Here is a 144,179-nt window from a genome sequence, read left to right on the forward strand (position 1 = left end):
TTAAAAGTGAACACACCTATATCCAGCTAGAGAATTTCCAGAATTATTGAAATACCTAAGACTATGAGAAGGAGCAATAAAATCAGACAAGAAGCAGAAGGAAAATTATTTTATTAAAGAACACATTTCAGGGGCACCTGAGTGGCTCAGTGGGTTAAAGTCTCTGCCTTCAGCTCAGGTCATGATCTCAGGGTCCTGTGATCGAGCCCCGCATCGGACTCTCTGCTCCGCAGGGAGCCTGCTTCCTCCCCTCTCTCTCTCTGCCTGCCTCTCTGCCTACTTGTGATCTCTCTCTCTCTGTCAAATAAATAAAATCTTTAAAAAAAAATTTAAAAAAAAAGAACACATTTCAAAAAATTGTTCAAACTTTAATTAAGGACTTGGAACAGAAAGTACAATTTCACTAGGAGAAAATGTAAGGAGAAAAACATTTAAATTTTGAGAGAAAACTAAAGATGTATTTTGGAGCATATAAAAATGAAACCTATCAATAAGTAACTACAAACCATAGTACTCAGCAACCATAAGATAATACATGTGCTCTCAAGAGAGATTACAAGAGGATTTATTTATTTATTAGCTCATCACGTCAATCTCTGAAATCTAAGAGTTGTATATTGAAAAGCAGAACATATGTGATCAATAAGATAATTAATTATAATAATTAATAATATTAATTTTGAAACATACATCTATAAAAAACTGAAATGACCCAAATACAAAAGCACTTCAATCTCCTCTGCAATTTGTCACCTGCTCAAAACATGAGTCTCCATATTTCCTACCTAGTTGAACCAAAAGGAGTCCAAGGGAGAGTCGTCAGTGCAGAGTGTCCATCTGCTCTTACATCTTTGTTGTAAGTGAAAACATGAACTTCACATAGACTAAGTTAAACATAGTATGTTCCCCATGGACAGTATGATACAGATTAGTTTGCCCCTCCTTATTCTTGGATTTCTTCTCACCTACCATGACTTTCTGAAATCTATGCAAGCAAACAAACAAAAACCATTGTCTCATTTTTTACTTATTAAAAATTCCATCTCTTTTTTCCTAATCTATCAATTTCCCAACTGCTATTTCTATTTATGTCACATGAAGACTAGCCATTTGAGTGTCCCAGTAATCAGAGGAAAATACATTAGATATGACTTAATTTCATGCTGTGTATGAAGGAGGAAACAGAAATGTGCACAATATTTACACAGCTCAGACTTAATTTCCACATGGTTGCCTCTTTTCTTTGTGTGTGTGTCATTCTCATGTTTTTAACTTCAAATTACTTAGGAAGATTAATAATAGATAATTAGAATACAAATTATCTTGCTAATAATGGAATCTTGTTTAATATATATAATGCCCTATATAATTTCTCCTAAATATAAATCCCAGTAAAAGGAATACTAAGAAGGCAATGAAAATTTTCAATGCCAGCAATGAGGCAAACAACAGAAAGGAGAAGCTGGAAGAAAGAAAATAAAACTCACAGTTCTGATAGCTTACCAATTTGCCACCCCTCCATTGAAAAACTGTATTTCTTCACCTCCTTAAATCTGGTCTCTGACTGTTTTTACTAATTGTATCACTTCCTGTCTCTTGGAGCTCTGAGCTTCCACATAAGAAATCCAAGCAACTGAATTATAAGTCATTCATGAGGAAGAATAATGAGACACCACAAGTAAGTGAAGGTGTCATCTTGGATTTCCAGTCAATTGAGCCTTCAAATGACTAATGTTCCAACCTATATCTGGGCACCACATGGCACACCCAATGTAGGCTCATAAAACCATGAGATACTATTTTTTTTTTTAATCACGAGATGTTGGGGTGATGAACAAACCAATGGACAACACCATGTTTTCCTTTGGGACTGAAACCAACTAATATAGAGAGAAGTTGGAACATGCAAGTCATGAGTAAGGAGAGGAAAATGAGAATTGGTAAGGTTAACCAAGGCTATACAATGTATTGGTATAGAGTGTGGTATCTAGAGTCAGATGGATTTTATCTCCAGTATTTACAATATATATACGACCTTGGGCAAGTTATTTAACTTTCTCTTCCTTGCTTTCCTCATTTATGAAATAAGGATGATGATATTACATACCTATTAATTATTAATGGAGAAAAATTAGGATTTATGAGTATCTCATACAAAGTAAAGGTTTTAACTATTAAGATAGCCTATGATCATACAACTATCATTGTGTAATACCAATGCCAAAACAGGGATTCTGACTTCAAAAAGTTCTTAACTTACTATGCCAAGTTTGCCCTTGGTTTGCAGAAAATCTTTCAGAATAGACTAAGAATATTGACTTTAGCTGTGTTGGCAAAAGAAAAAAAAAGGAGAAACTTTCAAGCATGCTGAGAAGGAAACAGAATCATGAAAGTTAAGTTTGGGAACAATTTTTCTGAGGTGGTGATCATGGTAGATTATAGGGTTGAGAGATTGAAAGCTACTACAAAAGAAGTATTTTAATGATATAAAGTTTGAGGAGATGAGATAACTAGGTGCTAGTTATTGCAAAGAAAAGAAGGGACAAGACTGGCAAATACTGTAGTACAGAAGGAAAAAAAAAAACAGACAAGGCTGGAGCGGTGAGTTGGAAGAGATTATAGACAAAAAATGCCATCAAGGTTTTCAAATATCTGAGAAAAGAACTGTGACCCGTTCAATGAAAGAAAGTTAGGAAGGGTGTTTGGGGGGAGAAATGTGGGAATCTATGTGCTCTGTGTCCTGTAAACATCTTTCTCTTTTATGTTATGTGTTCAAATTTTAATTGTGTGAGTTTGAGAAGAACAAAGTACCTACCAGTCTGACCACTTGTGTAACTTAAAAGATGGTGGAGGTGGGAAAAGGGTGTATAAACAAATGTGTTTCTATGTATATATAAAATATCCAGAATAGTTTATAAAAAAGCTAATACATTGCCTGGAGGGGAAATGAATAAATAGTGCCAGTATTTGAGAGAGAAATTTCACAAGTTATGTGCTTTTTATTTTCAAGCCATATAATTATATAAAAGTGCATTAAATAAATAATAAAAAATATGTCCCAAAGGCAGATTCAAATTTGAGTTTTGGACTGAGCAGAAAAATGTGTGGGAGATAACGGATATGATAGTTGATATCATTGAGAGAATACTGAAACTGAAAGAATGGATAAGATCATCAAGACAAAGAATCATGAATGAGACCAACATAAGACTATTACCTGAAAACACCAACATATTTGGAAATAATCCTTGTCCTAGATATAACAGTTCTGGTTATGTAGACTTATGGATCAAGCCTTTTTCACATGAGACAGAGATTGTTTAAAAATAAAATACTGGGGGGCTTCTGGGTAGCTCAGTCAGTTGGGCATCCAAATCAATTTTGGCTCAGGTCATGATCTCAGGGTAGTGAGAGCTGAGCCCCGTGTGGGTCTTCATGCTCAGTGTGGAGTCTGCTGTAGATTCTCCCTGTCCTTTTGCCCTTCCCCTGCTCACACTCTATCTCTAAATAAAGAAATAAATAAATAAGTTTAAAGAGAAATAAAATATAGGAACTAAATCAAAACCATCAAACATGTTTCTAATTATCTCATCTGTGAAGTCCTTCAATTTTTAAAGTTAACTATTGACAGGTATGTATATAAATACAAATAAAAAGCTAAATGTAGAACTAAAATAATTTCCACAAAACTAAGTCACCTTTGGAACTAAAATTTTCCCAAGCAAAAGAACATTACCAGCACCCAAAAACCACATTTATATCCTTCTTGTCACAATCCCCACAAAGGTTAGCACTATCATGGCTTCTATCACTAATTGATTGGTTTTGCCTGCTTTTGTATCTTTATATGCATGGGTTTGTATTACATATTTACTTTTGTATATGGAGCTTTTAAATTTTATAGTAAAATCTACCTTTTTAAGTATGCAGTTTGCAACTTCTCAGAAATATATAACTCGATGTAACTGTCACAAAAATAAGGATATAGAACAATTTCATTGCCCCAAATTAATTCCTTGTGTCTCTTTGTAATCAACACCTTCCCCCTCCTCATGTCCCTGACAACTTTGGTCTGTCTTTGTCTCAGCTTTGCTTTAGCAGAATTTCAAATAAATGAATTTTAAATAATGTGAATTTGTTTGAGTTCTTATACTTAATATAATGCATTAGAGTTTCTTCCATGATTTTACAAGTCTTAGTCATTTATTTCTTTTTTAATGTACACATAATTGATTTATGTATCATATAGCAGAGGTATATTTGGGTGTTTTCCAGACTTTGGCAATTATGAATAAAGTCACGGTAACATTTCCATATAGGTTTTCCTGTGCACACAAGACTTAATTTAGCTTGGATAAATATGTAAGAGTTTGCTGGGTCACATGATAGGTGAACACTCAACTTTTAAAAAAACTCCAAACTGCTTTCCAAAGTATCTATACCATTTTGTCTTCTCAACATCAATGTTTAAGAGTTGTGGTTGCTCTTCATTCTTGTCTGTACTTGATGTTGTTAGTTTTAAATTTTGTTATTCTAATAAGTGTGTCATGGTATCTCATTTAGTTTTAAATGAATTTCCCTAACGATTAATGATGTTGGGCATCTTTACAAGTGCTTCTTTGCCATCCATATACACCCTTTGGTGAAACATTGCCGAAGTCTTTTATCTATTTTTTATTTTATTATTTTATTTTATTTATTTATTTATTTATTTTGAGAAAGACATTGAGTGGGATGGGGAGGGGTGGAGGGAGAGGGAGAGAGAGAATCCCAAGCCGTCTCCATGCCGACTGTGGAGCCAATTTCAATTTCAAATTAATGTAATACAGGAAGTGCTATTGGAACATGGATAAAGAGAGAATTAATTTTGCTTCAAGGAGTAGAAAATCATGCCCATTAATTTGACAGTGAAGCTTAACTATAACATAACAGGAATTTGTTAAGAGAATAAGGCATAAAGAAACAGAATTCTGAGTAGTGAGGGAGGAAGAAACACAGTGAGTGTGAGAGATTAAGTTGAAATTAAACTTCTTTATAAAAAATAAGGTATTTCTTTCCAAAATGTTTAATTTCTGTTATTTTTTTAAAGATATTTTATGTATTTATTTGACAGAGAGAGAGAACAAGTAGGCAGAGAGGCAGAGAGAGGGAAGCAGGCTCCTGGCTGAGCAGAGAGCCCAGTCCAAGGACCCTGAGATCATGACCTGAGCTGAAGGCAGAGGCTTAACCCACTGAGCCATCCAGGCGCCCCAAAGCTTTGTCTGTTCTTCAGTAGAACTTTACATTCTTTTAAACTTTCAGTTGGAACCTTGCATATAACAGTAAGAGTTTGGGATTTTATTTGAAGGGAATCACTGGAGAAGTGTGATCAAGAAAATAAAATTATATTTGTAGTTTAGACTTTTACTATATTGTATGGTAATTGGAAAAGATTGGAGGAGATGAGGGGAAAAGCAAGAAAAGATATTTAGGAAGCTCTAAAAAATTGTTTCCAGATTAGAAACGATGGGTACTTGAACAAGAATAGAGGGGAGATAATAGACTGGAGAAGGATTTGAAATATCAAATATAAGGCTTTTTAATATATTGGTTATTTTATTTCGGATTACTAGAAAGTAAGTTTCCTTTATGTAAACACCAAATTAATCTTCTTAGCCCCTTAAATCAGATTTACAACATTAATTTTGAGAATAACTAGGGAAAATAGTGAATGTCATGTAGTTTCTACTTTATAACTTGTATGTTTTGAAACACAACCATTAGTCACTACTTAAGAACAATAAAGAGCCAAGATTATGCAGCAGATACCACCCACTACATGTCACACCATTAAATGTTGGAAGCTGAATTTAAACTCATCTGTTTAAAAAGAAAAAAAAAAGATTAAAAATATAAACTCATCTGTTTGGCTCACAATTTTATATTCCTTAGGTAGCCAAATGCATAAGTCACATAAACTGTAACTAATAGGGATGAAATGAAGATAGGGTAGAAGATTTAACCTGCTAAATCTTCCTCTTTCTGGAGAAGACTTTACAGAAAAGCCAGGGCTCTGTTGGGGGCTGCATTTCTAAATCATTCATCAATACTTCTCTGTATTTTGTATATTATCTCACTGGCAAGAACATTAACCAAATAAAGTTATTTTAAGTAGATAAATAATCATAATTTGAACATATGATATATCCTGTGAAAGAGGTTTTTTTTTTAATTTTTTATTTTTTATTAACATAAAATGTATTATTAGCCCCAGGGGTACAGGTCTGTGAATCACCAGGTTTACACACTTCACAGCACCATTAAACAGTTTTTAATTGCAGGATACTCATTGAACTTTTTTTTTTTTTTTTTTTTTTAGTGTCAAGGATATGTGCTGGCTTTCTAAGCAGTGAAGAACTGATTGTCAGTACATGTTAAGTTTCTGTCTTTACCTGAAATTTGGTTCCAAATGCCAACATGATGTCTTATACAGTTTTATGTATAATTAGTGCTGAGTAGATACTTATTAACTGATTATCATAGAGCTTATAATAGTTTGTTGGGTATAGACATACTTGTCTTTTGTGTATGGTTTTTAAATCCATAGTGGATTCTTACTTGTCTCAGTTTGATAACATTCTGTTTGGCACATGGGTACCTCTAGGAGTGTAGCAGGCAAAATTTCAGATGACTTCCATAAGCATCACTTTCTAGAATTCACACTTTTGTGTAATTTCCTACCCTTGATAGGGACAGGGCATGTCAGTTATTCTAATCAGTGAACTATGGCAAGTTGATGAGGCATAATTTCCTTGATTACGGTATGTCACACCAGACCCCACCTTTACTAGCAGACTTGCTCCAGAGACTCTCCTTGCTGCTCTAAGTTAAGTGGCAACATAAAGGACGCATGCATAGTAAGGAACTGTGGGTAGTCACTGGGAAGTGAGGGTAATATCTAAAAGCTGAGGGTAGCCTGTAGCCGGCCATCACAAAAAAAAAAAAAAAAAAAAAAAGCAGGTCCTCGGTCCTGCTGGTGGAAGAAAATGAATTTTGCCAACAACCCAAGTGAGCTTGGAAATAATTCTTTCTCAGTCTAGTCTCAGGATGAGAACGTAACGCAGCCAACCTCTTGATTTCAGCCTTGTGAGACCTGAGCAGAGGAGCCAACTAAGCCAGGACCCACCTCCGGACTCTTGGAAACTATGAAATTATAAAACTGAATTCCTTTAAACTGCTAGATTTGTGATAATTTGTTACAAAGCACTAGAAAACTACTGTGGGAAAAGTTGTTTTGATATCCTGAAGTTTCCCAGAGTAAATCGGTTCCTCCTTGTCCAGACAGGAGAAAGTTAGTGTCTGTGGAGGATGTTATAAGGTGAAACAGCAGTGGTACAGAACAGAAGCATAGATGGCCTCAGGTTGTTTAGGAGAGACAAGTATAGGCATCTCATTTTTATGTGAACAGCTGCAAGTAACTTATCATTCCCTCTTAAAATGTATACCTGGAAGCCTCCACACCCTCATATATGAAATATGACACTGAGAATAATTGCTGGAGTAATAGTTACATTACACAAGTTAGTTTTATGTTTAAAGCTAACATATTTTGACTGGTTTCATCATGCAGTCAAAATTTCTTCTTACAAAGTGACTAAGGATCCCTAGAGTATCGTCACCGAGAACTCTACTAGGACAGACACTATCTCCTCTTCTTTGTTAACCACAGTCAAAAGTGATGCCTTTTATATTACTGCATTTTTTTTTTTTTCTCTAGGAGATGGAAGGATTGGAACAGGACTACAGCCGCAATTGATTTAAAAAAACAGAAAAACAAAAAACAAAAAAAAAACAAATCACTCATATTTGTCCAGAGAAGCAGGTAAGCAGGTGTTGGGTATTTTTGTGACTTAGAGAGTGTTTTTTTTGTTTCCTATCCTCAAAAATGATTATGGAGTAGTCTTGTTTTTATCTTGCTCCACTGTGGATGGGTATCTGTGAAAACGTTTATTTTCAGTAGAAAAACATCATGACTTATTTTTTAGAGCTCCAAACCAACTCCAAGCTGACAGCAGTCCATGATTTTTTTTTTTTTTCTTTTCAACAACAAGCAGCAAACATGCTTGTATGTACCACTTTGTGCACCTCTGTAAAAGTATATCAGGGTTGGAACTCTGAGTTGAAAGGGATATACTGAGCACTACAATTGCCATTCAGAAATGGCTATGCTCATTTATAATCTCATCCTTGGTGACTGGATTCCTTGGCAGCACCTGATTTTATAATTCATATTCTGTTTGTAAATTCTCCTCAATTTCTATTTCTTCGCAGTAAACTTAATTTACTTTTTTTGTTGTTATTATTATTATTGCCATTATTATCATTATTGTGTTTTCCCTGGTCCTTGTAACCTGAGTTATGAATTGTCTTAAATATTCCATAATAATAGTGTTCTAACATTTTTCTTTTCTTTAACCTTTTGACCCTCCTTTCCCATTTCTTTCATCCCCCACCTCTAGCAACCATCAATCTGCTCACTACATCTATGATTTTTTTGTGTGTGTTTTGCTTTTTTTAAGGTCCACATGCAAGAAATTATATGATATTTGTTTTTCTATGTATGATTTATTTTATTTAGTATAATGTCCTTGAGGTCCGACCATGTTGCCAAAAAATGGCAACTAAGATTTCATTGTTTTTTCATTGTTGACTAATATTCTGTGGTGTGTATATATCACAATTTCTTTATCCATTCATCCATCAATTGACACTTAAATTGTTTCCATATCCTGGCTATTGTAAATAGTGCTACAATGAACATGGAGTGTATATGTATTTTTGAGTTAATATTTTTGTTTTCTTAAGATAAATAAGCAGAGGGGCACCTGGGTGGCTCAGTTGGTTAAGCGACTACCTTCAGCTCAGGTCATGATCCTGGAGTTCCAGGATCTCACATCAGGCTCCCTGCTCGGCAGGGAGTCTGATTCTCCAGCTGACCTCTCTCATGCTCTCTCTCATTCTCTCTCCCTCTCTCAAATAAATAAAGTCTTTTAAAAAAAGATAAATAAGCAGAAATAGAATTGCTGTATCTTATTGTAGTTTTATTTTAAAATTTTTGAGGAACCTCTATATTGTTTTCCACAGTGACTACACCAATTTACATTCCCAACAATAGAGCACAAGTGTTCTTTTTTCTCCACATCTTCATCAACACTTATTACTTCTTGTCTTTTTTTAAATAATAACTATAATTATCTTTATTATTGTTTCACCAGTCCTTGTATTCTGAGCTATGAGTTGTCCTAAGGATTCCATTATGGTATTTTTTAAATTTTTAATTAGAAAAGAATTATATCAAGTTGCAGATATTACTTAAGTAAATTCAAAGATGCCTGAGAGTTAAAAAAAAAAAATAGAATACTATTTTAGACCATGATTTAGAATTTAGAGCCTTCCAACCTACGTGAATGTGCTAGAATGTTTTATTTAACCAAGTAAATAGAATAAAAGCTAATGTTTTTTTCTCCAGTACATAAAACAAAGCTAAAAAAGAAATTTGGATTTCTGTTGTGTACTGAATGCTTGAGTCCCTCCAAAATTCTTTGGCTGGACCTCTAATCTCTTGTATGACAGCTCTTGAAGATAACACATTTGGGAGGTAATTAGATTATGAGAATGAAACCCCCACAAACAGGATTAGTGCCTGTAAGAAGAGACAACATGGAGCTTGTGCCTTTTCTTTCTGCCCTTCACCATGTGAAGATACAAAGAGAAAATGGCCATCTGCAAAACCAGAAAGAGGGTCCTTACGAGACACCAAATCTGCTGGCACCTTGTTCAGGGCTTCCTGAATGAGAAATAAATGTTTATTGCCTAGGCTACTCAATCTATGACAATTTGTTACAGCATTCTAAACTAGGACAATTTATTTTTGGAAAATAAAAAGAAATGTATACTTTCTATACTTATATGCATTTTATTTTCTGTTTCTTAATTACATGTACATACTAAGAAGTAATTAAATCTGATGACAAGTATTGTTACATGACTTAAATTTACTAAACTTTGAAGAAAATATTGTATACAATTACACAAAAAATTCATTTAAAAAAACACCTGTTTTAATTATGTCTTAGTGACACATGTATATATTTAGTAACTGGTTTATAGTTTTGGCTGATACTTAGCAAAGTAACTAGAACTCTTTAAATCCTAATAAATATATTAAAAATTAGATCCAGAACACATTAACATAGTAAAATTAGTATTAGTATTATTGTACACTGTGGAATAAGTTTAGATAGATGTTATGAAGTTCATATTTTATACAATATGAGAAACCAACAAAAAGGGAAAACTGTAAGTACAGAGAAACTTAAATCCAGGTGTTAATATCCCTTTGACAACTGGAATTGATGATGATCTTCATGACCAGCTGATTTGTATTGGTTCATCTAGAGTAACATTATTCACTGTCAGATCAATATTTAATATCTGAAAAGAAAGCAAAATGGTAATTATTGTTTAATCAGAGCAAGATTGTTTTTTTTTGTTTTTTTTTAACAAAGACTATTTCCATGTATAAATTTTCTCTAATAGAAGTCTTTGTTTCTCTTTTTTTGATGAGTTTTTATTCTAGAATGTTCATAACTATTTCAGTAATAATGTCACCCAACCCACTCATAATACAGATAAAAATAAATCCCAGAGAGGTGGAATGGTTGTTAAAAGACTGTGAAAAACTAAAACTATTTACCAATTATCTTGATTTCTATTATTTTATTTTTTCTCCATATTCTTAAACATGGCATTATTTATAATTCTATTACATAAATCTTTATGCTTCCTGCCCTCAAATATTAGGACATATTTATACACAAAAATTAGACTGGAAATATGCTTTCTTTTGTGTCAATCCCAAAATGCTTTAGGATGCACAATAATTTCAATTCTGTTGTGTTACTTTCTTTCACTGGACAGAATCTCAATTAGACTATGTAGGGACTAATTATGGAGGTTACTGAGCAGCTCTAGCCAATCGTCTGTAATATTTTTATGATATGATGATTTCATTAGACCTTACCACTGCTTTTTCTCCAACACATTACATGATTTTTCTGTGTCTTAGCTCAGAAAATTTAGATTCAGTCATCAAATATGCAAGAGAAGAGGAAGACAATCCACATTCCTTTACTGCTTACTGAAAACCAGGTACTCGCCTAGTGGCTTTATAAAACATATTCTTCACTAAAACAAAATTCTAGGATTTATTTCCCACACTGTATAATAGAAGAGTTTAAGAGGTAAAATTAAATAACTTTTTAAAATGTATATTTGCCAGATTTGAAACTGATCCATCTTATACCAAAACCTAACCTAGTTTTTTTTTTATATATATATATCAAAAGTGAAAAGGAACAAGTACATCAGATAGCTTTTAATACCTGTACAAGAGGCAACAAAACATAATTGTTGCTAGGAAAATGTTTTTAAAATTGTATTGATAGAGAGGTGCCTGGGTGGCTCAGTCAGTTGTGTCTGGCTTCCACTCAGGTCATGATCTTGGGGTCCTGGGATTGAGGACACCATCGGGCTCCCTGCTCAGTGGGGAGTCTTCTTGTCCCTCTCCCCCTCCCCTTCCCCCTGCTCATGCTCTCCCTCTATCAAATAAGTAAATACAATCTTTTAAAAAAATAAAATAAAATGGGGTGCTTGGGTGGCTCAGTGGGTTAAAGCCTCTACCTTCAGCTCAGGTCACAATCCCAGGGTCCTGGTATTGAACCCCACATCTCTCTGCTCAGTGGAAAGCCTGCTTCCCCCTCCCTCTCTGCCTGCCTCTCTGCCTACTTGTGATCTCTGTCTGTCAAATAAATAAATAAAATCTTAATAAAATAAAATAAAATTGCATTAATAAAGTAATTAAATCACGATTTGCATATAATTCCCACACTGATGGAGAAGGCCAACAGAATAAAGAAAGAAACTGACCACTCTCTACTTTTAGCATGTATCTATAAAGGTTTGAATCCCTAGGTACTCATAAGTATTTGTTTTATTAAATGAATTTAGAAGGAACTGCTCAATTGTTAGTAGTTAAAAATAATATCTACTTTTGGAATCAATGAGGTAATAAAATATTGTAAAAATTCCTTCTTAATATTTAAAATTCTTTGTGAACGTGTTTGGAAGCAGTGGAATGAACTTTCTTTATAAATTATGTAGAATGAACTTTCTTCATAAATTATGTGTTTTTATACCAAGCATCTGGTTAAAATGAACTTAAAATAATACTTGATATGTTTAAAATATCTTATTTGACATTGTTCACTTTAGTGTTTATTTTTATAGTAAAAATTATGAACTTTATTTTTACCAACGTAATACTAAATAAGGAGCAAGAAAATATATATGTCAAATTGTCCTTTTTAATCTGATTGAACATTGGGCAGTTCAAAAACACTGATTGCTAATTGTGATAGGTAACCATTGACTATCTATTCCTGGAGAAATAACTTTCCCTTTGAAGGACTCAGTTTCTTGGTCTGCCACATGATACCACTGGCTTAAATCAGTGATTCCCTTACTTTGTAATTTTAGAAACCAGTGAAATTTTAAAAAGAAGAAAAATGAGGGTGAGGCACTGAGTTATCAACTTTTATTTTACCAAGGAAGGACATTAAGTATATAAAACTCTAATTTTCCAACCTTGATATAACTTAAAGAAATAAAAGAATTTTGATGCCAAAATAGTAATTAGAACATAGTTCTACATTAAAGGGGAAATAACACTTGCCTACAAAACACCAGTAACAATAGGGCAGTATTAAGTTTCAAGTGGATAGAATGATCTTCCAGGTGCTGTTTACCTCTCACCTTTGTAAAATTCTGTGAGGACATAAGACTGTGGCCCAAGACACAACCATTATTTTTTTAAGTTGTAGTCAGTCAAATAACCGACTGTTTTTAAGTTAGGTATTGGAAGTACTTGTTGATTAATGGCTAGTTATTTTTATTCAGCTCTAACACTAACAGGTAATACACACACACAATTTTAGTAGTAGATCCAGAGCCTTGTACTTGGATCATTTCTAAGAGTTAGCTGTTGACTAGAATATATGTTCTTTGAAATCCACCTTTTTGGGACATGGATTCCAGAATTTAGAATTGGAAGGAGCTGAAGAGACTGTTCACTTGCATATTCTTACTGAATTTGAAAGAAAAAGAAGGCTTAAAATTATTTGTCCAAAATAAAAGAACTAATTACTGGTAGCAATGGAAATTTAACATAAAAATCCCAATACCTTGTTTAACGTATGAATTATATCCTTGTATACCTGTATGTCAAATTATTCAAGTGCCAATAGACAATTCTATTAATTTTGCAAAGATTTCCAAACATATTTTATCCAAGGTGTATTAAATACTTAAATGTAGACATTTTATATTAAAAAAAATTGAGGCATTTTACCTTATAGGGATAACAATGACTTAGAGGCTTAAGGTAAATTGAATCTTGCTTTGATTACATCAGGAAAATTGTAACACAGGTGCCACTAGATTGATTCATATGACAGGTTACTATGGATGATAATATGGAGATTGATTTGGAAGTTTAAGGAAAATAAATGAACAACAGAGGTGATAGGTGACCCATAATTATGTTTCATTAGGGTTAGGAAATAGAAGACATCCATATAGATGTTTTAAAAACTCCATTTTTTTTTTCTTCTATCACTTACCTCCTTGTCTATGCCTTCACTAAATTTAACTACTTCTCTATTTCCATTATATGTAAGAATAACCTCATTAACAGCAGTCTTTCCTTTCCCCCATATGTTGATGAATCCAAGCCTCATTTCATTTTTGTTTATGTATCCATTTTTCAGTATAGTGCTTGTCAAGGTATTCTATAAAGACAAAGACAAAGAAGTAATTTAAACCCTCAATTTCAAAAGCAATTAAATCTTTTAAAGCTTACATCTGTTAACCAAAATGTATTTCATAGTACAGCAAATTTTTATTCATATTTTTAAAATGAGGTATGTTATACAAAAATGTAAAATATGTAAAAATAAAATATGGAACAAAACTTCAAATATTATTTAACTGACATACCTTATTTAAATTAAATTGTGCCAAGAAATATAAGCCTTTTTCATAGGTGTCTGTAGAGAGACAAAAAGATAATATATTTATATTTCCAAAGAAGAAAAATAATAAAAACTAGAATAGTTTGGTTCTCTTTCCTAGTATAAAGTGTATCAAATACCATCAATGCATATCTAATTTTTCTCTAAGTTTATTTAACTTGTTCAAAAACTGTCCAAGGAGCACTTTAATATGAAGGATGAGTCCCCAGAGAGGGTCCTAGAAGAACAGGGCAGGTTGGTGTTTGTGTATTTATTTGTTGGAGAGTAACGCTAAAGAGTGACAGGTCTAAAATCACCTTAACATGGCTCTGGCAGGGTGAAAAAAGTATACAAATAAACAGAATTGGGTGTTGATATTGGTGGACACTTACCTGCCATTTCAATGACTGACAATATAATAATATTTATAAAGCAAAATGAACATGATGGAAACTTACTCTAGTGTCATTTGGCAAAAAATATTCAATTGCTGGGGATTATTAGAGATCCATTGAAATCAAACTGATAAAACATGGGGTTTATATTCATTTCTTTACCTAATTATAATTTTACCATATTTAAAATCAATTTTTAAAATAATTTAACAGCTAAAATTTAAGTGCTTACTATTTGTCAACTTTTAAGTACTTTATCACACTGCTCTAAGAGGTATGTCCTTTTATTGTTCTCATGGTTGAAGAGGAATGTGAGCTCCAGAGAATTTAAATAAATGGCTGAAAGTGAGTCAACTAATTATTAACAAAATCTGGAATAAAGTCCAAATTTCCCTGAATTCTAAGACTGTGTTTATATGTAAAACAAAACAAGCATAGGTAAGGCAGAAAGGCAAAAGTAAATTAAATGCATGACTGAAACAAGTGGTAAAATAACATTAAAAAAGTAACAAATTTTACTTTCCTTTTCAAACTTATACATGCCAGCATTTTGTTAAATAATTATTTTTAAAACTGCTTAATCTGTAACTAATTTTGCCTAATCTACAACTTTATTAGCTAGAATGGTCAAACTTCACTTAATATACACAAATTTTGAGATAATTTTACAATAGTCTCCCTTTATGTGGGGGTATACACTCTAAGATCCCCAAGCCCTGTATATACTAAGATTTTTCCTGTAATACTTACCTCTGATACAGTTTAATTTATAAATTAGGCACAGAAAGAGATTAACAGTAACTAATAATAAAATAGAACAACTATAACAATATACTGTAATAAAAGTTATGTGAATGTGGTCTCTCACTCTCCAGATAGCTTACTGTGCTATGCTTATTCTTGTTGTGATGATGGGAGATAAAAAAAAATGCCTAGGTGAGGAGATGAAGTAAGATGAAGGACTTGGACATGGAGATGCAGCATTAAGACTACCACTGATCTCCTCACACTATAAGAGGGAGGATCGATCGTCTGTTTCTAGACCGGGGTTTTCCGTTGGTAACTGAAAATGCAGAAACCAAAACCATGGATAAGGGGAAACTGCTGTATTTTATCTTTGATTTTCTTTGAGAGAAAAAAATATGTCAACAAATAGTATTTTATAAAATGTGAATATACTTAGAGGAGGAAATAGTTCCATGCCTATTAACTAGATTGATAGGCTTGCTGAGAGAGAACACTTCTTTGGAGAGTCTGACCTGCTGAAACCTTTGTTATATATTGTTGTTGCTGTTTATTCATGAAATTTCAAGGAATTATCTGAAATCTTCATACTGAATTACAACAAATATACTGAGTTTGTCAGATACAATAAAAAAAAAAACAAATATTATTCGCCAGAATAATTTTATATGCTTACATAGAGAGATTATAAATAAATATTTGAAGTATATTGTTTCTTTCCAGTGATTAAAAAATAAAATCTGCCATGAAACTTTAATAGGGTAAAGGTCATACCAAGTTCTTTCATCTGTATCTTAGTTTGATAGGAAGACCAGGAGTAAAATTTCTAAGAGAAGCATTGTCTCCCTTGCTGTTCAAATGAACTAATTTATTGGATAGGTACATAAATTCAAAGGTTCTAAGACAAGAATGCAAATGTATATCTCAACTTTACAACCCTGGAAAACTGTAGGCAAATTTGAAGTGCAGCCTGCTGGGTGCAGGTGAGAAAGACTGCAAACTTTGTAGAACCCCAGTTGACATGTTAACAAAGGTCAGGACTCTAAAAACATAGGGTTTTAATTGATAGCAGTTGATTCTTCACCTTAAATCACAAGATACTAGGAAAATTTTGTTTTCTTTTGTTTTTAAGAGTCTTGCTTTGATTGATTGATATGATTCTTGTATCAACCTTCCAATATACTTTATTTACTAATAAATTGATACCCATTTCTTAGGGTTGCAAAATATTAACTATGACATACCTAAAAAGTTGAAAAATACATGTCTTGGCCAGTAATGAAAGATCTCTCTTCTGCAGATAGCTTATTTTCATTGCACTGAACTGCCCTGTGAGAACATCAGCTCCACATGGATGATAGTTTTTATGACTGATGTTTGTTTGAAGAGAATGTTCAGAACTCCTATCTAGTAGAGTGATACTGTTAATGACAGTCAACAACCCTAATCCATAACTAGTGTTTACTTAACAGCATACTAATCACCTGAAGGTGATACCTGGGCTTCTCCCCAAATTAATAGAGATTAACTGGTCTTCAGGATCTGCATCTCCAATAAACTACCCTAAGTGATTCTGTGACAATGGTCAGAAAAGCACACATGGCTGGGAACCTAGCAGTTCTGTCTGGTCTTAAGAAATGACTTTATAACTCATATTACTCTATTACTATAGAGTAAACATAGATCTAAGTTTAAATCCTTAAACTCTTCATGTAAATAAAATTGAATTAAAAAAACAAATAGGCATGAAGTACAGAGACCAAAGTCCAGTTTTGTTTCTAGGCTATCTCATGTTTTAGAGGCACCCTTTATGCATTGCCATGTGCACATGGAATGTGACATTTCAGTTTGGGTGATCTCACACGTACTGAATGTCTCTCATGTGAATGGCATGAGTTACTTTCTGGAAGTAACAAATGATCGATATACATTCTCTGTCCATACATGTTTCTTAGTTATTCAGACATTTCCCGTAGGGATTAACTACATTTAGGGTAAGAGGAAAGTCTTTGATGTTTAGAACACTATGTTTTAAAAGTTGATTTAGCTAATTATTAAGCTACTTTAGCTTTGGACAATATTATTAGCCTTTCATTCAGCTTCCAAAGTACAAAAATAGATAACATAAAAGTAATGGGAGATAATTTGTATGCCATCAATTACATTATCTATTAAATGGAACACTCACCGATACTCTCTCCATCATCCCAAAACAGAGATCCCTGTGCCGTCTGATTATTATCTGCAGCAACAATGAGCTTCATGTAATTTTGTCGACTAAAAAAAAATATATATAATTTTACCTATGTTTATAGAATACCAGATCTTTAGTTATGATATAGCAGCCATATGAACAACCAAAGGAAAACAAGTAAGAATATTAACAAGGAGAATACAAACTGTTTTCAACAGAGAAAATGAAAGGTCTTCCCTTAATAATGAGTTACTGGGAATGACATAAACCATAAAATCCCTCATATTTAACAGAAAATATGCTTGCCTTTTGATCTCAAAAGATTACCTACTTAAAAGATCAAAAGGGGCTTCATTTATAATGGTTTAAACCATATTAAGTTAATTGATATACTTATTTAGTATTCTCTCTGATAATCTGGCCACTGACCATTAAACATGAATATTTATATATTAATATTTAATATTAATTTAATATAATTATACTATATATTAATTAGCATTTATTATATTAATATACACTATTATATATGCTACTATAGCATATATAATAGTGTTTTTTATCTGTTATAATTTAAGCCTTTCTTGCATTTCCATACATGAATCACTGAGTTATCATTGGAAATTATTAATAAGAATGTGAAGAGTAGCATGAAAGTTATAATTTCTATCCTTGAAATGGGCAATAACTCTCAAGCTGGTGCCTACACAGACCCATCTGTGAACTAAGTTGTGCTTCCTTGCTAACTGTACAAATGATTTGGTTTGACAGCATCATATTTTTAAGGAAGGATTTATCAGACAAATTATGCTTAGATATAATTCTCTTTCCCAATCACAAATGTTGAAAGTTGTACTGCCATGTACTGCCCTAAAATATCCAGAACATTAGAGTTCAAATCTCTATAGCAACTTGGTAAAGACATTATTATGTCTCAGCATGAATACATACATATATTTACATGTAATGTATATATTTCAAGTTCATAGTTACAGGGGTAAGAGATAAACATATATTAGCAACATTAAAAATCTGGTTTAACTCACAATTTTCCAACATACTTAAAACTTAAGATTAAAAAGTGTTTCACAATTTATATCTATCTATATATACCTGTATCTATCTATATACTTATCTATATACCTAGCCCTAATAACCTACTTACTGTACACCTCTAAACATGCACATACACACACACATGCACACACACACACTGGCCTCTCTACTTGTCTCTTATAACAAAAGAATTCTTTGAGGTCCAATTTATAAATGTTCTCCACTGTGAAGCCCTCATTTCTCAGATATAATTGTTTTTCTCCTCTTAAATTAATATCAAGGTAGAATATGGAAAGAAATGGATCTGGATTGTTCTAGGAGATAGAAAAAGTCCATGCATGCCAAATAGGGCTGTCAGCATGTAGGTCACCAAATGAATGGATACAGCATGAGAAGAGAAGAATCAAGACTGAGTTCCCAAATCTGAATGTGTAAGGAGGAATTTAGGCAATGGAAATAGACACTCTGGTAAAAGGATTCACTTTTACATCAGTCACATAAAACAGAGTAGAGCCATGATCCTTGGTAGATTGGATATAATGCTGAGTGAGAGGGAGAGAATACCAGGTAAGGGTCCTAGGTCAAAGAAGAGAAGGTCTTAGCCAGATCATCAGTTATGAATGTTAATTTCTAGAAAATATGAATTAATATGAATTATCTTTCATCTTTATATGGGATGAGGCTGCTAAAAAACAGGTCTGGTTCTTCTGTGGGCAGCAGTGTACCTGTAGTTTGAAGAAGAAGTGATATTGTCAATGGATATCTACATTTTCATAGACTAGAGTGAGTCTGGAAATATTTCACAGGATTGACAGAGGGAAGTAGAAAAGGGGAACGGAAAAAGTGGAAGGAAAGGGAAGTCCTCTGAGCAATATTTGCTTAAAGTTTATAGAAAGTTCATTTAAGAAATCATGTTTCAATGAAGTAAGTAATATTTCTTTCTACATGTTGGAAGCATCAAAAATGAGTACTTAGATAAGGCAGCCACTCAAAATACAAGAGATTCATTTGTCAATATCTTTGCATATTTATACAGAAGACATGAAGTTTTAGTTGGTATTTTGATCTGGGAAACTTTCTTACTATTAGAAGGAATATCATGTTGGAAGACAATTTTTCATGAGTCTCAAATATCTTCATATCTTGCATACGGGTAGGGATGTACAAAGGGAGAGGGAGAAAGAGAATCTCAAGCAGACTCTCTGATGAACGCAGAGCCCTGTGTGGGGCTTGATCCCATGACCCTGAGATCATGACCCCAGGAGAAATCAAGAGTTGGATACCCACCTGACTGAGCCACCCTGGTGCCCCTGAATTATATTTTAATGGATGTTTATAAAGCAAACAGTATTGGAAGATAAGGCATTGTTTGTTTTTAAATTAATTAAAAAAAATTTTACTGGCCAGTATAATAAATCCCATTAAAAGCAAACAATGAAGAGGTTTGCTTACAGCCCATTATAAAGGGCTGAGTACCTAAGCCTGGACTTCCTTAGCTATGACACAACCTCCTACGTGTGCAGTTTCTGTCTAGGCCTAGTCCACCCCAGGTAATCCCCATGGGACTTCATGGACAAGGAAGGACAAGGAAGGACAAGGACAAGGAAAACTGAAGCAAACATGAAATTCAAGTCTCTTGCTATGCAATGAATAAGAAAGACGTTTGTCTCTTACTCAACATCCATGACACTGTGGCAGACAAACTTGTTCACTTGGAAATAGAGTAAAATCTCAGACCCTTCTCAGTTCTTGACAATTCTAGCAGGACATATCTCAAAATTTAATCTGAGCTCTTGTAAATACTTCACTTACCTGTGAAATGTGTTTTTATCAGGCTCCTGACATGGTAGGATGTGACCACCACGGACATGTAGGTTTATTGTATCTAAAGGAGTATAAAATGTATGAAACTGCCGTCTGACACCAATATCTTGGCCCTGGAAATGAGGAGGTTGGAAGGAAGAACGTAAGTGGCAAGAAATGGAATCATCAGCAATATTGGTGTTTGATGTATCAAACAAAAATACTGGTGTAAGTATATCAATTGATACACATACAAAAATTAATAAAAACTCAAACACGTATTTGGGAAATCATGTTACTTAAAGTATATACCTAGTTCTTAGTTATTAAGAGCTTTGAAAGTAATTCACACCATTTGTTTTTGTGATACTCTCATGCAGAAAATGTGTGGGTTTTCAAAGGTCACAAAAGTTATTCCTGGCTTGTCATATACATTATTCTTGGAAGGACTATATAATCTTTAATGGTAATTTTGCATATTGATACAGGACAATGACCTTCTTGTGTACAATGTTATGTTTATTCAGTAAAATAAATCAATGACTCCATAATAAACTATGGCAGAATAAATTAACTCTCTTTCACTGTGTGTTAATTTGATACAGCTATAATTAGCAAGAAATATCTTAACTTTTTAAGTGTAAAGTAAACCAAATATGTCACCAATGAAAAGGCTAGTATAAAACTGTTACTCATATGTTTTTAGTCAATTCCCCAGAATTCCCTAACCACTTACTGTATGATAATTAAACCACCGGGCATCAGGAACATATCCTACTACAGTGTCAACACTCTGGAATTTAAAGATACAGTCATTAAAAACATATAAGTCAAGGAAAATAATATTTTCTGAACAAAAATATATGATAGGACTTACAGGTTCCAACACAGCAGTAACCAGAAATGCTGGGCCCCACAAGAACTGCTTGAATATGTCCCATGTTATCTTGTCATTAAAGAACCTTGACAGAATATTTACAAAAATTAAGTCAAAGAACTTCATTTCTCCTGAATATCATAAAATAATTATTCAAATCACATTTTGCTATATAGACTTTTGTGGACTGAAGTGAAAACCAAACTATAAACAAATAAAAAAGAATTCTATCATTTGGGATTTAATGTTCAATAAGTAGTACAATATTTTATAAGTTAATGTAGACTATAACCAAACTTCCTGACAAAATACAGAGAATTTCTGTAAGGCCAACTGAATGAGAAATCTTTGAAGAGAATTCACAGAGGTACAAATATTAACTTTACCTTGTAGAAGTTCAACAAACTAGGAAACAAAAGTTATAAATACTCTGGAAGAGAATTGTGAGGAAAGTGTGCTATACGAAATCTTGATTCGGGGGGTGCCTGGGTGGCTCAGCCGGTTAAGTGTCTGCCTTCAGCTCAGGTCATGATCCCAGGGTCCTGGGATGGAGCCCTCATCAGCCTCCTTGTTTGGCAGGAAGCCTGCTTCTCCCTCTCCCTGCCACTTCTCTTGCTTGTCCTCTCTCCCTCTCTCTCTCTTGCTATCTCTCTCTGACAAATGAATAAAAAAAAAATTAAATTAAAAAAACAAAAAATAATCTTGATTCAGTAATTAAAAAAAATTTTGCTTCCCAGAGTTCATAATAAGAAAAGAAAGAAAGAAAGAAATAGAAATGAGCAAAAGAATAAAAAAGATTTTGCTTCTCTTACTTAAATTAGAGCTCACTGAATAGTGCATTTAATGTATTTCTGAATTTCAGGTACAAATGTTTGGAAACACCAAAATCTGTTCTTCATAGTTCCAGAATAGTCACTATTAAATGTCCACATTTTTTTTTCTAAGTGAAACAGAACTGCACATTTCAATTTGTTTGTTCTTTTGCTGTTGTTTCACTCTTCTACAAACAGATTCATGCCAAGGTGGACTGCTGAATTTACTGCTTCCTGGACTTTCCGTGGGATAAAGGGCCGAGATGTTCTCAGTTGGACAAGAGTCTGCAGAGTTAATAATAATGTTTCTGGTTGGGGATTCAGTTCAGAGCTTATACTCTGACTCTTCTGGGAAGTTAATAGGGAGAAGACAAAGGGGGGAAACTGTGGAAATAATAGAAGCAGATATTAATAGAAATTTACCAGAAATAAAGAATGGATTATGGTAGATAAATTAACAAAGTAACTGGTGGATAATATAGATTTAGGGAAACCTGTTATTGTTTAAGATCCTATCATCAGAACAGATGGCATATTGATCAACCTATTACTTTTGTCATTTTGCCTTGCATACTATTATTTAATTTAGTAAATACATGTTGTGTATTTTTACTGATTTATCAATTGTGCCATCTAACAAATCACCTCACTCAATTACTCTGGTAATATAATATAGTGTGTGTGTGTGTGTGTGTGTGTGTATGTGTGTGTGTGTGTGTGACATAAACAATAAGAGTTAGCTTGCATTTGCCTTAAAAATAGGAAATAGGACAGGCTACAATTTTTACAACTATGCTAGTAGAATAGAATTTTAAGATTTGATCATATATCAGTTTAAGCTTTAAGGAGTGAATCCAAAACAATTTTCTAAGCAAAATACTAGAACTGTTCTAGGGTACTCTATAACACATCTCCAAGAAAAGGTGAGATGGTTTTCTTCAGTTAGGCATACATCCATATGGTAGATTTACTTAATTGTTATGAACTTCAATTAATCAAATCATTGTGTAGAGATAATATTACTTGCCTCCATTTTTAAAATATTCAGTATAATAGGGTATGTAAATCTAAACACTAGGTATATAGTAATTATAAATAATTATTACTTTTCAATAACTGATTAATGTTTCATTTTAATACCACCCTGTTTATTAATACTTATTATGTAAATGTTTATTAACCCAAAGTTTATATTAAAATAACAATGAAAACATTTCCAATTTCAAATATTCTACACTTTATGAGATTACTGAGTAAATTAAATGAAATCTGTCCCTTTTTGGCAAAAAAAAAAAGAAAGAATTTGCACTTACTCATGCAAAAGGGGTCGAATAACAGTGCCCCCATGAGCATGAATTTCATGCATCTGTGTATAGAAGTAAGGCAATAAAGTGTATCTAATATTTAGAATATTCCTTGACATTTCAGAAAAAGTTGCATTCCAGGAAGCAGGATCTTGTCTCTGAAACAAAGCAGAATGAAATAGTCATAAGCTCTTGTCCTTGTTTAAATCATAATTTTCAAATACATGTTTGGAGAATAAAAAGTAGAAAATAATATTCATCCATTGCATGTGGTATATGTTTTCTTCAAAAATATCACAAAAATCTTATGCAGTAATATTTCTATCTCATATGATGAAGAAAGAACATAATATTTTAATTAAAAAATGCAAATAGCTTGATTCAGTTTAGATGAACATATGTAAAGAGCAGTTCATATTTGAATAGGTAGCAAATACATTGTCAATCATGGTGATAATCAGTGTAGGGATGAAAAGACTAGAAAAGAAATGAAATGCTGTACAAAAGCAGATTGAAATAGACATGCAGAGCTCATTTTGGTGACCCCCCCACATTGTGTGTTCTCATGAGAAATGGATAAATTATGATATGAAAGAATTAATAGAATAGAAGAAGGAGAGGACCTAATTAATTCGGAATAAGAAAGAAGGGAATGCCCTAGTCTCTTCTGGAATAGGCACTCAAGGTAGAAACGAAAATTGACACTGCAAAGATTAAAACCTGTTCAAAATGTTGTGTGGGCACCTGGGTGACTTAGTTAAGCATCCAACTTTTTTTTAATAAATATTTTATATATTTATTTGACAGAGAGAGAGCATGAGTAGAGGGAGGGTCAAATGGAAAGGGAGAAATAGGTTCTTTGCTAAGCACGGGGCCCTATGTGGCTCAATCCCAGGACCCTGGGATCGCGACCTGAGCCAAAGGCAGATATGTAACTGACTGAGTCACACAGGGGCTCCAAGCCTCCAACTCCTGATTGGGCTCAGGTCATGACCTCAGAGTCAAGGGATGGAGCCCCCCATTAGGCTCTGTGCTGAGCATGTTGCCTGCTTAATATTCTCTCTCCCTTTGCCCCTCCCCCCACTTGCACAGCTCTTTCTCTCAAAAAAAAAAAAAAAAAAAACAATCAAACAAACAAACCACGTTGCACTTACTGGTTAAGAGATAGTAGGGACAGTGATTCGTATTTTACATTTTAATTTGTACTAGGGGAAAAACAGGCTGCCACATAACTCCAGGGGGCGATACTTTCAGTGTTTTTTGCTGGTATCAATAGGAATGATGGTATTAAGAACTGTGCCATATCCATACAGATGCCAACATTTTTTAGATTTTGGTAGTAAGAAAGCTTGAATGATGACTGCTACCATTGTTATATGGAAAATAATGTTAAAATGGGCAAAACCTTGAAAGTAAAGTGGTTCAAAAATTAATAAACAGTAACTGATCCTGTTGTTACTACTTCCAAAGTCAAGAAGAGGTAAAAATCATACCTGCTACTTACTGACCTTGCTGATATTATTTCAATTTTAACAATACAAAAGAACTTAATTCTAAACTATGCATCCCTAAATTCACTTATACTACCTCATAATTGAACTTAAGTTGAGGCTTCTGTTCCATAGATTTTTATTTAAAAATATTTCCTCAGTTTTTCCTTCCTCCATTTCATCTTCTCCAAAACTCCAGCCACCTCCAGTCTTGGAGGTTTTCATTTACACCCTTTACCTGAATTCTCTCCCATATCCTTATATTGGTTTTGGTTGCTGTGCCTCACTCAAGTCTCCACTCTAATGCTTAAGTCATTTCAAGCAAGAGGACCTTCCTAAGTACTGCTTCTAAAACTGAGTCCTCATAAATCCCTATCACTTTAGCTTTCACTATTTTCCCTCATATGCATTTATTTATACCTGGCTATATATACACACTTACATATACATATTTGCCTATTATCTCTATCCTGCCTACATTATATGAATCATGGGACAGGGACTTTGTAAATATTAAATGGTAGACTCTTAATAAATACTTGTTGAATAAATCCCTGTACAGGCTTTTATTGATGCATTTCACTCTTCCAATGTTACAGCTTCCTAAATTGCATTACTGACAGCAAGTTTTCCTGTTAAAGTATTCTTAATTCCAACAAGTTATGTTATTGCCAAACTTGCAAATTCTTCCAAAATGTAGTCCCATACTGCCTTCTTTATTTTCATTTTCTAAAATATATCCTTCCCTCTAACATTTCCCAGCATGCGCACAAAGATTTCACAGCACGTGAAAAGCTCCACCACTCAGTTACTACTGCTAGAACCCATCCTTCAAAGACCAGCTCTGTCTGCAACTCTTCCATGAGTTGCGTTTTGATAATTCGTCTTTTCTCTGCACTTCACTAAAAGTCAATATCACAAAATTTAGCACTTAATTAGATATTGCCTCTAATTATTCATACATTTCCATAACTTTTAATATTGTCACCTCTCTTTTCCAAAAATTTCTTTCAGACAATTTAGTAACATGGAGAGTTGTGCCACAACACAAGAATTAGCTCTCATAATTCCTTTTTCTTTTTTTTCTCAATTTCTCAACTCATTGTCTTAACATTTGCCTTTTAAATCTGCTCATTTTCATACACTGATACTAGTATTTCAAATGACTTTTCCCTAATTATTTAGTTTGAAGCTTTTTTTTAATTGTTTTGTCTCAGTTGAAAGAAGTTCAAGAAGCAGGTTTTTTTATCCCCTGACTATTCCAAAATTATACAGAACAGCAGTAAGTATATCAGCTAACCAAGTTCTAAACTCCAAAGTATAAAGTAACCCAAGTCAGAAAATTCTGAAAGCAATGAGCTCAGATGCCCTAAGTAAATGTAAAGAAGTTCATACAAAGTATGCATTGAAACTCAGCCTGATAGGGTGAATTCTTTTTTTATTTGTGATGATTTTTGTTTATTATTATTATATTTAATTAGCTAACATATGGTACATCATTAGTTTTTGATGTACTGTTCAACAATTCATTAATTGTGTATAAGACCCAGTGCACATCACAACATGTGCCCTCCCTAATACCCATCACCTTGTTACCCCATCCTCCAACTCCCATCTGTAACGCTCAGTTTGTTTTTCTGAGTCCAGAGTCTCTCATGGTTTGTCTCCTTCTCTGATATCTTCCTGTTCAGTTTTCCCTCCCTTCCCCTGTAGTGCAGAGGGTGAATTCTATTTAAAAACTTCCAAAGTTAGTAGGGGGAAAGGAATGAGAGTAAATGTAGTAACTACATACCCTAGTAAAAGCAATGTTGTGATTTCTTGAGTACGGATAAAATGCTCCAAGATGCATCCAGCGGGCACAGAGCTCATATTCTGAATTGTTGAAGAAACCACAAATATCTGCTCCAGTCTAAAATATATTGTGATGTTTAATTTTAATGGTTTGTTTCTTAATCTTTATAAATTACAAAGATAAAAGGAATAGAAATACTTACATATGAGATTCCAAAGAGACTAAATTCCATCATACCTAAAAAAAAATCAGGAAAAATCTTAGAAAGCTACTTTTTCATATATTTTGATATTTGATTTTTTCTATTTATAAAGATGTCTTATTTCTAATAACCTAATCCAATGATACAGTTTTCAGATTATTAATATACCTTTCTATCATTTCCTCTTACACTATTCAAGTTTTTTATGTTATAGTGTTAATGACATTTATAAAAATAAGACACTATGCTTCTTTGTGACTTTCAAGGTGGTACATTTAGAGCACAAAATGGCTATAAGTACATTATAGTATGAGAAAAAAGTGGTAGTATTTTCCTCGGTTTAATTTTTTTTAATAAACAGCTATCTATGTAATTATTTAACCACAGCTCTCATCATTTGGAAAAAATAATCATCCTTATTAAATAAAATCATCTGAGACCTCTTCAGTAATATAGGATTCATGCAATATGCCAGCTCTCCTTTCAAAGTAGTATTTGTAAAACACTGATTGTTTTCCTTGAATCCTAATATAAACAGTAAAAGAATTTTTAAAACTAGATCTCACACAGAAAATTATCCATTTCCCCTTTAAAATAATAATGTCTTATTTACTATTTACCCAACGATTGTCAAAAGACTCCTTAAAAATTTGGCTTGAAGTGTTCCATTCTTTAGCATCTATGAGTATTCTTATTCCCTAGAATCTAGAATTTCTACCCATTTCTATTCTTAGCTCTAGATGTTATCCTTCCCAGTTCCTGAACTTTCCCAGGGAACTGAGACCAAAAAGAATGAAATTATTTCCGCAAGATAAACTAGGTAGATATCATTAGTTTCTATAACGCATCCCAGATCCTACTTTCTAGTTCACTCTCTTTTCATCATGCTATCTGACATAAAATATGATGCAAAAAGTATGTTTCTCAAAAGAACTTATAAGGTGTATCGAACTAGTACCTGCAAAAGTGAATACCTGCAAAAGTGAATACCTAAAAGAAAACTCAATAGAGTAATGATATAGATGGTGACTCACATACCAATGATTGATTTGTCCAAATTGTCCCATTGTGCATAGTTGTCTCCAAGCCAATGTCCTCCCCATTGTCCGCCAGTAGGATATGTGGAACGAGAAATAACAATTCCTCTTTTGCCAGTTGTCTTCTGCAATGCACTAAGATAGATGGAGAGTTTTCACATGAGGTATTTCCAGATATTTCTATTTATGAACAACTCATTAAAAAAAAAAGTGTGTGTGTGTGTGTGTGTGTATGTATGTTTGTGGTGTTTTCGTTGTCTGTTACTAAAACTTGCTCTTTCCCTTCCAACATTTACTAGACTGACATGCCTAAGTAGCCTTTGTTTGTTCAATGAATACAAGTTAAGTCAACTACTGAAGTTATTAAATCAACTAAATAATTATAGCTTAAGTTTTTTTTTTAATGACCTCATTTTATTCTATTTAACTGTGTTCTCTTGAATAAAGGTCTTGGCTCTAACTATTGATTGTTCCAATACTTCTCAATTATAACTTGTCAGCACTTAATCTCCATATCACTCTACTGAGACTCTTTGCCACAATACTCTCCATTTTAGAGAAGGTATATTAAAGTGAGCAAGGTTTTTTGGGTGTTTAAAATAAAACTACTTGTTCTATTCCAAATACAGAATCTGACCAAAGCCAAATTTCAAGAGAACGAATTTTACAAATTACCTCATATTTTTTTTTCTTTTTACCCCTACTCAGTCTTTGAAGAGACTTCAATGACTTACTATTCATTTTAAAACATAGTCTAGTGCTAAAAAATATATATAATGTATTATTTTATATTATCTGCATCTCTTTCTGTGTGATACTATAAAAGCATCTGAAGTAGAAAATATCTCAATATTAATGGAAATAAAGTGTTTATTTTTATATTATTTAAAATAAATTGCATATGAATAAGGACTACAGAACTACTCAGGAAAAAAATACTTCAAACAGCTAATTAGGCACACTTCACAATCATTTTGGACCACAGTGTTTGTCCTGATTTCTTTATACATAAAGTTTCTTCAGTGAGATCTTGAGATTTTTGAAGTTAGAGATAATGTCTTAATCTTTGTACTTTTTACACCTAATACAGTGCTTGGGATAAACTAGAAGCTCAAGACATTTTTGTATTAATGAATATATCAAGTCAAAATTATAGGAAACTAAAAGTGTTTTCAATGGATGTAGGATGAAAAATTTAACCATCTATGAATAATAAAGACCACATTGTACTTGCTAATTTAAAATTTCCTACTTGCATGATATGTCCATCTTTAAAAAGATCATATAAGAAAACTATTTTCATTGCTTCATTTTCTACCATAAATATGAGGATATAGTTTATTTAGGAACATTAATATATTTAACATACATCATATATATTTGCTGACATTTAACAAGAAATGAATGATTATTTATATAGAGAATAAAAAACTGATGATCAATCTAAAAATATATGTGAAAATGTATATTCTAAGGTTAGTTCATTTGCAAACAAATTAATTTCAATTAACTAATACAAAAACTATTTATAAAGATAAAGGTCCCAAATTCCTAATATATTCACATTCAAGAAATATATATTGGGCTCAGGTCATGATCTCAGGGTCAGGTCATGATCTCAGGGTCCTGGGATTGAGCCCCAAATCAGGCTCTTTGCTCAGTGGGGAGCCTGCTTCCCCCTCTCTCTCTGCCTGACTCTCTGCCTACTTGTAATCTCTGTCTGTCAAATAAATAAATAAAATCTTTAAAAAAAAAAAAGGATTTTATTTATTTATTTGACAGTGAGACAGAGAGAGAGAGTACAAGCAGGGGGAAAGCCAGGGAGAGAGAGAAGCAAGCTTCTGCTGAGAGGAGAGCCCTACATGGGGCTCGATCCCAGGGTCCTGGGATCATGACATGAGAAGAAGGCAGATGCTTAACTTACTGAGACACCCAGATGACACCATGAAATATACATTCTTAAAGAATTTCTTTTTTTCCTGCTGTATGCAACATCTTTTTTTTTTCTTTACTGAGGCTTTAAATCAATAACTGAACATATGCTTTGCTAGATTTCTGGTTGAGAAGAATTTTGTTAATTATTTTCATAATAATTTTCTCTTAAGGACCTGTTACATTAGAAGAATCTCCTCTGTAACCATTTGGAGAATATTAGGGAACAAAACTTTTGAGAAATCACTTGACTAGAGATATAATTTAAAAGTCCCACCACTATAAATATTTTCCAAATATTTTTGACATGTTCCAACTTTACAAATAGTTTAGTCATAATGAATATAGCTTAATTTTAAGAAACACTTTTCACCTGTAGGACAGCTTGTCCTCTGTTACCAGCTGATTTTGCAAAATCTAACATAGAAAGGATTTTAATGTTGTGTTATGGAAGTATTTTTATTCTGTGTTTATAGTTGCCTCCATTGGCACTTTTTAAAAGAATTTAAAAACTTCTAAAAATATCTTAAATTTTTAGGAAAAAATGTCTTTAGAAATATCTGAGAAAATAAATTGTATTTATTGATTTTTTTATTCCATTCAAAATTATGATTACAAAAATCTGGGGGATTTACTTAAAAATCACATATTTAACACCAAAGCTCCCTTTTTTCCAGATGGAGATAAAGATTTTGATTTTTCTACATCCCCTCTCATGAAAAATATATAATAATCTGTAAAGTCACTCAAAGTATTGTTGAAGTTGAAAATGCAGAATATATAGATATAAAATACTTGGATAATTGTTTGGAATTTAAACACACAATCTGAGGTAGTTTTTATAGTGTACTTATTCTTACATTAGAAGTACAGACTTTGTTTCGGTTCAACGTTGAATTTTAAATAAGAGAAAGGGAGCTATTGAAGGCTGAAAGTTTTTGTATGGAAACTTCATTTGCCACTGATATCCAAGGTCCTTCCTCTAAAACTGCAGTTTCTCAAGCTGATTATTTATCTCCTGTTTGAGTCCATTCGTTGTATTCTTTCCTTGTTTTTTCTTGTTTGTGACATGTTTAGTGAAGAGGACAGTAGCAAAAACTAGTTGCATGTTAAATCTGCACCAGTTTTGAATGACACAGACTGCATCAAAAAAAAAAAAAAAAGGGAACGATAAAATGCTATAGTTTGGATAACTTGAAGAAAAAAAATTTTGTTTTTAATCCTTACACTTTTATCCAATGATTAATAAAAAGTCCTTACTATCCATCCTTCACTTCAATGTAAATGTAATTTATTTATATTGTTCTTTTACATTTGTTAAGGGTTTTAAAGATATAGACTATATTTAATCTCTGAAATTTCTGAAAGTTCAGCATTTTTTTCTAATGTAACTGAAAAAATTAAATATCAAGAAAATATCTAAAACATGAAAGTCTAGGGCTATGTGTAAATTGAGCTATTATATAACTCAACATTTAAAATTTATTACTCTGTATAATTTAAATAACAAATGTGGTTGAAACTTTTACTGAAAAATTTATGAATAGGAAAAATTTATGAATAGGAGCAAAATTAATACTATTAAAGAAATGTATTATGACTTTAAATTAAAAAAAATGTTCTTTGGAAGATTGTATCGATCTCTTTCTCATAATGTTTGTTACTTAAGAGTAAAATATATTTTACATATCCCTAAATTTTCCTAAATAACTTTGTATATCAACTATTTAGAAATTTACCTACATTTCCTTAAATTTATTAAGCATCCCACAGTATGTTAGAACCATGAAATGTGTTCCAGAAGTTCAATTTATTACCTCAGTGAAGAAATGATTTTTCAATTTCCCTTAAACTACGTAGTTTCATCTCAAAATGTGTAAATTTTGCCACCAAGATTATCAGCCAATTCTCAGTAATTTTGTTCTTTTTAATACCTGTATTTTTATGATAAAATGTGGTTAGCTGAGGACAAAATGTGAGAATAACTGTGCTCCAAAACTACGTACCAGTAGGATAAATTTAAAGAAAGATTTGTCCCAATTAAAAAAAAAAAACTATCGAAGATCAATGTGTTTACTCTTAAAAATTACATTTCATAGTCTTTCTACATGATTTTAGTGTCCCTACATTAGAATTTGTTGAACAAATCTGTGGTCATACATTCATGGAATAATATCTTAAATAATTCATCTCTTTTAGATTGAGAAGTATGGTGCTAAGATAAGCATGTTTCACTAACTGAGGAAATATTACTCATATACTTTACTCCAAAATGCTTTTCATTCTTTTACCAACTCCAGTCATATACTAGACCTACACTGGAATCACCTGGAAAATTTTTTAAAATTCAGATCTTAGGTATACTACAAACCAATTAAATCAATACATTTTTAAAAAAATCTCCAGGTGATTATACTGTGTACTTAAGAACCATTGACCTAGAGTTACACTGTGTGATATGGTGTACACTGGCCACATGGGACTATTTAACTTAAATTTAAATTTGTTACAATTAAAAAATTTAAAATTCCATTTCTGGGGATGACTGGGTGACTCAGTTGGTTAAGCATCCAACTCTTGACTTTAGCTCAGGTCATAATCTCAGGGTCGTGAATTAAGTAAGCCCCACATCAGGGTCCATACCCATAAGTCACCTTGAGATTCTCTCTCTCGCCCTCTCCTTATGCCCCTCCTTCCACTTGCACTCTTTCTCAATTATATAAATAAATAAAATCTTAAAAAATAAAATACAATAAAATTCCATTTCTGAGTCACACTAGCCATATTGTTCAACAGCCTTACATGGATAGTAGATACCATATTGGACAACCCAGAATTATAAGACATTTCTATCATTACAAAAAAAAGTCTTATTGGACAGTGCTAATGAAGACTTGAAATTCAAAGAATGGTTTGTGTTCCATCATCACTGGCCTCACATAAAAGTTTGTTTATTGTGGACATTAAATCAAGTTCACGTACACATATTCTATTGGTTATAATGGATTTAAACAACAGATTTAACCAAACTTTAATGTCTTAATGAATGACATCAATTATATATTATTTACTCATTTATTCATTCACAACAATTTTTGAGCACCTATTATTAATCACTGTGCTACTATGAGCTAGTGAGGAATAAAATAACATTGTTCAGAATTGCTTTTGGAATGGGATGAAAATTTAAAACAATGATAAAATGATATAAATGAAGAGAAAGGAAAAGAAAGAGATAGAGAGAGAAACACAATAATTCTAATTGCCATAAAAGACAAAGTAAGTTACAGACAACATTGGGAAGGAAAGTGCTACCAGATAAGGTCAGCAAGGAAAAACTCTTGAAGTAGGTGAAACATTAAATCTAATATCTAGAAGATAATAAAGAGTCAAAAAGGATAATTATGAACATTGCTTACTCATAAGTAGGTTTCATTTGTGACCATCCATATAGATTATGAACATCGTAATGCAAAACAGATGATCCATCACTAAGAATCTGCTCGGTTTCCATACACATAGTTCTGAAATGTAATCCATTAGTTCTTTTTGTGAGTTCTGGGGAGAATCAATGGAAAAATATCAATATATTATAAAGTACCTGCATGCAAATATGTAAATCATATCTATAAATTCTTGTGGCAAAAGCATTAATCATTGTTTTAAAATAATATTGATTTTTAATCATTTGCACACTTCATCTCTGCGAATTAAAAATGAAAAAAATCTGCAACTGTAAGTGACTGTAGTTACAATTGTGACTGAAAAACATGAAAAATTTTAGTGTACTTAGCAACAAAAATGTTACCAATTAACATGAATTAATAAAAACCTGAAAAAAAGGTATTCCTAAAAGTCTGCTATATTTTGAGACATACCGATTAAATAGACTTTTATTAAAAATCCATTTGGAAACACAAAGCCCTGGGTTAAGAACTGGACAAGTGTTATAACAGCACTATTTTTTGATCCACTTTTTCTCAAATAAAGATGCATTTTTTTCAGAGCTTTGCCATAACTTTAGGTGTCAACAGTTTATGAACATGAGTATGAGGATGAATATTGAGTGACTGGACCCCTTTTATCTGGGTCAGGGACAACCAAAGAAATGCTATCGATATTCTCTCATTTTTTTTCCTAATGAAGAAAAATTTAAAAAGAAAACTCCATAAAAGTTTATTTTTTTAATTTTAAGAATTATTGAGAATTTTCAAATCTGAGAAGATTCTCAAGAAACTCAAAGTAACAATTTTAAGCATGCTTAGTTAGGAGTATGTTCATATAAAAAAAAATATTTCTTGATTTTTCTTCTAAAAATAATGTTAAATAGTTTTGGTAATGGGTTGAGTTATGATTCAATGTATAGACGGGTAGTGGGAATTACAAATGTTGAACCTATCCCCTACGTTATAAGGTATATAAATCAGATTAATAAATACCAATAACATCAAAGGTATAGCAATAATATTGTACCTGGGAAATAAGGTGGATAATTTAACTCTTTATTTCTGCATTGATTGCTAACTGTTCCATGTACAAAACTTGATGGTTCATTCATGTCCTTAAAGAGAGAAGAGTGAATTAAAAAATTTAGAACATATATTCTCAAAGGAAATAATTCAGAGAGCCAATAAATTAAAGAAGCATATTTGAGCACATTCACTATTCTAAGGAGCAAAAGTATAAGGCATCTCAATACTAAAAGATTTAATTTATCTGTTTTTTTTTTTTTACATTTCATGACCCCTTTTGTAAAACACAAAATGCCCTATATTTCTCTATAGATAGAATATAAATAAAAAGTAAATTTTCTGTTTTCTAGACATACAATTAAATTATAATGTGTATATTCTCCCATGTCCTTCTCTCCACTCCTGCCCTGGAGACTTCAATCAACTGCTTTTTTCAAAAAAGCAATTTTATGTGATTTTCCAAAATCAGAAAATACAGTTTACAAACAGAATATTTATTTCATTTTTTTTACTTTTATTTTTTAAGTGTAGAATTTAGTGGTCCATAACTCAACTACAACACGAGTGCTCATCACAAATGCCCTCCTTAATAGTCATCACCCATTTAAACCATCCCTCTGTCCACCTGCCCTCCAGCGACCCTAAGTTTGCTCTTTGCAGTAAAGTCTTATGGTTAGCCTCTCTTTTTTCCCACATATTCATCTGTTACATTTCTTAAATTTCACATATGAGTGAAATCATATGGTATTTGTCTTTCTCTGCCTGCCTTATTTCACTTAGCATAATAGTCTCTAGTTACATTTGTGTTTTTGTCAATGGCAAGATTTCATTTTTTTCTTTGTGGCTGAGTAACATTCCATGGTGTGTGTCTATATATATATGTATATATGTATATACATATATACATATATATATAGACACACACATACCACTTTATCCATTCATCAGCCAATGCACAACTGGGCTCTTTCCATTATTTGGCTATTGTTGATAATGGTGTTATAAATATTTGGGTGCATGTATCCCTTTAAATCAGTATTTTTGTATCCTTTGGGTAAATACTTAGTAATGCAATTGCTGGATCATAAGATAAGTCCATTTTTTAACTTTTTGAGGACTCTCATATTGTTTTCCAGCATGGGTACACCAGTTTGAATTCCCACCAACAGTGTAATAGGGTTCCCTTTTTTCCACATACTCACCAACACCTGTTCTTTCCTATGTTGCTAATTTTAGACATTCTGACAGGTGTGAAGTAGTATCTCATTGTGGTTTTGATTTGTTGTTTCCTGATACCAAGTGATGTTGAGCATCTTTTCATGTGTCTGTTAGCCATTTGTTTGTCTCTTTGGAAAAACATCTGTGTCTTCTGCCCATTTCTCAACAGGGTTATTTGTTTTTGGGGTGTAGAGTTCGGTGACTTTGTTATATATTTTGGATACTAGCCCTTTATCTTATGAGACATTTGCAAATATCTTCTCTCATTCAAGTTTCATTCTGCATTTTGCTGTCCATTTTTCACAATTTCATTTGTTGAAGACTGGCTTTTTCCATTAGATATTCTTTCTTATTTTGTCAAAGATTAGTTGATCATGTATTTGCATGTCCATTTCTGGGTTTTCTTCTGTTTTATTGATCTAAGAGTCTGTTTTTGTGCCAGTACCATACTGTTTTGATAACTACAGCTTTATAATAGCTTGAAGTCCAGAATTTTGATGCCACCGTCTTTGGCTCTATTTTTCAACATTCTTCTGGCTGTTTGAGGTCTTTTCTTGTTCCATATAAATTTAGGATTATTTGTTCTAGTTCTGTGAAATACGTTGGTGTTATTTTGATAGGGATTGCTTTAAAAGTGCAGATTGCTTTTGGAAGTATAGACATTTTAACATTTGTTCCTCCAATCCATGAGCAGAAAATGTCTTTTCCATTTTTTTGTGTCCTCTTCAGTTTCTTTCAAAAGTTTTCTATAGTTTTCAGAGTACGGATCTTTTATCTCTTTGGTTAGGTTTATTCTCAGGTATCTTATGGTTTTTGGTGCAATTATAAATGGGTTTGATTCCTTGATTTCTCTTTCTTCTGCTTCATTATTTGTGCACAGAAATGCAACAGATTCCTGTACCTTGTTTTTGTATCCTGTGACTTTATTGAATTCATGAATAAGTTTTAGTAATTTTTTGATGAAGTCTCTCAGGTTTTCTACATAGAGTATGAAGTCATCTGCAAAGGGTAAAAGTTTGACTTCCTCTTTGCCAGTTTGGATGCCTTTTACTTCTTTTTCATCTTACTCCTGAGGCTAGGGCTTCCAGTACTATATTAAATAAAAGTGGTGAAAGTGGATATCACTGCTTTATTTCTGACCTTAAAGGAATAACTCTCAGTTTTTGTTCATTGGGGATGTTATTGGCTATGGATTTTTCTTATATGGCCTTTATGATGTTGAGATATTTTACCTCTATCCCTACTTTGTTGAGGGTCTTTATCAAGAATGGATGTTATACTTTGTTAACGTTTTTTTCCTGCATCTCTGGGGAGAATCATATAGTTCTTATCCTTTCTTTATCAATGTGGTGTAGCATATTGATTGATTTGTGAATATTGAACCACCCTTGCAACCCAAGAATATTTCCCACATGATCACGGTGGATGATTCTCTTAATGTACTATTGGATTCAATTTACTAATATTTTATTGCAAATTTTGCATCCATGTTCATCAGGGATATGGGTCTGTAATTTTCATTTTTAGCGGGGTCTTTGTCTGGTTTTGAAATCAAGGTAATCCTCACCTCATAGAATGAGTTTGGAAGTTTTTCTTCCATTTCTGTTTTTTTGAATAGTTTCAGAAGAATAGATATTCTTCTTTAAATGCTTGGTAAAATTCTCCTGGGAAGCCACCTGGCCCTGGACTCTTGTTTGTTGGGAGATTTTTGATTACTGATTCAATTTCTTTGCTGGTTATCAGTCTTTTCAAGATTTCTATTTCTTCCTGTTTCAGTTTTGGTACTTTATTTCTTTCTAGGAATTTATCCATTTCTTCCAAATTGTCCAATTTGTTGACATATAATTTCTCATGTAATTATTGTCTCTTATAATTATACTTCTGTGGTATTGTACTGTTGGTTGTTGTTTTTCCTCCCTCATTTGTGATATTACTTATTTGAGTCCTTTGTCTTTTCTTTTTAATAAGTCTGGTTTACCAATTTTATTATTTTTTTCAAAGAACCAGCTCCTGGTTTCATCAATCTGTTCTTCTGTGAGTTTTTTTTTTTAATTTGTTTGTTCATTATTATATTATTTATTTCTGCTCTAATATTTATTATTTCCCTTCTTCTGTTAGCTTTAGGCTTTATTTGTTTTTCTTTTTCTAGCTCCTGTAGGTGTAAGTTTAGGTTTATATTTGAGACTTTTTTTGCTCCTTGAAGTAGGCTTGTATTGCTATATACTTTTCCTTTTATGACCACTTTTGCTGCATCCCAAAGCTTTTAGACAATCTTCTTTTCATTTTCATTTGTTTCCATGTATTTTTTGTTTATTTCTTCTTTAATTTCCTGGTTGACCCATCATTTTTAGCAAGATGTTCTTTGTCCTCCCTGTATTTGTGGTCTTCCCATTTTTTTTTTTTTCCTTGTGGTTGACTTCAAGTTTCATAGTGTTGTTGTCTGAAAATATCCATGGTATGACCTTAATCTTTTTGTACTTGTTGAGATTTGCTTTGTGACCTAATATGTGATCTATTCTGGAGAATATCCCATGTGCACTTAAAAAGAATGTGTGTTCTGCTGCTTTAGGATAAAATGTTCTGAATATATCTGTTATGTCCATCTGGTCAAGGGTGTCATTCAAAACCATTTATTTGTTGGTTTTCTGCTTAGATGATCTGTCCATTGCTGTAAGTGGGGTGTTAAAGTCCCTTACTATTATTGTATTATTATCAATGAGTTCTTTATGTTTGTTATTGTTTTATATATATGGATGTTCCCAAGTTGAGGGTACAAGTATTTACAGTTGTTAGATCATCTTGTTGGATGAACAGTTTTATTATGATGTAATGCCCCTCCTCATCTCTTCTTACAGTCTTTGATTTACAGTTTAGTTTGTCTGATATAAGTATGGCTAATCTGGTTTTCTTCTTATGCTCATTTTCATAATAAATATTTCTTCATCCCCTCACTTTCAATCTGCAGGTGTCTTTAATTCTAAAATCCAGCTAGCATATAGATGGGTCTTGTTTTGTTTGTTCGTTTGTTTGCTTTAATATTTTATTTATTTATTTGACAGACAGAGATCACAAGTAGGCAGAGAGACAGGCAGAGAGGGAGAGGGAAAAGCAGGCTCCCTGCCAAGCAGAAAGCCCAATGCGGGGCTCGATCCCCGGACCCTGGGATCATGACCTAAGCTGAAGGCAGAGTCTCAACCCACTGAGCCACCCAGGTTTCCCTAGGTCTTGTTTTTTATTCATTTTGACACCCAATGTCTTTTGATTGGAGCACTTAGTCCATTTACAGAGTAATTACTGATAGATGTGAATTTAGTGCAATTTTATTACTTGTTTCATCATTGTTTCAGGAGATTTTCTCTGGACCTCTCTAGTCTTTGTTGCTTTTCATCTTTCCCATTCAAACCCCCTTTGATATTTCTTACAGGGCTGATTTAGTAGTCATAAACTCCTCTAATTTTTTTTTGGGAAACTCTTCATCTCTCTTTCTATTCTGAATGACAGTCTTGCTGGATAGAGTATTTTCAGGGGCAGATTTTTCCCATTCAGCACATTGAATATATCATACCACTCTTTTCTGGCCTGCCTAGTTTCTGTGGGTAGATTTGTTGCAAACCTTATTTGTCTTCCCTTGTAGGTTAAGGACTCTTTTTTCTCTTGCTGCTTTCAAGATTCTTTCCTTATCTGTGTATTTTGCAAATTTTACTATGCTATGTCTTGGTGCTAGCTGGTTTTTGTTGATTTTGATGGGAATTCTCTATGCCTCCTGGAATTTAGAAGTCTTTTTCCTTCATAGATTAGAGAAGTTTTCAGCTATAATTTCCTCAAATAAACCTGCCTCCTTTTTTTTTCTTCTTCTGTGACTCCTATGATACAAACGTTATTATATACCATAGAGTCACTAAGTTCCCTAAGTCTACATTCATGATCCAATACTTTTCTTTCCCTCTTCTTTTCAGCTTCATTATTTTCCATAATATTATATTCCATATCACCTATTCATTCCTCTGTTTCTTCCATCTTGTGGTCATTACATCCAGTTAGTTTTGAATCTCAGTTATTGCATTTTTAATTTCAGCCTGATTGGTTTTTAGCTCTTTTATCTCTGAGGTATAGTTGTCCCTGGTATCTTTTATTCTTTTCTCAAGCCCAGCTAGTATCCTTTTATTGTTGCTTTAAATTCTGGATTAGACTTATTATTTGTATGTTTTGATTAGACCCCTGGCCCTAAGCCTTTGTTGTTCCTTCTTTTTGGGATGAATTTCTCCATTTGTCATTTTCTGTCTTATTCTGTGTTTTATGATATCTGTTATGTTTCTTGTTCCTGATAATAACAGATTTATGAAAAAGAAATCATATAATGTCCAAGAAAACACTTCTTGTGTTCAGGAAGTGTCTCTGGTGTATGCTGCATACACTTTGCTGCTGTGTTATGGCTGCTCTATCCCTCAAATCAGTTCTCTGTGGAGTTTTTCCTTGCCTGCAGTGGGGAATGTTTAGACCTTGGCCAGAGTGTGGTGAGTTTTAACTAGGTTAGATTTGATCTGCTTGTAAAAAGAGACCTGATGGTATTTCCATTAGAACTGAAGCTTTACAGAACTCTATGGTCAATAGACATGATGCAGGCAGGGGTTTGTGCTGGTCTTCTGGGGGAGGGGCCCACTGCATTGGTCCTTAGGCATACTTGCCCAAGAAAAGCAGTACCAGTGGAATGCAGAGAGGGTAGGACTTGGTGTAAGCAATGTAAGCTGTCATAGTTGGCACTGTGCTATTTACTGAGGTTAGTTTATGATGAGGGGCAGGGCAGGGAATTAGCACCAGCCAACTCCTTTGTCCCTAGAGAGGGGAGTTCTGGTCCCCTTTGCTGTCAGGGAGACCCTCTTGGAAGAGCGAATAATTTCTCCTCATGCGTTTTAAGCATTTTTTAAATTGTTGTTTCCATACTATCTGTGTCTGAGTTCTTGCCTGCCTGGAAAAGCACAGTGCACTTTGGGCTCTATTGCAGCCTGGATGACCGACTTTTAAAACTCCAAACTTTAGGGTCCTGTTGTGGTGGGTACCTACACTAGTCTTCCCAGGGATGGTCTCAAAGGGCTGGGGTCGATGCAAGTTTAACCCAGAAGGGCAGTTGCACCAGAAGTAGGAGCATGGGATTTGGAGCTAAACATACTAAACAGCCAGTGTCTGGGTTGGCCACACTTAGCAGGTATCCCTGTGCTACATTGACGGGCAGGGGGGTAAATGGTGCCTGTCAGCTCTTATGTCCTCAGAGAGGCAATATCACCCTTCTCAAATGTGTTCCAAGAAGAAGGAACAACCTCTCCCAGTGGATCTTAGGTAATCCTGAGATCTCACCATCTGCCTCACGGTTATCTGCCTGACTTTTCTCCAGGAACAGGTCAGCACTCGTAGGATTCTATCCCAGACACACTGTGGACCTCTAAAACTCCAGTCTTTGAGCCCTGCTGGTTGCAAAAACTCATGGAAATCAAACCTTCTAATTTTTCTGGCCAATGGCTTTGGGAAAGTGTTCTCCTTGTGTGATCCTGTATGCTCCTTTCTGTTTCGTCTCTCTCAGAAACCAAAGCTCCCTCCCCTCAACAGCACCTGTGATTGTTTCTTCCCTAAACCACATCTCTGCACCTCCTACCTTCCACAATGAGGCCTCTTCTCTACCTCTAGTTGTACAGTTTGTTCTGTGAGTCTTCAGATCAATTTCTTGGGTATTCAGAATGATTTGATATCTATCGAGTTGTGTTTGAAGGATGAGGCAAGCCTAAAGTCCTCCCAATATGCCACCATTTTAGCTCCTCCCCCTCTTACTACCAACATTTTAAAGTTACATCTAAAATTAGGAGATTGTTTGAAAAGTAATTTGCTACGTTTGTAAGAGTTTACGATTTCTTGTACTAATGACTGACAGTTACATGAGATTCATTCCTACATTGAATAAAAATAAAATAAATGTTTATGAGCATTTATAAATAGTTATAAAGAGATTTTTTTTGGTTCCCTGGTGAAGCTGAAACTTCGGAAAATAGCAGCTGTATATATAAAATGAATTGCTAGCACTGTATTTTACAGTTCTATGAATATGGAAAGGCCTTTCCTTTCTATGGAAAAATGAGTGGGATATTTTCAAAAAAATACTTTGTTGGAATTATTAGAATCTAGCAAGAATTCTGCATAATAACTACATAATAAATAAATCAATAATAACTTAAAATATATATTGCTTTACATTTACTTACAATCCACAAACCATCAAACCTCATCTGGTTATTGTAGAAATCTATAATTTCTCTTTCCCACCACTCTGCTGTGGCATTCCTGAAAAAGTCTGGAAAAGCTACATGAGCTCTGGAGGCCTGTAAAAACATGTAGAAAGTCAGAAGAGAGACCATGCATGTCTAAGACATTTACCTGTCAGATTCACAAGCTGTGCACAGGTGATAATGAAGGCAACCTGATCCCAAATTTAATTGCATGCATCTTTATTATGTTTCTCTAACCAAAACAATGAAGAGTAAAAAATTTAAAAAAAAAAGAAAGAAAGAGAGAGAAATATACATGGAGACAGAAGGGAGAAGCCTTGGGGTCCTTACAGATTGTAAAAAAAAAAAAAAAAAAAGTTCACAAAACACAGATATATATTTTCGGTGCTTCTTAGACTAGTAGGGAATATTTTCCTTTGTATCCTTAGAGTCCTATAATGCAGATTTACTTTTGTGGAGCATGATAGTAAAGGAAAAGGCCTTGGTTTAGTCTAATTAGATTAAAAAAATTGTTTATCCAGCTTTCTGCCCTTCTAGGATTACTATATTGCTTTACCACCACAACCATTTGCCTTTCTTTCTCACACCTGCCCTTCCCACCTCAGCAGAGAAGAAATGATTTACTTCTTTCCTTACCAAAAAATTCTTTACTTGTCAGCCTACCTATATATATTCTGAGATCAAATTCTGTGTGCTAACAAATGATTGACCTTCTGTAAATAAATAAATTGTCTGAAAAACATGGCATCACTTGCATGCTTTCCTGTCACACTTTAAGTCTATGTAATAACTTCCAGAATAGTCTTACCAGTGTATAGAGAAAATGAAAAGGGTAGGGAACATAGGGATTTACAAAACACATATGGTACTGGCACAAAAAGACCCATAGATCAATGGAATGGAATAGAGAACCTGGAAATGGACCTTCAATTCTATGGTCAACTAATCTTTGGCAAAGCAGGAAATAATATCCAATGGGGCGGGGGGGAAACAGTCTTTTCAACTAATGGTGTGGGGAAAATTGTATAGTCACTTGCAGAAGAATGAATCTGGACTACTTTCTCACACCATACACAAAAAATAAATTTAAAATAGATGAAAGACCTAAATGTGAAACTAGAATCCATCTAAAATCCTGGAGGAGAACACAAGCATAGCACCTTCTTGCTAAGCATATCTACAAAGGCAAGAGAAACAAAAGCAAAAATGAACTATTGAGACTTCATCAAGATAAAAAGTTTTTGCACAGCAAAGGAAACAGTCTACAAAATAAAAGGCAACCTATGGAGTGGGAGAAGATATTTGCAAATGTCTCACCAGATAAAGAGCTAGTGTCCAAAATATATAAAGAACTTACCAAACAGCACCCCAAAAACCAAAAATCCAGTCAAGAAATGGCCAGAATACATGAACAGACATTTCTCCAAAGAAGACATACAAGTGGCCAACAGATACATGAAAAGATTCTCAACATCACTTGGTATCAGGAACTACAATCAAAACCACAATGAAATATCACCTCACCCTAGTCAGAATGGCTAAAATTAACAAGTTAGGAAACCATGGATGTTGTCAAGGATGCAGAGAAAAGTGAACCCTCTTACACTGTTGTTGGGAATGCAAACTGGTGCAGCCACTCCAAAAACAGTATGGAGGTTCCTTAAAAAACTGAAACTAGAACAACCATATGACCCACCAATTGCACTACATGGTATTTATCCAAAGGGTACAAACACAGTGATTCAAGGGGACACATGTACCCAAACATTTATAAAAGAAATCTCCACAATTACCAGAATATGGAAAGAGCCCAAGTGTCCATTGAAAATGAATGGATAAAGAAGAGATGATGTACATATACAATGGAATATTCCTCACCTATCAGAAAGAATGAAATCTTGCCATTTCCAATGACATGGATAGAACTTGAAAACTTAAAAACTCTCAACAAATTAGGAATAGAAAGAAATACCTCAACATAATAAAGATGATATATTAAACACCCCAGCTAAATCATGCTCATTCAGAAAAAAAACTGTTTCTCTCTCTCTCTCCCACACACATGTACATACACACACACTGTTAGAATTAATAAATTAAATAAATTTATGGAATGTAAAATCAATATGCAAATATCAGTTGCATTTTTATACACTAACAAGGAATTATCAGAAAACTAAATTAGGAAAATAATCCAATTCACAACAGCAACCCAGATAATAAAGTACTTGGGAATAAAAGTAAGGAGGTGGAAGACTTGTACACTGGAAACTACAAAACTTTGCTGAAAGATATTGAAGAAGATACAGACAAATAGAAAGGCATTCCACGTTCATGGATTGGAAGAATTAATATCGTGAAAATCTCTTAACTACCCAAAGCAATCTGTAGATTTAATGCAACCTCTATCAAAAACCCAATTCCATCTTTTACAGAAATACAAAAACAATTCTACAATTCATTTGGAATTACAAAGACCTGGAATAGCCAAAATCATCTTGAAAAAGTAGAGCAAAGTTCGAGGAATCACACATCCTGATTTCAAAATATACTCCAAAGCCACAGTAACAAAAACAGTATGATACCAGCACAAAAACACACATAGACTAATGGTGCCAAATAGAGAACATATAAATCAATCCATACATATATAGTCAACTTATCATTGACAGGGTGCCAAAAATACACAATGGATAAAGGATAGTGTCTTCAACAAATGGTACTGGAAAAACAATATCATATGCAGAAGAATGAAGTTGGACCCTTATCTTACATCATAACACAAAAATCAACTCAAAATGGAGTAAAGTCTTAAATGTAACACATGAAATTGAAAAAAGTTCTTGGAGAATCCAAAGGGAAAAGCTTCATGACATTGGTCTTGGCAAAGATTTTATAAATATGACACCAAAAACACAGCCAACAAAAGCAAAAGTAAGCAGGTGACTACATCAAACAAAAAAGTTTCTTCATAGCAAAGGAAACAAGCAACAAAGAGAAAGGTAATCCATAGAATAAGAGAAAATATTTAAACACCATATATCAGATTATGTGTGAATCTCCAAAGTATATTAAAAAGTCTTACAACTCTAAAGAAAGAAAGAAAGAAAGAAAGAAAGAAAGAAAGAAAGAAAGAAAGAAAGAACCCTAATAACATGCTTAAAATATAGGCAAAGTCTTGATAGACATTTCTCTGGAGAATGCATACAGATAACCAACAAGTAGATGAAAAGATGCTTATATTCACTTATCTTCAGGGAAATACAAAAAACACAATGAGATATCACTTCACACCTGTTAAGATGGTTATTATCCAAAAACAAAGACAAAAAGTTGTGGAAAGGATATGGAGAAATTGGAATCCTTTTGCACTGTTGGTGAGAATGTGAAGGGGTGTAGCCATTTAGGAAAACTGCATAGATATTCCTCAAAAAGTTAAAAAGAGAAGTACCATATGATTTAAATATGGTCTGGTATAGAAAATTTAAAAATAAGCCATCAGTTTTTTGGAGAAAGTACTCAAATTGAATTATTGGTCAAAGTGATCATTAAATCCAAGTGCTGAATTTCTTTGTTATGTAATCAGTCAATGTAAACTTACATTAACAGCTTCATCTTCCGTTAGACTTTCATCTATTGTTATATTGGGCAAATCTGGCCAAACCTACAGAGAAAGAAAAAATAGGAAAATCGTTGAAAATAATTTCAGTATAGTATGACTATGTTGTAAATAAAGTATAATAGGGTTCTTAGGGTTCTGGAGGCATATTATTATTATATCTTCAGATCCCCAGACCAGTAATTTTTTCAATTGTTTTTTTTTCAGTTTGTGTTTTGGTAAATGTAACATTTGCAAACCATTCTCATATTTCATATTAATTTCCTCTTTAATATGCCAAATATTAGTAGTAGGTAGTGATATTAAAACCAATGTATGTAACCAGAAGTTCTACTCAGAAATAATATGAAGGGGGCACCTAGGTGGCTCAGTTGGTTAAGCAACAGCTTTTGGCTCAGGTCATGATCCTGGAGTTCTGGGATCGAGTATCACATGAGTCCCAGCTTTGTGGGGAGTCTGCTTCTCCCTCTAACCTTCTTCCCTCTCATGCTCTCTCTCTCCCTCTCTCTCTCTCTCTCTCAAATAAATAAATAAAAGCTTAAAAAAAAAGAATATGAAGACACTAAATTTAATTTCATGTGGTATATTAAAACTGTTTCTATAATTATTCCAGCATTAAAATCTGAAAACAATAAATATTTTTATTTAAAAGGAATTGAAGATCTGAGTTGGATGATGCCATGCTAAGGCAAACATCTTTGTTTTCTCAATTAGTACTAAATACTCCTCTCTGTCTCTCCATATCCTCATCCCTATCCCTGCTTTCCCACCTACTAATGTTTTCCTCTACTCAACCACAAACACACAACTTGAGACCAAATTCAATCATGCTGAAATCTCTGAGAATTTGAATCTATGTTGTAAAACCTACATAGTTCCATATAAAAAAATGTACTTAATTCCCAAGAACTAATTACCTACAAGAGATTAGTTGTGGATGGGGAATAGTTCACTAAAGGAATGGAAAAGAAGATAGAAATCTCAGAAAATGTATAGACATTTAGAATGAGAAGGTAATACAAACGAAGGGGAAAAAAAAAAAAAAAACTTTCTATGGTCAATATGCCATACTCTATACTTTCATGTTTCTTAAAATGTTATGATTTGTCATTAAGGTTATCATAGGATTTTTCTATTTTATGTTAATTTTTAGTTTTGAAATATTTTGACTCACAGAAAAGCTACAAACATTATACCTAGAGGTTTTTTTTTTATATCCTTTATTCTGTAACATTAACAAATTTATAACCTCTCTACAATCATCAAAACCAAGAAATAGGCATTGATACAATATTTAAGTAATCTAGAGGCCATGTGTGAATTTTACCACTGTTATCACTAATATGCTATTTTGGGTCCAAGAAGAAAAAAGGATTCTATATTATATTTCATCATGTCTCCCACAACGGAATTCTGTTATGTTTTTCATTCTAGTTAACACTATTGGATTTTTTGTTTGTTCTTTTATAAGTAAGCCAAATCAGGATTTTTCTATAATATGTCAATATACCCCAGTCCGAATATTGTTGTTTAAATGAAATACAATAAATTATAATCCTTGTTCAGGTCAGGAATATAACTATAGCTCTTAAAAATTGTCTTTTTTATTTTTATTTTATTTTTTAAGGTTTTATTTATTTATTTGACAGAGAGAGAGAGATCACAAGTAGGCAGAGAGGCAGGCAGAGAGAGAAAGAGGAGGGAAGCAGGCTCCCCGCTGAGCAGAGAGCCCAATGTGGGGCTCGATCCCAGGACCCTGAGATCATGACCTGAGCCAAAGGCAGAGGCTTAACCCACTGAGCCACCCAGGCACCCCTAAAAATTGTCTTTTTTATTAATGAAAGAAGTACAAACATTTAAATGACTTGCAGTGTAGAATAATGAACAACCATCTTATTAATCTTAATTTTATAATACATAAAAGAACACTGAAAAGAAATTTAAAAAGTAAATTAAAATTTTAAAAAATGCAAAAAAATTACATATTGAAAAAATATATGTATCAGCTTTCCCTATTCTATAATACACAAAGACATTCTAATAAATGCAATTTAAAAATTTAAAATGAAACAAATAGTAAACAAACATACAAATACATAAATTCTGTTTCTAATAATTTAAGTTGAAATCAAATGATATATTATTTTATTAGGTATTCAATCATTACATTTCTGTATTCTCCATCTCTCCTTCTGAATATGTCTTTAAGTCTTATTTTTACTCAATAGAAACTTTTAGTGAAGTAACATTCTATACTTATTTTATTTCAAGATACCAGTTCAGTACCTTTGCCCAACAAATATCACTGGTATTTGGCCATTTGACAAAAACATCTTTCTCCATTCCTCTTTCAAATGCAGGGTAAGGCTTTGTTTCATTCCCTGAAATTGCTGGATCCTAAAATTAAAATGAAATATACACCAGGTAACTCTGTAGTAAAAGTATGACCACTTAGGTCACAGTTATGAAACAAAATTTTCCATGACTACATTATCATTTTACTGTGCTCTCACACAGACTGGCAAATAGACTGACAGTATAAATTTCAGTGTTCTAGCTGGAGTGTCCTCTAAATTCTTTGGAAGGAAATTTTAAGAACTTCCAAAAATGTACTGGCTGTGATTTCAAGAGAGATTACTAACATTTTTTTGTTTTGTTTTTATTTCTCCCAGTGGGATTACTGGCTGCCTAGCTGGCTTCCTTTAATGTATTGATAAAATATTCTCCCCAGTGAATCACTAACTTGAAGTCAAATTTTTAAACATGACAAGCCTAAGAAGCAATCCCATAGAATGATTTGAGAATTGTATAGAAATGGAAAATCCATCATAACTTTGTGATAGCTTCTATAAATTGAGGTTAGTTTGTAGCTTCAGTGATTATTAGAAGACAGCTTGTCTTCGACTTCCAGATTCAGTCTTCGATCTCTAAAGATATATCAAACTGTAAAAGTAGCTTGGTAGCAGCCCATGTAAATAAAAGTCTTAAAGGAAGAAAGTTTTAGATTTAGGAAGAATTGAAAGTAATAGTCTTCCTATTTTGAAACACCTCCCTCCCACTTCATTCTAGGAGAGAAATTTTAATGAAATCAAGATAATAAGACTCAGATAAAATATAAAATATAAATACTGACCAGGATAATAATGTATCTCATTCCTTCCTGTCTTATTTTGTCAACAAACTGAGGAAGATCACGGAAATTTTCATCAATTGTAAAGTCTAGTTGCCTTTCCATGTAATCAATGTCTGTGTATTGAACATCCTGAAAGATATAAAGATTGTGGCAGTGGGGTAAGAATCACAGGGGTCAGTGCATCTCCTTCTGTCATCGTATAAAAGTAATAGCAATATGAAAGTTTAAATGCCTCTTCACTTAATCCTAAAGAGAATTAATCAAGTAACACAATGTTCAACAAATAAAACTAGTATATAAAGATCCAAAATAGTCTATAAGCAAGTTAATACAAACGTTCTGTTCGCTAAGAGTTCACTTAACAATTTTGATTTCTAAAAATTCTTTCAGATCAATATCTTTTGTTATGTAATTCCCAAAGGAAATAGGAGTAAAGGATTTGTGAGGCTATGAAATTATGTTAAATGCAATTTGGAATGTTGTACAATATATACAGAAATAGCTGTTTTTCTATTTCGGGAAACATAAAGCCAATGGGAGTAATTTCAAATAACTCTAATATTGCCAAAAAGGAAGAAAGAATTATTGGTAAATCCATCAATTAAAAGATTCTTTTATTGGGATGCCTGGGTGGCTTAGTTGTTTAAGCGTCTCAGGTCATGATCCCACAGTCCTGGGATCCTTGCATAGCAGGGAGCCTGCTTCTCCCTCTGCCTCTGATGCCACTCTGCCTGCCTGTGCTCTCTCTCTGTCTCTCTCTCTCTGACAAATAAATAAATAAAATCTTTTAAAAAATATATTAATTAAAAAAGATTCTTTTATTATCTACCAAAGTCTTTTTAGAATTAGAAACCAAGCTTAAATAACCAAACTGTTGCTTAAAGTATTTACAAATATGTTTAATAAATGTATGACATTTACAAATATGTTTAAACTAATAAATGTTTGACTTTTCATGACATTGTTTAGATCTAAATAACAAATTTTTAAATTATTTTCTTTAATAGACATTAACTCAATTTCTTCTTCTAGGTGTTATAAAAAGGATGGCTGATATAACAGACCTAATAACCTCCCTTTTTATAAAAAACAATCTTCTTTTTTGTAAAAAAAAATCACTTATATATTTCTGTATCATCTATTTATAGAATTAATTTCCTCATAATGATGTATTAAAAAATCACATACTTGATTCTACTACATGTACCAATGTCTTATAATGAGGCCCTTCTCTTTCTTCTTAGAATGTGTTCTTATATACCAAGTATTCTGGAATTCACTGTTTTAAGTTCTCCTAGAATGACCCCTGGGATTCCTGAATCTTGTTAAAAAATGAAATCACAGGGATGATTATTTCTGGATACTCAGTAATATTTAGTTTCCGGAATATTGCAGGAAGAGGATATTTTGCAAGTGCTCCAATTCTGTGTTCCAACATTACTACTATCACCTATTTCAGGGCAAAAATCACTAAGTTTCATCTCTAATTTCTTCTCTGTAATTTGTCACTTCAGTTGATGAAGTAGGTTTCTGTGGACTCTAATTCTCATATAAAAAAATATGGGAAATACATCTGATTACTTAAGCAACCCAAAGTTTAGGAGAGAAAAACAAGTGCATAGTGAGTTGTTTAGTACAACTTGGAGCCATGGAACCAGAGAGAAAGGAGAAAAGGAATGGTATTATCCCTTTTCCTTCATCGAATAAAAACACTTTATAAAAGTCTAATAACCATGTCATTAGGTGCTACTAATAAAAACAAAGAATTATTGCCAAATGACTAATTTTAAAGTATGCATACTTATTTCATTTTGCTTTTATAGATAAAACATTTAACACTGTTTTTAAAATGGATATACATACATAGGGGATCTGAGCAGCCACCATATCATTATATACTTGCTCAACTTCTGAAGTATTTCTGTACCCATAACGACATAATTGGAATCCCAAAGCCCAGTAAGGTGGCATGACAGGTCGACCAATTACCTGTGGGAGAAAAAAAAAAAAAAGTTATTTGTGAACTAAGAGAGTTACTTTATATCACAAAGAAAACTTAAAAAAAAAAAGTACAGTCATACTTCATGGTATTGTTGTGTTGCAATTTCTGGAGTTGGGCCCAAAAACATATAAAAGTCCAAGATTCCTCCAATTATACGGTAAGTCAGAGCAGGAGTTGGCTGAAATGTAACGTCTGGAAATCCAAAAAATGATTACATTTTAATCTATGTATTAGTTTACTGAAGAGTAATATAAAATACAAGAAATTCAACAAATGACTGTTTTACCCATTGCATTGCTGTTAAGTAAGAGAACTCCATGAGCATAGCCTTCATCTTCCAGAGCCATGTAATAGGGATGAAATCCGTACGAATTAAGTTTATACTAAAATAAAAAATTAAATATAATTCATATTTAAGTAATAATAGCATAATATTTAAACAATAATAGCATATGAATTTTGTGAAGGTAATATTCAAATGCATTGTAAGATTGAGGCTATATGAATTTAAAGGTTCCTTCTTTAAAGGAACAAAACTATGCTTAAATTAAGCATCGTTTTAATGCTTAAAACGATGCTTAAAAGTTTTAAAACTTTGCTTAAAGTTTTAAACTATGCTTAAATTAAAATATTTCTCCTTTAGAAAAAAAAATTCTATATTATTTGAACCGTCACTGCTTTAGAGCATACAAATGAATGTACAAATTTGTAACACCCACAAATTCTGCATATTAACTGATGTAAAAAACCATTGGTATCGGTGTAGTTGGGTTTCTTTCTACAAGTGTATCTTAATTCATTTATAAATTGGCACTTCTTTTTCAATAAAAAAGTCCTAGAAATGTTGAAAATATTCAAACCTCTTGAGATCTTATATGGTAATACCTAAGTTTATATAATATTATATGATAATATTTTAAATGATATCTTGTTTACACAATAGTTTATAAACATTTAATTTCATTTTCAACTAGATCTTTTCATTTTTTGGAATAAAAAACCTATACTCAGGTTCATGAAATGACTTCTCAAAAGTCACAAAACTTTTAAGTTGATGACCCCTAATCAAACTGACAATTTTAGGGGCACCTGTGTGGTGTCCTTGATTTTGGCTCAGATCAATCTCAGGGCCTTGAGATGGAGTCCCGTATCAGGCTCTGTCCTGAGTGTGGAGCCTGCTTGGGGTTCTTTCTTTACCTCTCACTCTGCCCCACCTCCTCCCCACTCTTGCTTGTGTTCTTTCTAAAAAAGCAACACACACAAACACACACACAAAACTGACCTCTTTGACTCACACTGTATGTCAGTATTTGATCAGCATGTGGAAGAAGATTTATATTTTGAGTCAAGAATTATATTAACCTAATAATGTCAATACATTGTTGCATAGTTTTAAAGAAATACATTTTGTAAAACATACTTTCAAATTGATACAAATGAAAAGCAGACTTCATAATCCAAGTTCAACAATCATGATACAAATAAAAGTTGTTTGAGTACCTAACAATAAAAAGTCATTGCAATAGTATATACATTTATAATCCTATACTGAATATATCCTTTAGATATAAGTCATGTGTAAAAAATCAAAATGAATTAGTATTTTTATTAAAATGTGTTTTTGCATGATATACTTAGAATAATTATAATTAATACTAGTTGTGCAATGAATTATTAATGAAATATACTCCATTAATAAGACAAAACATTGGGAAAAGTGATATAAGCATATAAAAAGTTTCTAAAGATGTATTTAGCAGTATGGCCTCATAAAATGCACACCTGTAGCTGGGTATCATAAAGGAAAAAATTAACATCAAATCAATATCAAAGAAGCAAAAAAAATTTTTTTCAAGGAGAACCCTGGTCAATTATTTCTAAAAGCTGTGAATAAAAGTAGATTTGGCAGGGGATTCTGAATCTGAATATTTGTTTTATCACTGTAATCAAGGATGTTATCCATCCAATCTTCTGCTTTCACCTGTAATTTAAGGTAGCTTTTTGTTTGCTTTTTAGAAAATCACTATTACAGGTCTAGGGCCCTTTGTCATTATTACTTCAGTACTCAAGTTAGACCTACAGAAAAGTGGCCGAGATCTTAATCATGGTCTTAGTTGACTCACGGAGTAGTCAAATATCGATACCTACACCAGGGGGTTGGTCTCTTGTAAACATTCCCCAAGTATGCCAGTTCAGGTCTCTCTTAAATGCTGTATGTTCCACTTCCCCAAAACCATATATATATTCTGATGGCAGGCGAGTAGATATTTGAATAAACTGGTTATTAAAAGCAAATCCAGGCAGGTGAGAATCCCAACTAAAAAGAAAAGAGAATAATTCTAATAAATACAAAGTATTACCACAAATACTAATGGTAATTCTTTCTTAGGTGATCTGAAAACCAGTAATATTTTTCTCTATGTACCTATTGTACTCAAATACCAAATGAAAATAATATCCCAATACATTTTTCTTTTGACTAAGTTAAAGAGTATCTAAAATATGTTTCATTTATTTGGCATTATTAGTAAAATAAATTATAGATGAATATGATTATGGTTTATCTTTAGATATATATTGCTTTTTAAAATAAAATTAATATGAAGTTATAAATAATATTGGACTAGAAGTAATATATGTCCCAGAAACTGAAAGTCCTCTGTTTTCCTGTTCCCTTGAGATAATCACAGTAAACTTTTTCTACATATGGATTAAGATGAAATCAGTATCAAAATAAACTATAAGGCATGGTGGATTTTTTTTTTTAAGATTTTATTTATTTGACAGAGAGAGAGAGTGAGAGCGAGCACAAACATGGGGAATGGCAGGCAGAGGGAGAAGCAGACTCCCCACAGAGCAAGAAGCCCACTGCCCGATGCCATCCCAGGACCCTGGGATCATGACCTCAGCCAAAGGCAGATGCTTAACAGACTGAGCCACCCAGGTGTCCCATGATGACTATTTTAATTGCAAGCTCTCCCTAATTACTACTCCCAATCTTTTCTTCCTTTATTTTGAATTTATAAAAATGGGTGTTTTAAAATAAATCCCGAAGTAATGTGTTTCAGAGAATGTATTGTTTTTCTAGTCATTTGCAAGAATATAAAAGAGGAAGAAAAGAAATTAAAGTTGGAAGAAAAAAAGAAACATATGAATTACAAAGAATTTAGGATGTATTCAAATTTTTATCTTAAGGATTTTGGAGAAGTATTTACGAAAACTAGTGCTTTCCAAACAAAAATAATAATTATGCCACTGCACCAGAATTTTTTTACAAAATGACTTCACTTCTTATTCTCTGAAACAAAAATATTATCATAACAACAAAATTTTTAAAGCAATATAGACATAATTTTCTTCATTATTTGTATCCATCCTGACAATATGTGAAAATATCCTGTCAGCATCTGCTAAAAAGTCGCATGGTAAGCTTAAATTACATGAAAGTATCTTTTAATATACTACAGTTTGTCTACAAAGCTCTACTGCTTACTAAAACAAAAATAATTTTTTATATGTTTATTCATTGTAACATAAAAATACAGAGAGATGTATGTGTATCAATTACCTTTCATCATTACCTGGCAGAGATAGTATTAACTTTATCAGATTTCAGAACTAATAAACTTCAATTTCAATTAATTTCTAATTAAATATTTACATAACATATTTCCAACTACTTTTTTTTTTGTTAATACACTTTTCAAGAGGAGTCTTGGTTTTAGTTCTCAACTTGATTAGAAGAAAGAGTGTGATAATAATGAAATCAGTCATATCCAAGATGAAGATGAAATTTTACTAATCCTTAGTGATAGTCCCATGAGTATGATAATTGTTCAGTTTTAAAATGTTAAAACAGGTCAAGTTATTTAATAAAATTAAAACATTTTTAGTGTGATGGCTAAAACTCTAGCACAGTGAAAATAATCTAACTTCCCCTCTAACCTAAAATCAAAATATTCCTCATATCAAATAATTCAATCACTTACATAACTTTTCCTGTACTTCTCCTTCGAATCTGGATGCCAAAAGGATTTTCTTTGATTTCAACATCATAAAGTCTGTTTTCATAAGTACTTGTTGGTGTGGTTGGAATGTTTAAAGGTACTGGAACTTCATATCTCTTATTTTGGGGATCATAAATCTATTGCAGAGAAATAATGAAAATAAAAACCTTTCTAATTCTCTATTATTGCTGAAATATCATGTAAATAATCATTAAATAATTTAAGTAATTGCTCAGACAAGAATATTATCATTTTGTTTATATAATTCTCAATTCTGTATCCATGCTCATATATCTATATAGAAATCCACATACATATGTAATGAGATCAAGTTATGAATTATATTTTATCATTTTTTTTGTCATCAATTTTTCCATACAAAAGAAATCTTCAAAAAAATTTTGGAGCTAAATGTTCTCATATATAGATACACAAAATTATTTACCACTTCATTGTTAGACTAAGAAGTTGTTTCAGTATTTTTTATCACATCTATGATCCTACAATGAATGTGAATGGTTATTTATGTTTATTCATTTCTTTATTTTTTCAATACATTTCTTAGAAGTGATAGGTCACAAAGAGTGTACTAAAATGTGTAGGGTCCTTGATATTTATTTTCCATAAATAGTTTACTAATTAATGTTCTTACCAAAATGTATATCCTAATACTATTTTATGTTAAACTAAAAGCATTTATTTTTCTAACTGTCATGTATTTCTTTGCTGATAAGGATGAACCTTTTTCTACATGATATTCAACATTTTGGTTTCCCATTTTTAAAATTTTTTTTGTTCCTTTTATTTTCAACTAATATAAGTATTTTAATATTTTTATCTCTAATTTTTATGTCTTCTGTTAAATGTTTGCTTACGGAGACTTACTATTTTTCTTGGTTGTGTAAATTGAAATTTCTTGCTTTTTGTCATGTATGTGGCAAATAATGTGTAAATTGAAATTTCTTGCTTTTTGTCATGTATGTGACAAATACTTAACAATTTTTTGCTTTTCTTCTAATTGTTTATAGTGTTTGTTGATGTTGAAATATGTTAAATTTTCATGTAAGAAAATATATAGATTTTCATCTGTGGGGTTTATACCATCGTATCTATGGTTTGAAAGGTTTTTACTAGGCAGATATAAGACAAAAATGTATCTAATTTTTTTTCTGGGCTTATGTTTGATTGATATTGTATATATACAAGTACATCTTTTACACACACACACACACATATTTTTTGTCATCTTTTTTCAATAAACTGTCAGGTATTTCTGGATGCAGTTTCATACTGTTTCAATTGCATAAGTTTTATCATCTCTTCTTTTCATGAATTTTAATTATTGCCATAGCCAAATGTTTACTTCTCCAGATGAACTTAAAGAAAATGAATTAACTTTAAAAGAGTTAGGCTTACTTAAGATTTTTAAAATTTGCTTATTTTTTAATATACTTATTTAAAATCTACCAACACTTTTCTGGGGGGCTTCTGGGTAGCACAATTGCCTGGGTGTCTGACTCGGTTTGGGCTCAGGTCAGTGGAGACCTCAGGGTCCTAAGATCAACCCTGCATCTGGCTTCCCACTCAGCAGGACATCTGTTCAAGACTTTCTCTCCCTCTGCCCCCTCCCTGACCTCACTCAATAGTCTCTCTCAGATAAATAAATAAATCTTAAAGAAACAAAACAAAAACTATCAACTTTTTTTAAGCCTTTTCTTATAAACAGTCAATTTGCTCCTATGATTTTTGATATTTTTGTTGTTTCTTTGATTGTTTTTCTCTCTAGATTTTGATAATGGGATTTGCCTCCATTTCTATTTTTAAATGGTGAATGATAACATATATTTTTTGGATATTATTTTACATCCTGTCACTTTTCTGATCTTCTTATCATTTTTAATAGTTTTTGTAATCGATTCCCTTGGAGCTCTTAAGTAAAAGGTAATGAGAACAAACTGTTGCCAGAGGGGAGGGGTGGAGGCACGGGCAAAGTGAGTGAAGGGGCATGGGAGATACAGGCTTCCAATTATAGAATGAACACATTAGGGGGATGAGAGCTACAGTTTAGGGAATGTAGTCAATAATTTTCTAATAAGGTTATATGGTAACAGGTGGTAGCTACACTTGTAGTGAGCATAGCATAAAGTATAGACTTGTCGGATTACTATCTTGTGTACCTCAAACCAATGTAACATTGTATGTCAGCTATACTTCAATTAAAAACTAACTGCTAAGTGTACTGTTGAAAGAATTTTTTTTTCTTTTTATGTCTACTGCACTGGTCAGAAAATTCAGGCTGTTATTTAAAAATAATGGAAATAGTATCCTGTTTTGTTTATTTTTTTAAGATTATTAAGAGAGTACAAGCAGGGGACAGAGAAAGAGGACGGGGGGAGAAGCAGACTCCCTGATGAGCAAGGAGCCTGACCTGGGGGCTCAATCTCAGCATCCTGGGATCATGACTTGAGCCTAAGGCTGATGCTTAACCAACTGAGCCAGCAGGCATCCGTGCTTTGTTTATCTTAATGTAACAATAAACACAGTCTGATTCTAAGTAACTTATATATTTAGCAAGAATTTGATTTTTTTTTAAATCACCACTACATGTTTAATTATACACAAAATTGCTAAAGTAAGAAGCTTTATTTATGGTGCACATAGGTATGAGCTGTGTAGGGGAAAAAAACTTTATTTTTATAAAATCAAAATGTCTACAATTCAGTTACTAATCCTTAATATCATAAAACTGAAGTATCTAAACTATTCAGAATCTTTTGTCTTGAGAGATGAGTCATTCATTGGGATAGTTTATATCAAACATACCTTAAACTGCAGCATATCATTTTTGTGATATTTCACCTCCACACGAAGAGTTGAGATGGGGTCAGAAGGTAGCTTTATTTGAGCTCTTGTAGGATTCAGCTGTAGGTCAGTTGTTATACCCATTGATGAATACTGAGTTGAACTCACCAAATAAGGGTTGTATTGTCTAGGAAAGTAACAATCAGGTGCTTGGGAGCTAAGAGGAACCTAAAAACAGAATACATGTTCATTGCCAGAAATTGTAAACACTGTAATATTGAACTCTTTAAAAAAGGTAGACATATTTAATCACATGTTGCATAGCTTATCAATTTTATTATTTAACTATAAAATAAAATTATAATCATAACACAAATTATTATGCAACCTAAAATATCATACACTAAAATCTTATATATAATATTTATATTTTGACTCTAAAGATAGACCAGTAGAGGAAAAGAATCAAATGTCATAGTTTTTCAACAGAATATAGAATGATTCTATGGTCTTTGCAAAAATTAAGTATATTACGGGGCACCTGGGTGGCCCAGTGGGTTAACGCCTTTGCCTTTGGCTCAGGTCATGATCTCAGGGTCCTGGGATCAAGCCCCGCATCGGGCTCTCTGCTCAGCAGGGAGCCTGCTTTCTCCTCTCTCTCTGCTTGCCTCTCTACCTAGTTGTGATCTCTGTCTGTCAAATAAATAAATAAAATCTTTTTTAAAAATTAAGTATATTACTCATAATTCTTGATTCCATGCTTATTCTTATTCTTCATACTATTGTCTTTTGTATGTAAAATGGCTCTACAACAACCCTCAGAAGGGCCTGTACTTAAAGTTCTTTTCTTGGGGAGCCTGGGTGGCTCAGCAGGTTAAACCTCTGCCTTCGCTCAGGTTGTGATCTCAGAGTCCTGGGAGGAATCCTGGGATCGAGTCCGGCATTGGGCTCTCTGCTCAGCAGAGAGCCTGCTTCCCCTCTCTCTTTGCCTGTCTGTCTGCCTACTTGTGATCTCTCTCTGTCAAATAAATAAATAAAATCTTAAAATAAATAAGTAAATAAAGTTCTTTTCTTTTACTTATAATGAAATTATATCATTCCTTATCTCATGACTGATCCTAATACTGGTCAATTACATCCTGACCAGTATTTAAATAGCAACTATGGCCAAAGATCAAAACTGATTGGTTTATATATAAGTGGAAGCTAATATCTAAGAAAAAGAATGATAAATGGTGGCATTAAGGGCTAGTTGCCTTGCTATAGTCCATTCTCCCATCTTTCTTATTTATTAAATTATTATATTGCTGGGAGAAGCAATGTGCTCATCTAACTTGTCCCAGTCTCTTTTGAGGAAGTTATATATGACCTCCAAATCCTCCTTAAAAGAAAAGGGTATAAGCTAATTAAAATAAGATGTCTTTCCTCCTCCCACCTTTGGGTCTGGAATGAATACATAATGACAGAAGACATAATACAAACTTGAGGATAAAAAAGAAATGGTAAACATAAAACTTTGATGACATTGAGAGGCCAGTATATCAGACATGAGCCTCTTTTTTGTAGGGGAAAAATAAACTGTGTCTTGTTTAACCAAATTATCATTCTGTTGAATGGATGATCAAAACAACTGGCTAGAAATTACCCCTTATTGGAACTAATACACAGCCCATTAATTTCAGAAGTTTTAATATCTTGAGACAATACTTTTGAAAGACTGGCCTACTGGCATTATACCTTAGTAAATTAAGCTAGTCGGCCATAGTCAATATTTAATATGAGTTCAACAAATAGTGAAATGGACACATTTTATTAAGCTAAGTAAGGCACACTATCTAAAGTGCTTGGAAAGCAACTTACACAACCATTTAGTCTGGCATTTACTAAACTATGTCTTCAGAGAATTAATTAAGATAAAAATAAATTGTCCGGGGGTGCCTGCGTAGCTTACTGGGTTAAAGCCTCTGCCTTCGACTCAGGTCATATTCCCAGGGTCCTGGGATGGAGCCCCACATCGGACTCTCTGCTCAGCAGGGAGCCTGCCTCCTTCCTCCTCTCTCTCTGCCTACTTGTGATCTCTATCTGTCAAAAAATAAATAAAATCTTTAAAAATTAATTAGTTAATTAATTAATTAATTGTCAGGGCACCTGGGTGGCTCAGTGGGTTAAGCCTCTGCCTTCAGCTCAGGTCATGATCTCAGAGTCCTGATATGGAGCCCTGCATCTGGCTCTCTGTTCAGTGGGGAGACTGCTTCCCCCTCTCTGCCTGCCACTGGGCCTACTTGTGATCTCTCGCTCTCTGTCAAATAAATAAATAAAATCTTTAAAAGAAATAAATAAAATAAAAAATAAATAAATTGTCTGTCAAAGGCCTAATTTCAAATTCCAAATGTTTCTCTAGATGAATTTAGTTCTTATGCTATAGAATTAAAATTGTAATACATAATGCTTACATTGAGATATTTATGTAAAAGCCATGCTATGAATTATAATAAAATTCTTAGTACCGTTTCCCATAAACAGCCACGTGCTTCACACTTTTCTTTAGTTGCAGGGTCTGCATCTGGATAACAAGTAAACCTTTCATTTACTGAGTAATTTTGATTCCATTGAACGGTAAAGTTCCTTCCAAGGTTAAAGTTGAGACCGTAAATTAGGAGTTTCTGAAGACGAAGAAATATTAAAAAATATTTGTGAAAACTAGATGACTTAAAAGTACTTAACATTTATAAAATGCAGCAACCACAGCAATTCTTCAAATCAATCATTGGTATTTTAATAGGATACTTAAAGAACAGATAAGAAAGGAGAAAATATGTCATGCCACTGAAATGGCTACAACTTCAAGACAAAAAAAAAAAAAAGAGAAATCATAGAATACCAATGAAAAGCATTATTGCTAAATCCAGACATGAGTTCTGATCTCAGTTCTGCCATTTAATGCTTATGCTTCTTTGGGACAATTGCCTATCCTTTATTATCTTCCATTTCCTCCGCCTGTGAAATGGGGGTGATTGCTTCTACTATAGGGGGTTGCTATACAGGAAGAATGACAAATGAAATTTAAAGCACTTAACACAATGCCTAGGGCAGATTAAGTGTGAAATAAATATTAGTTCCCTCAATGGAGGGAAATTAATGACTTAGGTTTATATAGAGAACCCCAGAGTCAGAAGTGGGAAATACCTATATCTTCAATTCTGTCTCTAATTTGAGACACCGCTTACAATCTTTGAGGGACTAGTTAGGAGATAACATGGCATGATGCAAAACATGGCGTGATGTGTGTGTGTGTGTGTGTGTGTGTGTGTGTGTATGTGTGTGTATTCTAACACATAATGATTTTTATTATTAGGATATTGCAAAGTTAAGTTTGTTGTCTATATACCTTGAGAATACTATAGGCAAAATTTATCCCAGACTTCCATCTTCATTAGCTTACTTTTTGGTATCAACTTACTTTCATACCTCTACATGCAGGACTGAAAATTCATATAAAGATCAGTGTAAGCACAGCAGAATTAATAAGGTGTATCTATTAGAGTCTGTGTAAATCTTACATAAGCATAAATGCAAACACAGAAATAAGTTAAAATTGCAAAAAACAAATAAAATGATTTTTGTTTTATACTCTTTTTGTAACCTCTGTTAGAGTCATAAAGTTCTCAATACGCCTGTATTATTTAATTTATATTAATTAATTATTATAGTCCTAGGAATATACAAAATTATAGTATATTTACTAAATAAAAATAATTAGCCAATACATATTTTTATAAAAATTGTGGATGGAAGAACTCTGGACCAGAGGTTTAGAAATTAGAAAAAAAATAATACTCTAAGGGAATATTCTATATCTCAAGTAATTTAGAATTTATGCTGATGTTACCAATAATTTAGGGTATATATGAATGGTGGGAAAAAAGTCAATAAAAATAATTTCAATGCTTTAAATTATTGTGATCTATATTTTAAGTATAGTAATTTATTACCCAAAGCAACAATTTAAGTGTTACATTTTATAGATAAGGAAACTGAGATAATAAATTAATTTGGTATCTTTAAATGTACACATTGCAAGGCTGAAATTCAAGCCCTATCCTAAGACTCCTTTTCCCTCCGTAGTACACATCTTGAGATTTTATTTTGAAGTAATCTCTATACCCAACATGGGGCTCAAACTCACAACCCGGAGACCAAGGATCCTACATGCTCTCTTTACTGAGGCAGCCAGGTGCCTCTCTGGAACACAACTTAAAAGAGACAAAAATTACAATTGCCTTAGAAACAAAGAGTGTAAACAAAATTTCAAAGAAAAAAATACAAGATATATCAAGGATAGTGATAGTTCTTGAAAGGAGAACAGAGGGGATGAGTGAAGAAAGGGATTCAATCAATATCTTAAAGAGTACTAAACGAGAAGCTAAAGAATTTAGGACCTTTATTATATGCAACAGGTGAGTAAGTTCAAGTTCAGGGTAGGAAATGCCATAAAAAAAATATTAAGAAGATGTATATAAGTGATATCCAAGATAAAATGAAATAAAAAGAAGTAGCAAAGAGTCCTTTTAATGTTGATATCTGAAATGGGAATGACCTAAAATGGAATATTAATAGCAAAAGGGGGGGGAAGTAATATGAAGAAAAAATGTCACAAAACCAGAGACTGAATGGTTACATAATGCTAAATGTGAGAATATATGACAGCTAAAATATTTTAAAATTTTTAATTTACCTGGTCAGAAGCAGTATAAATAAAATTGTAGTGATCTTTTATTGGCTGATTATCTTCCACCACTGTAACTTGTGTAACAGAGTCTGTCAACCCAAGGATTTTTATAGTCTCAAAAGCTAAAGTGGTTCCTTCCTGGTATGATGAATGTGTGCATAAAATATCTAATTTGTTCTGAAAAGAAGGATATAATAATATATATTAAGTAGAAGGTCAATGGATAAAACCTGAAATAATACAGGTATAAAACAAAGAACCAATCATTATCCCTCCATTCCCACCAGTTCTCCAAATCTAAGTAACATATGTAGATATACTCATTAACGACTCTTCATTTTTTGTGTATATGTCATAAAATTTATTTTCAGAGATAACTTGAATTACCCATGATGCAACTCATATATATCTCTTCTCATTCTAGCATTAATGTTGATGAGGAATAACAGCTTTGGCAACAAAGAATATATGAAGAAATCCAACATCTACAAAAACTATTGCTATTAATTATTAAAATTTAGCCTTATGTGTAGATTTTTCATCCTCACTCAAAATCCATAACAATTATTGTTGTGACTGATATAGTAAAGCATTTTCAAATATGTTGACATTATTTTCCTAGGTCCCGCTGCTTAAACCAGACATACCCATTTAAGATGTTTGAAGATTTTTTGTGCATCAATTTCATCATCACAAACTTATTCATTAAATACATTAATTAATTAATTAATACAATAATTAGTTAAATGATTAATTAAATAATTAATTAAATGCAAAAATTTAAGATAACAATGTATTTATAATTTAACAACTTAAATTTTAAAATTTAACAATTTATTTAATTTCTTTCTGTTGAAATTTGAAGGTAAATGTAAGCATCCTTCCAAAAGAAATCCATGATAAAGGCATAACGCAGACATTAGCAAGATACATGTTCAGCTGTGTGTCCAGAGAGAACACTTACATTAGAAACTGAAAAAGTGTATAAAATGTAGTTGCCATTTTGTATGGTATCTAAATGGGGGAAAAAACAGAGTTATCAGATCAAAATATAATTCTTTATTGCTAATTTCTCTATTTTTATAGTTATACAACTCTTAAGAAATTTAAAATAAAAGGTACTGTTAATGGGCACCTGAGTGGCTCAGTTGGTTAAGCGTCCCACTCTTGGCTTCAGCTCAGGTCATGATCTCAGGGTTCTGAGATTGAGCCCTCGGTCAGGCTCTGTGCTCAGTGGGGAGTCCACTTCACTCCTCTCTCTCCTTCTGCCCTTCCCCCTGCTTGTACATACTCGCATGTAGTCTCTCTCTTTCAAATAAATAAATAAATCTTTTTAAAAAATTATTTTTAATTAAATTAATTTATTTGATAGAGATCATAGGTAGGCAGAGAGGCAAGCAGAGAGAGAGGGGGAAGCAGACTCCCTGCTGAGCAGATAGTCTGATGCGGAACTTGATTCAAGGACCCTGAGATCATGACCTGAGCCGAAGGCAGAGGCTTAACCCACTGAGCCACCCAGTCACCCCTTAAAAATTATTTTAAAAAATAGCTTATTAATAAAGCAAATTAAAAAGTTTATCTTTTCAAATTAAAGTCTTTAACACTTATATGCAAAAGAATCTTAATAGTTTATTATCCTGGTAAGTAAAGGTAATGAATATATATGTGCCTAGCTTAATTTTTCAAAGATGGATTAAATATTCCTGGAAATTAAGAGAAAAAAAACTTACAATAAAATGTACATAATTGTAAATTCATTATTGAAAACTATTTTATCTCTTTCTAGTAAACCATGTAACATTAAGTTTATCTTTCGAAGATATGGCACATCACAATTTTATTTTGCACCTCTAATTTTTTTCATTGTTTAAGGAAATAAGGTGAACCTGGAGATATGTTAAAGACCGAAATAAACTTTAATGAGGAAAGTGGAAGAAGACAATGATTTTTTACACTATGTAAAAGAACTTTTTATTAACACGTTTCTTTAACAGAGAAACTGAAGATTATGGCTAAAATAATTTGAAAGACAGTGAAAAAAGTAAAAGGAATCTGAGAATTTATATATATATTTTCAACAATATTAATTTGCTTAAAATTTTAATCCTAATTAATGAAATAAAAATCATACCATGAATTGAAGGTCATTTTACTGTCCATTTACTTACAGATTGATTGTTTAGAAAATTTTGATTTTAACTTTTCAAAGCACATAACTATAGAAATACCATATTTGATAACTGATTAATCATATTTCCATATTTTTAAACATTTTCCTAGATGAAAGTAAATTATCAATATATATTTTTTATATAGAAAGAAATATATTTGGGTATATTTATATAATTTGAGGAATAAGAATAACCTTAAAATCAAGCCCCACATGCTATCAATGCAAGTATGATCTCAACAGCATTCTTTTTTTTTTTTTAAGATTTTATTTATTTATTTGACAGAGAGAGATCACAAGCAGGCAGAGAGGCAGGAAGAGAGAGAGGAGGAAGCAGGCTCCCTGCTGAGCAGAGAGCCCGATGCGGGGCTCGATCCCAGGACCCCGAGATCATGACCCGAGCCGAAGGCAGCGGCTTAACCCACTGAGCCACCCAGGTGCCCCTCAACAGCATTCTTGAATTGATGATCACAAATAATTTAATTCAGCAGGAATCCAATCTTAAGGAACCTCTGTGTGGTAAATGTTTGGAACATATTCTCATGGAAAAGCTCACCCCAGTATGCTCAGGTTCTAAGGTATTTGAAACAGAGCAAGAAGGCTGGTGTTAGAGTAAAATGAGAAAAGGAGAGCAGTAGTGGATAAATGTGTGTGTGCACACATACATGCAAAAATACAGAGCATGGTGAGTGGTCTAGGTCCTGGTAAAGACTATGACTTCTAACTGAATAAAATAGAAAATAATTAGAAGGTTTTGAGCAGAAGTGTGGTGATTTGAATCATATTTTAAAAGGATTACTCCATGAAATAAGACAAAAGGAGAGAGGGAGACAAACAATAAGATAACTTAATGTCAGGAAACAAACTGAGGGTTGCTGAAGTAGATGGGGTGGCTGTGTGATGGACATTGGGGATCGTATGTACTATGGTGAGTGCTGGGAACTGTGTAAGACTGATGAATCACAGACCTGTACCCCTGAAATAAATAATACATTATATATTAATAAAAATAAATAAATTTTTAAATAAATAAATAAATAAATAAATAAATAAATAAAAGGATTGCTCCACCTACTGGATTGTAAATAGAATGTAAAAGGGGTTTAACAAGAACTACAGACGGACCAGTTAAGGAGCTATTATAAGTATTAAAATGAAAGATAGTAATGACAGTGATGAACTAACAAGAGAACCCAGGTGAAGGTAGAACTAAGAGAAATTCCTAGGCTGTGAGAAAAAATGGCCAAATAAAGATTTTGGCATTTTGGAGAGATGAAATCAATTGACAAGGGAAGACTGTAGGTGAAGCAGATATATCATGGTGATCTATATTTTCACAAATAAGCCTTAAAAAACATGAATTTTTTAATAGATTCCATATTTTCAATTTATTCGAGGGCACACCAATGCATAGACTATTTCTTGAAGTGAGTTTAGAGATATTTAGATGTTTCATACACATACAAAGACATACGGGATATTCTTTAGTACATCTGAGAAGTAGTGAGCTAAAATATAAACTAACCTATAATTTTTTGTACATACAAATACAAAACAAATACCTAAGAATCTTCTATTAAAAAATAGGTTTAAAAAAACCTAACAAATTTATGAGGGTAATTATAATTAACTAAATCTAAACAGATAAATTTAGTATGGCATAATTACATATTAGAAAAAAATGGCTTTTTTTTATTCTCCTGGGTACTGAATCCTCAAATTTGGGGCTTATGAAATAAAATTAAGTACACTATTAATTAAAGTAAATAATAATTTAATTATTTTAACATTAATTAAACAAAATTTTAAATGTTAGGGGGTTTTTTTACAGTAATAAAATTTTAGTTTTTAACTACTACAATCACTTAAGAGAGTTGAAAATATGATAAAATTTGCATATTTGTGAATTTATTAACTACTCTAATTAAAATAATCTAATAAAGATATCTATACATGTCAAAAACTTTTACAATGAACCTACAAAAATATTGTCATTCAATATTTATAATTTAAATAATGATTTTAATTTCACAAAGTAACCTAATACCTTAAGATAGATAAAAACAGGAATTAAAAAATAAAACTTGTGACATTTTTTAAATAGATGCAATGTTATATCAATAAAAAGGCAAATTGTCCCATCATCAAAATGAACCTTTTAAAAGTCTATCACATTGAAACTTACTTTTCGTTTCTCCATCATCCCAGAAAAAGTCTCCTTTTGCTGTGTTATCTTCATCTAATGCAACTATAAGTCCTAGAGGCTTCTTTCGGCTATTAAATAAGTTTGGGCGTATATGTAATTCAAAATAAATTTATAATAGTAAAATATCTTACAAATAAGTCAATTTCAACCCAGCAGATCTGTAGATGTTCTGCATCCATGTGAGAATATTGATATCAATGAAATTCATGTCTGTATTTATTATTTTTCCATGAGAGAAATAATTTATATACTTAAAAATAAATGAAAGAAATAAATTTAATAAATATAATGTGAAACTTCTTGGAGGCAAGATACCAACAAAATTGAAACAGTATAATGATACTTCAAGCAAGAAAATTTAAATATACTTTATGAATGCAGAATACATTTAACATATATTTGCACATCTCAATTAACTCTGCCTTGCAATTTATCAAGGCTACATCTTATATACATAATAAAGAAAGGTACAATATAAACACATTTTACTGCTTAGTAGAATATCTATTAACTTTACAGATGAGGCTAATTCTATTATGAGAAATGAGACATGATGAATACAATTTTCTCTGTTCCTGTAGGTTTTTAAATCTAGGAAGAGCCTGAGGCAGATATATAGAATATATTCTTTCTATATAGAATATATTCCATCCTGCATGCTCACCAAAGTATATGCTGCTCTGGTTCAATACAGCTCCAGAATATAACTAATTTTTTGGAGAACACAGTCACAGAACAGTTACAGTCTGAAAATAATCAATTATATAATGCCAAAATAATGAAGTTACTAGCACACATTCATTCACTCATGTATTTGTTCCTTCAATAAATATTTAGCGAAAATAGAGAGTATATCATGGGCCAGACATTTACTATTGGCCTGGGGAGTACAGCAGGAAAAAGCCAATTCTCTCCTTTAATGGAGTTTATAAAGGGAGTGGACACATTACATACACAATAAAGTACACAATATAATTCCAGATATTCTTAATGTTATGAAGAAAACACAGCAGGATAAGAAATAAAATGTAACTATCCCTTGGGATGTTAACAGAATACGGGGGAATTTGTGCATTCAATATAACCCCTTCTGTGCTCTTGTACCCAGAATGAATGCTGCAAGATAGAGCACAAGAATTTTCAAGTTTCCTCTTTTCTCCTAAATATTTCTGCAAGTTATTCCTACTGAACAATTTAGTTTCTGTCTCATTCTTTCCCTAGACAAAATTATCCACTTCATTTATCATTTAAAGTAAAACATTTTAGCAGAAAGAAAAACATTGTGACATTTATGTATTGATAATCCAAGTATATAACTGACACTATCAACAATTATGTAACTTACTTTACTTTTTCATATTTTTATTAAGAATGAGCAACTAACTTTAATTATATATCTCCTATAGAGAATGTCAGCACATTTTTGGCATACAAAAAAATTATGATCTAATTACTTTCATTTTTTAGATAAAAGAATTTGTAATAATGCTATATAATTTGAATCTTTTTATACATATTATATTTAAGAATCCCCTTCATACATCAAATATCTTCTGGTGAAAAAACTAAACAGTAATCTTTGATTCTAAATAAAATATTAATTAAAACTTGAATTATATTTCAGATTTCAGTTAATGATTTTTCATTTTACCTTGCAGTTGTAGTTACATCAGGTTGTTGAATGGGGATAATATAACCTCCTCTAAGATGTAATCCTATTTTGTCTCCTGGAAGGTACATATTAACTTGCTGTTTTTTCCATGGCCTCTTTGCACCCTAATATTTGGAAGTTAAAAAGATTTTTTAATATTAGTGAAGACATTAATTCCATTTCACAAGAATTCAATTTTACGTATAGAAATAATTTTTACTGTGAGAAATTCATGTCATCTAAATAAATATTAATATGCTCTTTTCTAACTTTGAAAAAAAATCTTATTTTTCAGTTTACTGAACAAAGCAGGAGAAAAATAGATTCACTTTTTCCAAAAAAATTAAAAATCAATTTAGACAAATCAATTTCCCCTTTACAATAATTAACATTCTTAATTAGTCCTGTTTTTATTCTTTGTTTTGGTTTAAAATTACGTGTATCTTTAAAAAGCTTTTAAAGATGTTATTTATTTATTTGACAGATAGAGATCACAAGTAGGCAAAGAGGCAGGCAGAGAGAGAGAGGAGGAAGCAGGCTCCCTGCTGAGCAGAGAGACCAATGTGGAGCTCGATCCCAGGTCCGCGGGATCATGACTAGGGCTGAAGACAGAGGCTTTAACCCCCTGAGCCACCCAGGAACCCCTTTAAAAAGCTTTTAAAAATCATTATTTCAGGGCATCGGGGTGGCTCAGAGGGTTAAGCATCTGCCTCTGGCTCAGGTCATGATCTCAGGGTCCCAGAATCAAGCCCCGAGTTGGCACCCCTGCTCAGCCGGGAGTCTACTTCTCCCTCTCCCTCTGCCTCTCTCCCTACTCCTGCTCTCTCTCTCCCTTTCATTTTCTCTCTCGAATAAATAAATAAAATATCTTTTAAAATATTTTATTTATTTATTTGACAAGGAGAAACACAACAAGAGAGGAAATATAAGCAGGGGGAGTGGGACAAGGAGATGCAGGCTTTCCGTGGAGCTAGGAGCCGGATGTGGGTTTGATCCCAGGACTCTGGGATCATGACCAGTGCTGAAGGCAGATGCTTAATGACTGATCCACCCAGGTGCCCAAATAAAATATATTTTTTTAAGTGAAATAAAATAAAATAAAAATCATTGTTTCTATAAAAATATAAGTGATATGCAAAATAATGCCTTTTAAAATAAATACTTCTCAAAGGTCTTAGTCAATTAAAAAATATGTTGCATATGAATGTTACAATGTTGCCTTTTCAAGGTTGAAATGAAAATCTTTCCCAAACATTTGAATGTGCCATATTAAAAAAAAAAAAAAAAATTGGTTACCATTAGCTCAATACTCAATTCTTCTGCCAATAAGATAAATATACAAAGTAGGAAAAACATCAGAATAAGTCATCACTCCTTCCTAAAATCATTCCTGAGTTTTATTTCCACAATTTAAAAATGAGTAATATAACTTTATACTAAAGAATGTAATTTTATATTAATCACATGCAAGAAACATATACTTGCTCATATGCAACAAAACATGTATACCTGCACAAATTTTGCAGATTATTATTCTTTTTTTTATAATGATAACAAAAATGCTGAAAACAGATATGCTATGTGTTGGGAATTAAGTTTCCACATACAGATGTTTGACAGTATAATACTTGTCAGTCTATTACTATATTAAGGTTACTCACAGTTTCATAATCATACCAAGTAGCATTAGGGATGTATACACTCACTGTATCTGCTCCCTAAAATAAAACAAGATAATTTTTATTTCTTTTTATTTCTTTAATACTTATCAGAAAAGTCTCATATCAAATAGTAAATTGGGTTTTAATAGTTAAGAAAAAAGCTTCCTTTGTACTCTTCCACTACAATACTTCCTATAAATAATAACCAAAAGGCTATTTTACTAGTTTTATATAATAATATAAATCACATCAAAAGGGAAGTTGAAATTAATTTAAATAGCAAATTAAAAAAAGCATTTGTATTGTTATAATCTACATGGTAATTGCAAATGTGTACACATTCATTTCTGTATATTTCCATGGGTTTTAGAGACTCCTAAATAATAGGTAAAACCCAAAAATCTCACTCTACTATATTTTTAATACTTAATATTTAATATTTTCATATGATCAGCTGGCGTTCCAGTTCCCCTTTATTTAAATTTAACAAAACTTCAATGTCTATTGACATATGTCTATGTCTAATAAAATGAGAATTCATTGTTCTTACTATAAGATTGATTTTGGTTCCATAAATAAAGCTTTCTTTTTTAGAAGAATATTAATTTTACATAATTTTCTTCTCTGCAATTACATATTATATATTTGAAAACATATATCTACTAAACATTTTTATAATTTTTCAGAATTTCTTCTACATTTTAGAATTCAACATTTATCAGTTTGAAACAGTCAGGTAGAGTAACATTTATTACTAAGTCTTTTTTATAATTTTGTGTGAATTTGGTTACAAGGTATCCTTTAAAAGCAATAAATTAATTAAAATTTAAAACCTACCTCTTTCAAGACAGGAGTAATAAGTAATGCGGGACCCCATAAGAACTGAGTGTCCTCACTCCAGGTATTCATATCCTCATAAAACCTAAAATGACAATTTGCTTTGTAATGACAATTTACAATATAAAGATAAAAAATAAGTTTATCCGAATTCTCTGGTTTATCATTTCAGTTTTTTCACGGGAATGATTATTAGCTTTAATTTTACTTGTTTCACATCTCATTTTGAACTATGGTTCTTATATCCTTATAGTTCATCTGAACTCAAGAAAGAAGTGAGGAAGGAAGGAAGGGAAAGAGAGAAAAAAGGAGGGAAAAGGGGAGGAAATTAGTTCAACTGGGCTCAAAAAAATTTATCAGAGATGATAAGGTTACTTATTATTTATAATAAATAAGTATTATGTTTAATACAATTTCTCTAAGATAAATTTGTAAAGTACCAGAAATCTTTCATATTCTACTTTCTTCCCTTTAAATTTTTCATTATAAATTCCTGTTTTAACCTGATTTGAAAGGGTCTTCAAGTCATTTCTTGGGGAAAGGTCCTGCTTTGCTCAAGATATACAAAGACAGACACAATTAATTGCTCTGTAACAATACCATAGTCTTGATCTACAGTTAGATGATTTTGACAATACATACTTAACATGTCTTCAGTAACTGCGTGTTAAATCATACTAATATAATTTCCGTAATACAGCCTAAGTTCTTTTCAATTCCCACATTTCTAGTTTAATCTTCTCCAATCATTAAATTAATTATATTTATTTACTGCATCATTCCATAGTTCACCAAATGCTTTATATAAATCATTTGACATCATTTGACATTTGACATCATAATTTGTCAAATCTATTTGACATCATAATTACTCTCCATTAATTTTTCAATATATATCTGAAAATAGTTTGAAAAATTAAAATTCCTCAGCATGGTACTCACTCATGAAGAACTGGCCTTGCTACAGTTTCTCCAAACATATGGGCTTTGTAAAACAGAGTATAGAGGAAAGGTAATAATGTATAGCGAATATTCAAATAATGCCTTGATGAATTAACCAAAAGAGAATTCTGCCCAAAAAATGCTGGATCCTGATGCTATGGAATAAAAAGAGACATTGAAATAAAAAAAGCTAAAATAATGAATGAAAATTGAAGGAGATGCATTTAATCTATTTGAAAAGCAAATCACATATATTTTAGCTTATTTATAAAAATTTGAAATTGTTCCACTTTCTTCACCAAAGTATATAAGTATTTTTATTTTTTATGTTTTCATTTGGATGTATGTTTTAATTAAACTCTTTTATACTAGATATCTTTCATTTACATTTTACATTTTTCATTTACATATAGTTACCTATAGTTAGAGATGAAGATATATTTTAACAAAGAATTTTTACCTATATTATTTGTGGTAGATTGAATTATTGCCTCCAATGTTCATGTTCCCTTGTACACACAACCTTCACTGTGTAATTCTGCAGTTGCTACCACTAAAGATGGAGTGTACTTCCCCACCTCTTAACTTTGTGCTCAAGTGAATGATATACTCTGTGCAGTGGAATCTTAGTACACGTGACACATTCATGTAAAGACTTAAAATGTGATTGCCTGAGGACTTTCTGCCTTGTGCCTTGGTGTTGCCATTAGAAGAAAAAGCCCAGGTATGTAGTCTACTGGCCCAGAGATACAGGGAACAGGCTGCCTGGCCAGCACATAGGCTTGTAACTTGAAGGACAGCCTTCCTGCTGAGCCCAAGCTGGATCAGTGGATCTCCCGCAATGGGTAGCAAAATTAACTGAAGGTACAATCTCCTGCCTCCCTGGATTCATCATCATTTTATCCTGAAGATATTTCCCTTTGGTTGCCTGTAGCTAATCAATGAGCATGGTGGGGTACTATTCAGGCCCATTCCTGAAATATACAGGACATTTCCAATGCTCAACTTTGCCTTGAGGACTCACCACCGCTGAGTGAAAACCCTTAGAATTGGGCTGCAGTACGTTATTCTCCCTGAAAACCCTCCTTCCTTGCCTTCATCTTCATCAGATTCAGATTGTGATATGAAGGCTTTCTTCATTTTTTCCTGCTCCCTCCCCTTTATCCTTTCACAAGTATTTCACCAATAAATCTCTAACATATTTGTCTTGGCATCTGCTTTTGGGAGACAGAAATGAACACACAGTGTAATGTAATTCATATCAGCATTTTCCATGACCACAAATTTCTTTTTTTTTTTTTTAAAGATTTTATTTATCTATGGCAGAGAGATCACAAGTAGGCAGAGAGGCTGGCAGAGAGAGAGAGAGAGGAGGAAGCAGGCTTCCCGCCGAGCAGAGAGCCCGATGCGGGGCTCGATCCCAGGACCCTGGGATCATGACCCAAGCCGGAGGCAGAGGCTTTAACCCACTGAGCCACCCAGGTGCCCCGAGCACAAATTTCTTGAAAGCACCATTCAGGTGGATTAGGAAAAGACTAATCTCCAATTTATACCTTTTACTACTGTTCTGTTATGCCTCCTTCCAGGTAGAGCTCTGCCCATTGTTTAATCAAAACTCTTCTCAAACAGAATTAATGGCTCTATATGTAACCAGTGTGTGAACAGTGAATAATTTCTCAACCAACATGCATTTAATCGATTTAATGGTTTCACCTAATTTCCTCATTTCCTCTGAGAAATATGTCTCTGAGAGCCCAGAACATGCCGAATTCATAGGGGTAGTAGAACAGCTCAGAATGTCCTTGTACTTCTGCTCCCACTAGTTCAGATGCATGTTAGTTTAATTTTTCCCAACCTATCAGTTCGGTTTTATTTATTATACAAAGATTCTGGACTCAAACTACTTTTCAAGTCTCTTGAATTTCTTGTGTTTCTTTAATAGAACAAAAGCTGGAAATCCTTAATATTACATTATATTTTTTATGAAAGTTACTTGGAACTTACATTGTTAGAATCCGGACTCAAAAAGTTTTGGCTTAATTTTAATATTAAATTATTTTAAAGTGATGTAACACACTTGTATATGCTTTAGGCTTAAATAAAACATTTATGGTATGACATCATTACCTTTCATGATTTCCTTATTTCACCATTTTTTAATACATAAAATATAAGCCTTGAGAAGAGGACTTCTAACTCTTCTTTATGCTGCAAACTTTCAGACTATATCTTCTATGGATATAAATTTAAGTACATTGCTAAAACTAGAATTAGGTCTTATTTAAAAACATAGAGAACAAGAGGCATTTACCTCATATATATCACCATTATGGTTCCTGGAAAATGGATAAAATGCCCCAAGTTGCATCCACCTTCTGCAAAGCTCTTCTGTGGTATTAGCCACAAACCCACAGATGTCTGCTCCAACCTAAGTAACAAATATATCTATTATTCATAGGGTAAAGAGACTCAAATTTGCCCAGAGCATCACATTTTATGCCTCAACAGATTAATTTACATTATTTAGCAATCTTTTTGTTTGACTATCTTCATGTATTCTTCCTTAACATAGTTTTATATTTTCCATTTTTGTTATGGAATTTTTTTTACATTATTTTACACATTGTCTCCTTATACATTGTTAGTCTTATGTACTTTCTTCCTTTGATCTAATCATTGTTAATATACAATGTGTAATTATATTATTAAAATGTGTTATTTCTTAATCAATGAATCACCCCATGATTTTATTTTTTCTTTTATAATATATTACTATAATAGTAAAATACTAAAAAATGTTGCCTAACATGCAGTCATATAAAATTTCATTCTTCTTCCTTCAAGAACCCTCCAAAAAAAACTACTATTCTTTTCTTTTTTTTTTTTAATATTTTGTTTATTTATTTGACAGAGAGAGAGAGAGAGAGATCACAAGTAGGCAGAGAGGCAGGCAGAGAGAGAGGGGGAAGCAGGCTCCCTGCTGCGCAGAAAGCCCGATGCGGGGCGCAATCCCAGGACGCTGAGAACATGACACGAGCCGAAGGCAGAGGCTTAACCCACTGACCCACCCAGGCACCCCAAAAACTACTATTCTTAATTTGGTATCTTAATATTCATTTAAATTTTTACAAACATTTCTTTTTTTTTTCCTAAGTAGTATGTAAGTACCCATAAATAATATATAGTATTATGTTATATATTTATTAACTTTATGTAAATGGCATATTGTATGAATGACACAGCATTTCATTTTTTTCTCAAAACATTATTTTTATGAGATTCACTTGTGTTAAATGTAAACATTTAGTTTTAGTTCTCTATAATATAGGATCTCATAACTATGAAAAATGCTCCTGTTAAGTTTTATATATAGGTTTCTTTGTGAATATTAAAAAAAAAACTTAACTATTCTTCTATGGTATTATATATATAAATATTTTCAAGATTATTTTCGTGGCTTATTGGAAATACACATTGTTTAATCAAAACTGGTTGTAACCCTTTGTAAACACAATGACAGTACATGAAAATTTCCATTATTCCATTTCTTCCCAATTACTGTTATTTTCAGACTTTAAAAAATATATTTTTTTTCACCAAACTTTTTATTTGAATTTCTCTGATATGGAAGTTGAGAACTTTTTCATATTTTTACTGAGTCCATATGGGTTTCTCTTCCTACAGAATTACCTATTTATATCCTTTCCTAATTTTCTATTGTTTTTACCTTCTACAGGTTTCTAGTAGGTATTTTAAATTGAGTATTATTCATTTACTGTCTATTTAAAATAACTTTATAAAAGATTTTATTTATTTATTTGATAGACAGAGATCACAATTAGGCAGAGAGCCGGACTGGGAGGAGGCAGGCTTCCTGCTGAGCAGAGAGCCTGATGCCTGATGGGTGGCTCTATCCCAGGACCCTGGGATCATGACCTAAGCTAAAGGCAGAAGCTCTAAACCACTCAGCCACCCAGGTACCCCTAAAATAGTCTTTTAATGAACAAATTTTTTTTTCACTTTGTTGTAGTCAAATTTATGTTTCTTTATTATTTGTGCCTTCAGTGATCTGTTTAAGAAATTAGTCCCCTAACCTAACATCACAGAATTATTCATATTTTCTTCTAATATATCTAAGGTTTACTTTTCACACATAAGTCTTTAATCCATCTGAGACTGATTTATGTGTAGGGCGTGAGACATGGACCCATTTCTTTTTAAATGGATAATCAATTTTTCATATGAATATTTGATACTTCCTCAATGATCTATAGTGATAGTGCTATCAGTAATTGTATTTCATTAATGCATGGGTCTTTAATCCATCTGAGACTGATTTTTGTGTAAGGCGTGAGGCATGGACCCATTTCTTTTTAAATGGATAATCAATTTTTCATATGAATATTTGATACTTCCTCAATGATCTATAGTGATAGCGCTATCAGTAATTGTATTTCATTAATGCATGGGCCTGTATCTTATTTTGCCATATTATTCTATTTGAATATACAGAGACAAATATCATTGTGTTTATTACTACTTTATTGGATAGGGTAAATCCTTATGCTCTTTTCTACTTGCATTGTCTACCAAATGAAGTTTAAGTAATCTTTGATGCTCCCCAAATTCACTTTATAGTTTAAATTGGAATATCACTGAACCTGGATATAGTTTGGGGAGAATGTGTATTTATAATATGCTAAGTCTTATTATCTATGAACATGACATATATTTATTTAGTTATTTAAAATTTTCTTTAAAAAATCTTACATTTAGTTTTAATATTTACTCCTAGATATTTTATATTAATTACTTGCTATAATAAATAACACCTTATCTTAAAATACATTATAAGATTGCTTATGTTTTTCTTCTTTTTCAGACAAAACTACTGAAAATACTCTATTTTATTTAAATTTTCAAAATCGCCTTTGTAATTTCATTTTGTTAATTTTTCTCTAGAAACTTTGTTTTCATTGCCTTAATCTCTTCTCTTATTTTAATTGCCTATTTCTTTCTTTAGGTTTATTCTGTTTTTCTTTTTTCCATTTTCTTAATTCACTTTACTCATTAATATTCAGCATATCTTTGTTTTTAAGCTAAGCAGATATCCCACAGTTTTGATATGAAGCATAATTGTGAGCATTCAGTTCCAAGGATTCCCCTCTCTCCATTTCCATTCAGTTTATTTTTTGACTCACAAATCATTTGATAATGTGTTTTTTAATTTCCAAAGTCAAGAGTCTCTGTGTGTGTGTGTGGGTGTATGAAGTTTTTGTTGTGGTTTTTGTTTGGTTGGTTTTTGGTTTTCGGTTTTCATTTTGTTTTGTGTGTATGAAAGAAAGAATAAGTGATCACTGTAATTTCCTAACACATTTTACATTATTTCTTTTTATGTAGTAGCCTTCTTTGGTGTTGAATATCAACATGGCATACTTTTTTTGCTTGATTTAGAAATATCAGATTTTTTATATTTAGAGTTGCCTAGCATACATTTTTTCTGTTCTTAAAATCTTGAGATTTCCTCTTTATTTTTTATCTTTTATTTTACTATCTTTTAAATAGAGGAAATAGCTTTATTGTTTTTTAACGTAAACTGACAATCTAGTATTTTAAATATATTTAGACATTTGACATTTACTTTTTTTACTAATGTATTTGGATTTTTCCCTACCATCTTATCTGGTACATTATATATATTTGTAAGCTTTTTCTATGCTCTGTTTATATTGATATTTCTTATATGTATTTTTTTGATTTACTTAAATTTTATTTATTCTGTTTTCTCATTTTAATGGCTTGAATATTATAGTCATTTTCTTATAATTCTAATTTTTTTCTTATAAATTCTAATTTTTTCTTTTTTTTCTTATAAATTCTAATTTTTCTAATTTCTAATTGTAATTTTTCTTATAAATTCCCTAAGAATAAGGATTGAACTTTTCCTGCAATATACCTTAGTCCTTATATTGAAAATCATTAAGATGATAATATTACAAAAGTAAGAGTGATTCACATATTTTATAAATAACACTGTATGAAATTCCTTACCAATGGTATTCCAAACAAGTTGAACTCTAGCATTCCTGCAATAGACCATTCCATTTGTTCCCATGAAGCAGTATTATCTCCTAACCAATGTGCAGCATAACGTCCAGATCCAGCAAAAGTTGACCGGGTGAGAATAAAACTTCTCTTATTGGGAAAAACTTTTTCTAGGGCTCTAAAAATAAAAGTAAATTAATAAGATTTATTTTTATATAAATATAAATATTTTATCAATCTTTCATACCAATTTTTATTTGTCAATATTTATTTATGTAAATATTGCAATCAAATAGAGAAAGGAAATCTATTAGAAGTGGTTCAGACTTTGGTTTTCTTTATCAAATTAAATGAACATGTTTTTTGTATCCATTCAACATTTGTTTTTAACATATATGGTCTATACTCATTGAAATCCCTCTATAATATAAGATTTCGTAAACTGAATTTGAACTCTGTATGACTTTTTGTGACACAGTAATGTTGATGATATATTCATATCTGTATTTTCAAATAATAGCGTGTGATGTTGGGATAACCGTTACATATTTGAGAGGCATTTTAGTTTGTTTCCTGAAGCTTACCATCCACAACCACTAGTATTATTCATCTCACCTCTACTGGTATTGGAGTATTAATGATAATTTTTTCCATTAATGGGAAATATTCAAGAAAAGATACAAGTGTTTGATTTAGTAGATAAGATTATCCAGACTACCTTAGTAAAAATATAATGTTATCTTAAAGTGGCTATTCTATATTATTATCTTTACAATATTGAACTATAGTATTGCTTTTTGTTTCTAGAATTTATATATTTATACACTGCAATATGTAATGATCTACTGAGTTTAAAAGTAAAGTAAACACTATGAAGACAGTGTATAAAAGTGTATAATATCATGGCATGTTTTGGATTAGACAAATGTAGGTTTGAATTAAACTTGATCATGTTTACTTAATTATGAGAAAATTTAAAATGTATTGAGATCAGGATCTGGGTTTTATTGGCAATTGCGTTACAGGTCTTTATATATGCTTGGAAAATCGTAGGCAATCAAGTTATGATCGTCCCCTTTCTTTTTTCTTTAAACTTGTTTCTTTTTTATATACAAGTGACACACTGCCTTAGAAAAATTACTTTGGGAGATACTACATAGAAAACTACATTTTAATTGAAACCTTTGATTTTGAAAAATAAAGACTTATTTAGAAACACCTCTCTCCTATGCCAATTGTGAAGTTCATGCTTAGAACACCATTATATTCAGAGATAACGAACTGGGTCAAAACTTTGAAGCATAATTTAAATCTATGAATTAAAAAAGAATCACAGTTAAACACATACATCACGTAGTGCTTGATTAACTAAGATCCACATTCATGAAGTTTAGTAAGTGTACTGGTGTTTTTAATGTCCTAATTTTTTACCATGAAAATACTATCCTTCTTTGTTTTCTTATTCTCATTATTTTCCAACTATGTTAGGAAATTATAACATATATTTCTACACATTAAATATGAAAGAGGTTTCTGAATGAAATTGCACCTACTTCTCTGTGGCGATAGCCATGCTGTACCCATAGAGGCTGTGAACATCATAATGCTTCCCCCAGTATTGCACAGTGTCCATGCAAATTGTTTTGGAATACAGGAGTTTGTCAAGAATATCTTAGAAAAAATATATAGGAAATTATTTTAAGACACATTTTGCCATTGTGAACTTCATAATCCTTAAATTATGTGCTATGCAAGATGATATTTAGTTTGAAAAAAAAAGAAAGACAATTGAAGGAAAGTTCAAATTAGGTCTCCACCCTCTATTCCTGTTGATTAACTGTAAGGTTTGCACTTACAGTAACAAATATTCGATTTCCAAATTATAGTACTAAATAAACCCATAGAAAAATACATTTAAATATATAGATATATGCATACCCATTTGTATTATACATTATATAAATATACACACATTTTAAAGCTTTATAGCTTAGTTCATTTAAATAAAATTTAACTTATAAACATATATATCTTTCACAATTACAAACCATGTAAATCTCTGCTTTTCAGAAAAGTTTTTATTGTGCTTTCATTTGCAGGCATATGTGATACTTCCATAATTATTGTCATCTTTCTTCAGATGTACTTACTGCTATTGCCCTAAGAGCAAATCCCTTCCTTTGGTTTATTTTTTTTTACTTATTTTTAATGGTGAAAATCCCATTTTTTAGAATATGTGAGATGTAACTATTCACATTAGGTTATTTCTAAAAACTGCATAGACTTACAGCATAGTGCCCACAGAAAGATTCTGATCACTTATATTGTAATTTCAAACAAATTTCGTTTCCTTTCATTAATTATTTAATCATGGGCAGTTTATCAGTGATAATAAAAGTCAATATGCTATACCAAAATTTAAAATCATACTCCTTTTCTTAAGTATAAAAATTTAGGTCCAAAAGTAAAACAAAAACAAACAAACCAACAAAAAAACATTGATTTCAGGGTCTCAAGATTGTATCAAAATTTGTGATTTAGAAATATATGCTAGGATTTACCAGTCAACAAGGAAAATTATTCTCAGCTAATGGTAAATAAATAACAAAATAAAACTTACCAGGAGTAAAAGGTGGATAATTTAGTTTGTTGCTTTCACATCCATTCTTTGAACCATGAATAAAGCTGGAAACTTCATTCATGTCCTGAATGGATATAATATGAACAGCAGACTTTAAGTAATAACAGAAGTATCTTAGATGGGATTCAGGGGTTGTATACAACCAAAATGTTTTTAATTTACCTAGTTTTAATTATACATATAAAACAATAATTGTAAGTATTAAGCAACTGTCTTCTCTAAATAGTTATATCAGTCTTCTCACTGAGTCCACCATTGTCCATATTTCTAGCATATTCATTTATCCAACATGGTTTGTTCATCTCAGTGGACATTTATCTAATTTCTAGGATGTGCTTTGCTGACTACTAGGCACAGCACATTTTGCATACTCCTCAATTCCTACACTATCAGAAGAGAATGAAAGTAAAACAAGGTAAATAGCATTTTGGTATTCTAATGAAAATAGTTACAACCTTAATGAATCTCAATGAACCCTAAGGCAGCTGGACCACATTATAAGAACCAATAACCTAAACATCTCTTGGAGGCCAAGTTGTGTTCACAGATTTTTTTTTTTTTTTTGCTATGCAAACTGAGGCTCCAATATTGTCTTGTCACATACTAGTTCTCTGACTGTAATTTTAAATAAAGCCTTTGAATGAAACAGATAATGTATATAAAATCATTTATTACACTACAGTCTCAAGAAATGAATTTCTTCTCCTCTGTTAATTGCATTGAAGGACTTCTACACACTTTTTTTAAAGATTTTATTGATTTACTTGACAGAGATCACAAGTAGGCAGAGAGGCAGGCAGAGAAGCCGGGGTGGGGGCGGGGAGAAGAGCAGACTCCCCGCTGTGCAGAGAGCCAGATGCCAGGCTCAATCCCAGGTCCCTGAAATCATGACCTGAGCTGAAGGCAGAGGCTTAACCCACTGAGCCACCCAGACGCCCCTACACATTTTTGAAGTGTATTTTCCACATCTGTGTGATATGCAGTTTCTGCTTTCACACAGCTTCACACTCAGTCAAGTCCCTTGTTAATTTTATTTTCCTCAGAAGAAACATATTTTCTTCATTACTCTTCCCTTCTGCCATTCACATCATGCTTAGATGGAATTAATGTGAAAAATTAAGGTTGTTCAAGGGAGGAACAAAATAAATTTCTCATTGTGGTAACAGATATTAAAAGGTAAATGTTTCCATTCCCCAAATATTTTCCTAATAATAATAAAGAAGAAAAATTATGTAGTTATTCTAAAGCATTGGGGTTATTTTATTGAAATTACCTGGGATATAATATTCAATTTTGTTTTCCTATGTCCAGTAAAACTAATACAAAGAGAAACTATGGTTACACGGCCAATAATTTTAGGTGAACTTAGGTGTATTTTCTTCACAAATCCATGAATTACATTAAATTTAAAAACAACTTCAACTGCTGAAATTCATAATTGGGAATTGAGTTGCATTATATTAAACTTTAAGACTCTTTCTAAACTGTTTAACTCCTTTTGTATATAATTATTCTTGAGAAAATAAGAGGCAAAATATTTACTATGAAATTTATGTTTTTATATTTGAATTATGTATTTGCAAATTTGTAATAAAATTCACAAGATCTTCCAGGATTCACTCCAAATAGATAATATTTACAAAATTTAATAAACAATTTTTAAAGAAAAATTAATTTATTTCAAATGAAAATTGATCAAAAATATTTGTTTAATCATCAATATTACACCCTATGTTCAGTAAGTAGAATTTAAATAAAAACTTTAAAAAATAAAAATAAATAAAATATCTGTTTTAACATACAACCATGTAAACAAGATTAAATAAAATATATTATTTCACCAGTTCACAATATAAAGGGAAAGAGTCTTGTGTACTCAAAAAACCAAATATATTAACCTACTAAAGAAAAAAAATAAAAACTTTTATGATTTTAACCATATTTTACAACAAATAAAATATTTGCCATTTGATTATTTATTTTTAAAATATCCTGTCAAGGGACACCTGGGTGGCTCAGTGGGTTAAAGCCTCTGCCTTCAGCTCAGGTCATGATTTCGGGGTCCTGGGATCAAGTCCCGCATCGGGCTCTCTGATCAGCAGGGAGCCTGCTTCCTCCTCTCTCTCTCTCTCTCTCTGCCTGCCTTTCTGCCTACTTGTGATTTCTGTCTGTCAAATAAATAAATAAAATCTTTCAAAAAAAAATCCTGTCAACTTGGCAAGATTTTCTTATGAATATATTAAACATACTACACATAATGTAATAGAATTTATTTGTATCTCTTTAATGTATATTGTATATATGTATTTTTGAAAATTCTGGAAACATTTTTCTCTAACTTACACACATTATTTGAGTGATGCTACATGTATTTAATATCATGCAAAAATAAACTCAATTAGTATTTTATCATTACAACCTGCATATTCAAAGCAGTGGAAGGCATGAGGAAAAGGCCTCAATGAATTGACAGTAATAAGTATACCTACAGATATTCAAGTGTCATTCAAATTATCCCAAATCAAGTAATGACCATTCCTAGGAATTGTCAACAGCATTTTTAGGGATATTTATGAAGGTTTTCTTTAAAGTCAATTGAAAATTGCATATAAATGTTTGGTGGCTAATAGAAAATTTTAAAAAAATCTTGGGGCGCCTGGGTGGCTCAGTGGATTAAAGCCTCTGCCTTTGGCTCAGGTCATGATCCCAGCATCCTGGGATCGAGCCCCACATCGGACTCTCTGCTTAGCAGGGAGCCTGCTTCCCCCTCTCTCTCTGCCTGCCTCTCTGCCTACTTGTGATCTCTGTCAAATAAAAATAAAATATTTTTTAAAAATCTGTTGGCATTTCATAGCTCCACATGTGAACTCAATCTAAATAAAAATAGCCAAATTTTTCAAATAATTTTTAAAATAACTCAATTGTTATAATATTCCTATAAAATGTAGAGAGAATATAATCAAATAAGCCCCAGTTATTTGGATATATGAATTGTTGGAATACATCTTCTTATCGAATTTCAAGTTTCCTAGTACTATATATAAAATTACTGAGCTTCTTTATGGAAGAATTCTGTTTATTGAATTTTTAAGAATGAAATCATAACATGACAATTACAATGTGTATATTTATTCAGAAAAAAATATTTGAATTTTAAAAATATTGATTAATGCTTTTATTTTGAAATCACCGCTTCAGTCTTAATTATACCAAATGCATTAGGCTCTTATTTCTCAAGTATTAGATTTTTTCAAGAATGATGCAAAAAAAGATAATTCAAGTATATGTTTGTATGCAAAAAGATAATTCAAGTATACATTATATGCAAAAATCTATTTTTCAATGACTGTTGAGCTCATACCATTTTCTGAAGTGATTTTAATATTTAAACTTTAAATTCAAAATATTAGTTTGGAGTTTAAATTAGAAATCAAGAAAACTTTAACACTATTTTAAAATTTGACTTAAAAATAAAATTTCAGCAGTTAAATAACAATTCTTTTTTACTGTATGTTCATTTTATCAGAAGAAATAATCTGAAGAAAGTGAAAGAATTAAGGACACAATTTAGCAGTAGGATTTGGCAGTTATTCAAATAAGAGCTGAAAGTGGTAAAACCACTGCTTATGCATCATATAAATTAATTCAGTGATTAGTGAGCTTTGAAATCATACTAGCTACCATGTGTTTTGTTTTTAAGCTTAATCAAATGTTTATGTATTAGTATGAGAACAATTCTGCTATTCTCAGATTCTCTTCCTCATCCCATCCCCTCCCTGTCTTTGATGATGAATCAAGTGTGTGTCTTCAGTGGATATAGGAAATGAAGTATTCTCTATGTACAGCACAGTCAGATTCTCTTTTACTATTCCTAAAGTGTCATTTATGCTGTAGCTCTTCTCTAATGGACTCAAACTGTTTCCTAAGCAAAAACAAAAACAATAACAAAATAAAACAAACAATAACAAAATAAAACAAACAAAAACAAAAACAATAACAAAATAAAACAAACAAATAAAACAAACAAATAACAAAATAAAACAAACAAATAGAAACTTTTAATTTATATAATACATTGAAGTTAGGACTGGAATTAAAAATAAAACTTAAAAAAAGAAACAAACCTTCAAGAATGGAATGCAAAGTTTTGTTATTTCTATCAGCAGCTAGGTATTATTGTGATCTCACTAATTTTTTGTCAAATAACGAAAGCCTCTCCATCTTCATTCTATTCATCATAAATAATTCTGAGGATTATGCTAACCTCTAACTCAGTTCCATGTTGTTAGCTGAAAACATCATTTTCCTCTTTGTATTCTCCACAACATACCTGATGTACTGATGGTGCAAAGTAACCACTTGTAAACTAAGTAACTGATTTAAAAAATAATCATTGAATAAAAATGAGTTATTCATGAAAGTAGAGATATTGTGTAACCAAAGAACCAAAGAAAATTATAGCTATCCCTAGGACATCCATTACCTCCTTCCAAAATTCTGTGCAGTTATAATACCTTTGAACAAAAACCCTGATGATATCTGTGTTTAGGTTTATTAGACTTTTTTTTTTTTCTGAAACACAGAATCCTGGGATCACACCACTAAATCATTGACTATCATTCAGTATCATTCTATAAAATAAACCCAGAAGCAAGCAATCCATAGTTATAGAGATAAAACTTCATTCAAAGAAACTTTTAAACATTAACATCTTCCTTTAATAACTTTACCAGAAACCTAGGATTTTGGTTGTTGCTGTTGTTGTTTATCTTGTGATAATACACTTAGCCTATTACAATTTTGCTTCATTCTATCCCATGAATTACAAAAAAAAAAAAAGTGTCTAAAGGCTGAGTGCTTATTTATTATTATAGTCCATATTGCTGTAATCGCTTGAATACTGTAGACCAAAATAAGTATTTTTAGAATTGCACTACTTATCTCCAAATCTTATTGTTTTCAAACATAAATTATGAATCATAAAAATATAGCACCTTAGTGACAAAAATGAAATTGATTCTTCAGTGTGTTACTGAAGAAGAAAATTCTCAATTTACAGTTTTTAGTTTTAATTCTTTTCTAACTCAGAAACACAACAGATATGAATTTATACATGCTAGAAAAATATTTTATTTTTATTTCATGTTCAATACATAACAAACTATACCTTGTCAAATTAACAATTATTTTATAGAAAAATATTTATGTTAATTTTCCAAAATTGCTTAAAATAGCTACTTACAATCCAAAGCCCATCATATTTCACTTCTTGATAGAAAATGTTGCACTCATCTGCCCACCAATCTATGCAGTTCGGATTAGTAAAATCAGGGAATACTGTTAATCCTGGCCATACCTAAAAGAATAGATCATTCACATATACACATATGGAAAAAGAAAAATAAGTAAGTAATAATACAAAGTTAATGAGTGCAAAATAATAAAAAATACTAATGTTACAATACAGAACTTCTTTAGGTACCTGTGATCCATATACCATCTATATTTATAATAATCTTAGGCCTACTTTAAAATGCATTTAAGTGACAGTAGAGAGAGACCATAAAGCATTTAAAAAGGCAAAAATATAACAGCATGGAAAGAGGCTGCTCTTTTGACTGCAACTAAGTTTTTTTCTCAGCATCCTAATAGTTTAGGTTAAAAACAAATAAAAATTATGTAATATATTCATTGTTTGATAAAAGAAAGCATACTATTTAATTTCCAAAGACATTTGCTTCCAAGAAATTCAAGTAAAAAATGTCTTTGTATATTTATTTTTTTAATAAATAAGAATATGGCATTTGTTCCAATCATTTTTATAATTATTAGCTCATTTAATCTTTACTAAAACTGTAGAAGAGAGGCATTATGTTTTAATCACCACTTTACAGATGAGTTATTTACTATAATTAAACCCACCTTACAGATGAAAGGAGTGATAAACAGAGAAATTAAATACATTTAAGATCACACCACTAATATATGACACAGAAGGAATTCAAACACAGCAATAACATATCTGAGTCCATGCTATTAAACACTATACATACTATGTTGTCTCTTTATGATTTTTGCTTCTTCAAATTGTCTACTATTTACTTAAAATAATGATAGGCAAGAGAAATTCAATTTCAGATGAACTGAAATAAATCATACTGTTTTATATACAAATTATGCATATTGACTAACTGATCCACCCATATCAAATGGAGCAGATCTTAATAAAGTATATTCTGTAAGATATTAGTAGGCATTATGAGGAAGAAATTCAGCTTTTATCTCCTGATGGAGCTCATAATTATTTGAATAAGACTTTCCTCAGAAATTTTTACTTTGATGAATGTAATAGAATGTGATTAGGATATTCGTCATTATTGTAAATAATGCTATAATACACATGTTTTTTTATAAATTGACATTATCTCTTATTTTATTTCCTTTGATTAAATTACAGAAGTGGAATTACCAAGTCAATATATCTAGACCTTACAGTTTTTGATATATTTTATAAGGTTGTCTCCAAAAGAATTTTTATTCTGGTTAAAATTATGCATTTGGGATATAATCTGTTTCCTAACTCTGTTTTTATAGCTTCATGACATCAGGAAAGTTACTAGGCCTTTTTCAAACTCACTTTTTTCGCCTATAAAGTAATAATTCTAATCATAGCTCCCTAATTATTTTATTGTGAGGATTAAACATAAATCATAAACTTTAATACCCAACATAAAAGTACTCAATTTATATAAGCAACTAATTTACCTCAAATTATTAGAATTTTTGTAATCTAAATTATATTTTGTTAGTTTTGTTTTAATTATATATAGCACAGAAAATTAACTGCCTTCTTATAAGAACTGTTTTAGAGATCATTGAAATATTTCCTCTGTCTAAAATTTCTTTACACGATTAAAATACCAAGTCCAGATTTGAAACCAACTACGCGCACACACACACACACTCTTATAAAAACATTGCACAACAGAAAATCTTAACAATACTTTAATGAATATCATAATTTACCTCTCCAATAACTGCTGTAGTCCCATCTGATTCATTTACCCACACATTTTTTGCATTTCCCCTATCATAGGTCTCATATGCTGCTCCATTGGTAAGCTTATCTATTGAAATTGCAGGGTCCTAATAATAGAAAGAAGAAACTATAGAAAATCTATTAAGTTACAGAAGTGTGAATACTAAAAACATATTAAATATATAATGTTATTACCAAGATGATGACATATTTCTGTCCATGGTTATGTAAATCTTGAACAAATTCAGGGAGCCCCTGAAATGCAACTTTATCATAAGTAAAGTCTTTCTTGGCTTCCATATAGTCAATATCAGTGATCTGTGTATCCTGAAATTAAGTAGAGTATATTTTAATAAGTAGTATTGAAAGAACTCTAATAACTTCAACATTTAAGTCCAATGAATTTGTATTATAAATGTATTGATTAAAAAGTAAATGTACTTAGATCCCTTCTATTTCATTAAAAACACTGTTGTAATTATTTATAAAAGTAATTTTTCTAGGGGCGCCTGGGTGGCTCAGTGCGTTAAAGTCTCTGCCTTCGGCTCAGGTCATGATCTCAGGGTCCTGGGATAGAGACTCACATCAGGCTCTCTGCTCAGCAGGGAGCCTGCTTCCTCCTCTCTCTCTGCCTGCCTCTCTGACTACTTGTAATCTCTATCAGATAAATAAATAAAATCTTAAAAAAAAAGTAATTTTTCTAGTTCTAAAGTACAAAAGCATTAAATAATTATTCACACTTGTTTCAGTGATGGTCACTGAATAATTACTATGTTTTACATATGGGAATCATTGTATAGAAAACAAAACAAAGGGGCACCTAGATGGCTCATTCAATTAAGCATTCTGCCTTCTACTCAGGTCATGGTCCTGGAGTCTCAGGATGGACCCCCAAGTTGTCAGACTCCCTACTAAGCAGAGAGTCTGCCTCTCCCTCTGACCCTCCTCCCTCTCATTCTCTCTCTCTCTCTCTCACTCTCTCTCAAATAAATAAAATCTTTAAAAAAAAAAAAAAAAGAAAAGGAAAGGAAACATACATATTACGTAAAATACTTTAAATTGTTTTTAAAGATTTTTGTTTGTTTATTTGAGGACGGGAGAGACTCTGAAGCTGACCCTGTACGGAGCACAGAGACTGACATGGGGCTCAATCCCACAGTTGTGAGATCAGGACCTGATCTGAAAACAGGAGTCTGACACTTAACCAACTGAGCCACCAAGATGCCCCTAAGTATTTTTTACCTTTAAAAGTCTATCGTCTGTAAAAAAAGTCTATATTAAAAAACTGAATGCGATGTTCACAGTTAACTATGTATTCTGTTCTAATATAACTCATAATCAGTTCTTAGAATTTCAATAAGACCTGGTCTTATGTATGGATTTGAAAAATGCTTTATCATTAAAATGCAGCTTAGTAATCCATACATTTATTATTGTGTGATAATATTTAACTTGGTGTATATTCCCACAAACCCTTCATCCCACTTACAAATGGTATGCCAGCATCCCGGTTTCTTTGTACCACTTCTTTCAGTACTTCAAGAGACTTATAATTCCAGCGACTCAGTTGGAATCCAAGACTCCAATATGCTGGCATTGCTGGTCGTCCAATGAGCTTGAAGTAAATGGATATTTGATTAATTTTAATAAAAAGCATTAAAATTATTATTAATATGCTTCTTATTCTGTTATCGCTAGTATTCACTTAAGTTAAATTACATATTTTGAACAAAGATTTAGTGTTACCTGAATTCTGTGTCCTGCATATTCTGTTAGAACTTTATGTTTTGTCACTCACCTTTATTTTGTGTTGAAAAATTAGAAAGTTAGCTCTTAAGAAAGCAGCATTTGCAAAGGTATATTTTTCCCAGCATGGAAAGTTAAAAAAGAGAATATAAAAATAGTATCAAAGAGAAAAAGAAAATTGTCCCAGCACACTCTCACTTCCTGTAGCAACAGAATGAATGAATGAGTGAATGAATGGTCCTCATGTAAGAAAAAATGTTTAAAACTAGATAATTTCTATCCCCTTATATTTTCGTGCTTATTTTTCTTCTTTTCAAAATATTAATATTTTTAAATATTAATAAAATATGTTCCATAAGTCTCCAAGCCACTTATTTTATCAAGTACACTTATGTCATTCACATGCAGGGCTTCTCCCCCATGGGCCAAATAGAGTCTCTTATCCTCTCACTCTCTGTGACGCAAAGAATCTGGTGCTCAGTGCACACCAGCAACAGCATACCAGTGTGTCATCCTAACAAAGGATACGATTTTACATATGGAAATATGGGTGTAACTAATAGTAATTATTTTCACTATTAGGTTATATAAAGCTTGTAATATAAGCTTTATTGGCATGTTTTTTAATTAGGAGCATATATGTATATTTCATGATTTCTCTATCACATATGTCTAAAAAACCACAATGTAACATTTTAAAAAAATTAGTTATATTGGGTTATAATCTACTCATTAAACATTAAATTTATTTTAAAAATAAATTAGTATCAAAACTAAAAAAATCAGCATTTTTAAACTCATTTCATAAACACTTCATGTTTCACGGAATTTCACTAAAAATTTGGACATGTAATTAAAATGTCTGTGTATTATACATGTATATGACATAATTTATTTTTAATAAAAGTGTACAAAATATTATTACATATCATATTAATTCATATATTATTTATCTTATACTTTATATATAAGCATTGTTTTTAAAACTATTTGGTCAGTCAAATGAAGTAAATTTTAAATTTTAAAATATTAAAACAGCTTGTGGGTTAGCTTATACAGAAAAAAATTTGTTTTTCTTCAAACAAGAATTAAAGTTTCTTACTCTCTACATAACTTAAACCTCACTTAGATGCCACAGTAATTAATTGCGCTGTATTCTATCTACACCATGATTGTATGTTATTGCTCAAATTCAAGCCTCTGCAAGGCTACTCATAAAATGATGTAAGCAAGTATGCCACTATACTATATGTATGCTGCATTTATACATCATGAATAGCTCAAACTCAACTACTGCTGACCACAGACTTCACTTAGTATGTAGTAGAGAACAATCCCAGCTAATAACTCACAAAGCTAATGTCAAATTCTTTCAAAAATGTGCTATCCACTGTTTAGATGTTGTAGTAACCATACCCAAAGTCTACATAAAGCTCAGCCTAACATTGTAATTATGATTTAGTATTACAGACTATAAATTTTGTGTGGTTTTCTGAAACTCATATTTATTAATAGCAATTTGGGAATTATTAGACATTGTAAATTATTTACTTGTGTAAAACCCTACCTACTCTCATTTCACATTTTTGGACACTAATTAAAGAAAGTTTTTTTATAGTAATTACCTCTCCTGTAACATCATTTTAGCAAATGGGAATTGTATGTCAAAGCTATATCAATAAAACAAGATTTAAAAAAAATGGAATAATCCTTAAATCTTATGCTTACTTTTCCATACTAACACCAGGAATTATATAAACCAATAGTCACAAAAGAACAATTGTATAAAAGAATTATATAGAAAAAATACAGAATTATATTTTAGAAGCAGTCTCAAGGTAAGCACTGGATTGCTTACCTCTCTAAGACCCATCTTGGACTTAGGTTCATGAACACATTACTTAATAGGAAAGCAAAATTTGCTTAGACAGAAGATATAAGACTTCAGACTATATATCAGAATCTGCCCTTCTATGCCTAAGCATCAGATCCAATTTTCCTGGAGTTTATCTACCGTGCATTAACAGAAAATTTCACTAGGCTTACTTATAACTCACTTGCCTTTAGGATTTTTATCAAAGGGGTGTACAACCTATACATCCATTGCCTATCCTCAGCCTTGAAGATAAGATACTTCCCTTTGCTTTATCCCATAAAAGTAGGTCATGAATAAGTAAAGATTTACTATGCAACCTTTCAAAGAAATCCAACTCCTGAACTCAGCTGCCTAGAAGCAAGAAACCATTTGATATCAGGAATATAGACATTTAATATATGCATAAGCTTCATGGTATTGGTAAAAACAAAATCCACCTACCCACGCCTGAAAAATGGTAAGATTTAAAAATACATTTAGCTAAGAGGGCCCAGATATCTTACATAAAATTAGACATGAGATGAAAGAAATGTATAGTAGAAAATAATTTTATAAAATAGATGTAGAACATACCTCTTGATACTGTTGAACTACTTGCTCTGGTGTATCTCCTAGAAAGATGTAAAAGTCCATAATTCCACCAATAACTCTGTAAGTTATTATTGGAGTAGGCTGGATGAAAATTTCTACAAATAAAATTAAAAGAGCATATATAAGTAATAAAAATATACACAGTAATAAAATAATTGCAGTGCTTCATATTAACCATATATTTTTACACAGATTTACCTTATAATTAAGGTAAAATAAGATACTGAAAATAGGAAGAATATAGGAGAAAAAGAATGCCACCAAATACGAGGTTTATGATAGGATATCCCAGATTTTTCTTCTTACAGATGTTGTCATAATCTTTCCCTGAATCCCCTGCATAATAGGAGATCAGTCCTTTTACAACAAAAATATTTTTTCTAAAATTGCATTTCAATTAGTTGTTGTAATTGAAGATTCTCTGAAAGATCATATTATCACATGTTAATATCTAAGAAAAAACTATAAAAGTGTTTATTTTTTTTCCCAATGTAGACAATAATTGCCTTGATAATCATAGAATATATTGTTCTTTCTGGGACATGGTTTAATTTTGTAGCTTTTTATTATCACTGATTTATCTGTTAAACATTAGTATTGCATGCACATCGTTTAAAAAATATTCTACATTGGGCACCTGGGTGGCTCAGAGGGTTAAGCCTCTGCCTTTGGCTCAGGTCACGATCCCAGCATCCTGGGATCCAGCCCCGTATTGGGCTCTCTGCTCAGCAGGGAGACTGCTTCCTCTTCTCTCTCTGCCTGCCTCTCTGCCTATTTGTGATCTCCGTCTGTCAAATGAATAAATAAAATCTTTAAAAAATATATTCTACATTACTTGAATTATGATAAACTAAAAAATTAATCTTCCTTCTTTCTCTCCCTATATGGACGTTTCTCTTTTGTATTGTAGTGGTATATTAACTTATCTTAACAAGTGAGGCTGTGGAAATAGGAATAAGCCTTTTCATGGTTGTGTTTCAGTTTTGCTCTGAAGGGAAAAGAAAGTACCTGAATGTCACAACACAGTACACTCTCCCCAAAATAGAAGTACTGATATGCAAAATTCCATTGTCATGGAATTTTGAAATGACTATGAAACCGATTGTAATAATTTCACATAGCAAATCATGAACAATAGAGTTTACTCTGACATGCAATATCTGTGATTGAAATAAGAGAGCAGTTCTAACATTTCAAGTTAAACTTCATTTAAATATATTATCAGATAAATTACTCTTACCCATTGCATTGCTGTTCATTAAGAAAACACCAAATGACTTTCCAGAATTATCTTCAACGCACATGAAGAATGTTTGATGGCCATATAAATTATTATTATTCTGTAAGGCAAAAATTCAAAAATTAACTTTTAAGGTATATTTAAAATTTGAAAACTATATATTTAAAATGGCCTTTATCTATTACAATTTGTTTCTGTAATTTACTTCTCATATCTCTATATTAATTTTCTCCACTATACTTAACATATGAAACCCTATAGCAAAAAATTAACTTATTTTGATTAATGTAATACATAAAATATATGACATAATATATTCATCAGACTATGAATAGATTACTTATCTTTATGTTTTATTATGATTGAGCATGTTTTAATAAGGTAATGATAAGAAAATGGCACATTTATTCATTATGCCCCATGTATGCCCAAGGCACTTCAGGAAATTCCAAGGTGATGTCCATCCTCATAGAACTTCTGCAGTATGTTTGTGAAGAGCTAATGAGTACATGAAATAGTTGAGACCAATTGAAAATACACTTGAAAGGTAAAAGAAAACAGTTCCTGGCTGGATATGGGAGTTCAAAGGAACAGACAGTGATGCTATAAAAAAAGATTGGTAGAATCATTATTAGTAATTCATTAGTAGTAGTTCTCTATCAAATGAAGCTCTTTAAAGCAACAATCCATTTATTCATTTTTGGGAATGAAATGATTAGCACTGACATTTTTATAAAGTCACTAAGAATTGACTCAAAGCAATCATAAATCAATAAATATAAATGTCTTAATGACAGGGTCTTTGTCCAGAAGAATCTCATATTTTAGAATTATAAACAAATATATACACAAATACTAACCTGAGATGATTGTCATACTAAAATATAAATAAAGGGTTAGAAAGTAAAGACTAATTCTGCATGTGAGAGTTTGGGGGAAGTTCTTGGGAAATTAAACTTCAAATTAGCTCTTAGTGACTTATTGTACAAATGATAAAGAACCTCATGTTTCAGTACTTACAAAGGGAACTGTTCCCCTGTGCAAGTATTTAAGCCTATGGAAGAAGATCATACGTTATGGAAGAGGAAGAAACAGGCATAGATGTACAATATGATGTCCAATGGATAGGAAGACACCATATCATACAAAGTGATATAGAACAGTTAGTATTTAGAATGATTCTAGTGCAATGACTAGCTGTGGATAGTTTTTTGTTTGTTTTTGTTTTTGTTTTTTAAGTAAGCTCCATGTCCAGCATAGAGCCCAACATGGCGCTTAAACTCACAACTGTGAGATCAAAACCTGAGCTGAGATCAGGAGTCAGATGCTCAAATGCTCAGCCAACTGAATCACCAAGGTGCCCTGCCATGGATAAGCTTAAGCATAAGAATGACTGAAAAGGGAATGATGAAATATAAAAATCAGAATCAAAAGGAAATATTCATAAATTAGACATACCTATTGAAGCATTCATAAAATCCGTTGGTTAGTTTTTGAATTAATTTAGGACTTTACTGTAAATCCTCAGCCCTTAAGTAAACAAGCTGCTGGATTAAGTATCATTGACATCAAATAAATTATGGTTTCAAGTAGATGAAAATTATCATCTGATCCAATATAGTTTATTTATTAAAAATATTATTTATTAAAAAAAAAAGATTGTTCCTTACATCACCAGGAAGTTGATCACGGGTAAAAATTGGCCATGTTTTCCAGTTTAAATCATGACGAAATCTCTTATGAATATGTTCCCCAATACCATAGATATATTCACTGGGAAGTTTGGTTGAGATCTGTAAATACTGATCAGAGTATACCAGGGGACCAATGCTGGTGTCAAACCTGTACAATAAAAAAATTAAATAAATAATCTAGAAACACAAATGTCCTATGAAAGAAGGATCTATGTAATCATCCAGAATATTTCATTTTGAATATGTCAATCTTGAGCTGTAATCATTCTTGGGAATATACAAATTACATCATAAACAGAATTTGTTAATTCCATTGACACAATTTGTTGCATCATCACCAATATGACTCTTTGTACACATTCCTTCTTTGAGTCTCCATCACAAACTTAAAGCATAACTACCATTATCAATTCCATTTTACAAATAACACAATTAGGAAAAATTCATTCATGTTTTCTAAGGTGACAAACTGTTAAGTGTGGAGCCAGATTTCAAACCCAATTCTGCCTTGCTCCAGAGACACAGTTTCAAAATACAGTACCAACTGGATTTCATACCTCCAACATATATATTAAGATTAAATTCAAAATGATTTTTCCAAAATGAAAAAGACTGTATATTTGATGAATATCAAACATATACTATAAGAAATGTTAAGTGGTATTTAATACTTTCATCATTTAACATAATGTTAATTGCAAATTCTTAAACTATATTTAAAAAAAGTAATTGTTAAAATTTGATATTGACAAAACTGCTTAATTAACCATCTTAGAGACATAGAGCATTTGTCTTAAGAATGACTAAATCCATTGCCACAAATATCCCTCAAAACACATTCATAATGTAGGCATTCATACAATATTTAATTTAATATATATATACACATGTTTCATACATATGTGTGTGCGTGTGTGTGTACATGCACACACACATACATGTATACAAAGTCCTTTAATATTACTATGGGAATTAGCCCCTTTCTGAATAGTAACTATTTGATCCTATAAACTGGCAACAGAATATAATAAGCAATGGGGAAAGGACACAATAGGAGTTCTAGCTATGTAAAAATATAGGCAAGGCGGAAATTCTATCAGTGATGCTCTTTACCTTCACCTTTGGTTGGCCCTAATTTGTACATTTTCATTCACCTTCTCATAGTTTTCATCCACAGGAAATAAAACCCTTTTTCCATTATAATTTCTGAAAGTATATACACTCACTCCTTGGGGAGGAAAATTATTTTTCCTGAAAATGCCTTAAAAATAAGATTTTCCTAATTCTATAATAATAGAATAAAACTGACCAGTTATTTAACCTTATAGAAATGTAAAATAAGATACTTACAGAATTCTCCTATTGCTTTTTCTAATAACTTTGATGCTAAATGGATTTTCTGTAACCTGCACCTCATATAATGTATCAGAGGCTGCAGTTCCAGTAAATTCTCCTACAAACTGATGAGGAACTTCATATCTTCTATTACTTGGATCAGTAATCTGCAAAGATTTAAAGAAATTAGCATTATTTGATTCAAAATCATTATTTCACTTTCCGTTTCTGAAATAAGGATCAAATGCAAGTTCTGAATAAAAAATACTAAAATTAATAATTTAATAGAGGAGCTATTAATTTAGTCATAATTTTAACTTTGTTGAATGGTTATATGCAGAATTGTATCAATTGTCAAAGAGTATAGAATTGGTTATAAAAGTAATATATATAATATATAAAGATTTTTATTGATAGATTAAGAAATATAGAGAAATTAATGATACTCTTACTAAATATTTATTCTTTAATACTAATAATTTTGTGAATTTAATTACTCTTATTGCTTTTCAGTGTTCATCCCCTTAGAAATTCCATGAAGATTTTATATTTTGCTAAAAAAAAAAACCTATTAACACCTGTGAAATTGCTTTAAAAAAGTATTATACAAAGGATATGGTGTTATTTTCACTTCCTAATCCAAAAGATCATACAAATAAACTAATTGCTTAAAAAACAGCAGGAATTGGTTTCTTTAAAATCATGAATAAAAGTGATACAATTAAAAAGAACTAGTAAGTAAAAGTCCCATTTATACAGCACAGTTAATGTGTTTCTCAAATTTTAAACTAATTCTTCATCATAGTCTGTTGTTGAAATAATAAAAATTAATTAAGTTTATTGAGTGTTTATTCTTCTAAATACACTATATCTAATATTTTACATTGACTATATTATGAAATTCTTCAAAAATAACTGGTGGATGAATTCTTCCTATTTTACATTTCAGTAAACAGTCTCAGGGAAATGGAATAACTAGTCCAATTAGTCCTTTGCTTTGGAATAAATATTTCTTAAGAGGGAAAATGCCTGAGTAATATTAAGGGAGTGCTCATTACTGCCTTTCATGATTAACTCCTCTTTATAAATAAAAAAATCAAACCTTAAACCTGAAACGATTGGGTGTCTGATTTTGAGCTGTGAAGAGAGCACTAGAAACATCATTTCCAAATAGCGTAGGTGAAGATATCCTGTTTAATGTGGCTTCAAGTCCTTAAAGAAAGAAAAAAGTTGGCATGAGTGATGATTTTATTTGTAAAGATTAATAATTATTAATTAATTTTATAATCATATTAACCTTATCACAAATAATGACTTCTTTTATTATATGGAAGATATAATTATGCAAAAAATGAATCCTTGATATAAGCAATTTAAACATTCTTGTGTACAAACTTCCCATTTGATTCTATTAAGATATTTTTCCAAAGAAAATTTTTAAATGTATTTTTTGTTTTCCACTCAAAATATATTATATTGGGTCACCATGATAGAACATTTCTCACCAGTACTTGTTGTTGTCACTTTGTCAGCATTATAGCCATGGTTATCTGCGAAGAAGCACCAAGGAATAATCGAGTCATTCCATGGCTTCCAGCAGCAACCTCGTATGGCACAAACTGCCTGGTGAAACATTTATAGAAGGAATCATAGGATTAGTACTATGATCATGTGTCAGTCGCTATTTTTTAAACATTCATTCATTCCAGTAAATGTTTGAATTAAATGTTTGAAAAACAAGTTTCTTTCTTTAAGAATATAATATGTTGAAATATCACCTATCTTCTTGTCCCTTTCACTTGGCAGAAATATCAATTGAATTAATTACACTCTACCAGAGATTGATGCTCTGAGTTGTGATTTATCAAATTAACATGCTAATACACACTACTATAAACCTATGATTTTTCTTTGTTTGCATTTACTTTTTTTAAAGATTTTATTTATTTATTTATTTTGTTTTTGACACAGAGATAGAGAGCACAAGCAGGGAGAGCAGCAGGTAGAGGGAGAGGGAGAGGAAGAGGCAGGCTCACGCTGAGCAGGGATCCGGAGTGGGACTCCATCCCAGGACCCTGGGATCATGACGTGGTTCCAAGCTTAACAGACTGAGCTACCCAGGTGTCCCAACTTTTTTAATTTTGGGGAGTATATTACTCAAAGCAATCTACAGGTTCAATATCAACCATGTCAAAGTACTAATATTTTTCACAGACCCAGAACAAATAATAATACAATTTGTATGGAACCACAAAGGACCCAGAGAAGCCAAAGTAATCTTGAGAAACAAAAACAAAGCTGAAGGTATCACAATCCCAGAGTTCAAGATATACTACGAAGCCTATATATATACATATGGGCTTCGTAATATATATATATATATATATATATATATATATATATATATTATTTTTTTTTTTTTTTTTTTTTAAGTTTCTGTCCTGGGCGCCTGGATGGTTCAGCTGATTAAACACAGGACTCTTGATTCCAGTTCAGGTCATGATCTCTGGGTTGTGGATCAGGCTCCACCCTCAGCGTGCAGATTCTGCTCCTCCCTCTCCTCTCCTCTCCTTTCCTCTCCTCTCCTATCCTCTCCTCTCCCCTCCTCTCTTCTCCTCTCCCCTCCTCTCCTCTCCTCTCTCCCTCCACCAAGTAGATAAATAAATAAAATCTTTAAAATAAATAAATAAATAAAAGTTCCTGCCCTATGAGTAATTATAATCTGGTGTCATGTAGTCAACCCAGAAGAATTGGAATATTTTTTGTGTATCAATTATGTATCAAGCTGAAAGTGAGCCTATAGAGATGAAGACATGCCCTGAATTCAAGCCTACATAAAATGCTTAAGGCAGTTATTTCCAGCCTCTTATTAGTTCAGTATTTAAGTAAACTAGTTAAACTAATTCATGTGCCCAGTGTCACAACTAGTTGTAGACATTACATCTAATGAATAACGCAAAACACTGAACTCTTGAGTAGTTTTTATGATCTGTATGGAAAGATTGTGCGAAGTGGAAAAAATTATATATGCTTATATAAAAAGTGGAGCCACATAATAATGCTGTCTTTTATCATTGGTATAATTAAAAATCTACTTAATATTTGAATTTAGTAGTATGACACACTTTCATAATTCGAACATCTGTGGGATTTTTTTTCTTGGTTATTTGCCTTGAAAAGAAGTTTAAAGCCTACATTTTTAGTAGCTGACATGTTAACTTCTCTCCTACTTTAACGTCAAATTAAAGTGGCTTTAGATATACAAACAGAGGCACACACATGTATACACATACTTACATGTACATTGCAAATAGAAGTACAATTGGATCTGACATTTTGGAGGGTCATTATCTATCAGAATATAAAATATGTGTGACTTCTATCAGGCAATTAGCCCTCTAGTTATAGAACTTATAGAAATACTCCCAGAATTACAAAGAGATAGTTATGTAAAAATTATTAGTCTTTTTACTTATCTTTTTTATTTTTTAAAGATTTTATTTATGTATTTAACAGACAGAGAGAGCACAAACAGGGGGAGTGGCAGGCAGAGGGAGAAGTAGGGACCCTGATGTGAGACTTGATCCCAGGACCCTGGGATCATGACCTGAGCCAAAGGCAAACACTTAACCGACTGAGCCACCGAGGCACCCTAGAGTAGTCTTTCTAAAAAATTTTGAAAATGTTAGTATAAAACAAAAAGGTAGAATTAGATGTAGATATACTGATTTTGTAAGGTATAAAGGTGTTAAGAAAAAAGAAGTAAGTAAATTACAATCATATTTTGCTTAAGTAAAAAATGCACAGTAAAATGGAGTTACATGGAATTCTTCCAAATATATTGTATTGGATTCCTAGGTCTGCATAACAGCCATAAACAGGGTTGTCTGAATCAACAGGAATTTATTCTCTCACCACTCTGGAGTCAAGAAATCCTACTTCAAAGTGTAGCAGAACCATACTCCCTCTAAGGCTCTAGGGAAGACAGCTTCCTTATCTGTTCCTAGTTTCTGATAGTTCCTGGTAATCCAGGATTTCTTGATTTGAAGATACCTTACTCCAATTTCTACTTCCATCTTCACACCAGCTTTCTTCCCTGTAGTTCTCTGTATGTCATCCCCTTCTCTTATGACACCAGCCATTGTATTTGAGGCCCACCCTAATAACCTCATTTAACATTTAATTACATCTGCAAAGATCCTATTTCCAAATAAAGTCATATTCTAAGGCTACAAGTAGACATGAATTTTTTGGAAGACATCACTCACATCACTACATATATATATACCAAAATACTAGTTCTAAAATGTATATCCTCACTGTTGCTTTTAAAATATGAATAATTTTGGTTTATTTCATATAGATTTTGATACTTGTTATTTATGTTTAGTCATTCTGCCTATTTTTCAAGATTTCAGGTATTTTCCCTTATTATTTTAATTCTTAATCTATTTTTTAATTTTTTGTTTAAATTCCAGTTAGTTAAGATACAATGAGTATAATATTAGTTTCAAGTGTACGATATAGTGATTCAACATTTCCATACAGCACCTGGTGTTCTTCACAATTACCGTCCTTAAACCCCATCACCTATTTAAACCATCACTCCACCCACCTCCCTTCTGGTAACCATCAGTCTGTTCTCTCTCTATAGCTAAGAATCTGTTTCTTGGTTTGTCTTTCTTTTTTTTTCCTCTTTGCTCATTTGTTTTGTTTCCTAAATTCCACATATGACTGAATTTCAATTTTCTTTCTTCTTAATTTGAAAAAAACAAAAAGTAAAGCATATTAAGTATCCATCAGTAGATGTAAACTTTGATAGATAAAAACACATTTTTTACATTTTTTATTGTATTATATGTATGTGAGTATGCATATAGAAATATATGTAATAATAAGTATATTAATATATAGTGGATTGACTGTATTATTGACTGAATTGTGCCCCCCCCAATTCATATGTAGGAAGCCCTAACCCCCTAATCCCCAATGTGACTATATTTGGAGACAGGGTATTTAAGGAGGTTAATTAAGGTTAAATGAAGTCATAGTCTGAGGTGTCCTCATAAAAAGAAGAGACTTTGAACATGGTCACATACACACTGCATCTCTCTATCTGGGCATGCACAGAGGAAAAATCACGTGAAGACACGAGAATGCAGCTGTTTACAAGCCAGGAAGAGAAGTCTCACTAGAAACCAACCTTGATGGCATCTTGACTTCTAGCCTCCACAGCACTGAGAACATAAATGTCTTATTGTTTAAGTCACACAGCTTGGCATTTTATTATAGAAGTCCAGGCTGACTAATAAACTCTGGTTATAATTAAAGCTACTCTTAAATTAAGTTCACCTTCTTTTCTTAAATGACAAATACATGTTAGCTGAAATTTGTTAAATTCATAAGTTTAATTTGTTTCACATTGAAAACACTATTTAGCAACCTGACAGGCTGACATTAAAAATAGTAGGCATCAAAACCTTAACCAATTGACTTTGAAATGTTGTTTCCCTTTAAGCTTTTAGCAGCCCATATTGTTCCTAATGGAATTTTATGTTAAGCTGCCATTGTTTCCTAAAGATAATATCTGGCCAATTATCTTAACATGTCACAGTAAACACTATTTATGTAGCTGTTTTATCAGTAGTTAGGCTATAAGGACTTACTATTCCTAAAGTTGTCCTAAGAAAAATCTCATTGTTTTTCAACTTTTCATAGCAAATTAACCAGAAAATTATGTGTTAACTATCAGGTAACAATGGTAGGATAAGTCTAATAGAAATTTTATAGTTAATTTTTCTTGTAATGGAGGGAGTAAGATTTAGATATGTCTATTTTAGATTTAATATGTATTAGATATGAATATTACATGCATATAATAACACATAGTATACTGAATATGCATATTACATTATAATACATATATAATGTATAATATTTAAAATACACTGATTAATACATATTTATATTATATAAATATCATAGTATGTTATAGATTGCATACAATATGTAGATATTATAAAATGTGAAGACACACATTCACACACACAAACCCTCATTGACATTTATTTCCACATAGATTATGAAGACCAAGGAAGAGTCAACTTTGGGTTACATGAAGCTATTAAGTCACCCTTAATTTTCTTCATTTAAGCTTCCTCTCCTAAACTACTAAATAATTAAAAAATAAAAATAATAATTTTCCAAAGTATGAGTATCACTTTATTTTCCAGACACATCTTAATGTCATCATTATAAATACTTTTATGGAGCATTCATATTTTCTCTCAAATGTTCTATACCGTCAAAGGTTAGGTTTTTTTAAGAAGTAGATTTGCGAGGACAGAATTTCATAAAAATTTTAAAATTAACAATAGCTTATTAAGCATGGAAAAATGCTTAACGAAAAAAATTAACTTATCAATTTATTGAATAGAAATACAGAAAATCAAGCTCATCAATTTCAATTATCTCTCATCTCTTTATATGGAGCTATAAAAAAGATAAGTGCAGTATAAATGATTACTAGATATTTAAAAATATGGAATTTTTCCAATACTGAACAATTATTTTAATTTAATTACTATATATATACATATGTGTGTGTGTGTGTGTGTGTGTATATATATTCATAAAAATATTAAAGTCTTTTGTGGCAGACCTGTGTGGGAAATTGCTCTGGAATGCAGTTTATTCTCTCGTTGATACGATCATTTAGCTCACTCGGACATTTAGCATCACTTGGACCAGGATACACAGTGGTTGTACGAGTGGTAGGTGGAGTTGAAGTAGAATTACTAATTTCTAGGACAGAAAGAAGTTAGTAAAATAAAACATGGTGTTAAATTATTTTTTTTCAGATTTGGGGGATAACAAATACATTGCATTGAAAGAACAAATGAATTTATACATATAATAAAAATAAAAATAAGTTTTACACTAATAAATGACCCACAAATTCAAGTCCTAGTCACCAAAGGAAAATATCCAAATGATATTTTAAAACTGTGCAGAGCCCTATTGACTGTTTCTGCAGAAAAATAAAATATTTTCACAGAAGGTCTTGAGGTAGATTCAAAAGGAAGCAAAATGTTCATTCTACCACATTTATGAAAAAATGTTTTTTATAGATGAAGAAAAAGATGGAAATATATGGATGGGAAAAGAATATAGAGAAGGAGACAAGAATTAGAGCAGACAAGGGAAAAGTAGGAGGAAAACAATACTTTGAAGTGAACAGAAGAGAAAGCAAGGACTTCAAAGAAAAATAAATTCCAATTCTGTATAATAACTTTCCAGCAATCAGATATGGGTAAAATAAAATGATTGTGTCACAATGTAGTGAGCTTTCAGTTTACTAGAAGCAGGTAAAACAAATGACTAATAACAGTAGAAAACTAACTATTGTTAGAGTAGAAGGTAATTTGTAACAGTGTTTCTAATTCTGATTTGGTCCAGAAAGAATGATTGAAAAAAGAGGTTAGGTGGATCAGAGTAGTATGCATTTACTCTAAATTAGGACAGAAATATTCAGGGACGGAAAGATAAATGCTTTAAGCTTTGTTTCACCTTCCCTCTACCTGTTTTTGTTATACATTCTCTCTCTTACTTAAAAAAAAAAAAAAAAGAGAGAGAGAGAGACTAAAATAAAGAGGGTATTCCCCCAGATTTTCCACTCTGTCCCCAATACTTTTGCAAGTATTTCAAGACCAGAGCAAAAACCCAGGTTTTCCTATTAATTAGAAGAACCTCACTAAAAACAGAGGATTATTTCACCTTCCATTAACACCTTGATCCTTTGGCTCTTCACAATTGTTTAGACAACACAATGTGGGGAAGGTCATTAATGTCAAAGTGCATGGATTGCTTAATTAGAACAGCTCTTCATTGAAATAACTGTAATATAATGGATAGAAAGATTTGGGATAATTATGTAACTTACTTGAAATCTTTCTTCACATTTTTCATTTCATGTAGATTACTTTTGAAAATCCATAACTATTATGGAGTAAATTTTATTTAACTTCAACTATAACAGGCAAGTATTTTTAACATTACTTACCTTCAACAGCAGGTGTCTTAGTTGCTAAAACAGCAATTAGGGCAATAGCTATTATAGTAACTATAGCAAAAAGGACAATCAGAGAGATTTCTAATCCAGTAAATTTTTTCTTTGCCATCTAAAGAAAGAAAAGAAATATACACTAAAAATGTAAAATATATAACTACAGTAAGCCACCGTCATTATGGTAAGAGTATTTACATTCCACTTTTTTTACCTAAGTAAACACAGGCAGAACTAGAGACAGTTGTTTATAATCTAAAACAATAAACATTGGCAAAATGTAAACAACACATGTAATTTTTAATAAAGAGAGTGAATTGATGATACACATTATTGTGGTAACTAAGATGAAACATAAAGGGAAGAAAAGATCTCCAAGGAGATGTCCTTGCTCTCTCATGTTAGAACCTTTCTCAAGTAAAAGAAATATGACACCTACCCTGTGTCCCCTAACTCTCACTATTTTTTTAGAGATAATGTTATCCGCATTTTGCTCATTAGAAACTTCAACCTTAGAGGAAATAAGCTATTATCTCAAAATCAAAAGTTCTAGTTCTTCCTTCCTTAAATTCTGTTCCTCGAACACTAACACTGCTTTCTTATAACAATACTGTGGAAAAGAATATAAATATATGAGAATACAAATATAAAATATTATGAAAAATAATATAGGTATATAGTATATATTTGGGAGTTGTCACTTCAAAAAAAGATTTGAATTAAATCATCTTCAAGTTCCTCCCTCACAATATAAGTATGATATACTAAACTCTCATATCAAACATATGTATTTATTTTCTCATAACATTATGTGAGTTAGCATACAGAGGATACCTAAATATAGATTAGGAAAAGATTTCTTCGAGTAATTATCTTAAACTTTTCTTGTTTAATTTAGTTTTGCCCATATATCTCTCATCTCTTGTGCTCTTCAAGTTTCCCTCACCTTTGTGTATTCTATGATTTTTATACAAATCTTAATTCAATGGCATACACCCAGATAGGAATTTAGAGTTTCAATGGTAAATGCTTTAATAAATTGCTCATTTCATTTTTTTGAGTTTTTATTTAAATTCTAGTTAACATACAATATAATATTAGTTTCAGGTGTACAATATAATGATTATAAGTTGCTGATCTTAATTTTTTTTTTTTTTTTTGGTCTCTCACATTAACCCCTTCTCCTGTAATTATCTGGGATAGTTCATATATACACTTGCCCCAACCTAAACACTTTCCCTCTTTTGTATCTTTCTACAACATTCAATCACTCAAAAGCCCTGTTGGTTCTATCTCCAAAATACTTTCAGAATTATACCTTCATCCTATCTCCACCACTGTAACATCTTTCTTGGGTTACATGTCTTCTTAAGTACATGCTATTTAATCTTTCTTCAATCCTTCCACATTTGCTCTTCTAAGTTAGCCCTAATTTATGCCCAGTTCAAATGCCATATTCTTGGTGAGTCCTTTCCTACCACTCTTAGAGGCAGTGTTAATCAATCCTTTTTTTCCATTTTACCACACCAAATAGCATATCTATTGTCCTTATTAATATATATGTTAATATCCTTAATTGGATTGTTATTTTTTTAAGATTTATTTATTTATTGAGAGAGAGAGTGGGAGGAAGGGGCAGAGGGAGAGGGAGAGAGAGACTTAAGCACCCTCTTCTGAGCTCAGAGCCTCACAAGGGGCTCAATTTCACAACCCGAGATCACAATTTGAGCCAAAACCGAGAGTCTGACACTTAAACAACTGTGCCACCTAGGCACTCCAGAATTTTTATACTCTTAATGCAATATAATTCAGAAGTAGTGCAGAGCCTGACAAGTAAGCACAAGCTCACTTTTTAAAAAAATAAACTTTATGAATGAAAGTTTAAAGATTAGCATTCAATCAGTATATGATTTCCTATTACACATATTAAGCTGTTTATTGCATCTCTAATCTTTAAAGAACCTAAATGTAAACTGGATCTAATCAAAATGACAGGGGATTTATGAAGCCCTTAAGAAAATGAAACTGAATTGCTCAATGTTATGTGAGAAAGAACACAATTGCATTTAATGTTTAACTTTAAACAAGTTTGTCTCACTCAAAGTATTATTTTACTTTGGTATCAAGAAGTCAATAAGGATTATGCCTTTCTATTTTTAAGAAAAGTCTAAAAGTGTAAATGCATATTGTTATGAAGCAAACCTTCTTTTATCTTGAAGAATTAGAACAAAGTTAATGTATTAAAATTAAATTGCTCATGTGAGTACTCATAAACAATCAGTACTAAAATTGTTCATATGCTGTAGGTGGTAATTTCAGTGATCACATTTTTGACCACAGTAATTTCAAGCAAAACATTTTTGGGGAAATTATATATAGATATCCTTTTTGTATATATTTATTTTCAAAATAAGTAACAGTTTATTAGATGGTTACTTGATTACTGACCTTTAAAAGATTTGCTAGAAAAGATTAAATGTTTTATAACAGTTGTATTCTATTCTGCCTATATGTATTTTCTTAAATAGAATACATTAACTCATACTTAGAGTACTTGTACATTTCAAAATATTTTTTAATCTTTTTTCCTATATGAAGAAATTAAATAAAGATGATTTGAGTCAACTAAGTCTGACAAAAATTGTAATGAAGAGGTGGGCAAAGAAAATATTCTCATATCTTAAAAAAATTTAAAAATGTTTTCTCCTGTTTTAGTACAAGAGATATATGTTTAAACTGGCAAATGAAAGTTATCTTTTCTATTTTAAGCAAGTGCTGATAAACAGGAATATTGCTAACATGAATTAAAATAATAAATAATTATTTGGAAACATGGAAGAAATGAAGAAATATGATCAATCAACTTACCTTATTTCATAGCTTGTTCTGTTCACTATGTTGTACCAAAGTTGGGTAAGGCTCCCAAAGCAGTGATCATGAAAAATCTCAGCTATATACTGAGTTACCCATAAACTTTTATTGCATCTTCACCAGCCTGTCAGTATTTAATAAACTTCTGTTAAACATGCAGTGGGAAAAGACTTAGCCCTGAAAATAGTTGCATAAATATTTCTGTTTAGAAATCCAAGTTAATTAATAATTCTGCCCTCAGATAGTCTTTGATTCCTGGTACCTATGAACTAGTCCAAGAACATAAAAATATTTATTTATTCTGTCTTTTTTTCTTCAAAATTTTCTTTCATTATTTAGACATTGTTTGAAAATTGTTTTACCTAATTATGTGACATTAAAACTGTCATTGAAAAGTAGAAACATTGGTAAGCTAGAATCTGAAAAACATTTGCAGGAATTAACAATTAGAAGATAATATTTAGTAGAAGATATATAAGATAGATATAAAATAGAAGATAATATAAAAGATAATGATTAAATAAAATTTATTTCCTGTGTCTCATTATTAACTTTAAGGATGAAGAACTGAGCAAATCCATTAGAATAAAATATAAAAGTAGAGATATATAAAAAAGCAATCCAGAAATAAAATCAACATTTTATTTATATTTATTTAGAACACAAATTTAATTATCAAAAATTATACTAAACACCATTTCATACAGTAAAAATTATAGTATCAATTACATTACTGGTTTAAGTCAGTGTAGTGTTTAAGATCAAAGAATTTTATAGAAGAAACCTAGGTACAACTTCCAGCTGTACTACATATTCCTAAGAAACTGAAGGCAAATTTGTGAATGTTTTTAAGAGTAAGTCGCTTTTCAGACAGGAAATAGAAATATCTACCTATAGAGCAATTATGAGATCAACTCTAAAACTGAAGTTAGATGTTTCCCCTGCAATTTAAGTTTTCTGATTGCTTCAAAATAAAGTAACTAATTAGCAATTTGTCCACCTTTTTTTCTCTTTTAAGAGTGAGATCAAACACTCCAGTTTCTCACCTCCTTGAACTAAAACTGCAAATCTGTCAAGTTTTAATAATATCTTTTAGATATTAGATATTTAATAATAATCTTTTAGATTTTCTTTTATGTGTAGAAGTGTTTGTCCTCTTGATTTAAAAAGCTTTACAAGATTTGAAATTTTTATGCCTTCTATTTCATTTTCAGGTTTCCATGTCTGGTGCTGTGAGCGGGCCTTTGCTTTGAACAATTTTCTTTGCGCCCTTTGGTCCATACTCCTCCCACCTTAACTCTGGTTCCACTCATTAACTTTAAGATCAAGGAAGTAATGTACTCATGAATTACTTAGAGGTAAATTTGGACAAAACTGCAATATAAAGGTATTTAATTATACACATACCAAACTTATATATAGTAATGAAAAAAATGTGTCAACTTAAAACATATTGCTTTCACCTAAAAGTAATTGTGAGTTTTAATTTTTTTTTTTACTTAATATAAAAACTGTATAAAAATTTTAAATGGCATGAAGTAAATTAACAAAAATTGAGTTAGGTAGGCAATAGACCAAAAATGTTGTAAACACCAGCAATGACATTGAACTACACTTAGTGACTGACACTTTTACTAAACAGAAGAAATTAGTGTTCAACTATTCTCTTTACGGAAATTGCTCTCTTTAGACTTTGTAATGTGCCTTTCAGAATTTTGAACATATGGTAGTTAAATCATACACATCAAACATCCACTTTGGTTTAAAAGTTATATAATTTACAATCTAATTTACAATTGCACCAAAAACAATAAAATACCTAGGAATAAATCTAACCAAAGAGGTGAAAGACATGTACTCTGAAAACTAAAACACTTATCAAAGAAATTGAAGGTACACAATGAAATGGAAAAAATTCCACACTTATGGACTGGGAGAATAAATATTGTTAAAATGTCTATACTATCCAAAGCAATCTTCACAATTAATACAATCCCTATCAAAATACCAACAGCATATTTCACAGAGCTAGAGCAAATAATCCTAAAATTAGTACTGAACCACAAAAGACCCTAAATAGGCAAAGCAATCTTGAAAAAGAAAAGCAAAGATTAAGGCATGACAATTCTGGACAGCAAGCTATATTACAAAGCTGTAGTCATCAAGACAGTATGGTACTGGCATAAAAACAGACACACAGATCAATGGAACTGAGGAAAAAAATAAATAAGCCCACAATTATATGGTCAATTTATCTTTGACAAAGCAGGAAAGAATATCCAATGGGAAAAAGTCAGTCTCTTCAACAAGTGGTGTTGGGAACACTGGACAGAAACATGCAAAAGAATAAAATTGGACCATTTTCTTATACCAAACACAAAAACATATTCAAGATGTATTAAAAACCTAAGTATGACAATTGAAACCATAAAAACTCTACAGGAGAACACAGACAATAACCTCCTTGACACTGAACATAACTTCTTTCTAGATATGTCTCCAGAGGCAAGAAAAACAAAAGTAAAAATACACAATTGGGACTTCTCCAAGATAAGAGCTTCTGCACAGCAAGGAAAATGATCAGCAAAACAAAAAAACAATCGACAGAATAGGAGAAGATATTTTCAAATGACACATCTGGTAAAGGGTTAGTGTCAGGCTTGGCCTGCAAACCCTGAGATGGCAAATGAAAAGATTACTCCAGACACCTTAGTAGGAGAAAGGAGAGGGTCTGGGGACCAGATATTCTAGTGGCAAAAGGTCCTAAGCAAGATTCTGCCTCCACCTTTATTGTGAATGTTATCAATACAACAAGGGAATAAGAGAAACAAGAAGGGATGTGAAGCTGTAATAATCAAGACAGTGGCATAGGGAGTATCCTGTGACTAGAACAAGCTGTGCTCATGATGGGAGTACAAACAGGGAGTACCAGACCTCCAAAGAAATGTTTCTTCTAAGTCATGCATTTACTCCCTGGATGAGTGCCCTGAGCCACAATGAGAATCTGGCTGTTTTCGGACCAGAAACCATAAACTGCCCAGTTTTCTGGATACTCCTTTGCTTTTCAACTAGTCTCATCCAGGGCTTGTGTTTACTAAATCTTTTCTGGCTAGACACTATGAATTTCCACAGGTTAGTGCCCCAAATCTCTAAAGAACATCAAACTCAATACCTAAAAAGTAAATAATCCAGTTAAGAAATCGGCAGAAGACATAAATACACATATTTCCAAAGAAGACATACAAATTGTTAATAGACACATGAAAAGATGTTCAACATCACTGATTATCAGGAAAATACAAATCAAAACCACAATGAGACACAACCTCACACCAGTCAAAATGGCTAAAATGAACAACAGAGAAAACAACAGATGTTGGCGAGGATGCAGAGAAAGAGGAACCCTCTTACACTGTTGTGGGAGTGCAAACTGATATCCACTCTGGAAACCAGTATGGAAGTTCCTCAAAAAGTTAAAAATAAAACTACCTTGTAACCCAGCAATTGTGCTACTGGGTATTTACCTAAAAGATGCAAAAATACTGATTCGAAGTGATACATGCAATCTGATGTTTATAGCAACATTATCACCAACTGCCAAATTATGGAAACAACCCAAATGTCCATCTACTGGTGATTAGATAAAGAAGAAATGGGATATTACTCAGCCAAAAGAAAGAATGAAATCTTACCATTTGCAATAACCTGGATGGAGCTAACATGTATTATCAGGCAAAACAAAATAACTCAGTCAGGTAAAGATAAACACACTATGATTTCACTCAGTGTGAAATACAAGAACAAAACAGATAAACATAGGAGAAAAAAGAGAGAGGGAGGCAAGCCTTAGGAGACTTTTAACTATACAGAACAGAAGGTTGAAGGAAGGGAGGTGGGTGAGGGGATGGGCTAAATGGGTGATGGGTTTTAAGGAGAGCATTTGTTGTGACAAGAACTGAATGTTACATGTAAGTGATAAATCACCGAATTCTATTCCTGAAACTAATGTTACACTATATTTTAACTAACTAGAGTTTAACTAAATAATTGAAACAGACAAGAAAAGAACTACTTATCCACACTAGATCATTAACCTTCCTCAGAACCATAAAATGAGAGAAGGAGGAGGAGTTAAAATGGTGGAGCAGTAGGGAGACTCTGGATATCCTTGTCTCTCAAACACAGCTAGATCAACAGCAAATCATTTTGAACAACTAGGAAATTGATCTGAGGATTAAAAGAATAATCTTCACAATTTAGATGAAGAGAATGTAGCAGCTGTAAGGTTTAGAGATATGAATTGGGGGAGAGAAAGGTCCTGGTGCTGCAGAGGGAAGGGAGCCCTTTTTGCAAAAGAAGATGGGAAGAGAGAGCAGTGCATGGGGATCACACAAGAGAAACACTGCCCCAAGATCATTGACTGGGGAATTGAGAGAAACTGACTACAGCAATTTTTTGCAAGCAGTGGAGCTCAGATTCTGAGGTTTTAGAAGGCCACACCAGTTGCCAGAGTCAAGTCAGACAGGCAGTTTTGCTCTGGAGAGGGAGAGTAGAGGCATAGGAGTGGACTGTGTGGCATGGAGATCCCCTGGATTGCCCAGAGAGAGAAAATTTCCCTTCCTGTGGTACATTTGGAAGATGGTATTTGCCTCTCCAATGACAAGGAACCCCATGGGTGCCATTGAGTTGCTACTCAAAAGCAGGGACAGAGGTGTGCAGAGGGTAGATAACCAGGTAATAGCTTTTCACTGTGCTTCACCATAGACTCCAGGCACTTGTGTGGCCATGCAACTGCTTTTCTGGGTCAGAACAACACCTGGTGCAAACTGCAAGACTCTCCTCCAGGGGATTAGGTCCATGCCTTGCCAAGTCCTTTAAGATTTGCAGTTTTGTATCCCAGCCCCATGCTAGAGATAGATCATAGGAGTACTGTGGTGCTGAATGTGCCAATAGCCCAGGCACAGACAGGTTGAGAGCAAAGACCTGATGGTAGCCTGAGATAAAGGAGGGGAGGTTGTTTGGTTTTCTTTTAGGGTTTCCTAAACACCGGTAAATGTGAGTTCCTCTCCCCTGGCACAAGAGGACAGGGTGATGCCATTTTCCACCCCCACCCACCAGCACAGTAGGATTTCAGCAAGCAACACAGCACCCCCAGTAGAGGCTGGAACCACTATACCAAATGCCAGACTCCCTGTAGAGGCATCTTTACCAGGGCAGGTCTGAATGTGAGCCAGTTCATTGGGTCTCTCACCCAGAGGAAAAATACAGGTCTCCTGCCTGTACCAAGTCTACTAATCAAAGAATGCTCCAAAGTACCAGCTTCAGTTCTAGTAGAAATAGGAACAGGATATTTTTTTTCCTTCTTTTCTTTTTTCTTTGGAATCAGGCTTATAGTTGTTTGTTCATTTGTTTGTTTCTTTTTCTCATTTTTTAGATCAGGCTTTCTTTCTTTCTTTCTTTCTCCTTGGAATCGGGTTCACAGTTTTTTGTCTGTTCGTTTGCTTTTTCTGTTCCTTTTCCTTTTCTCTTTTTCTGGATAAGGCTTTAAACTTTTTTTTTTTAAATCAGGCTTATTTTAACAAATGTATTAAAGCCCACCTAGTTAAAAGTCCAACTTTCACCACTGCAAGCAAGGAAGAACTCTATAGATGAATAACTTGTGGGAAAGAGCAACCAAAACACAATGGCAGAATGCACACAGCATGTGCCAAAAACACTTCCTGAAGCACCAGGCCATGGACAGTATATGACCTCTTCTCAATACAGCATTACTCTCAGGAGCAGGAAACATAACAAGCTCTTGTAACATGCAAAAGACAGAAATCTAGACAAAATGACAAGATGGATGAGTTCTCCCCAAAAGAAAGATCAAGAAGGAATCACAGCCAGGTGTTTTTTTCAAAATAAATATAAACAATACATATGAAAAAGAATTTAGAACAACAGTGGTAAGAATACTAGCTTGTCTTAAAAAAGGCGTAGAAGACATCAGAGTAACCCTTGCATAGAAGACACTAGAGAGACAAAAGACCTAAAAGCTAGTTAGTGTGAAATTTAAAAATGCTATAACCAAGATGCAAAACTGACTGGATGAAATCAAAATGAGGGTGGAAGAAGAGGAATAAATAGGTGATATAGAAGATAAAATTATGAAAAATAATGAAGCTGAAAAGAAGAAGAAAGGAAAACTCTTAGATCATGAATATAGACCTAGGAAATTCAGCAATTCCATAAAGCACAACAATATCTGTGTCATAGGAGTCCCAGAAGAGTGGGAAAAAGAAGCAGAAGGTTTATTTGAACAGATTATAGCTGAGAACTTACCTAGTCTGGAGAAGGAAATAGGCATTTAAGTCCAAGAAGCATAAAGAACTCCCCTCATAATCAACAAAATCAACACCAAGACATACAATAGTGTGACTTGCAAAATACAAAGATAAAGAGAGAATTCTGAAAGCAGCTAGGGACAAAAGATCCTTATCCTACAAGGGTAGACACATAAGGTTAGAATCAGACCTGTCCACAGAAACTGGGCAGGCCAGAAGAAGGTAGAAGGATATAGTCAACATTCTAAATAGAAAAAAAAAAAAAATGCAGCCAGGAATACTTTATCTAAAAGGCTGTCACTCAGAATAGAAGGAGAAATAAAGAGTTTCCAACACAAGCAAAAACTAAAGGAGTTGGTGAACACTAAATCACTTCTGCAAGAGATGTTAAAGGGGATCTTTTGAGTGGGAAAGAGAGACCAAAAGCAACAAAGGCTAGAAAGGGAAGAGATAATTTATAGGAACAGATAATTATAGGTAATAAAATGACACCAAATTAATATCTATCAATAATTACTCTGAATGTAAATAGACTAAATGCTCTAATCAAAAGACATAGGGTGGGACCCCTGGGTGGCTCATTGGGTTAAAGCCTCTGCCTTTGGCTCAGGTCATGATCCCAGTGTCCTGGGTCAGACCCGACACTGAGCTCGCTGCTATGCAGGGAGCTTTCTTCCTCCTCTCTCTTTGCCTGCATCTCTTCCTACTTGTGATCTCTTTCTGTCAAATAAATAAATAAAATCTTTAAAAAAATTTTTTTAAGACCTAAGGTATCAGAATGAATTTAAAAAGAAAAAAAAAAAAAAGACCCACTGAATGCTTCTTATAAGATAATCATTTTAGACCCAAAGACACCTCCTGATTGACAATGAGGGAGGTGGAGACCATCTATTATGCTAATGGACATCAAAGGAAAGCTGGAGTAGCCATACTTATATTACACAAACTAGATTTTAAACCAAAGACTATAATAAGAGATGAAGAAGGGAAATATATTATAATAAAGGGGTCTATCAAATGAGAAGATCTAACAATTGTAAATATTTATGCTCCCAACATGGGAGCAGCTAAATATATAAATGAATTAATAACAAACTTAAAGAAACTCATTGATAATAATACAGTAATAGTAAGGGACTTTAACACCCTACTTACAGCAATGGACAGATCATCTGAGCAGATCAAGGAAACAATATCTTTCAATGACACACTGAACCAGATGGACTTAATAGATATATTCAGAATATTTCATCCTAAACCAGAAGAATGCCATTTTTTTAAGTGTAGGTGGAACATTCTCCAGAACAGAACACATACTGGGTCACAAATCAGGCCTCAACCTTACAAAAGGATTGAGATCATACCATGAATATTTTCTAAAGACATGAACAGAAATTTTTCCAAAGAAGACATATAAATGGCTAACAGACATATGAAAAAATGCTCAACATCACTGATCATCAGGGAAATACAAACCAAAACCACAATGAGATAATGCCTCATACTTGTCAGAATGACTAAAATAAATAGCTCAGGAAAGAACAAGTGTCTGTGAGGGTGAGGAGAAAGGGGAACCCTTTTGCACTGTTGGGAATGCAAACTGGTGCAGCCACTATGGAGATTCTGCAAAACATTAAAAATAGAACTACACTATGACCCAGCAATTGCATTACTAGGTATTTATACAAAGGATTAAAAAAATGTTGAAGGGGCTCATGCACCCCAATATTTATAGCAGCACTATCAACAACAGCCTAATTTGGCTGTCCATATACTGATGAATGGATAAAGAGGTGTATAATAGGATATTACTTATCCATCAAAAAGAATGAAATTTTGCCATTTACAACAATGTGGATGGAACTAGAGTGTACTATGCTAAGCAAAATAATTCAGTTAGAGAAAGACAAATACTGTATGATTTCAATCATATGTGGAATTTAAGAAACAAAACAGATGAACATAAGGGAAGGGAAGGAAAAATAAAATAAGATAAAATAGAGATGGAGGCAAACTGGAAGAGGCTCTTAACTATAGAGAACAAATTGAGATTTGCTGCAGTGGAGGTGGGTGGGGAATGGACTAAATGGATGATGGGCAATGAGGAGGGCATTTGTTGGGATAAGTACTGAGTGTTATTTGTAAGTGATAATTCACTGAACTCTATTCCTAAAAACAAGACTATCCTATATGTTAACTAACTTGAATTAAATTTTAAAAAATAAAGAAAAGAAAAATGTTTTTTTTTTTTGCCTTCACCTATTCCTTACCAACATTTATGTCGATCTGAGTTTTTGATTTTTATTATTTTCTTTCTCTCTAAAGAATTTCTTTTAGCATTTCTTGCAAGTTGTGTCTATTTCAACATATTACTTCAACTTGTATTTGTCTGAGAAAACATTTTTCTTTCACTCTTGAACAACAATTTTTGGTTGGAACAAAATTCAAGGTTGGCAGTTTCTTCACTTTCAACACCTTAAATATTTCACTCTACTCTCTTTTTGCTTACATTGTTTCTGAGAAGTTGGTTGTAATTCTTATCTTTGCTTCTATATAAGTAATTTGTTTTTAAACCATGGCTTCTTCCAGCATGTGTATGTGTGTGTGTGTGTGTGTGTGTGTGTGTGTGTAGTTTCTTTTTTCCTCTTAGTTTCCTATAGTTGGAAAATGATATTCATGGATGTGGGGTTTTTTGATAACTTATTCTACTCAGTTTTATGACCTTCCTGGATCTATGGTTTAGTTTCTAACATTAATTTGGGGAAACTCTAGCCATTATTGTTTGAAATATTTCTTGTGTTCTTTTCTTTCTTTTTTCTCCTTCATTATGAGTATGTTATTCCTCTGTAGTTTTCCTACAGTCTTTTTGAATATCCTGTTCTATTTTTTTTCCCACACTCTTCTTGTTTTTCAGTTTGTATAGTTTCTATTAGGATACCCTCAAGCTAAGAGATTCTTGCCTGGGCCATTTACTACCTATCAAAAAACCCATGAAGCCATCCTTCATTCTGTTACAGTGTTTTTCATCTCTAGAAATTATTTATGGTTCTTCCTTAGGCTACCCATTCCTTTTCTACAATTATCTATATGATTTTGCATGCTTTCAGGTTTATCCATTGGAGACATAGCTTTCTAATATGTTTGTTATATTCCAGGTCTGATAGTTCCAACATTCCTGCCATATCTGATTCTCTATTTGAGAATATCATGCTCTATTTCTTCAAACTGGACTTTTATTTATTTTTTGGCTTTTATTAATTCTTATAATTTTTTCTTGACAGCTGGATGTCATGTATTTAGAATAAAGAAAACACTAATTTAAACAGTCTTTTATTAACTTTTTGGTAATGTATAGGGAGAAGGGAAGAATTCTACAATGCCATGAGAAGGTCTCAGTCTTTTAGTACTTCTTGACTGTTAACTTCACACACACATGCTCTTAGTTTTTTAGGCCCTCCACCTTGGGTCTTCAGTAGGACAAAATACGCAAAGGCCACGTTCCCAGAGGTAAAACTTAAAAAAGTGTGGGAGCCCTCGATGACTGTGCCTGCAGTTATTATCTCTCAGACTTGTCCACATTGAGATCCCATCAATTCATCAGCTATAGTTGAGGTTTCCATACCTTGGCACTAGTTCCCATAGAGCTTTTGCTTAATTAACAACTTCCAGTTTCCTCCATGGCTGACTAAAACCTACATTTTTTCCCTACATATTAATTTTCATCAAACTCCATACTACTATAATAATAAAATAGAAAGTATATCAAGGGTTGAGGTTTATAGGAGGAAATGTATTGAGATCATTTTTTCTGGCAATACTGTGCTACATTCTTAGAGAAACGATATTCCCCTCATTAATGCAAGGTTGCTAATACATCTGGGAAGTGTGATGAAATTGTCATGGTTATGACATTTACTTTGAATATTTTTACTGAAACCTTCAAAATAAGGTAAAATCATATATGCTTGAAGCTTCTTAAGTGAACCATCAAGTTTTATTTATTCTTATTCTAGGAAAAAAAAAGTATGGGGAATACTTGTAACTTGATTTAACTTTTCTTTTACCATTTAGAATAAGAACCAAGTTCCACAACTACAATGTAACCAATCAAAGTATCATTTTTTAAATATAAACATGTTTTAAAATAAGAAATATACAGAGTGACTTTCTGTGTCTTTTATCTTGTCTTCTTTTCTTAGAAAGGCATAAAGAAATAATTTCTTTCCATGTTATTTTAATTCATTAAAAATGTATTTTTCTCACGTAAGTGGCTAAGATTATATAATCTAGGTAATTGTAGCAAATTCTGACACATGATTTGTAAAATTTTTTTTTAATTTTTTAAAAAACCTTCAAAACAAAAACCAATCATAATTTAGGAAAGTAATCCAAATCAAAATATATGACAATGAAATTTGAGAAGAAAAGTGATTGGAAAATAAAATACAATAGGATCTGATTATCATTGGACATGATAATGCTGTAGAATTTAAGGATGAATCTTCATTTTGCAGATGGTTTTGTTTGCTTGATTTTCATTTTCTTGTTTTAATACTTTCTCCTCTTAACTTCTGGTGTCTGATGCTCTATATTAAAAAAAAAATAAGAAAGTGACTGAGTGTTATTTTCTATTTATTTTGTAATTTTAATTGTAGTGGAAAGACATTGAGGTGTTTTGTGTTTGGAGTTGTAGCCAATTAAATGTTTTGTCTATTACTTTGTATTTGATTTATTTAAATTATTTTTTTCAGTGTTCCAAAATCCATTTTTTATGTGCCACACGAAGTGCCCCATGCAATATGTGCCCTCCATAATACCTACCACCAGGCTCACCCAACCTCTCATCCCTCTCCCCTTCAAAACCCTCAGTTTGTTTCTCAGAGTCCATTCTCTCATGGTTCCTCTCTCGCTCCAATTTCTTCCAACTTCCTTCTTCTCTCCATCTCCCCATATCCTCTGTGTTATTTCTTATGCTCCACAAATAAGTGAAACCATATGATAATTGGCTTTCTCTGCTTGACTTATTTCACTCAGCATAATCTCTTCCAGTCCCATCCATGTTGATACAAAAGTTGGGTATTCATCCTTTCTGATGGAGGCATAATACTCCATTGTATATATGAATCATATCTTCTATATCCATTCGTCCATTGAAGGGCATCTTGGTTCTTTCTGCAGTTTGGCAACTGTGGCCATTGCTGCTTTGAACATTGGGGTACAGACGACCCTTCTTTTCATTATATCTCTATCTTTGGGATAGATACCCAGTAGTGCAATTGCAGGGTCATAGGGTACCTCGATTTTTAATTTTTTGAGGAACTTCCACAGTGTTTTCTGAAGTGGCTGCATTCCCACCAATGGTGTAAGAGGGTTCCCCTTTCTGCACATCCTCTTGTTGTTTACTGTCTTGTTGTTTACTGTCTTGTTGATTTTGGCCATTCTAACTGGTGTAAGGTGGTATCTCAATGTGGTTTTAATTTTAATTTCCCTGATGGCTAATGATGATGACCATTTTTTTCATGTGTCTGTTAGCCATTTATGTCTTCATTGGAGAAGTGTTTGTTCATGTCTTCTTCCCATTTTTTGACATGATTATCTGGTTGTAGGGTGTTGAGTTTCAGAAGTTCCTTATAGATCTTGGATATCAACCCTTTGTCTGTAGTGTCATTTTGAGAATATCTTCTCCCATTCCGTGGGTTGCTTCTTTGTTTTGTTGACTGTTTCCTTTGCTGTGCAGAAGCTTTTGATCTTGATGAAGCCCCATAAGTTCATTTTCACTTTTGTTTCCTTTGCCTTTGGAGACATATCTTGAAAGAAATTGTTTTAGTTGATGTAAAGAGGATACTGCCTATGTTCTCTATGATTTTGATAGATTCCTGCCTCACATTGAGGTCTTTTCTCCATTTCGAGTTTATCTTTGTGTATGCTTTAGAAAATGGTTGAGTTTCATTCTTCTACACATATCCAGTTTTTCCAGCACCATTTAATGAAGAGACTGTCTTTTCCTCTGTATATATTTTTTTCCTGCTTTGTCGAAGATTATTTGACCATAGAATTGAGGGTCCATATCTGGGCTCTCTAATCTGTTCCACTGGTCTATATGTCTGTTTTTGTGTCAATACCATGCTCTCCTGGTAATCACAGCTTTGTAGTAAAGGTTGAAATCAGGCAAGATGATGCCTCCAGCTTTGTTTTTCTTTTTTAACGTTTCCTTAGCAATTTGGGGTCTCTTCTGGTTCCATACATATTTTGGGATTGTTTGTTCTAGATCTTTGAAAAATGCCAGTGGAATTTTGATTGGGATGGCATTGAAAGTATAGATGGCTCTAGGCAGTATAGGAATTGTAACAAATGCTTACTCTTCTGATCCGTGAGCATGGAATGCTCTTTCATCTTTTTGTGTCTTCTTCAATTTCTTTTATGAGTGTTCTGTAGTTCCTCAAGTACAGATCCTTTACTTCTTTGGTTAGTTTTATTCCCAGGTATCTTATGGTTCTTGGTGCTATAGTAAATGGAATTGATTCTCTAAGTTCCCTTTCTATATTTTCATTTTTAGTGTATAAGAAAGCAACCGATTTCTGTACATTGATTTATTATCTTGCCATATTACTGAATTGCTGTATGAGTTCTAGTTGTTTGAGTGTGTAGTTTTGAGTTTTCCATATAAAGTATCATGTCATCTGTGAAGAGAGAGAGTTTGACTTCTTCATTGCCAATTTGGATATCTTTTATTTATTCTTGTTGTCTGATTGCTGTTGCTAGGACTTCTAATACTATGTTGAACAAGAGTAGTGAGAGTGGGCATCCTTGTCGTGCTCCTGATCTCAACGGGAAGGCTGCAAGCTTTTTCCCATTGAGGATAATATTTGCTGTGGGTCTTTCATAGATAGATTTTATGAAGTTCAGGAATGTTCCCTCTATCCCTATACTTTGAAGCATTTTAATCAGGAACGGATGCTGGATTTTGTCAAATGCTTTTTCTGCATCAATTGAGAGGACCATGTGGTTCTTCTCTCTTCTCTTATTGATTTGTTCTGTCACATTGATGGATTTGCAAATGTTGAACCACCCTTGCAACCTAGGGATGAACCCCACCTGGTTATGGTGGATAATCTTTTTAATGTACTGTTGGATCCTATTAGCTAGGATCTTGTTGAGAATCTTGGCAACCATATTCATCAGGGATATTGGTCTGAAATTCTCCTTATTGGTGGGGTCTTTGCCTGATTTGGGGATCAGGGTACGCTGGCTTCATAAAAAGAGTCTGAAAGTTTTCCTTCTGTTTCTATCTTTTGAAACAGCTTCAGGAGAATTGGTATTGTTTCTCCTTTCAACGTCTGGTAGAATTCTCCAGGGAATCCATAAGGTCCTGGGCTCTTGGTTTTTGGGAGGTTTTTTATCACTGCTTCAATCTCACTACTAGATATTGGTGTATTCAGGTTGTCAATTTCTTCCTGATTCAGTTTTGGAAGTTTATATTTTTCCTGGAATGCATCCATTTGGTCTAGATTGCTTAACTTATTGGCATACCACTGTTGATAATAATTTTGATGATTGTTTCTATTTCCTTGGTGTTAGTTGTGATCTCTCCATTTTCATTCATAATTTTATTAATTTGGAACCTCTCTCTTTTCTTTTGGATTAGTTTGGCCAGTGGCTTATCGATCTTATTGATTCTTTCAAAAAACCAGCTCCTAGTTTCATTGATGTGTTCTACTATATCTCTAGTTACTATCTCATTGATCTCGCTCTAATCTTGATAATTTCCCTTCTTGTGTGTAGGGTTGACTTAATTTGTTGTTGAATCTTCAGTTCTTGAAGGTATAAAGACAACTGGTGTATTCTGGATTTTTCAACTTTTTTGAGGGAGACTTGGGTGGTTCTGTATTTCCCACTTGGGACCGCCTTTGCTGTATCCCATTGTTTTGGACTGAAGTGTCATCATTCTCATTGGTTTCCATGAATTCTTTAAGTTCTTCTTTGATTTCATGGTTGATCCAAACATTCTTAAGCAAGGTGGTCTTTAGATTCCAAGTCTTTGAATTACTTCCAAACTTTTTCTTGTGGTTGAGTTCCAGTTTCAAAGCATTATAGTCTGAGAATATGCAGGAAATATTCTCAGTCTTTTGGTATCAGTTGAGCCCTGATTTGTGACCCAGTATGTGGTCTATTCTGGAGAAAGTTCCATGTGCACTTGAGAAGAATAAGTATTCTGTTGTTTTAGGGTAGAGTGTTCTGTATATATTTATGAGGTCCATCTGGCCCAATGTGTCATTCAATGCTCTTGTTTATTTATTTTCTGCTTGGATGATCTGTCTATGACTGAGAGTGGCATGTTAAGATCCCCTACTATTAAATTATTCATATCAATATGATCTTTATCTTGATTAACAGTTGTCTTATGTAATTGGTTGCTCCCATATTGGGGACATAAATATTTACAATTGTTAGATCTTCTTGGTGGATAGACCCTTTAAGAATGATGTAGTGTCCTTTATCTCTGACTACAGTCTTTAGTTTAAAATCTAATTTATCTGATATGAGAATTTCTATGTCAGCTTTCTTTTGAGACCCATTGGCATGAAAGATGCTTCTCCATCCCTTCACTTTTAGTGTGGATGTAACCTTAGGTTCCAAATGGGTCTCTTGTAGACAACATATGGATGGGTCCCATCATTTTATCCTATCTGCAACCCTGTGCCATTTCATGGGAGCATTTAGGCCATTCACATTGAGAGTGATTATTTAAAGATATGTTTTTATTGACATCATGTTGCCTGTGAATTCCTTGTTTCTATAGGTTTTCTCTGTCAATTTCTGTTCTATGACGCTCCTGGGTTGTCTCTTCTTTTATAGAACCCCCCCCCCTTATTATTTCTTGTAGTGCCGGCTTGGTGGTCACATACTCTTTTAAACATTCCCAGTCTTGGAGGCTCTGTATCCCTCCTTCCATTCTTAATGTCAGTCTTGCTGGATAAAGTATTCTTGGCTGCATGTTTTTCTCATTTAGTGCCCTGAATGTGTTTTGCCAGCCCTTTCTGGCTTGTCAGGTTTGTGTGGACAGGTCTGACATTATTCTGATGGACCTTCCTCTGTATGTAAGGTTTCTCTTCTCCCTAGCTGCTCTCAAAAGCTCTTGTCTAAAATTATGATCCATCAGTCTTACAATCAAGTGTCTCAAGGCCTTTCTAGATTTGCTGAACTTGGGGGGTGATCTTTCTGCCTCTAGCACAGGAACACTGGTTCCATCCCCAGAATGGGAAAATATTCATGGAGAATTTGTTCTCCACTAGTAGATATAATTATATCTTCTAGTCTTCTTTCTTTTTCCTCCCCCTCAGGAATCCCAACAATTCTGACATTGGAACGTTTTCATGGCATCATTTATTTCCCTAATTCTGTTTTCATAGCTTCTAAGCTGTTTGTTCTAGGCCTTCTCCTGATCCTTTTTCTCTATCAGTTTATCCTCTAGATCGCTAATTCTATCTTCTGCCTCAGTTACCCTAGCTGTTAGAGAATTTAGATTAGATTGGATTTCACTGATAGCATTTTTAACTTCTTCCCAGTTGGTTTTCACTTCTGCCCTAATTGATTCCATGTAGCCACTAATGGTTTTCTCTACCCTAGTTATTGCTTGGATAATCGTTACCCTCAATTCCCTTTCGGACATTCTGCTTATGTCCATATCCAATAGCTCTGATGGAGAGGGCAGAGTCTAAATTTTTCCTCTATTGGGTGTTCCTCCTCCTAGTCATTTTAGTGAGAGGTGGTTGAGGGGATGTGTAGCTGAATATAGCAACCACGATCCAGGCAATGTGCATCTGGAATGCTTCTGAGCAATCAGAAGTCACCACCAAAAAGAAATAAAAAAGAAAAAAAAAAGAGAGAGAGAGAGAGAAAAGAGAGAAGTCCCAGCCAGAATGGGCCCCAAAGGTAAGATTTATAAGCTATACAAACAAAAACGGACAAAAAAAAAAAAAATAGATAAAAGTAAATGACAAGAAAAAAAGAACCCAGACAAAATGAACCCCAAGTATATGTATAAGATTTATATAATACCAGAACAAAAACAAATACACAGGAACACTGAAAGAAGAAAAAGTTGGGAGGGTGGTTATAAATCCTTCATGTGGGTGAGGAAGGTTATTTTGAGTCTTCCTGGGTGTGTCTTGATATCTTTGTTAAAGGACTCAACTTCCTAGAGATAAAGGAAGATTAAAACTGGTTTGTATATAGGGGTAGTACTGATTAGGGAAAGAGGATTACCTTGAAGCTTATATCTATATGTATATTTTTAAAAAATGAAAGGAAAAGGAAAACACAGTATATGTAGGAAAAAAGTTCAAGTTAAAAAGTTATTATGGGGGACACCTGGGTGGCTCAGTTGGTTAAGCAGCTGCCTTCAGCTCAGGTCATGATCCCAGTGTCCTGGGATCGAGTCCCATATCTGGCTCCTTGCTCTGCAGGGAGTCTGCTTCTCCCTCTGCCACTCTGTCTGCCTGTGCTCACTTTCTCTCTCTCTCTCTGACAAATAAATAAATAAAATCTTAAAAAAAAGTTATTATGGAATATGTTGTATTAAACCTCTAGTTGTAGTGACAAGTAGATTAAAAAAATAAACAGAACAAGAATAATGAGAACAAATTAAAAATATAAGTTGAATCTATGAAATATATAGGTTTTAGGGCAATACCTGGAGTATAATATATTGTTTTACCCTGATATTGGGGTTTTACAGTTTTTTTTTCTTTTTTTTTAATTTTTTTTAATCTTTTTTAAATTTTTATTTATTTTTATTTTTTATTTTATTTTTTTCATTTTTTAAAATTTATTTTCAGCATAACAGTATTCATTGTTTTTGTACCACACCCAGTGCTCCATGCAATCCGTGCCCTCTCTAATACCCACCACCTGGTTCCCCCAACCTCCCACCCCCCACCTCTTTAAACCCTTCAGATTGTTTTTCAGAGTCCATAGTCTCTCTTTGTTCACCTCCCCTTCCAATTTCCCCCAACTCCCTTCTCCTAACTCCCCATGTCCTCCATGCTATTTGTTGTGCTCCACAAATAAGTGAAACCATATGATAATTGACTCTCTCTGCTTGACTTATTTCACTCAGCATAATCTCTTCCAGTCCCGTCCATGTTGCTACAAAAGTTGGGTATTCATCCTTTCTGATGGAGGCATAATACTCCATAGTGTATATGGACCACATCTTCCTTATCCATTTGTCCGTTGAAGGGCTTCTTGGTTCTTTCCACAGTTTGGCGACCGTGGCCATTGATGCTATAAACTTTGGGGTACGGATGACCCGTCTTTTCACTACATCTGTATCTTTGAGGTAAATACCCAGTAGTGCAATTGCAGGGACATAGGGAACGACAAACCATTGGCCACACTAATCCAAAAGAAAAGAGAGAAAGCCCAAATTAATAAAATTATGAATGAAAAGGGAAAGATCACAACTAACACCAAGGAAGTAGAAACAATCATCAGAAGTTATTATCAACAGTTATATGCCAATAAGCTAAGCAACCTAGATGAAATGGATGCATTCCTGGAAAACTATAAACTCCCAAAATTGAACCAGGAAGAAATCGACAACCTAAATAGACCGATATCTAGTAACGAGAATGAAGCAGTGATCAAAAACCTCCCAAAAAACAAGAGCCCAGGACCTGACGGATTCCCTGGGGAATTCTACCAAACTTTCAAAGAAGAAATAACACCTATTCTCCTGAAGCTGTTTCAAAAAATTGAAGCAGAAGGAAAACTTCCAGACTCTTTCTATGAAGCCAGCATTACCCTGATCCCCAAACCAGGCAAAGACCCTACCAAAAAGGAGAATTTCAGACCAATATCACTGATGAATATGGATGCTAAGATTCTCAACAAGATCCTAGCAAACAGGATCCTACAGCACACTAAAAAGATTATCCACCATGACCAGGTGGGATTCATTCCTGGGCTACAAGGATGGTTCAACATTCGCAAATCAATCAATGTGATAGAACAAATTAATAAGAAAAGAGAGAAGAACCACATGGTCCTCTCAATTGATGCAGAAAAAGCATTTGACAAAATCCAGCATCTGTTCCTGATTAAAACGCTTCAAAGTATAGGGATAGAGGGAACATTCCTGAACTTCATAAAATCTATCTATGAAAGACCCACAGCAAATAACATCCTCAATGGGAAAAAGCTTGCAGCCTTCCCATTGAGATCAGGAACATGACAAGGATGCCCACTCTCACCACTCTTGTTCAACATAGTATTAGAAGTCCTAGCAACAGCAATCAGATAACAAAGAGAAATAAAATGTATCCAAATTGGTAAGGAAGAAGTCAAACTCTCTCTCTTTGCAGATAACATGATTCTTTATATGGAAAACCCAAAAGACTCCACCCCCAAGCTACTAGAACTCATACAGCAATTCAGTAACGGGGTTTTACAGTTTTATGGAGACCCTGTTTGTTGTCTTCTCATTCTTTTCACTAGCTTTCTGGGGGAGGGGTCTGCCTCGTTGTTTTTCAGTCAGTCTTGCCTGGGTTTGAGTCCTCCTGCTCAAGGGGCTGACCTCTGTGGAAACCGGTTTTTCAGGCTTTTGTTCTCTGGAGGTTTTCTTTTGCAGATTTTGGCAGCTTTTTTGAGATTTAGTGGAAAGCAAACTGCACCCAGACCTCCACTTCAGAGAGAAGCCTCATTCTGCTCCCCTCTGGGTGGTCCAGAACACACATTCTTCCCCTCTGCAAACTCGGCTGAGCCATGTGACCTCCCACAGGCAGAGCATAAACTGAGATACCAAATGCTACTGGACAATAACTTTCAATTTAGTTTGAGCAGCATTGTTATTTCTGTTGGTAAAGCCATGTTTGTGCAACTACTACATTTGGGTATTTTCTTAAATTTTACTCACTCTTTTAAATAAAAATAGTGGAAAATGGAAAAAAAAAAGTTCTCTTATTAGTTACAACAAAGTATAAGTTTCCTATAATCAGGATACCCTTAGGTGTGATCAAAGTTGCAAAGATTTCCCTCAATCTGACGCTCAATGAATTTCAGTAAAACAATTGTGTTTTCAAATGTGAATATGTACAAAATCCCAGTAATAAAAGTATTGAATCTAAAAAAACAAAATGTCATTTGGGGTCTTTTAAAATGGTTTAGCTGTCTGGAAACAGAAATCATTTACAAACAGAAAATTGACTTTAGTACATATTATCAGGACTACATTTTCTGTCTTAAAATAGGATACTCTCTGTATTTACTAAATTGAAAAAAAACTGTATACATTCTCAGAGTATCAATGCCTCACTAAATTCTCCACTTGAAGAGAATCAATTGGCAATGACATTGGTTACACTCCCCAAGAAGCACCTCCAGTGCTGTTTTCTGTTGCATGTACTTGAATAGTCAGCTGAAAGATGGTTCCTTGATAACTTCTTGCAAGAGTAAATGAGCTGACAAGAATGTAACTGAATTCCACTCCCTGTGCATTTCTTGTTTTTTTGTTTTTTTTTTTTTTGTTTTTTTTTTTTGTTTGTTTTTCATCTCAGAAGTGAAGGGTTGATAGAGTTGAGTGGCAATAATTCAACCACATATAGCCCAAAAAATTTCATGTGTGTGTGTGTGTGTGTGTGTGTGTGTGTGTTAAAAAAAAAAAAATCAAGTAGATTCTAGGTCTGAATTTTTCTTCTTACATAGCAATCAATTTTTTCTTCTCTTTTAAAACAGACATTTTGGGAGAATATGAGGCAAGTGTGCTAGAAAACAAATTCATTAGAATATGTATATTCAATTAATTATTAGATAGGAAAGGTGCCTAAAATATTACATTGAGTCAAGTATCTTTATTATGAGAAAGAGAAATATTAAGAATTTGTGTTAAACTAGGAAATAGTCAAAGTATCAATAGACATAAAAAAATAAATATATATGTATATATACTAGTTCCCTAATCTTAAAATTATTTCAGCAACCTAAAAATAATTAATCATGAATGAAACATGTGATTATATCAATCTTCATGGTATTCACATTTCAATGACACAACTTGTCTTATGAACAAGCAGTGAATATAAATATGGTGTCTAATAATAACTGCTAAATAAAAATCTCTAAGAAGATGGAACCATCAGGGAGTCTGGGTGGCTCAGTCAGTTAAGCAGTCTGCCTTCAGCTCAGGTCATGATCCCGGGGTAATGGGATCAAGCCCAGGGTCAGACTCCCTGCTCAGTGGGGAACCTGCTTCTCCCTCTCCCTTTACTCCTCTCTCCAGTTTGTGCTTTCTCATATTCTCTCTCTTTTTCTCTCAAATGAATAAAGAAAATCTTACAAAAAAAAAAAAAGATGGAATCATCTGCATTCAATATAGCTTTTTGTCAGAAATTGGTATACAAACCAATAAATTTATTTTCAATTATAATTTAGGGCTATGAAACCAACACATTCTCTGTAGTTTAAAGTTTACCTTGGGCTTTTTCATAAAGTGAACATTTCTAAAATATAAACATACATTTCTGTTCCTCAAAGACTTCTTATACTAAAGAGATACAGTATTTGGGGTGAAAATCACGTTAGGAAAAAAAATGTACCTACCTGATCTATAAATGAAGTATTTATTTGTACCAGTATAGTAATTAAAATATAATTAGGTTTACGTCTTTGTTTTCCAAATAGAATTTTGAGGAGTCACAATATTTACTTTCAGAAAGTGGGATCTTCATATTTTTCATGGTTGTCAAGGCAATATTGAGCTAGATCTTAAAAGTTAGAACAGAAAAAAGAATATTTTTATTGACTTTCAATATTACTTTGGAGCTCTCTTCTTTCTTAACATCCCATCCCTCAGAGAACTCATCCTTCATATGTCATCTCTATACTGAAAACTGATAAATTTGTTTTTCTAGTTTATCTTCTCACCTAAACTACAGTGTGCCTCTCTAGTGTACATTTTTTCTTGTTTCATCTTCTCACCTAAACTGCAATATGCCTTACACTCTACTATACATCTTTACTTGAATGAATTTGCATCCTTCAAAGTCAAATTAAATTCAGAATTTTTCCTGTCAAATTTCTCCTAAAATGTTTCAAGATATTTTAGTATCACCTAAAATTTCTATTGTAACCATCCTCAAAATCTCCCCAGCATCTTTCATGCTTCAGGTTTTGCATGAAGCATTTTGAAAATCTCAGATCTAAAAGATTTTTCTTTTATCAGAATTTCTATAAATTGCAAAAAAATACCTTTAAAGGTAGAATAGATCTTATTTTGCTTCCTCTTGATTTCAGGTGTGTGGGACATAGCTATAAATAATATGTGTTGAGGTGCACCTGGGTGGCTCAGTTGGTTAAGTGTCTGCCTTCAATTCAGGTCATGATCTCAGGGTTCTGGGATTGAGTCCCAAGTTAGGATCCCTACTCACTAGGGAGTCCACTTCTCCCTCTCCCTCTGCATCTCCCTCTCATTTTCTCTCCCTCTCTCTCAAATAAATAAAATCTTTAAAAAATAGTATCGCTAAAAGACTTATCTAGGTTACCTTCTTTTCTTACCAAACCATGCTAATAGAATTTATAATTCCCATTTTATAGATGATTCATTGAGTCTGAGAATAATGTTTATGCCAAAAATCACAAAGCAAGATTTGGGTTTCATTCTACTCTGATTTATAACTTGAAAAAATTTATAGATCATATGTTTTCTCCTAATATATCAATATATTTTTCTCTAAATTATATTCCACTCTGAAAATAGAGCACATACTTAAATGAACTGTGGGTTGACTGGTAAGCTAATGAACATGATTCTTGAAAAACTGAAACTAGTCTATTTGATGACAAGTAAAGCAACCCCAGCTTGCAAGGATAATAAAATCATTGTCCGTATATGAATATAATGGGTTATTTATAGTCACAATTAAAACCTATTGAATCATAGATAATATGCACAGTGCAATAAAACCTAAAATTAAAAGGCAGGTTTCTAAATGTCAACATGTGAAAAGTATGTAAAACAAAATATTGGAGATGGTATTGAAAAGGACATCATGTTTAATTTTGAATTGTGTATAATACCTATTTTATTTTTTAATCTTATCATTTTAGCAGAGCATCAAGCTTGGGAAACACTGAAGGTCCTTCAATATAGTCTTTACCATAAATATATATTGACTTAAAAAATAATAGTATTAACATCTCAAAACTCTTCATAGTGAAGGGATAAAACCCCATGGCATGGACTATAAGGATTGTCCCTTAGGACAGAGGGGAGCAGAGAATCTCTTTCCCTGCTCTTAGCAGCTACTTGAACCAACAGAAATGAATTCACTGGGAAGCAGTAGAGTTATGGGTCTAGCAGTGTTGTCAACATCCTAAGCACATAATTCTTAGGCTTTATTCATGGCTGTTTCCTAGCACTGTTTACCATCCTTGGGTTTTCTACACTTCTCCTAAACTTTCAATTGATAGTAAGAGTGAAAGTTTGCACTTGATTAAGGAGTTATACAAAAATTAGACTGATAATTTTAGTAGGCATCCATATATCCTGAATATAAAAAAAAAAAGAAAAAATAGGCTCAGCAATAAGACAACAAAAAGAAATAAAAGACATATGAAATGACAAAGAAGAAATCAAACTCTCACTCTTTGCAGATGATATGATACTTTATGTTGAAAACCCAAAAGACTCCACTCCAAAACTGCTAGAACTCATACAGGAATTCAGTAAAGTGGCAGGATATAAAATCAATGCTAGAAATCAGTTTCATTTCTATACACCAAGACAGAAAAAAGAGAAATTAAGGAGTCAATCCCATTTACAATTGCACCCAAAACCATAAGATAACTAGGCATAAACCTAACCAAAGAGGCAAAGAATCTGCACTCGGGAAACTATAAAGTACTCATTGAAGAAGACACAAAGAAATGGATAAACATTCCATGCTCATGGATTGAAAGAAGAAAAACTGTGAAAATGTCTATGCTACCTAGAGCAATCTACACGTTTAAAGCAATCCCTTTCAATATATCATCAACTCTTTTCAAAGAAATGGGACAAAAATCCTCAAATTTATATGGAACAGAAAAGACCAGAGGAATGTCAAAAAAGAAAAACCAAAGTTGGTGTCAACACAACTCCAGACTTCAAGCTCTGTTACAAAGCTGTAGTCAAGACAGTATGGTACTGCACAAAAACAGACACGAAGATCAGTGGAATAGAATAGAGAACCTAGAAATAGACCCTTAACTCTATGGTCAACTAATCTTCAACAAAGCAGGAAAGAATGTCCAGTGGAAAAAAGACAGCCTCTTCAACAAATGTTATTGTGAAAATTGGACATCCACATGCAGAAGAATGAAATCGGACCATTTCCTTACACTGCACACAAAAACAGACTCAACATGGATGAAAGACCTCAATGTGAGAAAGGAATCAATCAAAATCCTTGAGCAGAACACAGGCAGCAACTCAGCCACAGCAACTTCTTCCTAGAAACATTGCCAAAGGCCAAGGAAACAGGGCAAAAATGAACTATTGGGACTTCATCAAGATTAAAAGTTTTTGCACAGCAAAGGAAATAGTCAACAAAGCCAAAAGACAACCAACAGAATAGGAGAAGGTATTTGCAAATGACATATCAGATAAAGAGCTAGTAAACAAAATCTATATAGAAGTAATCAAACTCAACACCCAAAGAAAAAAGAATCCAATCAAGAAATGGGCAGAAGTCATGTACAGACATTTCTGCAAAGAAGACATCCAGATGTCCAACAGACACATGAAAAAGTGCTCCACATCACTCAGCATCAGGGAAATACAAATCAAAACTACAGTGTGATACCACCACACACCAGTCAGGATGGCTAAAATTAACCAGTCAGGAAATGACAGGTGTTAAGGAGGATGTAGAGAAAGGGTAACCCTCCTACACTGTTGGTGGGGATGCAAGCTGGTGCAGCCACTCTGGAAAACAGTATGGAGGCTCCTCAAAAGTTGAAAATAGAGCTATCCTATGACCCAGCAATCTCACTACTGGGTATTTATCCTAAAGATACAAATGTAGAGATCTGAAGAGGCCATTGCACCTGAATGTTTATAGCATCAATGTCCACAATAGCCAAACTATGGAAAGAACCTAGATGTCCATCAACAGATGAATGGATAAAGAATATGTGGTATATATATATACAATGGAATACTATGCAGCCATCAAAAGAAATGAAATCTTGCCTTTTGCAACGACATGGATGGAACTAGAGTTATTATGCTGAGTGAGATAGGTCAATCAGAGAAAGATAATTATCATACACTCTCTCTGATATGAAGAATTTGAAAGGTAGGATAGGGCTCATGGGGGGAAGGGAGGGAAAAAGGAAATAAGATGGGACCGTGGAGGGACAAAAACCAAAAGAGACTCTTAGTCTCAGGAAACAAACTGATGACTAGTGGGTCATGGGGGGAAGGGCAGGGGTGATAGTGTGGCTGGGTGATGGACACTGGGAAGAGTATGTGCTATGGTAAGTGCTGTGAATTGTGTAGCACTGACAATTCACAGACCTGTACCCTGGAAATAAATAATATATTATATGTTAATAAAAATTTTAAAAATTAAGAAAATAACCACTAGAATCTCCTCAAAATATTAAACAGTGAAAAGTCATTTAATCCATATGATGATAAACAAAATGTTCTCTAACTTCTCAAAGTGTCATCAGAAAAACTAATAGAAAATGTTACGTGATTACCATTTATTATGTATTAACTTATATTGATAATATTTTAAGTTGGTAATCCATATAGGAAACCAATCCTCTACTCAACATTTAAATCAACAGGACAGTGTATTCTCAGGCCATTTCCAGTGACTTTTTCCATTGGCCTCAGCAACTTTAGATACTAAAATCTCACTTACAGACTATTAAGCCATAGTGGGGAAAAGAGACCTTGAATAGTTTTGGCTTTTAACCTCCTAGGCCACTAGAAGTTGAGAACAGTATCAGTCCATATAAATATCCCTCTGTTGAGGAGGAGGCTTTCCAATAATGAAAACTTATTTCAGTAACAAAGTTTCAGGAATTTGGAGGGATTATCAGATCTACATACAGCTCATTTTATACCATTGCCATGACCTTTCAGTTTGCTTCTCAATCCCCTGAATCCCTTCATACATTCTACACAATAATGCCATGCAAGGTATATAGTATCTTTTTCCTTTAGGTCTTTAAAATATAACTTTTGAAAATTAGCCTCAGAATATAAACAGCTATTTACAAATTTGTCTCTCAAGTTCAATTACAACTTAATTGAGAATGAGAACTACATACTAATTTAAACTAATTATCTTTCTGTTTCTTTTTTTAAAGATTTTATTTATTTATTTACTTATTTATTTATTTGACAGAGAGAGTGCACATGAGCAGGGACAGGGGAAGAGAGAGAAGCAGTCTCCACTGAGCGAGGATCCTGATGTGGTACTCGATCCCAGGACCCTGGAATCATGACCTGAGCCAAAGGCAGCCACTTAACCAACTGAGACATTCAGGCATCCCTATCTTTCTGTTTCTAAAGTGTTTTATACATTACAAGCCCTCAAAGGAAGTGGGTTGGAGTCACACAACTTTTAAACTAAATCAATTGAAAAAACTTTCAAGGCAGAGTATCATAAGGGAACTGAGGAAAAGATGAAACAAGATGAAGCCAGAGAGGGAGACAAACCATGAGAGACTCTTAATCTCAAGAAACAAACTGAGGGTTGCTGGAAGGAAGTGGGTGGATGAATGGGTTAACAGGGTGATAGGTACTGGGAAGGATATGTATTGTAATAAGCACTGTGTGTCTCTGCCTGCCTCTCTGCCTTTCTTGTGATATCTCTCTCTCTCTGTCAAATAATAAATAAATAAATAAATAAATAATCTTAAAATAAAACAAAATGATAAATAAATAATTCACAAGTAGATGGAAGGTAAAAATGTATTTATTAAAATTAACTTTAAATTAGAGAAATACAATACAACGAAAATGTCAAGTGACTTTATCATAATACTAATGACACTTCAATACAATTACCAGTTTATTTGGTTGCATCAATTAGAATCTAATTGTTCACTTATCTAATTTCTGATCAATTAGAATCTCTATGTGACATCACATCTGCCTTATTCTTTGTGGTACTCCTCAATAACAGAATGCATTATATAAACACTTTTAAATTAATGATAAAATCACTCCTATTCAACAGAGCAACTGTATTTTTGTGTGTGTGTGTGTTTGTTTTAGATATTTATCTTTGGTTTTATATTTGGAGTCAAAACTTAGCGCAGTCCTTTATTTTTTTATAAGTGAAGTAAAATTAACACTGAGGTTAATATTAGTTTCAGGTGTGAAATATAATGTTTCAACAATTCTATACATTACTCAATGTTCAACAAAATAAGTGTACTCTTTAATCCCCTGTATATATTTCACCCATCACCCCACTCACCTCTCCTCTGGCAACCATCAGTGTGATCTCTGAACTTAAGAGTTTGGTTTTTTTGTTTGTTTGTTTGTTTGGTTGGTTGGTTGGTTGGTTTTGTTTTGCTTTTGTTTGTTTTTTGATTTGTCTCATTTTCCTTCAATTGTTTTGTCTCTTGAATTCCACATATAAGTTAAGTCATATGGTAGTCCTCTTTCTCTGGCTTACTTATTTCACTTAGCATTATAATCTTCAGGCCCATTCATGCTGTTGCATATGACAAGATCACATTCTTTTTTATGGATTAGTAATATTCTATGGTGTGTGTGTGTGTGTGTATTCTTTATTCATTCATCTAGGGATAAACACTTGGATTACTTCCATTCTTGACTATTGTAGATAATGTTGCAATAAACACAGGGGTGTGTATATCTTTTCAAAAGATTAATGTTTTTATTTTCTTTGGGTATACAGTGGGATTACTGAATCTTATGGTATACTACAGTATTAATATGGTTAATACAAAATTCATCTGAATCCTTCCTTTAGATATAAAGAGAAATAAAATGTAAAATCAAAATATTTTTAAAATACTTTTTATGGGGGTTTGCCTGGGTGGCTCAGTGGGTTAAAGCATCTGCCTTCGGCTCAGGTCATGATCTTGGGGTCCTGGGATTGAGCCCCGCATCAGGCTCTCTCCTCAGTGGGAAGCCTGCTTCCCTTCCTCTCTTTCTCTACCTGCCTCTCTTCCTGCTTGTGATCTCTGTCAAATAAATAAAATCTAAAATCAAAAAACAAATACAAAAAAAAAAAAAAACTTTTTATGTAAGTTTTATCAGAGAACTATGAAAATTATCTCTTCATTCTGCTTTATTGGTATACAATATTATTTTGATGAGATTGGGGAATCCAAGGTACATAAGAGAAGAAACAAATATTTACTGTTTATTATATCTCACTTAATTTTAAGCTATTATTCAATAGTTTTGTTTTAGTTCTGAAAATTAGAACAATTTTTCTATTTCAGTCTTGAAAAACAAGAAAATCACTAGAGTCCACAAACTAAATTTGAAGAAAAAAATGTTTGAAAACTTTTTAACATTAAGGAAAGAAATAGATACCCAGATTCAAGATTCCCAATGGCCTCCAAGTAAAATGACCTGAAAAAGATTCACACAAAAATACATTATAATGGAAATGTCAAAAGTCAAAGACAAAGTTTTGAAAGCAGCAAGGAAAAAAAGTAATTAATTTCACATTCAGGGAGCCCTCATAAGACTAGCAGTAGTTTCTAGGCAGAAATCTTGCCCATCAGAATGATATATTTAATATGATGAAAGAAAAAATAAATAAATCATCCTTCAAAATGAAGAAGATTTGACTGAGAATATAAAACCAAATAAATTAAAGTAGAAGTTCATTATTACCTGATTGATCTTACAAGGAAAGTTAGAAGAAATCTTTCAAGTAGGAAAAAAAAAAAAAAAAAGAAAAAGGGGGGGCACTAGAAAACAACATAAAACACATATGAAAGTGTACAGTTTACTGGTAAAGATAAATATAAAGACAAATAGAACAGTAATACTGTAGCAGTGGTATACAGACATTTAATTCTGGTACAGAGACTGGTATAAAAAATAACTAGAACTTTAAAAATACAATACTGGGAAGACATTCTATATTCAAGAATTGGAAGACTTAACGTGTTTAAATTGCCCATATTATTCAAAGTGATCTTCAGATTCAATGAAATACTATCAATACCAGAGGGAATTTTTTTTTTTTGCATAAATGGGCAAAATAATCATAAATCTTATACAGGAATAAAAGACATCAAATAGAAAATAAGATTGAGAAAGAATATCAAAGCTTGAGTTTTTAAATATCCTGACACAAATGAAACTCTGTTATCTTGGACAAATCCTAAACTGTTAATGTTTCTTCTAAGCCTGTATTACTAAAATGAGTATATATAAGAACAAAATTTCATAAGTGAAATTACAGTTCTAAATAATGTCAAATTGTGTTATATGCCTTCCTTTAATTTACCATGTGTGTTCTCTAAGCTTTATTTTAATTTGCCATATGTTTAAATAAAGTGATACAGATAAGATGGGAAGAAGATACATGCTTACATGTTACAGCATTTTCCTTTTTACTAATAACTTAGGAATAACATGTAAAAAACAGTTGATTTACTGGTTAATTATTGTCAGAAAATTTAACTTAATATTCAGTTATGCTGAAATGAAAATAGTTGACATTTGACATGTTTGAGACTCCAAGGTTAATGCATTCAACTGCTTCAGGGATATTTTGCTGCTAACCTCTTTCTCTCAATCCATAGATTAAGTACAATTAATAATCAAAAATCTTCAAGGGGTCACTTATATTTGAAATAAAATTACTAAAAATTAATACAAATGTTTATGTCAAAATAATTTCTTTACTACTTTAAAATTCATAATCCTGAGTCATAGAAAAGTACTGATTCCAATTCTTGAAAAGTTTTGTTGGAGTAATAAACTCAATGAGAAGAAACTACTGAAGTCCTCATCAAATCAAAAGTAGACTATTTCTCCATTTAACAAGGGTTTGTTAATTCCTTTATTATTAGGCCTGTTCTTCCATTTCCTTCACATATGGAATTCACCTGAGTATAACACAGATGTCCCCTTCCCCCACCCCCAAAGATATATATATATATATATACATATATATATATATATATATATATAAGATAATAATAGAAGAAGAAGAAGAAGAAGAAGAAGAAGAAGGAGAATTCTCACTTATTTGAGAATTCAAATAGAAATTAATGAATCCAGACTTTCAGGAGTTTCATTTGAGAATATATATTAAGCCTCAACTGTTTATCAGATACTTTTCTAGAGATTTACATGAATCACTTGACACCTTCTGATTTGGGCTATATTATTATATTCAAATTACAGAAATCAAAATTTATATTAGAGAGATTAAGTAATTTAGACCTATAATTTGTTACATATGCACTTTCCTAATCTGCTATGCTCTCTACTTGTATTAGCTAGATCATTGATTCTCTAATATTTTACTTTCAAGACCCCTTAACCCTCTTAAGATACTGAAGTTCCCAAAGAGCTCTAAAGAGATTATGTGGATTTTATCTATGAATACTAATCACATTTGATAGCAAAATTGATAATTAAAAATATTAAGTCATTTAAAAATATTGGTAATAACTCATCACATGTTAACATAAAAATATTTTCCAAAAATGATATACAAAACAAAAAATAAGGAAAATGACATAGTTTTACTTTTTTTCCCCCCGAATGTCTTCAATGTTCAGTTTAACAAAAGATAATTGTATTCTCATGACTGCCTTGGCTTTCAACCTGTTATTACTTTTTTCATACACTTGTGAGAAACTAGAAAGCCTTATAATATATTTGTATTAATATAAAAAGTTTTAGAATTTATGGAGTCCTTGATTGGTCACCCTTGCAGAACCACTGTCCTAACACATCATAAATACCTTGCATACATCTCCCTGTCACAGATCATTTAAACTTATTCCATAATAATAAAAAGACACTGAAAAAAAATACTTTAAATAGTTTATAAACAGAACTTTTCACCAGGAAATTATGCTGTTTTCACAATGTCTGACACATGGTGATTTTTTAATAAAATCAGTTAATATTTTATTATCATTATTAACATGCTGTCTTTAAATTGTCTTTATCTGATCTTATATTTCCCCTACATGTGCTTAGTATGATCACAAATATATGACTTTAGAAATAAAGGAAGCTATTTAATGATAAAGGTGCATATCATATTTTCTTTCATACAGCAAACATTTGTTATATAGTAAGCCCTGTGCTATCAGTCAAAGAAAACAATAGATCCTAGTCTGTTAAAAAAATATTAACAGACACTTCCCAGAAAGTTGGGGAAAAAAATATACCCAATTAGCTAAAATTGGTAGAAATAGAGAGGAAAGAAATTTCTGTGTCATACTAACCTGTTAAAAAGCAAAATACTGTGCTAGTTATAAACTGTTTTTCTGATAACAACTAATAGATTTGAACAAACTTTTCACTAATGACAAATGCAAAATATGCATTAGTGTTGGAGGAAAAAATGCTTTTTTTTTGTTCTTCAATATTGAAGAAATGGAAACATTAAAAACAATTATTGCAATAAGTCTAAAATGACTGAGCTCTGATTTAGTTATAACTGACCTCACATTGATCATATTAATGAAATATTTTTTAAAAGACAATGTGTTTCCTTTTTCATTTTCAGATTTTTCATCCATTCACAATTTATCTTTGTGTATGGTGTAAGCAAATGATCGAGTGTGAGACAGGAATCTATCAAAGTCCTAGAGAAGAACATAGGTAATAATTTCTTTGACATTGACTAAAACAACTTCTTTCAAGACATGTCTCCAAAGACAAGGAAAACAAAAGCAAAAAATGAACTTTTGGGACTTCATCACGATCAAAAGCTTCTGCACAGCAAAGGAAACAGTCAACAAAACAAAGAGGCAACCCACAGAATGGGAGAAGATACTTGCAAATGACACTATAGATAAAGGGCTGATATCCAAGATCTACAAAGAACTTCCCAAGCTCAACATCCAAAAAAACAAATAATCAAGTCGAATAATGGGCAGAAGACATGAACAGACACTTCTGCAGAGAGGACGTACAAATGGCGAACAGACACTTGAAAAAATGTTCATCATCACTAGCCATCAGGGATATTAAAATTAAAAGCATATTGAGATACCACCTTACACCGGTTAGAATGGCCAAAATCAACAAGACAGTAAACAAGTGCTGGAGAGGATGTGGAGAAAGGAGAACCCTCTTACACTGTTGGTAGGAATGCAAGTTTGTGCAGCCACTTTGGAAAACAGTGTGGAGGTTCCTCAAAAAATTAAAAATAGAGCTACCCTATGACCCTGCAATTGCACTACTGGGTATTTACCCCAAAGATAAATATGAAGTGAAAAGAAGGGCTATATGCACCCCAATGTTCATAGCAGCAATGTCCACAATAATGAGAACGTAGGAAGAGCTGAGATGCCCTTCAGCAGATGAATAGATGATGAAGATGTGGTCCCTATACACAATGGAATATTATTAGCCATCAGAAAGGATGAATACCCAACTTTTGCATCAACTTGGATAGGACGGGAGGAGATTAGGCTAAGTGAAATAAGACAAACAGGGAATGTCAATTATCATATGGTTTCACTTATTTGTGGGGCATAAGGAACAGCATGGAGGACATTAGAAGGGAAAAATGAAGTGGGAGAAATAGGAGTGGGAGACAAACCATGAGAGACTATGGAGTCCAGGAAACAAACGGAGAGTCTTAGAAGGGAAGGGAATGAGGGGGGCGGATGGGTGAGCCTGTTGATGGGTATTAAGGAGGGCATGGATTACATAGAATGCTAGGTGTTACATGCAAACAACGAATCATGGAATACTGCACCAAAAATTAATGATGTACTCTATGGTGACTAACAACATAATTTTTTAAAAAGATCATGTGTTTTCTCCTCTTTCTATTGGTTTGATATGAAAAAAATTTTCATTTATAATTCAGAAAATTAAGTGTGTCTAGGAGAAAAATGTATAACATATAATTGTAGGTACACTACAATAGAATGAAATAAAATTCATATATTTTTATAAAATACAGTATTGAAAAAACACAAATTTTTATAATTAATTTTCTACAAGAAGGATGTAACCATAAAATACATATTAACAAAATAAAGTTCACTGTGATAAGAAAATCAACAACCCAAAGTGCACTGTGATAAGAAGATCAAAGGGCACAACTCTTTCTCCTCCATTAAATTATCTATTTTATGACCATTGTATTTAATGAAAACATTTTATCTCCAGAAACCTAAACAAGTTCTCACAGTGAGGACCACATTCTAGACCATAAGATATACCTTTAAAAATGTAAATCACATACACACACACACATACACACACAAATACAATGTCTGTTCTCAAAAACCATGGAATTAAAATTGAAACCAATAACAGAAGAATGTAAATCATGAATATTTAAAGATGAAACAACATACTGCTAAATAATGCATAGTTCAATGAAGAAATCTTGGGACAAATTTTAAAACATTTCAACTAAATGAAAATGAAAATACAACTTATCAAAATTTGTGGCGCAAAGTAAAAGTACTGCTTAAAAGAAAATTTATAGCACTGAATACATATATTAGAAAAGAGGAAAGATTAAAGTTAATAATCTAAATTCCCTGGGCTCCTGAGTGGCTTGTTAAGTGTCTTCACTCAGCTCAGGTTATAACACCAGGTCATGGGATCAAGCCCGCATCAGAGTCCCTGCTCAGTGAGAAGCCTACTTCTCCATCTCCTACTCCCCCTGCTTGTGTTCCCTCTTTCACTGTGTATCTCTCTATCAAATAAATAATTTTTTTCTTTTTATTTTATTCTATATTATTTTATTTTATTTTATGCTTTCCTGTGTTCCAAAATTCATTGTTTATGCACCATACCCAGCACTCCATGCAATACATGCCCTCCATAGTACCCACTACCAGGCTCACCCAACACCCCATCTCCCCTCCAAAACCTTCAGTTTGTTTCTCAGAGTCCACAGTCTCTCATGGTTCATCTCTCCCTCTGATATCCCCCAACTCACTTCTCCTTTCCATCTCCCAGTGTCTTCCATGTTATTCCTTATGCTCCACAAGTAAGTCAATCCATATGAAAATTGACTCACTCTGCTTGAGTTATTTCACTCAGTTGCCCCCACTGAGATCCAGAAGTGTATAATCCTAGATCTCGGGCTGATTTCGTTGGTAATCTCAGTGTTCTGGTAGATAATTAGCTTACTTTAGGAGACCAGTTGAAACAGGGTCTCCAACTTCTCTGCCATCTTGCCCCTCCTCCTAAAATCTTTAAAAATAATAATGATCTAAATTCCCAACTTAGGAAACTAGAAAAAGAAGAGCATATTAATTCTAAAGTAAGCAGAAGAAAAGAAATAATAAAAATTTGAAAATGAAATTGAAATTCAAAATTGAAATTAATAGAAAAAATCAACAAAACAAATACTATATTCATTTTTTTAAGTTGTCATTTTCTTGGCTTCAAGGTTAGCCTCAGAACACAAAAGAATACAGAAGAAGAAGCATTAAATAAAGAAGAATATAGGAAAGTATAAATTTAAATTATATCTTTTCCTACAAATGTTTTGTTGTGACAAATAATATCTAAATTTATTTTCTACATTAATGAAAAAATACATTTGGATTTAACCAGATTAAATTCATTTTTAGGATTTTGTTAGTCACTTTGAGCAATGGGGAGGAGGTGCATGCTATTTGTTTGGAAATAAAATGTGTTTTATTATTACAGTGTCAACACTCAAGTAAATGCTGACAAGCCTAAGTGAATTGTTTGAAACGTCATGAGCCTACAATATCTCTTTCAAGACCACTAATAGCAAATTTAAGAAAAACGGTCAAAACAAGATAAATCTGTGAAGGCAAATAACTAACTAAAAGTCAAGTAACATAGGCAAAATAGTAATCAAAACATAAATAAAAATGATCGGAAATCAATACAATCATTTAACCACTGGAGATGTGCAATGTTATATAACTCTGTACATCTTTGTAATATAAAAAAAAAATACTGATTGAAATAAAATTAAGCACTTGAAATATTTTTGATATTTCAGGTCACTTAATGAAGTTACCTTCCTCTTAAGGAAAAAAATAAATATACATTTAAAATATTTTCCACACGAGGGGTGCCTGGGTGGCTCAGTGGGTTAAAGCCTCTGCCTTCAGCTCAAGTCATGATCCCAGGGTCCTGGGATCAAGCCCCGCATTGGGCTCTCTGCTCAGTGGGGATCCTGCTTCCCTTTCTCTCTCTCTGCCTGCTTCTCTGCCTACTTGTGATCTCTCTCTGTCAAATAAATAAATAAAAATCTTAAAAAAATTTTTTTTCCAAAATGATTTCAAGGAATAAATGTACTTTAAAATGATAACAATATATTCAGTGAGTTATTTTTGCAAGTTGTTGAAGTAAAGTAAAATATCTGGTATTGTGAAATGAAAATAGTTTCCAGTGGAGGAGAAAAAAAGAGAGTCCTCATTAAGGCTTTATATAAAACAGTGTTGTCCTTTTTTTATTATTTTATCTTGTCCTCAGAAAAGTGAAAAGAACAGTTGTTCTAGAGTAACAGGTGTCCAATGTACAATGTACACAGTGAAAGAGCCAGAGATTTTTTATCTCTGAAGGCCATGTTCATAGCATTAAAGCATGAATAACTTTGGATCCTAGCCTATCTTATATTTTAAGCAGTACATAATACATTCATGCACAATGTTAGCATGAATAAACTTTGCACTCTCTGGGACTTAACTGGGTGAAGTCCCAGAGTTCATCAGGTCATTTATATTTACAAAGATACTAGCTTGATTGTGAGAGTGTACATGTGGGAATCACATGTTATAATAGAGATCAGTTTCCATCAAGTTTCTTTGTCAACTAAAGCATGTTTCATCTCTTTCTGAACTGTGGAGATTAGACATGTAGGAGGAAGGTTACAGTTTTTGACTTAAGGATGCATGCAAAAGATAACTATTATTTCATATTCAGAATAGTCTAAGGCTTCCTACCCACCTACAGAAATTCTAAGGCAATCTTTATTTAGACAGGCCTGTAAATGTCCAAATACCAGCTATAATTTTCAATTTAAGGGCTCATTCATCCTAAGTAGGAGATGACTATATATGTGTTGGTGTCATCTTCAAAAGATTTTTCATGGAAGGAGGGAGACAAGATGATGGAGAAGCAGGAGGTGCTGTTTCAACTGGTCCCCTAAAGTGAGCTGATTATCTACCAAAGAGCTCTGATCACCTATGAAATCAGCCTGAGATTAGAATTATACACTTCTGGATCTCTATGGGGGTAGAAGACACCAGTGGACAGGTAAAGCAGAGTGGGAACCTCAGACTGATATCAGAAGATAAACAAAAGGGGGAGGGAGTCACCAGAAGCAACCCATTGGAAAGTAATACCCCAATAGGAGAGTGCACTGTGATTGGGGACCAGCGTTATCTTGGAGTCTGGTTGAAAGTGCTCAAAAAGAGCAAAAGATCTTAAGGGGAAATTGGTGGAATTGGGCAGTTAGGGACAGGGATTTAAGCCCAGGGACCCAGGACGGCCACCCCTGTGCTGAACCAGAGAGTGCAGTGAAGAAGCCAGGTCTTGGTCCCTGAACAGCCAGCACACCTAAGAGAGTCTGGGTGGTGGCATGCGTGAGGGAGTCTGGTGTGGACACCAGCCAGTGCTCTCTTGAACCACAGCCTTTTGCACTCTGCACATGTGCTGCATGACTGGGGTCTGAATCGCACTCCACAACCACCCTTGCGAGAGGTCCGTGCAGGCGCTAGATGGTGCTCTCTAGGGCAGGGAGATTCTGAACACTTCCAGCCCAGGCCCACATGAAAATCTCAGTGTGCTATCTCTGGTTGGGACCTCTCTGGTGGTCTGGACCTGCCCAAACAGCCATGGCAGAGGCAGCCAGGGGAAACCAGCTCTAGACTAGTATTTCTCTTGGTTTTGGGTACAAGAGGGAGTTCCTGTGACCCCAGAGACCATGAGCAGGGACGTGCTCTGCCATCAGCAGAGGGGGAATTTATGTGCTCTGGAGCACTCAGAGGGTAACAGACTGAGGCTTCTCTCTGAGATGGAGGTCTGGGTGCAGTTTGCTTTCCTCTAAACCTCCAAAGAACAGCCAAAAGCCTCCAAGGGGAGAAAACAACAACAACAACCAGAAAAAAAAAAAACAAAACAAAAACAAAAACAAACAAACAAAAAAAAAACCTTCAGGAACAAAAGCCTGAAAAACCGGTTTCCTCAGAGCCCAGCCCCTTGATGGGTGTATAAGGACTCAACTCTAGCAAGACTGCCTGAAAAACCATGCAGCAGGCCCCTCCCCAGAAAGCCAGACAAAAGACAAACAAACAAATAAGAGGACAACCACCACTACCTCAAAGATGCAACTTTTATTTTTTATTTTTAATTCATTCTCACTATTCTAGTTTTTTTCATTTTTTATATAATTTTTAACCTATTTACCATCAATATAAGATGTTCAGTATATCAAATTCCATAAAAACCTTTTAATCTGATCTTTTTTGATACATACACCTGTGCTTTTCTTTTGCTTTTCTATTTTTTTTATTTTTTTATTTTTTATCTTATTATTATTTTTTTTAATATTCATATAGAGATAAGCTTCAAGGTAATCCCCTTTCCCCAATCAATGCTACCCCTATATGTAAACCAGTTTTAATCCCCATTTATCTCAGGAAAGTTGAGTCCTTTAACAAAGATAACAAGATACATCCAGGAAGAATCAAAATAACCTTCCTCTCCCACACTGAGAATTTATAACCACCCTCCTATCTTTTTCTTCTGTCAGTGTTTCTGTGTATTTGTTTTTGTTCTGGTAGTATATAAATCTTATACTTGGGGTTCATATTGGCTGGGTTCTTTTTTTTCTTTTTTCCCCCCCTTGTCATTTACTTTTGTCAGTCTTTTTCTTTTTCCGTTTTTGTTTATATACTTTATAAATCTTACCTTTGGGTCCTATTTGGGCTGGGTCTTCTCTTTTCTTTCTTTCTTTTTTTTTTTTTTTTTTTGACCTTCTCTTTTTCTCTCTCTCTTTTTTCTTTTTTCTTTCTCTTTGGTGGGCACTCTCCATTGCTCAGA

General features: G+C 32.7%; 1 protein-coding gene across 1 annotated transcript; it reads right to left on the reverse strand.

The window, feature by feature from the left end:
• Positions 1-10,222: 10,222 nt before the first annotated feature.
• On the reverse strand, positions 10,223-106,682 carry SI (sucrase-isomaltase). The gene is made up of 48 exons (XM_032836045.1): positions 106,608-106,682; positions 103,737-103,854; positions 102,336-102,478; positions 97,180-97,297; positions 96,777-96,886; positions 95,690-95,841; positions 94,316-94,487; positions 92,646-92,745; positions 91,388-91,500; positions 88,682-88,807; positions 87,388-87,519; positions 87,180-87,299; positions 85,396-85,509; positions 80,133-80,217; positions 79,066-79,183; positions 77,519-77,690; positions 73,779-73,895; positions 71,468-71,622; positions 70,526-70,610; positions 69,689-69,745; positions 68,028-68,152; positions 66,356-66,444; positions 62,965-63,014; positions 62,007-62,177; positions 59,779-59,934; positions 57,293-57,499; positions 54,452-54,606; positions 52,611-52,779; positions 50,749-50,845; positions 50,542-50,654; positions 50,324-50,449; positions 48,461-48,589; positions 47,614-47,724; positions 45,310-45,372; positions 41,685-41,801; positions 34,220-34,307; positions 33,166-33,304; positions 27,816-27,949; positions 26,778-26,812; positions 26,576-26,692; positions 23,303-23,451; positions 21,178-21,262; positions 21,037-21,093; positions 20,310-20,434; positions 17,436-17,524; positions 14,095-14,144; positions 13,719-13,886; positions 10,223-10,473 (listed from the first exon to the last, which is right to left on the reverse strand). Exons 2-48 carry the CDS (start codon positions 103,852-103,854, stop codon positions 10,405-10,407), a joined length of 5,490 nt encoding a protein of 1,829 aa, XP_032691936.1. The 5' UTR covers positions 106,608-106,682; the 3' UTR covers positions 10,223-10,404.
• Between the last annotated feature and the right edge of the window lie 37,497 nt (positions 106,683-144,179).

This window comes from Lontra canadensis, unplaced genomic scaffold (genome assembly GCF_010015895.1).
Source record: "Lontra canadensis isolate GAN:19392208 unplaced genomic scaffold, GSC_riverotter_1.0 scaffold90, whole genome shotgun sequence".
NCBI lineage: Eukaryota > Metazoa > Chordata > Mammalia > Carnivora > Mustelidae > Lontra > Lontra canadensis.

What these genes read in the sequence shown, in the direction of transcription:
- SI (XM_032836045.1), bottom strand. Translation starts at nt 103,854, where the DNA reads ATGGCAAAGAAAAAATTTACTGGATTAGAAATCTCTCTGATTGTCCTT. An exon ending in CTTGGTATGATTATGAAACT is followed by an intron (nt 68,153 to 69,688) that starts GTGAGTAACCTT and finishes TCCAAATATTAG; the next exon opens with GGTGCAAAGAGGCCATGGAA. An exon ending in TTATCCACCTTATTTCCCAG is followed by an intron (nt 33,305 to 34,219) that starts GTACAATATTAT and finishes GATTCTCCCCAG; the next exon opens with AACTCACAAAAAGAACTAAT.